At 40.2% G+C, this 144,179-nt stretch overlaps 1 protein-coding gene across 1 annotated transcript; it reads right to left on the bottom strand.

The window, feature by feature from the left end:
• Positions 1-31,951: 31,951 nt before the first annotated feature.
• Positions 31,952-110,614, bottom strand: MTPN (myotrophin). Its single transcript, XM_005903642.3, has 4 exons — positions 110,281-110,614; positions 60,641-60,754; positions 59,730-59,813; positions 31,952-35,164 (listed from the first exon to the last, which is right to left on the bottom strand). Exons 1-4 carry the CDS (start codon positions 110,350-110,352, stop codon positions 35,078-35,080), a joined length of 357 nt encoding a protein of 118 aa, XP_005903704.1. The 5' UTR covers positions 110,353-110,614; the 3' UTR covers positions 31,952-35,077.
• Between the last annotated feature and the right edge of the window lie 33,565 nt (positions 110,615-144,179).

Genomic DNA, 144,179 nt, shown 5'->3' with positions numbered 1-144,179 from the left:
TCTTATAAGCAGATCATTGGGGCCCCACAGAATTTTAAATACTTGCCCAGAGTTCCTCATTCAAATTGGACCAGAACTGAGAAATGTGAAAAATGGCAGCATAGGAATTGAAAGCATGGGCGGAGGAGCCAAGATGGCGGAGGAGTAGGACGGGGAGAACACTTTCTCCCTGACAAATTCATCAAAAGAGCATTTAAAAGCCGAGTAAATTCCACAAAACAATTTCTGAATGCCGGCAGAGGACATCAGGCACCCAGAAAAGCAACCCAAGTCTTCAAAAGGAGGTAGGAAAAAACATAAAAGACAAAAAAAAGAGACAAAAGAGGGAGGGACGGAGTTCTGTCCCGGGAAGGGAGTCTTAAAAAGAGAGAAGTTTCCAAACATCAGGAAACTTTCTCGCTGCCGAATCTGTGCCGAGCTTTGGAAGCACAGAGGGCAACATAACAGGGAGAAAAAATAAATAAACAATTAAAACTCGCAGATTGCGAGCCCAAGGTAACTCCCCCAGCGGAGAAGCAGCACAGAAGCCTGCACACGCCATTAGCAAGCGGGGGCTGGGCAGGGAGGCGCGGCGCGGGCTGCATCACTTAGAGTAAGGACCTGGCCTGAATACCCTGAGTGCTATCTGAGCGAAATAATCTGGGCTAGCAAACCAGACTGTGGGATATCTATCATGCGAAAAGCCAGCCCTAACCTAAGACACCGGCAGGCCTGAGCACAGAACAAAGGACTGAACAGAGATAGCCGGCTGCAGACCTTCCCCCTCCGGTGACATGCAGCCAGAGCCGGAAGGGGGCAATCGCAGCCCCAGAGAGACATTATCTATAAAACTGTAAGCGGGCTTCTTTGCTAACTAAAACTTCTTGGGGGTCTGGACGGTCAACATCTGCCTGAGAAGGTGCGCCGGTTGTACACCTAGATAACCGAGTGGCGGGGAGGCGATAAGTCGCAGTAATCGCACTCGTTAAACACCTCATCACTTGAGCTGCTTGGACCTGGGAAGGGCACAAAACGCAGGTCCAACCGAGTCTGCGCCTCTGAGGACTACCCAAGTGCCTGAACCTGAGTGGCTTGGACCTGGGAGGTGCAGGCAGCCCAGGGCTGGCCACAGATGGTTCCTGGCGGAACAACCTAGAGCCTGAGCAGTGTGGGCAGGGAGGCTACACGCGCCGTGAGCAGGGGCAGACCCAGTGTGGCTGAGGCACTGCGAGCACACGCCAGTGTTACTTGTTTGCAGCATCCCTCCCTCCCTCCCCACAGCGCGATTGAACAAGTGAGCCTAAAAAAAAAAAAAAAAAAAAAAGTGTCCTCCACCGTCCCTTTTGTGTCAGGGCGGAAACCAGACACTGAAGAGTCCAGCAAACAGAAGAAGCTATAACAGAGGGAACCGCCTTGGAAGCTACAGGCAATAGATTAAAACCCTGTGGTTACTACCTACTACATAGGAAGGGGCCTATAGATCTTGAGAAATAAAAGTCGGACCAAGGATCTAGCCAAAAATGAGCTGAACCCACAATACTCACAACAAAACCAGAGAAAGTCCTCAATATATTTTTACTGTTTTTACGATCATTCTTTCTTTCTTTGTTTTTTAATTTTTTAAAAAAATTTTAAGTCCTCTATTATTCCTTTAATTTTCACTTTTATAACCTATTACTTTGCAAAAAAAAAAAAATCCTATTTTTTTTTCTTCAGCAAACTTCACATATATATTTTTTATTATTTTTTGACCTTGTTATTTTTTTTTTCTTCTTTTCTTTAACATTGTATTTTGAAATTCCAAACTCTACTCTAGATTTTTAATTTTAGCTTTTTGGTATTTGTTATCAATTTTGTACATATAGTTTTTTAATAATTTCTGTGACTTTTTTTTCTCTCTGTTTCTTTCTCTTCTTCTTTTATATAACATTGTATATCTGAAATTCCTAACTCTACTCTAGATTTTTAATTTATGCTTTTTGGTATTTGGTATCAATTTTGTACCTGTATTTTCTTTATAATTTTTGCGACATTGTTTGTTTTTGTTTGTTTGTTTTCTCTCTTTCTTTTTCTTCTTTTTTTTAACATTGTATTTTTGAAATTCCAAACTCTACTCTAGATTTTTAACTTTTGCTTTTTGGTATTAGTTATCAATTTTGTACCTATATTTTCTTTATAATTTTCACGACCTTGTTTTTGTTTGTTCGTTTTTTCTCTCTTTCTTTTCCTTCTTTTTTTTTTAACACTGTATTTTTGAAATTCCAAACTCTACTCTAGATTTTTAATTTTTGCTTTTATGTATTTGTTACCAATTTTGTACCTTTAAGAACCCAATCTTCAGTACCCATTTTTCACTAGGGAATGAGATTACTGGCTTAATTGCTCTCTCTCCCTTTGGACTCTCCTTTTTCTCCACCAGGTCGCCTGTGTCTCCTCCCTAACCCCTCTCTACTCTACCCAACTCTGTGAATTTCTGTGTGTTCCAGACAGTGGAAAACAATTAGGGAACTGATTACTGGCTGGATATGTCTCCCTCCTTTTCATTCCCCCCTTTTATCCTTCTGGCCACCTCTGTCTCCTTCCTCCCTCTTCTCTTCTCTGTATAACTCCGTGAACATCTCTGAGCAGTCCAGTTGTGGAGTGCACATAAGGAAGTGATTATTGGCTAGCCCACTCTCTCCACTATTGATTCCACCTCATCTCATTCGGGTCACCTCTAACTCCCTCCTCCCTCTTCTCTTCTCCATGTAACACTGTGAACCTCTCTGGGTGACCCTCACGGTAGAGAAACTTTTCATCTTTAATGTAGATGTTTTATCAATAGTGCTGTATAGAAGGAGAAGTTTTGAAACTACTGTAAAAATAAGACCAATAACTGGAAGCAGGAGGCTTAAATCCAAACCCTGACTCCAGGGAACTCCTGACTCCAAGGAACATTAGTTGACAGGAGCTCATCAAACGCCTCCATACCTACACTGAAACCAAGCACCACACAAGGGCCAACAAGTTCCAGGGCAAGACATACCAAGCAAATTCTCCAGCAACAAAGGAACACAGCCCTGAGCTTCAAGATACAGGCTGCCCAAAGTCACCCCAAAACCATAGACATCTCATAACTCATTACTGGACACTTCATTGCACTCCAGAGAGAAGAAATCCAGCTCCACCCACCAGAACACCAACACAAGCTTCCCTAACCAGGAAACCTTGACAAGCCACCTGTACAAACCCACACACAGCGAGGAAATGCCACAATAAAGAGAACTCCACAAACTGCCAGAATACAGAAAGGACCCCCCCAAAATCAGCAATTTAAACAAGATGAAGAGACAGAGGAATACCCAGCAGATAAAGGAACAGGATAAATGCCCACCAAACCAAACAAAAGAGGAAGAGTTAGGGAATCTACCTGATAAAGAATTCCAAATAATGATAGTGAAATTGATCCAAAATCTTGAAATCAAAATGGAATCACAGATAAATAACCTGGAGACAAGGATTGAGAAGATGCAAGAAAGGTTTAACAAGGACCTAGAAGAAATAAAAAAGAGTCAATATATAATGAATAATGCAATAAATGAAATTAAAAACACTCTGGAGGCAACAAATAGTAGAATAACAGAGGCAGAAGATAGGATTAGTGAATTAGAAGACAGAATGGCAGAAATAAATGAATCAGAGAGGATAAAAGAAAAACGAATTAAATGAGGACAATCTCAGAGACCTCCAGGACAATATTAAACGCTACAACATTCGAATCATAGGGGTCCCAGAAGAAGAAGACAAAAAGAAAGACCATGAGAAAATACTTGCGATAATAGTTGAAAACTTCCCCCCCATTTTAGGGGAAGGAAATAATCACCCAAGTCCAAGAAACCCAGAGAATCCCAAACAGGATAAACCTAAGGCGAAACACCCCAAGACACATATTAATCAAACTAACAAAGATCAAACACAAAGAACAAATATTAAAAGCAGCAAGGGAAAAACAACAAATAACACACAAGGGAATTCCCATAAGGATAACAGCTGATCTTTCAATAGAAACTCTTCAAGTCAGGAGGGAATGGCAAGACATACTTAAAATGATGAAAGAAAATAACCTACAGCCCAGATTATTGTACCCAGCAAGGATCTCATTCAAGTATGAAGGAGAAATTAAAAGCTCTTCAGACAAGCAAAAGCTGAGAGAATTCTGCACCACCAAACCAGCTCTCCAACAAATACTAAAGGATATTCTCTAGACAGGAAACACAAAAACGGTGTATAAATTCGAACCCAAAACAATAAAGTAAATGGCAACGGGATCATACTTATCAGTAATTACCTTAAACGTAAATGGGTTGAATGCCCCAACCAAAAGACAAAGACTGGCTAAATGGATACAAAAACAAGACCCCTACATATGTTGTCTACAAGAGACCCACCTCAAAACAGGGGACACATACAGACTGAAAGTGAAGGGCTGGAAAAAGATTTTCCATGCAAATAGGGACCAAAAGAAAGCAGGAGTAGCAATACTTATATCAGATAAAGTAGACTTTAAAACAAAGGCTGTGAAAAGAGACAAAGATGGTCACTACATAATGATGAAAGGATCAATCCAAGAAGAAGATATAACAATTATAAATATATATGCACCCAACACAGGAGCACCACAGTATGTAAGACAAATGCTAACAAGTATGAAAGGAGAAATTAACAATCACACAATAATAGTGGGAGACTTTAATACCCCACTCACACCTATGGATAGATCAACTAAACAGAAAATTAACAAGGAAACACAAACGTTAAACGATACAATAGACCAGTTGGACCTAATTGATATCTATAGGACATTTCATCCCCAAACAATGAATTTCACCTTTTTCTCAGGCGCACACGGAACCTCCTCCAGGATAGATCACATCCTGGGCCATAAATCTAGCCTTGGTAAATTCAAAAAAATAGAAATCATTCCAAGCATCTTTTCTGACCACAATGCAGTAAGATTAGATCTCAATTAAAGGAGAAAAACTATTAAAAATTCCAACATATGGAGCCTGAACAACACGCTGCTGAATAACCAACAAATCACAGAAGAAATCAAAAAAGAAATCAAAATTTGCATAGAAACAAATGAAAATGAAAACACAACAACCCAAAACCTGTGGGACACTGTAAAAGCAGTCCTAAGGGGAAAGTTCATAGCAATACAGGCACACCTCAAGAAACAAGAAAAAAGTCAAATAAATAACCTAACTCTACACCTAAAGCAACTAGAAAAGGAAGAAATGAAGAACCCCAGGGTTAGTAGAAGGAAAGAAATCTTAAAAATTAGGGCAGAAATAAATGCAAAAGAAACAAAAGAGACCATAGCAAAAATCAACAAAGCCAAAAGCTGGTTCTTTGAAAGGATAAATAAAATTGACAAACCACTAGCCAGACTCATCAAGAAACAAAGGGAGAAAAATCAAATCCATAAAATTAGAAATGAAAATGGAGAGATCACAACAGACAACACAGAAATACAAAGGATCATAAGAGACTACTATCAGCAATTATATGCCAATAAAATGGACAACGTCGAAGAAATGGACAAATTCTTAGAAAAGTACAACTTCCAAAACTGGACCAGAAAGAAATAGAAAATCTTAACAGACCCATCACAGCACGGAAATTGAAACTGTAATCAAAAATCTTCCAGCAAACAAAAGCCCAGGTCCAGACGGCTTCACAGCTGAATTCTACCAAAAATTTAGAGAAGAGCTAACACCTATCCTACTCAAACTCTTCCAGAAAATTGCAGAGGAAGGTAAACTTCCAAACTCATTCTATGAGGCCACCATCACCCTAATACCAAAACCTGACAAAGATCCCACAAAAAAAGAAAACTACAGGCCAATATCACTGATGAACATAGATGCAAAAATCCTTAGCAAAATTCTAGCAATTAGAATCCAACAACACATTAAAAAGATCATACACCATGACCAAGTGGGCTTTATCCCAGGGATGCAAGGATTCTTCAATATCCGCAAATCAATCAATGTAATACACCACATTAACAAATTGAAAAATAAAAACCATATGATTATCTCAATAGATGCAGAGAAAGCCTTTGACAAAATTCAACATCCATTTATGATAAAAACTCTCCAGAAAGCAGGAATAGAAGGAACATACCTCAACATAATAAAAGCTATATATGACAAACCCACAGCAAACATTATCCTCAATGGTGAAAAATTGAAAGCATTCCCTCTAAAGTCAGGAACAAGACACGGGTGCCCACTTTCACCATTACTATTCAACATAGTTTTGGAAGTTTTGGCCACAGCAATCAGAGCAGAAAAAGAAATAAAAGGAATCCAAATTGGAAATGAAGAAGTAAAACTCTCACTATTTGCAGATGACATGATCCTCTACATAGAAAACCCTAAAGACTCCACCAGAAAATTACTAGAACTAATCAATGATTATAGTAAAGTTGCAGGATATAAAATCAACACACAGAAATCCCTTGCATTCGTATACACTAATAATGAGAAAACAGAAAGAGAAATTAAGGAAACAATTCCATTCACCATTGCAACGGAAAGAATAAAATATTTAGGAATATATCTACCTAGAGAAACTAAAGACCTATACATAGAAAACTATAAAACACTGGTGAAAGAAATCAAAGAGGACACTAATAGATGGAGAAATATACCATGTTCATGGATTGGAAGAATCAATATAGTGAAAATGAGTATACTACCCAAAGCAATTTATAGATTCAATGCAATCCCTATCAAGCTACCAACGGTATTCTTCACAGAGCTAGAACAAATAATTTCACAATTTGTATGGAAATACAAAAAACCTCCAATAGCCAAAGCTATCTTGAGAAAGAAGAAGGGAACTGGAGGAACCAACCTACCTGACTTCAGGGTCTACTACAAAGCCACAGTTATCAAGACAGTACGGTACTGGCACAAAGACAGAAATATAGATCAATGGAACAAAATAGAAAACCCAGAGATAAATCCACACACATATGGACACCTTATCTTTGACAAAGGAGGCAAGAATATACAATGGATTAAAGACAATCTCTTTAACAAGTGGTGCTGGGAAATCTGGTCAACCACTTGTAAAAGAATGAAACTAGAACACTTTCTAACACCATACACAAAAATAAACTCAAAATGGATTAAAGATCTAAACGTAAGACCAGAAACTATAAAACTCCTAGAGGAGAACATAGGCAAAACACTCTCTGACATACATCACAGCAGGATCCTCTATGACCCACCTCCCAGAATATTGGAAATAAAAGCAAAAATAAACAAATGGGACCTAATTAAACTTAAAAGCTTCTGCACATCAAAGGAAACTATTAGCAAGGTGAAAAGGCAGCCTTCAGAATGGGAGAAAATAATAGCAAATGAAGCAACGGACAAACAACTAATCTCCAAAATATACAAGCAACTCCTATAGCTCAACTCCAGAAAAATAAATGACCCAATCAAAAAATGGGCCAAAGAACTAAATAGACATTTCTCCAAAGAAGACATACAGATGGCTAACAAACACATGAAAAGATGCTCAACATCACTCATTATCAGAGAAATGCAAATCAAAACCACTATGAGGTACCATTTCACACCAGTCAGAATGGCTGCGATCCAAAAGTCTACAAGCAATAAATGCTGGAGAGGGTGTGGAGAAAAGGGAACCCTCTTACACTGTTGGTGGGAATGCAAACTAGTACAGCCACAATGGAGAACAGTGTGGAGATTCCTTAAAAAACTGGAAATAGAACTGCCTTATGATCCAGCAATCCCACTGCTGGGCATACACACTGAGGAAACCAGAAGGGAAAGAGACACGTGTACCCCAGTGTTCATCGCAGCACTGTTTATAATAGCCAGGACATGGGAGCAACCTAGATGCCCATCAGCAGATGAATGGATAAGAAAGCGGTGGTACATATACACAATGGAGTATTACTCAGCCATTAAGAAGAATACATTTGAATCAGTTCTAATGAGGTGGATGAAACTGGAGCCTATTATACAGAGTGAAGTAAGCCAGAAAGAAAAACACCAATACAGTATACTAACGCATATATATGGAATTTAGAAAGATGCTAACAATAACCCTGTGTACGAGACAGCGAAAGAGACACTGATGTATAGAACAGTCTTATGGACTCTGTTGCAGAGGGAGAGGGTGGGAAGATTTGGGAGAATGGCTTTGAAACATGTATAATATCATGTATGAAACAAGTTGCCTGTCCAGGTTCGATGCACGATACTGGATGCTTGGGGCTAGTGCACTGGGACGACCCAGCCGGATGGTATGGGGAGGGAGGAGGGAAGAGGGTTCAGGATGGGGAACACATGTATACCTGTGGCGGATTCATTTTGATATTTGGCAAAACTAATACAATTTGTAAAGTTTAAAAATAAAATAAAATTATAAAAAAAAAAAAATTGAAAGCATGGGCTCCATTCCAAGTACCTGGGTTGCCTCTAGGCTGTACCAGTTACTAGCCATCTGCCAACCAGGAGCTATAATAGTTCTTGCTTCATAGGGTTCTTGGGAGGTTTATGTACATGGCACCCAGTAAACATTCAATATAAGCTGTTATTATTATTACTGTTTTTACTTTGAATCTAGAGTTCATGGTGCATCTTGTACAAAGGAGTCACTCCATTAAGGATTGCATCTTTAGAAATGTTTGCAGCTACTCCTCGGCTCCGCAATTTACATTATAGTCTGGCTCATAACTGTGTATCAGAGATTAAGGGCCAGAAACACCGCAGTTTCAATAGATCATCTTTCTGGGTGTTGCCCACTGAGGGCTCTCTAGTCCATCCAGCAAATTTTGTATTGAGAGCCTACTATGTCTTAGTGCTTCGTTCTTGTTCAAGAGGTATTTTCTGTCTTCGGGACTTATTTATGCCTTCATCAGGGGAGGTACTCGAAAGGGAGCTTTTGTAAAATGAAGAACAGCATCAACAGAAACACTTAAAACCACAGAGTTGGAAGATGGCTGGGTGGTGGGGGAGGGTGTTGGCCTTCCACTTTATGGGGGATTGCCCTAAATAAGCAGAATTATCTAGGCCTCCCAGACTGTCAGGTGCTAATCCCCACAATAATCAGGCTCGAAGCCCTCGGAGCCACAGAATTGACTAGCTGGAGGGGAGGGTGGCCCTGGGCTGCTCACGTGGAAGCCGAGTCCTCTCTCTTTTGTGGACACAAACAGCTGACAGTCTTCAAATGAAGGCGCCTGGTCTGTCTCTGTGCCAGGCACCTGGAAGTAGGCCAACGCTCATCTCCCTTATTGCAGATTCTGTGTTCCACATGAGTCTCCATGAAATTAGCTTTTAAAATCTGTCTTCCGTTTTTGAAACTGTCCAGCTCCTGGCTCCCTCTCTTCCTGTGGGGTGGAGGAACTGTGCAGGGAGTCCTTCTGCAGCATGGTCCCCTCTGCCACCCCCAGAGAAAACATGGTCGATGATTTAGTTCTCTATTCTCACCCCTATTGCAAAGAATGGGATATAAAGGACATTTAGAGAAAAAGAAAAATTTTCAAGATTAAATTTTTTTTTTTTTTTTTGCTGCACCAAACTGCAGGGGAGATATTAGTTCCCTGACCAGGGATTGAACCCACACCCCATGCATTGGAAGCACAGAGTCTTAACCATGGAATTCCTGGGAAAGTCCCAGAGAAGATTTTTATTTTGAAATAATATTAGACTTAGAGAACAGTTGCAAAGATAGCCCAAAACATTTCAGACACACTTTCTTATCCAGCCATAGGACCATGATTAAAAGCACGACATGAACATTAATTACATAATTACAAAACAAACAACATAACTATCAACTTTATTCAGGTTGAACCTGTTCCCCCATTATTGTCTTTGTTCTGTTATAGGATTCAATCCCAGATGCCATGCTGCACTGAAAGGGCCTCGAATCCTTCAACCTGTGGCAGGTCTTCAGTTTTTCTTTGTCTTTCCTGACCTTGAAGTGTTTGAAGAGTACTAATCAGTTGTCCCATAGACAACTTGGGATGCTTTTTCATGGATAGATTGCTATATATTTTTGGGAAATGCTTTGGTCGGAATTGTTTCCCCTTCAAATTCATGTTGAAGCCACACTCACTGTAACTGTTTGGAGACAAGGCCTTTAGGAGATAACTAAGTTTATAAAAGAGGTCAGAGGGGTGAGTCCTTAACTTGATGCCAGGGTGACATGATCGTAATACATTTTATTAGTAGTGTTTTTTCCTCGATCACTGGATTAAGGTGTGTCTGAAGAATGTTTCCACTCTAAAGTTACTGTGTTTCCTTTTGAAATTAATAAATGCAATTTTTTTTCTTAAGTTTCTGCCACTAATTTTAAGCATGCAGTGGTGATTTTTTTGCCTGCAATAATTATTACAAATGGTGGTTTTATATTTCCTTCTTTCCTTCCACTTTTCTTAATTGGAATTTTTTGTAAGAAAGATCTATACCTCATTGCCAATTTACTTATTCAATTATTTTAAAATTTGAGGATAAACTCATGTATGTTTACTTTAGTCTGTGGATTACAATTAAATATCATTATTTTATTGTTCAGAATGTTCTAGCCTTGGCCATTGGGAACACGTTCATGGTGGTTTCTATGCTCTTTCATCCTTTCTGAGCACATTCTTTCTTTCTGGTACCACAAGACGCTCCAAGATCATCTCATGTTGTTCTTGCCCAGACCTAGAATCAGCTACTTCTTCAAGGAGCCCTGGTTCCTTTCATTGGAGAACTGTATTTTGGAACCAAGATCTGGTGCTGGGTGTATGTCTGCTACTGGGGTGCCAATGATAAAGAGAGATTTTTTTCCTTATAAAAATGTTTGTCTTTGTTTCCATCTGCCATAGTGCCTAGAATTCTTAGTCTTCTGGAAACCTGTGTGACTGAAAATAAGCCATCCTGCCATATTACAGCTACCTTAGGAATGAACTGTTGCATCTGGAAAGTTCTTCAGTCCTCGGTTAAAATGCAAACATTCCTGGGTTACAGGATGATGTGATAATCTACGCTAGGTAAAAGCAGGTTCCTTGTGAAGGAGGCCCAGGAGTGCCCACTCCCGAGGACACCAGGGGCATAAGATGGATATTGAAGAGGAAGTGGGTGTTCTCCTTCAGTCATTGCAGCTTACTCACGCATTTCTGGAAAGCCACATCCATGCTTTATCCCACCTTTTCACATTCCTAAACTCTATTTTGGGAATGTGCTAAGTATTTTGAGTATTTGGGGTCAGAAAGTTGCTGAGAACTGGCAAAAATATCTCGGGAACCCTTTGATAACCCTTAAAACTTATCTCTTTCCTCTATGTTGTTGTTTTAGTTGCTAAGTCGTGTCCGACTCTTTTGCGACCCCCTGGAATGTATAGCCCACCAGGCTCCTCTGTCCATAGGATTCTCCAGGCAAGAATACTGGAGTATTCTCCAGGGTATCTTGTTCCTCTATAGAGAAGCTATTCTACACCCTGCTCCCCACCCTCTAGCTTCTTTTGGGTTTCACAGGTGGCTCAGTGGGTAAAGAATCCTCCTGTAATGCAGGAGACATGGTTTCGATCCTAGGGAAGATCCCCTGGAGGAGGGCATGGCAACCCACTCCAGTATTCTTGCTTAGAAAATTCCATGGACAGAGAAACCTGGTGGGCTACAGTCTATAGGGTCACAAAAAGTGGACACGACTGAAGCCATTGAGCAAAGCAAAGAAAAAAAAAGGCTCCTTTCAGAATTTTTTCTTTATCTTTGATTTTCTTCAATTTGATGGGCATGGAAACCCACTCTAGTATTCTTGCCTGGAGAATCCCATGGACAGAGAAGCCTGGCAAGCTTATAATCCGTGGGGTCACAAAGAGTCAGACACCACTGAGCAACTAAGCACACACACAGTGTGTGCACACACACACACAGGTGTAGCCTTTGTTGTTGTTGCTATTATTTGCATTTATCCTGCTTGGTGTCTGTTCTCTGAGCTTCCTGGATCAGTGGTTTGATGTCTGATATTAATTTTGATACTACTATTGGTGTTTAATAATTTGGGGAAATTCTCAGTCATTATTGTTTCAAATATGTCTTCTGTTCCTTTCTCCTTCCGATATTCCCATTATGTGTATATCATACCCTTATAAATGTCCCATACCCTTGGATATTCTGTTTTTTTTTTTTTCCAGTCTTTATTCTCTTGCTTTCTGGTTTGAGAATTCTGTTGATAGCAGGCTCGAGCTCAGATTCTCTTCTCAGCTGTGTCCAATGTACTAATGAGCCCATCAAAGGCATTCTGCATTTCTGTTACAGAGGTTTTTTTCTCTCTCCTATCTCTTTTTGGTTCTTCCTTAGGATTTCCATCTCTCTGCTTACATTGCCCATCTGTTCTTGAATGCTGTCTGCTTGATCTATGAAGGTCCTTTAGTGTAATAATTAGAGTTGTTTTAAATTCCTGGCCTGATAATTCCAACACCCCTGCATATCTGATTCTGTGGTTTATCCTGTCTCTTCAAATTGTGTTTTTACCTTTTGGTATGCCTTGTAATGTTTTCTTGCTAGCTGAGCATGATACACCAGGTGAAAGGAAGTCCTGGTAATAGGCTTATCTTTCCTGGTGGCTCAGCGGTAAAGAATCCACCTGCCAACGCAGATGTGGGTTCAATCCCTGGGTCGGGAAGATCCCCTGGAGAAGGAAATAGCAACCCACTCCAGTATTCTTGCTTGGGAAATCCCACGGCCAGAGGAGCCTGGCAGGCTACAGTCCATGGGGTCTCGAAAGACTTGGACGCAACTTAACGACTAAACAATGACAGCAATGTGGTGGTGATGGGTACGGGGAGAGGAGGCGTTCTCTGTCCCATAAGTAGGTCTCCATGTTTTGGGGAGCATGTGCCTCTGGATTGTGAACTTCATGAGTTTTTCTCAGTTTTCTGCTCCCTTCTGAGGTGGGATGAAGGCTAGAGTCAGCTGGGGCTGGGTATATCTTTTCTCCCATGGAGAGCCAGTTGGAGCTGGGTATCCCCCTTCCCCAGGTCAGTTAGATTCTGATAATAATATACCAGTGGGTCAGGCTCTGGTTAACTGGTTTCACCTGAGAGCAGGCCTCACTGAGATGATCAGCAGCTGTGGTCAACTTAAAAATGTTTCCTTTGCTGCCCCTCTCCAAGAGGGAAATCTCAGTGTGTTGCTGGCTGGCCATGACTTGGTCACTCTGTAGTTTTTTAACCATTAGAGTTGTCCACACTGAGCCTCCAACAATACACGTTTCCTAGCTGAGCCCTGGTTGCTGCTGTTTCTTCTCCCAAGTCTCTGCTCAGGTAAGTTGTGACTCCTATATTCTCCTGTCTCTCTAACCTAAGGGCAGTGGTTTGCCCTGTGTTCTCCGCTTTCCAGCAAGATTCAAGAAGTATTGTTGATTTTTCAGTCTGTTCAGCTTTCTACTTGTTGCTCAGTTCAATTCAGCTCAGTCGTGTCTGACTCTTTGCGACCCCATGAACCGCAGCACACCAGGCCTCCCTGTCCATCACCAACTCCCAGAGTCCACCCAAACCCATGTCCATTGAGTCACTGATACCATCCAACCATCTCATCCTCTGTTGTCCCCTTCTCCTCCTGCCTTCAATCTTTCCCAGCATCAGGGTCTTTTCAAATGAGTCACCTCTTCACATCAGGTGGCCAGGATTGTCTTTTCAAAAAATATTCACAACCTTATAAATTGGGAGTTATGTTTTATTTGACCAGGAATTTTTAGGACTTCAAGCCTGGGAGACAGCATCTCAAGTAACCCTGAGAGAACTGCTCGGAGGGGGCAAGGGGATGAGCCAGGTTAGATAAAAGTTTCGCAACAAAGGGCAGGTAGTTTGAACATCGAAAGATTGTTGTTAATTAAAGAAAACCAGATCTCCCAAGTTAAGGAATTTAGTGCTTTTCTATATATGGGAAGAGGCAAGAGTCTGGGCTCACTGAAACCATTCCTTTGATAGGCACCTCAGTAAATGGAGCCAGTATCCTGTTTTCACATCCTGAGTTTCCTCAGAGCTCACTGGCTCATTTTGGAGGGCAGCAATTGCTGATGATGGTGACATCCTCTGTTTACTGATACGGCAGGCATACTCCATTTGTCTAGAGGAGCGCGTGGCTACCCACTCCAGTATTCTTGCCTGGAGAATCCCCTTTGACAGAGGAGCCTGGTGGGCTACAGCCCATAGGATTGCAAGGACTTAGTGAGCAAGCACACACATTCCATTTCTCAAGGGGGAGTGGTGACTTTAAACTCCTTACATATAGACCTGGAAACTGGAAATTCCCCTCTTTCTTCTTTGGCTTCTTCAACCTTCCACACTACACCTCTCCTCCCCTGATCTAACCTTGTAAATATCCAGTGGATGGTCAGAGGTTTTGTATTCTGAGAGTCATGACCAAGAAAATATTTAGCTGTCTGTTCAGTTCAGTTCAGTCACTCAGTCGTGTCTGACTCTTTGCAACCCCATGGACTGCAGCACACCAGGCCTCCCTGTCCATCACCAACTCCCGGAGTTTACCCAAACTTATGTCCATTGAGTCGGTGATGCCATCCAACCATCTCATCCTCTATTGTCCCCTTCTCCTGCCCTCAATCTTTCCCTGCATCAGGGTCTTTTCCAATGAGTCAGCTCTTTGCATCAGGTGGCCAAAGTATTGGAGTTTCAGCTTCATCATCAGTCCTTCCAATGAATATTCAGGACTGATCTCCTTTAGGATGGACTGATTGGATCTCCTTGCAGTCCAAGGGACTCTCAAGAGTCTTCTCCAACACCACAGTTCAAAAGCATCAATTCTTCAGCCCTCAGCTTTTCTTATAGTCCAACTCTCACATCCATACATGAAAAACCATAGCCTTGACTAGACAGACTTTGTTGGCAAAGTAATGTCTCTGCCTTTTAATATACTGTCTGTTAGGGAGGCTAATTCATATGCTTTAGAGAAAGTGGGTAGAAAGGTGGCAGGGGAGGGGCATTGGTAGGCTGACAGCGTTGGAACAGCTGTATTCTTCCTCTGGGCCCTTCCCTGACTCTGACCCTCAGAGTCACAGGGTGGCCCCTGCAGGCTTTCTGGATGCAGCATCTTGGAAGTCTGGATGACTTCCTCGCCCAGCAGAGGTCTCCCTGACCTTGCAGAGGCTTACGCTGTTTGGAAAGCCCCCTGCACAGCTCTATCACTGGAGAATTTGTGACAGCACATTAGTCTGCCCGACTCTGTGGGAAGAAACAGGGACTTTGAATTATCAAGCACCCCTATGAGTAGAGAGGACAACAACTCCCCCACTTGGCATTTTCAGTGACAAATCACGCCTTGGAAAGCTTTCAGGATTCTCAGCATTGGCAAAATCCCGGGGAAAGGAGATCAGTCAACAATCATTTATTTATGCTTTCAAAGGGCTTTTGGAAACACAGGTAACAATGGGGTAGAAGAACAAACCCTGTCATGTATTGTTAAACAGGAAGCCTGATAACGGGGAGGAAGACTCCCCTTTTGGATGGGTCGCAGGGGACTAATAAGGCTCCCTGAAGCTCCAGGCAGGGGCCCAACTAATGACTCCATATGAGGCCATGGGAGAAGTGGAATCTCATTAGTCATTTCTTTAAAAGCAGGCAGATATGACTCCCAAAACAGATATACCTGGAGACAGGGTTTTTTAAATGAATTAAGTAAAAATATTTATTGAAAGTTTATGAAATGCCAGATATGGTGTGAGACTTTGGGGACACAAAGATTAAAACAATGGTCCCTGGCATGTAGCTCACAGCCTACTTGGGTATTTCAGGTCAAGGGCAAAGCATGTGTAAAGGCTACTAGATTAATTAATCTATGAGTACTTATAGAGTATCTGATCCTCTGGGGGGCTTCCCTGGTGGTGCAGTGGTAAAGAATCTGTCTGCCAATGCAGGAGATGCAGGTTCAATCCCTGGGTTGGGAAGATCCCTTGGAGAAGGAAATGGCCATGCACTCCAGTGTTCTTGCCTGGGAAATCCTGTGGACAGAAGAGCCTGACGAGCTACAGTCCGTTGGGTCATAAAAGAGTCAGACACAACTTAGCGACTCAACAGCAACAGTACTTGGGGAGATTAAAAAAAAATCATAGTCCATTTCTCAAGGTGCTTATGAATTGATAGGAAAGGCAAAAATAAATATACCTGGTAGAGTGAAAGGATATTTTAGTGGGACGATAGGCAGCAAGACTTTGAAGAAGGGAGAGGTCAGTGTAGATTGAAGTTTAGAAAAAGTGCTGAAGACATGGTGGGAGATATATTTGTTCAGGGAGAGCGACGTGGGAAAGGGCCTCAGGAGCCAGGCCAATGAATAGAACTTGATATAATGAAGGAATAGGAATCAATGAAGGTTTTAGAAGGGAACAGGGCTTGTATTTGTTTCCTAGGGTTGCCATCACAGAGTAGCCCAAACTGGATTACTTAACACAACAGAAATTTTTTGTCTCATGGTTCTGGTTAGGAATCAAGGCTGTCAGCAGGGCTCTACTCCCTCTGAGACTCTGGGTCTGGGTAGCATCCTTCTTGGTCCCTTCCTAACTTCTGTGGCTTGCGGCTGTCTCAGTCCAGTCTCTGCCTGTGTCTTCATGTGGCATCTTCCTCTCATAGCTAAACCTCTTGTAGGAACACCAGTTACGCTGGACGAAGGGACCACCTACTCCAGTATGACCTCATCTTAATTACACCTGTAACCCTATTGCCAGAGAAATTCACCTTAGGAGGTACGGAGGTCAGGACTTCAACTTCTACCTTTTGGGGAGACACAATTCAACTCACAACGGGGGTGAATCGGTGAAGAGTAAGATAATGATAAGGTTAGCCTAAATGGAGTGTGTTGATTGATTGGAGTGAGAGGGCCTTTCTGCTGGGGGTTGTGACAGTATCCAACCTGCACGAGTGTGAATGGAGTGTTAAGCTTGGCCAAGTTTTTTTTTTTTAGTATTTATTTTTACTTATTTATTTCCTTGGCTGTGCCAGGTGTTAGCTGTGGCACCCAGGATCTTTAGTTATGGCAAGTAGGATCTAGTTCCCTGACCAGGAATCAATCCTAGGTCCCCTGCATTGGGAGTTCAGATCTTAGTCACTGGACCCACTAGGGAAGACTCTGACCATGGAGGGTTTTTAAGGAAGAAATGACTACGAGAGAAGCTGAAACTGAGGGTGTATAATCAAGCAATTTTGATGAAGTTTTGGATCATTATGATTTTAAAAATGATATTGTGGTATATATTCAATTAATGGATTTTCATAAATATTCCTAGCAGGATTAAAATATTTTCTTTTTGTGAGTGGGTGGCAGTGAGGATCATAGGTTTAGTTGTGGATGTTGAAGGTAGTTGGAGGTCCAGGCCCAAAGCTTGGGTGAGATTTCAAGAAAGATATAAATCTGGGAGTCTTTTTGGTGGAGGGGGGTGGCTCCTGGAGCTCTTAAGTTATTGTCTGTATCCCTGAACTGGCTTTGGGGTTGCTGTCTCTTGGGTTGATATTAAACATCTGTGCAAGGAACTTTTAGTCCTGTACAACTTTTCTCTCCAGCAGGGTGGGGACTCCTGTCATAACAAATGAGCCCTGGTTTCCTGGGTTGATGGTGTGATAGGCTTTTTGTGGGGTGTCTCCTTGAGGATGAGACGAGATTAAAAGTGCTTTAGGAGTTAGGATGCAGAAGGACTCTATCAAGTTGGCTTGAAACTTATCTCCAGGATGTGCTTGTTCATGCCCCCACAGTCCTGGAACCCTCCCTGTTGTGACTGGAAACAGGATGTCTTCAGATTTCCTGAAACCTGGCACAACTGTTTTCTCAAAATACACCGTCTTTAAACACCTTGAATCATTTCGTGACCATCTTGTGCTGCAGAATCAGCAGGGTGCTCAGCGCTTTCTTCTTGCCTGATTACCCACGTGTTTGCCTCCATTAGTCATCCAGTTTAAACCTGGCTGACCAGTACTGCTCGTCAGCTGTTTACTTTATTCCCTGGAGGCCTGGGTGGTCCTAATGAAACTTAATTAGACCCATTAAGCATCCTTAAGGGAGGAAGCAGGATTGGGCAATGAGGACCTCTTAATTCAAATTTGGTTGGATGGATTTACTTTTGGACATGAGGAACCTGGTTTGTCCTTGGTGTCAGGACTGTGTCTGAGCTCCTGGGAATCAGCCAGGTGTGACCACCTGGACAGGTTCGTCTAGGATGCAAGTTCATCTGCATGTTAAGTGTCACTGTGTGCACGAAAGGACAGAACACAGCATGAACAAAGGTAGTGCTCGTCTGCAGACTTCTGCTTGAGGTCAGCCTCGGGCAGCCCCATGTTCCTCCACCTGGAATCGGCTTCCATGTCCTCCCCTTTCACATGTTAGCCCATAAGCTTATGGAAGCATATACTTTTTCCTTCTTCTTTTTGAAAAGTTTAATTGATTTATTTTTGCTTGTGTTGAGTCTTCCATGCTGCGTGGGCTTTTCTCTAGGTGCAGTCAGCAGGGGCTACTCTCTGGTTGCAGTATGCTGGTGAGAGAGTTAATTCCTAGGCAGTCCCCGAGAAGGAGAAAGGGGTCCAGGGCTCTTGAGGAGAAAAGGACAAACATTTTTTTCTACATTGCTTTGTCTTAGCCAATTTAACAATGTATCTTGCTTGAGGATATGTTTCTCCTTAACAAAAACCATCTTACTAATCCTGTTATCTTAAGATGTCTGTTGTGGGAGTGAGTCTGATAAAAGTATAGAAGGCTTTGCTAAGACTAGCTGTGGGGGGGTAGGGGGGTGGGGATGGGGCGGGGGCTGGGGACTCTCCCCCTGCGATTGTCTATGTCAGAAGCTTTCTCTATGTCTTTTCATGCTAATTTAGCCTGGTCCCTGGTCCCGAAGCTAAATCTTCGGAGATCACGAATCCGACATTTTTCACTGTAAACGATCACCAGCTTCTCACTGTGCTGGCTTCTCTGCGGAGCACGGGCTCTAGGGTGCACAGGCTTCAGTGTCTGCAGCTCCCGGGCTTTAAAGCTCATGCCCAGTAGTTGCTCTGAGGCATGTGGGATCTTCGTGGACCAGGGAACAAACCCCTGTCTCCTACACTGACAGGCGGATTCTTTACCACTGAGCCACCAGGGAAGCCCCTATTTTTTTCCTTCTTAACAAGGAGACAACAACCTCAAAGAGAAAGAGTAGGGCTAAAAGTGTGGATGTGATTTTTGGCAAAAAAGATTGTCAAGTTAACTCATGACATGGTGGTAAAGAACCCACCTGCCAATGCAGGAGACACAAGAGATGAGGGTCCGATCCCTGGGTTGGGAAAATCCCCTGGAGGAACTTATGGCAACCCTCTCCAGTATTCTTGCCTGAAGAATCCCATGAACATGGGAGCCTGGCGGGCTACAGTCCATGGGGTGGCAAAGAGTCAGACACGACTGAAGCAGCTTAGCACACACACAGGCATGGCAAGGCATTGAACATAATTCTTTCCTAAAATATTTCGGGAAGTACAAGGCAGAATAACTCAAATAACTGTGGCAGGAGAAACATTGTCATAAAGATATTTTCTTTTTGTTCAACGCTCCACAGTTTGGAAGGCACATTAAGTGGTGTGCTTGACTCTATATTATAATAAGATAGTTAAAAAAAAAAAAAGATAATGACTATCTCAGAAAAAAAGGAAATTGAACTAAATGAAAACATTCTGAGCCAGAGGTGGTAGATTTTTTTAAACTCCTAATATTTATTTATTTATTTGGCATAGTTGATTTACAATGTCAATTTCTGTACAGCAAAGTGATTCAGTTATATCTATATGTACATTCCTTTAAAAAAATATTCTTTTCCATTGTGGTTTATCATAGGATACTGAATATCATTTTCTGTGCTATACAGGGGTCCCCAGCCATCAGGATCTAATGCCTGAGATCTGAGGTGGAGCTGATGTAATAATAATAAAGCACGTGATGCTCTAATGTGCTTGAATCATCCCCAAACCATCCCTGTCCCCACCCCACCCCCCCAGCCCCCCAGGTCCGGGGAAAAATTGTCTTCCATGGAACTGGTCCCTTGTGCCGAAAAGGCTGGGGGCTACTTCAGTAGGCCTTGTGATTTATCCATTCCATATATAATAGCCTACGTCTGCTAACCCCAGCCTCCCATTCCATCCCTCCCCTTCACCCCTCCTGCCTCGCCCCCACAAGTCTGTTCTTTATAAGACCTCCTTTTAAAACACACATCTCTCTTTTAAATGAGGGAGTTTAAACTTTTAAAACAGAATCCACTGGGTCACACAATCAAAATAAATGTTTCCGGCTCGGCTATCCTCAGGGAGAATTCCCTTCTGTCTTCCACATCGTCAAACCTCGGCCATACCTCCTGAGTAAAGGGCTCCGTTGCCTGTGGCAACTGGGTGGCAGATGTCCAGGTTTTAATTGGGGTTTGTATTGATTCTCATCATCATGAAAAGAATTGCTAATAAAGACGTGAAACCAAGATTTAAACTCACAGCTACTGAAATGAGACGAACTCAGGACTGATGTAATGGTGCATTCAAAAAGAAAAGGGAGAGTAAGAAAAAGATGGCAAGCCACTCTCTAGTGTTTTGTGCTGAGTGTGAGGAGTAGGTATCTAGAAGGCACATCCTCCTCGGGGCGACAAAGCCTGGGACCTCACTCCTGTTTGGTAAAGCAAGCCAAGCACTGGTTGACCTCTCCCTGGACGAGGAAGCATTAGCGGCTCCCTGCAGAGAGCTCTTCCCTGATGGACAGGGAGGCCTGGCGTGCTGCTGTCCGTGGGGTCGAGAAGTCAGACACGACTGAGCGACAGAACTGAATTGACAGCTCTGAGCTGCTGGCTCCCGCATGGTCCCATTAGGACAGTCTGGTTAGGCTGGGTGGGGCCCTGCTGCTGCTGCTCTTGACCAGTGAGCATGCACAGTGCAGAGAAATGGCCTTGGGACGTCACTGCCCGGCCTGCCCTGGAGGCAGGGTCGTTTGCCGGGTGCCAGGCGATCCTCCGCAGGGTCTGCTCAATGTCTTGTCTGGTCTCAACGCTGCTGCCACCCACCACCTTCCTCCCACGTCTTAGCCTGCGTCAGTGCCACCCGACACAGAGGGATGGTCAGCGTAGGCTCACTTGGCAGTTAGTGTGGGAATGGCAGGAGGGAAGCTTAACCCTGGTGGCTCTTCTTTATTCGGTGCTGTCCCCTTTTTCCATCCCCCCTCCCCATACTACTTAAGCTATTATAGTATTTTACCATAACGCCACTAGTTTGGCATGGATATTTTGACTCGTACCAGCGAATCCTCACTAGCTTTTAACTCCTCCAAGAGGCAAAAAAGAAAAACCTACAAGAATGTGAGAGACACTTTCTGTCTGGGCAGATAGAAAGGGATAAAGAGGATTCTTCAGAAACCTTCAGAAATAAAGAGTTTATTATTTATAGCACCTAACCTTTCTTAGAGAAGGCAATGGCACCCCACTCCAGTACTCTTTTGCCTGGAAAATCCCATGGACGGAGGAGTCTGGTAAGCTGCAATCCATGGGGTAGCTAAGAGTCCAGCACGACTGAGCGACTTCACTTTCACTTTTCACTTTCGTGCATTGGAGAAAGAAATGGCAACCCACTCCAATGTTCTTGCCTTGAGAATTCCAGGGATGGGGAGCCTGGTGGGCTGCCGTCTGTGGGTTTGCACAGAGTCGGACACGACTGAAGCAACTTAGCAGCAGCAGCATCAACCTTTTTTAGACAGAAAACCAAAGTATTTTGCTTTTAGTCTATTTTTTCTTTTCTTCAAGAGTTGAAAGAAAAGGAAATGCTGGACCCTTAATGGTTGTTGTTCACTCAGTCTTGTCTGACTCTGTGACCCCATGGACTGTAGCACACCAGGCTTCTCTGTCCTTCAGTATCCCCTGGAGTTTGCTCAAACTCATGTACATTGAGTCTGTGATGCCATCCAACCATCTCATCCTCTGTTGCCCCCTTCTCCTCCTGCCCTCAGTCATTCCCAGCATCAGGGTTTTTTTCCAGTGAGTCAGCTCTTCACATCAGGTGGTCAAAGTACTGGAGCTTCAGCTTCAGCATCAGTCCTTCCAATAAATATTCATGGTTAATTTCCTTTAGGATTGACTGGTTTGATCTCTGCTTTCCAAGGGACTGTCAAGTGTCTCCTCGAGCACCACAGTTCGAAAACATCAGTTCTTTGGTGCTCAGTCTTCCTTATAGTCCAACTCTCACATCTGTACATGACTACTGGAAAAACCATAGTTTTGACTAGATGTACGTTTGTCAGCAAGGTGATGTCTCTGCTTTTTAATATGCTGTCTAGGTTTGTCATAGTTTTTCTTCCAAGGAGCAAGTGTCTTTTAATTTCATGGCTGCAGTCACCATCTGCAGTGATTTAGAGCCCAAGAAAATAAAGTCTGTCACTGTTTTCATTGTTTTTCCATCTATTTGCCACAAAGTGATGGGATTGGATGGCATGACCTTTGTTTTTTGAATGTTGAGTTTTAAGCCAGCTTTTTCACTCTCCTCTTTCACCTTCATCAAGAGTATCTTTAGTTCCTCTTTGCTTTTTGCCATTAGGGTGGTGTCATCTGCGTATCTGAGGTTATTGATATTTCTCCTAGCAGTCTTGATTCCAGCTTGGGCTTCATCCAGCCCAGCGTTTTGCATGATGTACTCTGCATGTAAGTTAAATAAGCAGGGTGACAGTATTCAGCCTTGATGTACTCCTTTCCCAATTTTGAACCAGTCCATTGTTCCATGTCTGGTTCTAACTGTTGCATTTTGACCTACCTACAGATTTCTCAGGAGGCAGGTAAGTTGGTTTAGTATTCCCATCTCTTCAAGAATTTTCCACAGTTTGTTGTGATCCACATAGTCAAAGGTGTAGTCAGTGAAGCAGAAGTAGGTTTTTCTGGAGCTTTCTTGCTCTTTCTATGATCCAGTGTGTGTACTGTGTGTACTAAGTCACTTCAGTTGTGTTGACTCTGTGACCCATGGACTGTAGCCCCCCAGGCTCCTCTGTCCTTGGGATTCTCCAGGCAGGACTACTGGAGTGGGTTGCCATGCCCCCCTCCAGAGGATCTTCCCGATTGAACACTTGTCTCTTATGTCTCCTATGTTGGCAGGCAGGCTCTTTATCACTAGTGCCACCTCTGAAACCCTATGATCCAACAGATATTGGCAGTTTGATCTCTGATTCCTCTGCCTCTTCTAAATCCAGCCCGTGTATCTCTTAAGTTTTTGGTTCACATACTGTTGAAGCCTACCTTGAACGAATTTGAGAATTACCTTGCCAGCATGTGAAATGAGTGCAATTGTGTAATAGTTGGAACATTTTTTGGTATTTCCCTTCTTTGGGATTGGAATGAAAATCAACCTTTTCTAGTCCTGTGGCCACTGCTGAGTTTTCCAAATTTGCTGGCATATTTGAGTACAGCAATTTCACAGCATCATCTTTTAGGATTTGAAATAGCTCAACTGGAATTCCATTACCTCCACTATCTTTGTTTATAGTAATGCTTCCTAAGGCCCACTTGACTTCACACTCCAGGATATCTGGCTCTAGGTGAGTGACCACACCATCATGGTTATCCAGATCATTAAGAACTTTTTTGCATAGTTCTTCTGAGTATTCTTGCCATCTCTTCTTAACCTTTTCTGATTCTGTTAGGTCCATACAATTTCTGTCCTTTATTGTGTCTATCCTTTAATGAAATATTCCCTTGGTATCTCTAATTTTCTTAAAGTGATCTCTAGTCTTTCCCATTCTATTGTTTTCCTCTATTTCTTTGCATTGTTCACTGAAGAATACCTTCTCTCTCCTTGCTGTTCTTTGGAACTCTGCATTCAGATGGGTGCATCTTTTCCTTTCTCCTTTGCCTTTGCTTCTCTCCTTTTCTCAGCTATTTGTAAGGCCTCCTCAGACAAGCTTTTTGCCTTCTCGTATTTCTTTTTCTTGTGGATGGTTTTGGTCATTGCCTCTGGTACAATATTAAAACCTCCATCCATAGTTCTTCAGGCACTCAGTCTATCTGATCTAGTCCCTTGAATCTATTTATCCCCTCCACTGTATAATCATAAGGGATTTGATTTAGGTCATACCTGAATGACCTAGTGGTTTTCCCTATTTCCTTCAATTTAAATCTGAATTTTGCAATAAGGAGGTCGTGATCTGGTCATGATTAAAAGGATGATGCTTTCCTTTTAATGAGACATATCTTCTTGCCTCCAGGTGATGCTCCTGATGTTTCATCAGCAGATTCCTCCATCTAGGGTGGGGTGTCATTGTCTCTTGCTGCATAAGAAAACAAAAAAACCCAAAACCCTAGTGGCTTAAAACAACCATATATATTTGTTTTTAATTCTGCAGTTTGAGCTAGGTCCAGTTGGTGTTTCTTCTGATCTCACCTGAGGTCACTCATGGCTACAGTCCTCTGGGGGCCCAAATGGGGTGGGATAGTCCAAGATGGTCTCACTCATCTGTCTCACTCATCTGTCTCACTCATCTGTGGACTAGGATACCTCAGCTCCTCATGTGGTCTCTCCTGAGGTATAACTCTGGGTTACTTTCCATGCTGAGATTGCTAAGCTCTAAGGAGGCAAGCCCCAGCAAGGCAACACCTGTGTTCTTCTCCTGGTTTCATGTTCGATGTCCCATCTGGCCCCAATATGTCACATGGCCAAGCCCGAGTGTCAGTGTGGGAAAGGGTTGCCCCAAATCCTACATACCCAGACATGACTCACTGGAGACCATTACTGTAATAATCTACTCTAGGTATGAAGAGAGGTGCATTATTTATAGGCTTGAAGTAAAGTGAAAGTTGCTCAGTCATGTCCGACTCTTTGTGACTCCATGGACTATACATGGAATTCTCCAGGCAAGAATACTGGAGTGGGTAGCCTTTCCCTTCTCCAGGGGATCTTCCCAACCCAAGGATTGAACCCAGGTCTCCCACATTGCAGGAGGATTCTTTACCAGCTGAGTCACAAGGGAAGCCCAAGAATACTGGAGTGGGTAGCCTATCCCTTCTCCAGTGGATCTTCCTGACCCAGGAATTGAACCAGGGTCTCCTGCATTGCACACGGGTTCTTTACCAACTGAGCTATCAGCGAAGCCCATTTATAGGCTTGGCTTTTATTAATAATTTGTTTCATTTAACACATTACATTCTCCAATGACTTGCTGATCACTCTCTAACTAGGTCCTGGTCAATCCTACAGAGTTTTCTTTAACTTATCTGAACTAAACAAGTATATCAGGAGTTGGCAAGCTTTTTTTGTGAAGGGCCAGAGAGTAAATATTTTAGGCTTTCCTTCCTTGTGAGCTATCAAGTCTCTGTTACAACTACTCACCTCTCCTTTTGAAGTGTGCAAGAGGCCATAAATCAAAAAAAAAAAAAAAAAAGTAAGTGAATGGATGTAAAACTGTGTTCCAATAAAAAACTGTATTTATAAAAAAACAGGTGGTGGGGCAGGTTAGGTCTGTGGGACACAGTGTGCTGAGTCTTGATCTATATATTAATTCTAGATGCCAGAAAAACAGTACATTCAAGTAGTGCTATTTTTCAAATGAAAAATTAAATGTCATCTCTGCAGAATTTGATTTTGTCATGAGAAGTGATTGATCAAGGCATGTTACCTGATACTTTTCATCTAATTGCTTAACATCATAAACAAACTCATAAAATGTTTTCTTATAGAATCATAAAATGTTTAAGAACTTGGAAAATGTGTATTTACTGAATAAAATGTCATAAGTTGGTTCAGTGAGAGTTGGAGAGGCAATTTATGTAGAAAGCACAGCCTACCACTAGTATATGGCAGTTGAGTATATACAAGTTACCTGACTTCTCTGAGCTTTAGTTTTCTCATTTGAAAATAGTTCTACCTTATAGTTTTATTAAGTGTAAATGAGTTAGTTCATAGGAAATAGTTAGCATAATGCCCAGACCATAATAGATGCTCAGTTAAAATGTGAAACAAACATCAAAATGTCGTAAAATTCTAATTCCCTTAAATAGTAATTTTTGATAAGCATGGGTACATGATAGGATTTCCAGGTTCATAGTGTTTAGTTTCAAAAACTTAATTTTAACTTTATTAGAAATAATAGGCAAGTTCAGTAAAGTCAGAGGATACAAAAATCAATCTACAAAAATGAGTCACATTTCTATATACAAACAACTATCCAAAAAAGAAAATGGAATTCTAATGTGGTCCAGTGGTTAGGAATCTGTGCTCTTACTGCTGAAGGCCCAGGTTCAATCCTGGGTCAGAGAAATAGGATCCTACAAGCTGTGAAGTGTAGCCAAAAACAAAGAGGAAATTAAGAAAACAATTCCATTTGCAATAGTGTAAAAAAGAATAGGATATTTAGGAATAAATTTAACAACCAAAGTGGTGAAAGGTTGTACACTAAAAACTACAAATCACTGATAAAAGAAATACAGATGGAAAGATGTCCCACATTCACAGACTGGAAAAATTAATATTGTTGAAATGTCCATATTTACCAAAGTGATCTATGGATTTAATGTAATTCTTATTAAAATCCAAAATACATTTTTACAGGAAGAGCAAAACAATCTTAAAATTCATTTGGAACCATAAAAGACCCTTAATAGCCAAAGCAGTTTTGAGCAAGAAGAACAAAGCTCCCTGATTTTTAAAACATGTTGCGAAGTTACCATAATCAAAACAGTATAGTACTGGCATAAAAACAGACATTTAGACAGACTGTGGAACAGAATAAAAGAAATTAGAAATAAACTCTGGCATATTCATATGCTCAACTAATATTTGACAGAGGAGCCAAGAAGACTCAATGTGGAAAAGACAGTCTTCAATAAATAGTGTTGGGAAAACTAGATATCCATGTGTAAAAGAATAAAATTGAATTCCCATCTCACACTATATACAAAACTCAACTCAAAATGGATTAAAGACTTAAAGCCCCAATGCAATAAGACTCCTAGAAAATATAGGGAAAGAGCTTCTAACATTGGTTTCTGAAATGGTTTCTTTGATATAGTATCAAAAGCACAGGCAACAAAAGCAAAACAAGATTAAGTGGGACTACATCAAACTAAAAAGCTTCTGCACAGCAAAAGAAACCATCAACAAAATGAAAGGTCAACCTATGTAATAGGAGAAAATATTTGCAGACCATATAGCTGATAAGGGGTTAATATTCAAATATATAAGGAACTATATAATTCAATGGGATCTTCCCTGGTGGCTCAGACAGTAAAGCGTCTGCCTTTAATGTGGGTAGACCCGGGTTCAATCCCTGGGTCAGGAAGGTTCCCTGGAGAAGGAAATGGCAACCTACTCCAGTACTCTTGCCTGGAAAACGCCATGGATGGAGGAGCCTGGCAGGCTACAGTCCATGGGGTCGCAAAGAGTAGGATATGACTGAGTGACTTCACTTTCTTTCTATAACTCAATAGCAAAAAAAAAAAAAAAAGAAAAACCCAAATAATTTGATTTTAAAAATAGGCAAATTCCCAAATAATTTGATTTAAAAATTTGATTTAAATTTTAAATTTTAACTTCAGAATGTCTGAATAGACATTTTTTCCAAAGAAGACATACAAATGGTCACCATATATATGAAAAAGAGCTCAAGGTCACTAATCATCATTTTTGTTGTTTAGTCGCTAAGTTGTATCCAACTCCTTTGTGACCCCATAGATTGTAGCCTGCAAAGCTTCTCTGTTCATGAGATTTCCTATGGAAGAATACTGGAGTGAATTGCCATTGCCTACTCCAGGGGATCCTCCTGACCCAGGGATTGAACCTGTGTCTCTTGAGTCTCTTGCATTGGCAGGCACATTCTTTACAACTAAGCCACCTGGGAAGCATCCCTAATCAGGACACCAGGCTCCTCTGTCCATGGGATTTTCTAGACTGGAGTGGGTTGCCATTTCCTTCTCCAGGGAACTTCCCAACCCAGGGATCAAACCCAAGTCTCCCACATTGTAGATAGACGCTTTACCGTCTGAGCCACCAGGGAAGTCACCCCTAATCAAGGAACTGCAAATCAAAACCACAATGAGATATCACCTTAATATCAGTTGGGATGGCTGTTATCAAAACAAAACCTCACAAAGGACAAATGTTGGCAAGGATATGGAGAAAAGGGAACCCTTATTGTTTGTGAGAGCGTAAATTCATGCAACTATTATGGAAAACAATATTGAGGTTCCTTAAAATATTAAAAATAGAATTACCATTTGATTCAGTGATTCCATTCCTGGGTATATAGCCAATGAAAGTAAAACCAAGATCTTGAAGAGATAGTTGATAGTTGAATGCACTCCCACATTCCTTGCAGCATTATTCATGATAGCCAAGACATGGAAACAACTTAAATATCTGTTGCTATACAAATGGACAAAGGAAATGTGATATAGGTGTAATATTATTTAGCCCTGGAAAAAGGAAATTCTGCCATTTGCAGCAACGTAGATGGACTTTGAGGGTGTTACACTAAGTGAAATAAGTCAGGAACTAGTTGTGTGTGGTATCAAAAGTATTCAAATTCACGGAAGAAGAGACAGAATGGAGACTGCCAACCGCTAGGGGAGGGGAAAGTGGGGAGGTGTTGGCTAAAGGTTACAAAGTTTATGTTGTGCAAAATAAGTAAGTTATGCAGATCTGCTTTTTACAATTTTATCTTTTTACTGAAGTATAGTTGATTTAGTGTTGTGCCAGCCTTTACTGTACAGCAAAGTGACTGAGTTATACAGTCATCTCAGACTCTGTGACCCTATGGACTGAACAGCACGCCAGGCTTCCCTGTCTTTCAGTATCTCCCGGAACTTGCTCAGACTCATGTCCATTGAGTCAATGATGCCATCCAACCATCTCATCCTCTTTTGCCCCCTTTTCCTCCTGCCCTCGATCTTTCCCAGCATCAGGGTCTTTTCCAATGAGTTGGCTCTTCACATTGGGTGGTCAAAGCATTGGAACTTCAGCGTCAGTCCTTGCAATGAATACTCAAAGTTGATTTCCTTTAGGATTGCCTGGTTTGATGTAGACATTCTTTTTTTCACACTCTTTTCGATTATGGTTTATCACAGGACATGGAACATATTTCCCAATGCTACACAGCAAGACCTGTTGTTTACCCATCATATATATGAGAGCTTGCCCCTGCTAATCCGGAACTCCCAGCCCTTCCCTCTCCCATGAAGTTTCTGTTATGCAAAATAAGTTCTGGAGATCTATTATTAAGAAAAAGAGGTACCAGGGCTGCTGGGCTTCCTTGAACTTTCTGCAAGGGAGCAGGTATAAGCTCTGGTTTTGGAAGAGAATAGTTTTTCCTCTTCATTTAATTTGAAGGAGTGTGGGCTCTAAAATCAAACAGAACTATTGGCTGTGAGCAAGTTATATTTAATCTTATATTCTCTTTTGCTTATGATATTTTAAACATATGATTATTATGAAAATTGAATAAGATAATATAAAAAGGTGGTTTCCTTGCTGGCTCAGTCAGTAAAGAGTCCGCCCACAATGCAGGAGACCCAGGTTCAATCCCTGGGCTGGGAAGATCCCCTGGAGAAGAAAAGGGCAACTCACTCTAGTATTCTTGCCTGGGAAATCCCATGGACAGAGGAGCCTGCAGGGGTAACAGTCCATGGGGTCGCAAACAGTGGCCACGACTGAGCAACTAAACCACCACCAAGGTAAAAAGTTCTCAGCACAACTCTTAGCTGAAATACAATAAATATTATTAAAATTTTACTAGTAAAATTAATATAAATTAGATCGAGTACTTTCAAGCCTACTGAAATTGGACTCACAATTCACCAACAGTGGTACATGGCTAGACTTGGTGGGTGTGCATAAACATATAGGACATTATTAGATATCAGGAAGATACACAGATATCGGATACAGCCTTAGATTTGTTAAAGAAAAACTTAGACAAACACAGCTTCTTTTTAAGAGAGTTATCTAGTAGTGTCTTCAAAATCAGCATCCAGTGGCTAAGAATTGTCTATGCATTATTTTTCTTTGTGTGATAAGATGCTGTGGCCTGTCAACACTGCCAGACCTGTGACCCATCGTTCTATCCAAATGATGTGAATAAGGCTGCTCTGCTGCAGCTGCTGAATGCATAGAAGTTGCTAGGGTGGCCAGACCATCCTTTGTGTTGCTACTCTATTTACAGCTGTGTTTTAGTATGGGCTATAAATAGCTCAGTGAACTGCATTTGACCCCATGGCCAGCATTTCTTCAGCGTATAATTGATTTGGGTCTGTAAGTTCAGTGGTACTTTTGAGGCTGCTTGGCCAATATTTGAGTACAATGACACCTAGGTGTAGCCCCACGATCCCAGTAGCCAGTAATCCTTTAGCTAGGATTTACTAAAACAAAGTTTATCTTGCATTTGACTGTATAATTTGACGTTAGTGGTTCAGATCAAATACAGTGAATGTCTGCTATGTATCTGGTGTTCCTAAAACTGCTGATAAATTCTACTGGGTGTGCTAAGTTGCTTCAGTCGTGTCTGACTCTAGAAAAATATCCTATGGCTGATGTGTGATGATCTCCTTAAGTGTCTGGGGAAAGACGGTGGATCTAAAACAGGAGATGGTTTGTTGGCACAAGGGTGGCTGTTTCTGAGTTGGTGGTACACCCACTGCAGTAGAGAATCCATTTCCAAAGCACTGATGCCTCCATAGGACAGCAGAGTTGAAAAGCCATCTTGTCTCCCAGAGGGCTCTCCTGCTGTATGTAGGAGACTGCCAGGCAGAAGCCAGCAGGGACACGGCTGGACTAGAGGAATCCCCGTGACCTGTGACATAAGCATGATATTTATGACATATCTCCCCAAATTACTTGCATGTTCCCCTCACTCAGGAATTCAAAGAAAGAGCTTGGACAAGGTTCAAGCCTCAGCAATTCAGCTATGAGGACTGTAACCATGAGTTGCTGCTGGAGACCATGGAAATACTGTCCACAGCAATTGATGGGACATCCTTCAGGGAAAAATCCTAATAATGAAGGGTCATAGTTCAGCTGGTAAAGAATCAGCCTGCAGTGCAGGAGATCCTAGTTCAATTCCTAGGTCGGGAAGATCCCCTGGAGAAGGGATAGGCTTCCCTGGTGGCTCAGATGGTAAAATCTGTGTGTAATGCAGGAGACCTGGGTGCAGTCCCTGGGTTGGGAAGATCCCCCAGAGGTGGGCATGGCAACCTACTCCAGTATTGTCTGGAGAATCCCCATGGCTATCATGCATAAAGCCGCAGAGCTGGCCACAACTACGTGAATACACACCATTCTTACCAGCATTACATCTCTGGAACCGCTGTTCTATCTTACTCTTTTTACCCGGAACATAACTGAAGTTTAGCCACCCTTGATGACACCTTGTTTACAGGCTTATTGTTTTTCTCTTTATTGTCTTGTACAAACTCATGTGTATTAGATTCACCTGGAGGGCTCACTGTAACAGACTGCTGGGCCCAGGTGGGGGGGTGGGGGGGGGCATTTCTATCACGTTCCCAGGTTACAGTTGCTAGTCTAGGAGAGGACAAAATCTAACAGTCTGATATATTGTGAAAGTTCTGTGATAGCTTAAATAAGTGTATGAAAGGATTAAAGAGGTTTAGCTTGATGCTATTCTAACACCTATTAAGATCCTGACGCTTCAAAGTTTCCCAGTTACAGCCTGCTCATAGAAACTCCTCCTCATTTATTAGAAACAGTGTGTACTCGGAAACTGACACAGATGAGCAGAACCTCTCAATAAGATGAGTAGTACAGTTTATTTCAATTAAATCTTTCCTAGTCTTATTTTCTTTCTAGAAGTGGAATAAATGGGGGAAAATTCAGATTAAAGTTTAAGGCAAAGTACCAATACAGTTATAAAGAAGACCAGAGGAGGAAGGTGATAATAACCCAAAGTAACCAAGGGAAGAGAAAAATGAAAAACCCTGACACGTTGGCTGTAGCACAATTCAAGTTTATTCCATTTGTTCTTGCAACACAAAACTTAAACACAGTATTATTTAGCATTCTGATGTACATGAACTAGGATAATGAGAACCCCAACTGTGTCAAATGTATTACACTGTGGAAAAAATGAACTCAAATATATCAAAATGCACAAAGCACTAGTCTTCCTCCATTACTGCTTAGAAAGATATGATTGTTTCTCCATTTACAAAATAGAATCAGGACAATTTAAATTTTTTAGAATTTTGCATGCAAACACTGCAATTGCTTATGTAGGAGGGCACTTCACCAGCTTCTTCTATACACAATCGAGTATACAATATTGCATGGAAGAAAACAGCAGCTCAGTTGAAGTTTTAGGGGAAAAAAATCAAATAGGTACATATAGACTTGAAATCCATTATCTGGGGGAAGGAAATCAATGAATGAAGGGCCTGCTTGCTGGCAGCTTCCACCCATGGCATCCACCTACTTCTCCTTCAGGCCCCACTGGGTTTAGAAGGTTAGCTATGCAGAGAACTACTGGGTCGATTCCGGTGCCGTTAGCTGAACTGTAAGTCTACAGACGCCAGTCTGAAGCTGCCAGGGGGAACCTGTTAGGATACTAATGTAGACAGGCAAACCACCTGTTTTCACTTGAAATAGTGCATATGAAAAGACTGACTTAATACAAAACTACAGAACATGCAAGATTTTTTTCTGAGATGTTAAATATTACTGCAGTGGAGAACAAAACTTAACCTTTTACTAATGCATGTAGTACCAAAAAAGCAGACAAGGTTTTAGCTTTCTTTACTCAAAATATGAACATTAAGTGTTGTAAATTTCTCTGCCAAGTGGTTCAGAAATACATTATAAATAACCTAGTTAAAAAAAAAAACAAACTCTAAACCATCTTGGTCAGTCTATTCTATGTTTATCTGTTATTTTCTCAAGCAACCGCTTCATAATTACGGGGTTTACAAAATGGCTGAGAAAGAAGAGGGAAGGCAAAGTAGCCTCTACTGCATTACAGGGAACACCAGGATAAACTGTACAAAGAATCACATGGTCTCTGGACCAGTGACTGGAGGAAGCAGACCAGATTTAGGAATGATAGAACAGCACACTCTCTACAGTAGCCCACTACAGAAAACACTCGGAAAGTAAAGGTGAAAACTGTGTAGAGAGTAAAAGTCGAGCCTTTTAAACAGCAGTATGCCAAGAAGCGAAAACAAAGATACCAGAACACCTTGTACGCTGACAGTACACGCTGACAGAGTGCCCTCCATCTTCAGCGAGGATCACTGTGTTTCAGTTCAGTGATGGCATAAAGCACTAATTACTGACTTCTAATCCAACTCTAATAGCCTGCATCAAGACAGCAGAATTAGCCACAGGTATCAAAGTATTTAAACCAGTATTCTGTGATTGTTTTCTTGGGACTTGAGGAAAATTCCAGGGTTAGGCTAGTTTTAAGTGAAAAAGCCACAGGATAAAAAAAGGGTTCACCAGGGAAAAATACACACAAACAAACCCACACATCAACCAACCAATCAGCAACTGGTAAGATTTGTTATTGGCCAGGCTGACTATTCTTGGTACTAGTTTAACCCTGTTGTAGGATGCTACATGGCCTTAAAAAATTGTCATTAATTCTTTATTAACCACAATCTGAATACAAGTCCCTAACCCACCCTCCCCCCACTTTTAAAAATTTGAGGTACATTCAATTATTGCATGACATGGCTAAGGAAAAATGCTAGTATTTTTAGTAAGCATATATGGATGGCAAGTCAAATGAATCTTATTTTATATGCAGGACAGCAAATTTAAGGGTATATGTATGTTTTAATCAGCTGTACTGCTCAAAAATAAACATTAGAAAATGTGTCTATTTTCTGCAGGTCAGAACACCATTTTAGGGCACTGTATTTTTAAAAATACAGAATATAATTTGAAGGTGTCCCATTTTATGCAGTGCATAAAAGAGAAAAGAAACAAAAATATATTAGGCAGGTGGGCTGGCATACATTCAGCAGAAGCCTATCAACAGCTCTGGGCAACCTGGTGACATGCGTATTTTTAAGAGATGGGGTTAAACTGGTCCGAACAGTAAATCTCACCCCAGTGAGAGCTTTGGTGCAGTAAGTAATCAGCATCCAAGGTGGGTCTGAGAGAGGCATTCCAAAAGAACGTTCCTTGATTCTTCGAACAGAAGTGAGGCCAATCTATTCAAACAGCAAATGAAGAAAACCCATAGGTACTAAGACAACTGTTCTCTCTGTATCTAACAGGCTTATGGCTATGATTCTATGTTTAAATCCCCTTTTACTACCAGCGAGAGTTGGAAAGTGTTTCAATGTTCTATGTCTGAATCTAGAGGAAGGGAAAAAAAAAAGCAGACTGGAATGATTTCTCCTTTAGACTTCCAAAATTTGAGATTTTATAAATAAAACTAGTCAGTTTTACCTAAAGAGACATGAAATCCATGTGAAGGGGGAGAGGAAACCCAAAGTCCAGCCGTCCAGCAGCGGAGGAGTGTGCGCCCCCTCGCCTTAACCGAGCTCTCATGTAAAGCTGGAAGTCACCAGGGGAGATTTGGTCACCAACCTCAGGCAGCGCTCGTAACTACGCTGGGAAATCCCCACTAGAGTGCATCTTAAGGCAGAAGGCTAGAGCTAATTGCTTGTCTCAGCACCCTAAGTTTCGTCACAGCAGCCACTACTGCTCACACAGATAGGGCTACCAAATATATAGTTGGCCTTGGTATAATCAGACCCTCAACACAATCTAATAAATTAGCCAGGGAGCTGAAAAGGTCAAATATTAACGGTATGTTTTGTCTTTGCTCTCCCATGGGTATCAGTTTTTTTTTTTTAAACTGGAAATGGAAAAGAGGCTGACCTGATCAGGAATCCTAGTAAAAGCCTGATCTTGTTTTTTCCCTCTCCTCCCAAACATTGTTTATTTTGTTCCTGGTAGTCTGATTTGTTATGAATTTCTCTCTCCCCTCACCCCTCTAAAAGTATTTTAGCTGAAGAAGCTGGCAGATAGAGAGTAACAGACAGACAGGCAGCAGTGTGAGGCCACAGGAGAGTCATTCTTCCAGAGCTGTTAGCCCATCCGTCCATCACTGAAGAAGGGCTTTGATTGCCTGGTTGTCAGTGGCTTCAAAGGCAGTCAGTCCATCAGGACCTTTCACAGTCTTATCGGCACCCTGGAAAACAAAGGAAAGAGCCTTTATCATTAAACAAGCCTACAACCAAGAGAAGAGAATGAAAGGCTAGATTAGTTGGCACATGCAAAACTTCTTTGCTCCTGGAATCTGTTCCACTGAAGGAAAACCCCCAAACAGTTGTCAAGGATACAGATTAAGCTGTAAAAATATCAGATTATTTTTCACTATATTGCACTAGAAATATACAAACTACAAACACAACTTGCCAATAACATAGGCAATGACTGGTTTTTATTTATAATTACTACTACTACTACTAAGTCGCTTCAGTCGTGTCCGACTCTGTGCGACCCCATGGACTGCAGCCTACCGGGCTTCTCCGTCCATGGGATTCTCTAGGCAAGAATACTGGAGTGGGTTGCCATTTCCTTCTCCAATGCATGAAAGTGAAAAGTGAAGTCACTCAGTCATGTCCAACTCTTAGCGACCCCATGGACTGCAGCCTACCAGGCTCCTCCATCCATGGCATTTTCTAGGCAATAGTACCGGAGTGGGGTGCCATGGCCTTCTGGTTAGGTATTACTTATAATACCTAACTAATTAAGTTTTAAACAGGAAGATCCCTGTGTGTAGTATATAATGAGGGTGGGGAGAGAACACTTTTGCTAAAAAAAGCATTACTGTGACAACACTTTCTTCTTTGCAACATTTTTTGGAGAGTGTATAAATATTACACACATATTTTTAAAATCTAGAACTTACAAATCTTTTAGATAAATTCCTAAAGAACATGTATGACACTGGTCATTATACTTCCAAAAACTGAGCAGTAAAGGACTGGAATGTAAGCCAGGAAGGGAGGGTCCCTGCTACACTCCAGAGAGAGTCTCTCCAGTTTGCTCCCTTGTGCTTCAGGAGGAGAGTGCTGTTCTGGACATTTTACTTCCAACATGGCACTGCAGTTTTGAGAATGTGTACATATGCTTTGGTTAGTGTCTGTTGTTCTTATCCATCTTCCCTTATTAGAATAAAAACTCAATGGGAAGTAGAAATCTTATTCATATTATCCACTACTGTGTCCCCAGTATTTAAACAAGTGCCTGGTGCACGGGAGGTGAATTTGCTCCCAAACTGTGTCTGAACTCTCTAACTCCCCGTGCCAGCAACACTCCACCATCTGAGGGTGCTCTGAGAGCTCCAGCCCAACCAGGATGTATTCATCAAATAACCTCTAGTGTCCTGTCCTCCTCCATCGCCAAGTCTCTCCTCTTCCTGAGGCCTACAGAACTGTCTAAACTTGGAGTACACCGTCATGTAGAAATCAAAGTCAGTCAAATTCACCAGTCTCTCCTCCCATTCATCGTTCAATGTGCTAATCCTCTAGAATGTCTCACCATTCCTAAACCATTCCATACCTTTACATTGCTGGGTTCCATAGGGAATGCCCTGCCCCCTTTCTCTGGGAAACCCATTCAATCATTCAACAAATATTTACTGACTGACTGATGTATAGACACTGTGTAAGGGGCTTGTGGTGATTCAGTCACTAAGTCGTGTCCGACTCTTGTGACCTCAGGGATGGTAGCCAATCAGACTCCTCTCTCGATGGGACTTCCTAGGCGTAGGGGCTGGAGAATCAAAGGAAAAACAAGATACACTCTGCCAGTCTGGCTCGTGTGAGAGACAAACAAATGAACAATTATGATACAATGGGATGAGAACAAAAAGAGCACTATGCACAGTGGTGAGTGGCCCATAAACTAGAATGGGATGAGGTAGGAGTGTGCAAGAGTCTTTCTGGATGAGGTAATGCTTGAGCTGGGTCTTGATGAGTAAGTACAAGCTGATTAGGTGAGCCAGGAAGGAGATGACAGAAATTCTAGCAAGTGTTAAATTATCACAAAGTCCTCCCCATTACGAATATAAAGGTTTGCTTTCTCCTTTTCTAAGTGATTTTAACTGCACTATGAGATACACGGAACTTACAGTCAAGTGACAGAGAAATCTGCAAGTGAGAACTTCAGTGGCGAGCATGCCAACACAGGTTAAGTGACAATAATTGGGTCAGTTGTATTCAAAACAAATTCTTAAAAATTTTTTTTACCGAAGTCTAGCTGAAAGACACTGTTGTGTTAATTACTATTGCACAGTAAAGTGACTCAGTTATACGTATATACATTTTTTTTCATATTCTTTTCCATTATGGTTTACGTAGGACCGTATTGTTCACCATTCTATATATGCCAGTTTGCATCTGCTAATCCCAAACTCCCAATCCATCCCTCTTCCACATCACTATCCCTTTGCAACCACCAGTCTGTTCTGTGTCCCTGTTTCTGTTTCACAGACAGGTTCATCTGTGTCATACTTTAGACCCTACATATAAGTGATATCATATGGTATTTGTCTTTCTCTTTTTGATTTACTTCACTTAGTATGACAATCTTTAGGCCCATCCATGTTGCTGCAAATGGCGTACTTTCATTCCTTTTTATGACTGAGGAGTATTCCACCGTAATATATGCACCACATCTTTATTCATCTGTTGGTGGACATTTCGGCTGTTTCCATGTCTTGGCTACTGTAAACAGTGAACAGAGGGGTGCATGTCTCTTTTTTAGAATTATAGTTTCGTCTGGCTTATAAGGCCAGAAGTGGATCATATGGTGGTTCTATTTTTAACAAAACAATTATTCTTATTGGTAACTGTTTTTATGACTAGCACTGTAAACTGTAATTCTGCATTAACAAAAAGTCAAATATCACAGTGAACATCTGTTGCTTTTTAGCTGCCAGAGTTCACTTCCCTTCTTTTGATAACAGCATCCTAATTTCATTCTAGGGAATCATTTGTCCCTATTGTGTGGACTCCTCAAACTATAACTTAAGGTGCCAGGTACTTTTCTTGCCAACCATCAGAGCAGGACACTCACTTCCGGATTTTGAATCTTGACTGAAGAGAGCAAAAGAAAGGCAACAAGAAGTCAGAGCTCACTTATTTCTGTGGCGTCACCCAGAAAAGGCAGCAGAGAAGTCTCTCCTATCTAAAGTCACACAGCTGGCATAGTTCTGGCCTCTTCTCAGCCCAGTACTCCAACTTGCCAACTGATTCTATGATTAGTCCAATTATCTTCTACTTGTGAGAGTCAAATTCTGCTATTTGCAACCCCAAAAATCTAGCTGATAAAAGTATCTAAAATTTTATATATGCCATCTCTTTTTTCCTAATTATAACACAAACTAATCACAGAACTCAGAAGACACACCAAAAAAGCCCCCATAATACTCATTATTCTATAAGCCAGATACAACATTAACATTCTAGTGTTTCTATCTACTATGTCCTAAATATGTATGTGCATGTATCGCTTTTAAAAATAAATGAGTAAGCATAAGAGAAACAGAGTGACTCTTACACCACACAAAAAAACTTTAAGATAAAGAAGTATTACCAGAGACAAAGAGGGACATTTTGTATTATTAAAAGGCTTAATATCCAAAATTTCCAAATAAAACCAAGAAAACAATTCCATTTATGATAGCATCAAAAATAAATGTTAGGGATAAATTTAATGAACTCAAACCAGTTCTTCTAAAAATGATAGAGCAGTTCTGTCAATGTGGAAAAAGATATTAAAAGAAAATGATTTTTTGGTAGCTGACTGGAGAACTTAAGAAATATCTGGCCTCAACCCTTCCTCGAGGAAACCATTTTCAATCAACTGTTATTAGTTCCAGGGATCGTTCCATGGCTCTAATACACTCATGCCACTGGAGTTATTAACTTTAGATATTACCTTCTGATTCCCCACCACGCAGATGCGGCTCTAGCACACTACCACCTTCTACCCCAGACCCTCCCGATTTCTTACACTTAAAAACAGCAGTTTTGTTTCTCTGTAAATGTGTGATGTGTTTATTTAAACCTGTGCTTCTTGTTTCATCAATTCTGACAGTATCTCTGCTCTGTAAGATACTTTCTCTACCTTCACCCAATCCTTGCCCCCAAATGAGTTTTGAGATTCATATGAATGAGATAATACAGTATTTGTTTTTGTCCAATATATCTCACTTAGCACAATGCCCTCAAGGCCTCTCTGTTGTTACAAATGGCAGGATTTTCTTTTTTTAAATAGCTGAATAATATTCCATTGCAGTGTGTATGTGTATATATACACACGCGCATATATCACATTTTCTTTATTCACACAGGTTATTTTCAAGTCTTGGTCACAGTAAATAATGCTGCAGTGAACACAAGGTACAGATATCTTTTTGAGTTAGGATTTCTGTTTCCTTCAGATAAACACCCAGAAGTAGAACTGCTGGATCATATAGTAGTCCTATTTTTAATTCCTGAGGCCCCTCCATACTGTTTTCCACAGAGGCTGCACCAACTTACACCCTGCAAATAGTGCACTGCTGCTACTGCTAAGTCGCTTCAGTCGTGTCCGACTCAGTGCGACTCCATAGACAGCAGCCCACCATGCTCCCCCGTCCCTGGGATTCTCCAGGCAAGAACACTGGAGTAGGTTGCCATTTCCTTCTCCAATGCATGAAAGTGAAAAGTGAAAGTGAAGTTGCTCAGTCGTGTCTGATTCCTAGCGACCCCATGGACTGCAGCCCACCAGGCTCCTCCATCCATGGGATTTTCCAGGCAAGAGTACTGGAGTGGGGTGCCATTGCCTTCTCCAGCCAATAGTGCACAAGGGTTCCCTTTTTTTCACATCCCTGCCAACACTTACTGTTTCTTATATCCGTGATAACAGCCATTCTAATAGGCGTGAGGTGACAATTCATTGTGGTTTTGATTTATATTTCCCTGATGATTACTAATGTTGAGGAACCTTTTAATGTACCTGCTGGCCATCTGAATATCTTTTGTAAAAAATGTCTATTCAGATCCTCTATCCATTTTAAAATAAGATTTTTTTAACTGAGTTTTTTTCCTGTTATGTGAATATTCTGTTTTGGTTATTAACCCCTTATCATATATATGATTTGCAAATAATTCTCTCCCATTCGATAGGTTGCCCTTTCATCTTGTTGATGGTTTTGTTTTTGGTGCCAAATTCAAAAACTTATCACCAAAATGAATGGCAAGGAGCTTATCATCCATGTTTTTTTTCCTTGAAGTTCCATGGTTTCAGGTCTTATTTTAAAGTCTTTAATCCATTTTGAGTTAATTTTTGTGTGTAGTTGTAAGATAGTGGTCCAGTTTCATTCTTTTGCATATACCTGTCCACTTTTCAATATCATTAATGGACCACACTGTCCTTTCCCTATTGTATACTCTTAGCTGCTTAACGGTAAATTCGTTGACTGTGTGTGTATCAGTTCAGTCGTTCAGTCATGTCCGACTCTTTGTGACCCCATGGACTGCAGCACACCAGGCTTCTCTGTCCATCACCAACTCCCAGAGTTTACTCAAACTCATGTCCACTGAGTGGGTGATGCCATCCAACCATCTCATCCTCTGTCATCCCCTTCTCCTCCTGCCTTCAATCTTTTCCAGCAGGGTCTTTTCCAATGAGTCGGTTCTTTGCATCAGGTGGCCAAAGTATTGGAGCTTCAGCTTGAGCATCGGTCCTTCCAATGAATATTCAGGACTGATTTCCTTTAGGATGGACTGGTTGGACCTCTGTGCAGTCCAAGGGACTCTCAAAAGTCTTCTCCAACACCACATTCAAAAGTATCAATTCTTCAGTGCTCAGCTTTCTTTATAGTCCAACTCTCAAATCCACACATGACTACTGGAAAAACCACAGCTTTGACTAGATGGACCTTTGCTGGCAAAGTAATGTCTCTGCTTTTTAATATGCTGTCTAGGTTGGTCACAACTTTTCTTCCAAGGAGCAAGCGTCTTTTAATTTCATGTGTGTATACACACACACACACACACGGGTTTATTTTGGGGTTCTCTATTTTCTGTTCCACTGATCTATGTACCTGGTTTTATGTCAGTACTGTACTGTTTTGCTTCTTGTGCATGTATGCTCAGTCATGTCCGACTCTTTGTGACCCCATGGACATAGCCCACCAGGCTCCTCTGTCCGTGAAATTTCCCAGGCAAGAACACTGGAGTGGGTTGCCATTTCCTACTCTTCGCAACTCAGGGATTGAACTCACATCTGTGTCTTCTGCATCAGCAGGGAGATTTATTACCACTGGGCCACCTGGGGAGCAATTTTGCTTCCTACATATTTGTAATACAGTTTGAAATCAGGAAGTGTGACACCGCTAGCTTTGTTATTTTTTCTCAAGATTGCTTTGAGTATTCAGGATCTGCTGTGGTTCCATACAAATTTTAGCACTGTTTAATCTATTAAAATTGCCATTGGAATTCTGATAGGAACAGCATTAAAGCTTCTTTGGGCAATATGGACATTTTAACAATATTAATTCTGCCAATGCATGAGCACAAAGTATCTTTCCATTTATTTGTGTCTTCTTCAATATATTTCATCAATGTAGTTTTCAGCATACGAATGAGTCTTCTGCCTTCTCGGTTAAATTTACTCCTAGGTATTTCATTCTTTTTGATGCAATTATTTTAAGTGGAACTTAAATTCTCTTATAATTTGTAATTAGTATATAGAAACACAACAGATTTTTGGATATTGGTTTTGTATCCTGATACTTAACTGAATTAGGTGAATAGTTCTAAGTTATTTTAGTGGAGTCTTTAGGGTTTTCTATAATATATGTTGTGTCATTGGCAAAAAGAGAACATTTTACTTCTTCCCTTTCAAACTGGATACCTTTTATTTCTTTTCTTCTCTAACCGCTCTGGCTAGGGATTTCCAGTACTATGTTAAATAAGTGGTGTGAGTGGGCATCCTCATCTAGTTCATTATCTTAGAGGAAAAGCTGTGTTTTTCGCAGTTGAGTATGATATACAGGTTGTGGTCATAATACAGCCTTTGTTATGCTGTGGTATATTCCCTCTCTATCTGATTTATTGAGTGTTTTCATTATGAATGAATGTTAAATTATGTCCATGCTTTTTCTGCATCTACTGAAATAATCATATGATTTTTATCCTTGTTATTGCATTATATCACAATGATTGATTTGCAGATTCTGAATTGTCCTTGTGTCCCTGGAATAATCTGATCATGGAGTATGAAACTTTTAATGTATTGCTGAGTTTGGTTTGCTGACATTTTGTTGAGGATTTCTGTATCTATGTTCATCAGGGATACTGGCCTGCAATTTTCTTGTGGCATCCTTGTCTGGTTTTGGATGAGGAAATGCTGGCCTTGTAAAATGAGACTGGAAGCGGTCCCATCTGTACTGATGTTTTTGGGAAGAGTTTGAGAAGGACTGATATTAACTCTTCTTTAAATGTTTGGTAGAACTCACTAGTAAAGCTATCTGGTCCTGAATACTGAGAGAAATTTACAGTTAATATATAAAAACAATGCTTAAATTACTGCTGGGTAGACAAAGATGCCACACGAAAAAAGAAAACTACAGGCCAATATCACTGATGAACATAGATGTAAAAATCCTCAACAACATTCTAGTAAACAGAATCCAACAACATACTAAAAAGATCATACATAATGACCAAGTGGGCTTTATTCCAGGGATGCAAGGATTCAATATTTGCAAATCAATCAATGTGATACACCACATTAACAAACTGAAAGATAAAAACCCATATGATTATCTCAACAGATGCAGAGAAAGCCTTTGACAAAATTCAACACCCATTTATGATAAAAATTCTCCAGAAAGCAGGCACAGAAGGAAAATACCTCAACATAATAAAAGCCATATATGATAAACCCACAGCAAACATTATCTTCAATGGCGAAAAACTGAAAGCAAAGAATTATCTCAAAAATACACAAGCAGCTCATGCAGCTCAATACCAGAAAAATAAATGATCCAATCAAAAAATGAGCCAAAGAACTAAACAGACATTTCTCCAAAGAAGACATACAGATGGCTAACAAACACATGAAAAGATGCTCAACATCACTCATTATCAGAGAAATGCAAATCAAAACCACTATGAGGTACCATCTCACGCCGGTCAGAATGGCTGCCATCAAAAAGTCTACAAACAATAAATGCTGGAGAGGGTGTGGAGAAAAGGGAACTCTCTTACATTGTTGGTGGGAATGCAAACTAGTACAGCCATTATGGAGAAGAGTGTGGAGATTCCTTTAAAAACTGGAAATAGAACTGCCATATGACCCAGCAATCCCACTCCTGGGCATACACACTGAGGAAACCAGAACTTAAAGAGACACATGTACCCTAATGTTCATCGCAGCACTGTTTACAATAGCTAGGACACGGAAGCAACCTAGATGTCCACTGGCAGACAAATGAATAAGAAAGTTGCAGTACATATACACAACGGAATATTACTCAGCTATTAAAAAGAACACATCTGAATCAGTTCTAATGAGGTGGATGAAACTGGGGCCTATTATACAGAGTAAAGTCAGAAAGAAAAACACCAATACAGTATATTAACACACACATGGAATTTAGAAAGATGGTAACGGCAACCCTACATGTGAGACAGCAAAAGAGACACAGATATAAAGAACAGACTTTTGGACTCTGTGGGAGAAGGCGAGGGTGGGATGATTTGAAAGAACAGCATTGAAACATGTATATTACCATATGTGAAACAGATGACCAGTCCAAGGTTAATGCATGAAACAGGGCACTCAAAGCCAGGGCGCTGGGACAACCCAGAGGGATGGGATGCGGACGGGGGTGGGTTTGACATGGGGGATACATGTACACCTGTGGCTGATTCATGTCAATGTATGGCAAAAGCCACCACAGTATTGTACAGTAATTAGCCTCCAATTAAATTTAATTAAAAATTACTTCTGGGTAAACACTGCTCACTGTGGCACCTGGCAGACTACTATGATTAGTTTTGTTTCTACTGTTCCAGTATCAAAACCCTGTGCACTCCTCTCAAATGACAGAGTCAGGAGATCCACAGCTGAGTTCTTCCTCAGTCCTATTCATTCATTTACAAATAACAACTTTTTATCCTATCTGTTTGGCTAAACTGCTATAACAGAGGCTAAAGCACAATGAATTAAACTAAGTTAACTTATTTCTCTCTCATAGAACAGTAATGCTTAGTGTGCTCACCTCCACATCTGCTTCCAGCCTGCTAGATGTGGGCGTGAAGTCCGTAGCAAGTGGCCTCATATGTTAGGTGATCTAGAAATGGCACACATCTGTGCACACCCCATCAGGCCAAACTTAGACACAAAGCCCCAGCCACTGCAAGACAAACTGAGATGCAAGTACTAGCTAGGCCGCCACTATGCACCAAGTTAAAACATGAAGGTTCTCTTTTTAAAAGAAGAGTAAACACTGGACATGAAAGGCAATTTGCACCCTAACCTATGCTGTCCTGAAAATACTCTGGAATATTATCTCTAAATTCTGTCTAGCCTGCCTCTCCTTCTTACTCCTTCCACTCCACCCTCCTCCCCTTTACTTTCTCTCAACTTTATTTAAATGCTGGATTCTCCATGGTTCTGATTTTTGGCAGGCATCTTCACCACTTGCTCAGTATGCTTTTGCCAGATCTCATCCACGTTATGATTTAACTTCTGACTTATGTATTCATTTTGAACGTCTACCCTGATCTTTAAAGCTTTCCCCACCACTCACACACACTGAGACTTACCTACTTTAGTCCCAGAAATACTATAAATGGAGCCTTTCCTAAAGTGAATCCATAATGTTTTTTTACCAACTTATTTCTTTATCTGGAACATTCTCTATCATGTTAAATGTGGAGATACTATGCATTTTTTTTTTTTTTTTGCTTACTTCACATGTAATCAGTCACTAAGTCTTTAGACAATAATGTTCTTAAAATTTCCCACCTGTCCTTGCTACTATCTCAGTTCAGTATTTTCATATGTAAATTCTAATGCAATAGTTTCTTTTTTCAATTCTCCTGCTACTCCAACTCAGACTCCATACATCTGTTTGGGTGATCTTTGTAAAATTCAAGTCTGATCGTAATACTCACCTACATAAACGCCTTTAATGGCATCCTCACAGAAGAAAACAAGATAAATCATGTGATACATAAGGTATAATCTGCTCACTACCCACCTCTTGCTAAATTTCTTGTTAAATCCCATGCTGCAGCTGTGCTGAACAATCTCCCTTACTCTAATGCATTAACACGTCAGGTCTCTCTTGCCTCTGTGACTTTTCTCACACTGATGCTTCTGCTTTGAAAGGTAATGCAGTTCTCTATTCGATTCCTGGACACTAAGTTTCGAGGACTCAAGTGTCAACTGCTTTTTGAAGCTACATTTGTGGTCCCTGAAGTTGTAATGACATTCTTATTTATATCACACTAGGCCTCTGACTCCCAGGACATGTGACCTCTCCTTCCTTTAGATCCCTGCTGGGTTACATATAAACTCCTGCCACAGCGATCAAAACACTTTAATGCCCTTGTTTTACATTTTACCAAATATGTTGACACCAGTACTAAGCTTAACAGTTGCTAAGTTCACAAAGCCTTGCACAGTGTCTAACAGGCAATAAAATACTATAAAAAGTAAATGCTTTTAAAATTAATTGATATAGACTATTACTATATGTAATAACAGACTAGATCAGGACTAGGTTCATCTTACATTTACAGCATGATTCAAGTCATGATCAAGTTTCCTGGAGGACGAAAAGGATGCTACGGCCAAGTTAAGTGGCCTCAGCAGAAAGAGAGGTCATTTGTCATTCTAGGGAGTAAAAAAGCCTTAAGGTCTCACAAGAAATTTCTTAATTTTTTTCAAAAGTTATAGCTTTAGATAATCATGCATTATTTTTTAAACTCTGTATTTTGTATTGGTGTGTAGTTATAGCTTTAGATAATCATGCATTATTTTTTAAACTCTGTATTTTGTATTGGTGTGTAGCCGATTAACAATGCTGTGATAGTTCAGGTGAACAGGGAAGGGACTCAGCCATACATATACATGTATCCATTCTCTCTCAAGCTCGCCTCCCATTCAGGCTGCCGGGTAACACTGAGCAGAGTTCCCTGTGCTATTCAGTAGGTCCTTGTTGGTTATCCATTTTAATTATAGCAGTGTATACATGTCCATCCCAAACCTACCCTCTCCCCATCCTCCCCTCCACTGCCCCAGCCCTGGCAACCATAAGATCGTCCTCAAAGTCTGTGAGTCTGTTTTGTACGTTAAGTTCATTTGTATCATTTCGTTTTAGATTCCACATACAACTGACATCATATGCTATTTCACCTCCTCTGCCTGACTTAAAATTTCACTCAGTATGACATTGTCTAGGTATGTCCATGTTGCTGCAAATGGTGTTATTTGACAGTAAGTCACAGACTATAGGAAATGTTTTTTAAAAAATTAAAGTCATACTATCTCTGCCCTTCAATAGAATAGTTTACAATGTAGCCAAAAGATAAGGTATGCTGGCATGAATCAACAAGAGCATATCTTTATCTACTTCTTACAATTCTGCTTTATACTACCAGTTCTTAATCTGGACAAATAGGCCAAAAAACTGGATTAGTAACATTTTAAGACTGAAATTCTTAAACTTGTACTGAGGTTATCTGATATTATATTGACAAAAGACTTTTGTGGCAAAGATAATTATAATTATGCTGATTAACTGTTAGAATACTAAGCAGCTGTGTTTCAATGAAAAATTTATCAAATTAATTAAAAAATGAGCATTTAGATACAAATACACACACAACACTGGTGGATGTTTCTCTGTATGTTGCGTTGCACAGAGTTGGACACGACTGAAGTGACTTAGCAGCAGCAGACACTGTTTTACAACCTTAGACTATAACCACAGATCATAGAATACAATCAAAATTCTCCAAGCCAGGTTTCAGCAATACGTGAACCGTGAACTTCCAGATGTTCAAGCTGGTTTTAGAAGAGGCAGAGGAATCAGAGATCAAATTGCCAACATCCGCTGGATCATCAAAAAAGTAAGAGAGTTCCAGAAAAACATCTATTTCTGCTTTATTGACTATGCCAAAGCCTTTGACTGTGTGGATCACAATAAACTGTGGAAAATTCTTCAAGAGATGGGGAATACCAGACCACCTGACCTGCCTCTTGAGAAACCTATATGCAGGTCAGGAAGCAACAGTTAGAACTGGACACGGAACAACAGACTGGTTCCAAATAGGAAAAGGAGTACGTCAAGGCTGTATATTGTCACCCTGCTTATTTAACTTATATGAAGAGTACATCATGAGAAACACTGGGCTGGAAGAAGCAAGCACAAGCTGGAATCAAGATTGCCGGGAGAAATATCAATAACCTCAGATATGCAGATGACACCACCCTTATGGCAGAAAGTGAAGAAGAATTAAAAAGCCTCTTGATGAAAGCGAAAGAGGAGAGTGGAAAAGTTGGCTTACAGCTCAACATTCAGAAAACGAAGATCATAGCATCTGGTCCCATCACTTCATGGGAAATAGATGGGGAAACAGTGGAAACAGTGTCAGACTTTTTTTTTTTTTGGACTCCAAGTCACTGCAGATGGTGACTGCAGCCATGAAATTAAAAGATGCTTACTCCTTGGAAGGAAAGTTATGACCAACCTAGAGAGCATATTAAAAAGCAGAGACATTACTTTGTTAACAAACGTCCATGTAGTCAAGGCTATGGTTTTTCCAGTAGTCATGTATGGATGTGAGAGTTGGACTGTGAAGAAAGCTGAGCACCGAAGAATTGATGCTTTTGAACTGTGGTGTTGGAGAAGACTCTTGAGAGTCCCTTGGACTGCAAGGAGATCCAACCAGTCCATTCTGAAGGAGATCAGCCCTGGGTGTTCTTTGGAAGGAATGATGCTAAAGCTGAAACTCCAGTACTTTGGCCACCTCATGCGAAAAGTTGACTCACTGGAAAAGACTCTGATGCTGGGAGGGACTGGGGGCAGGAGAAGGGGACGACAGAGGATAAGATGGCTGGATGGCATCACTGACTCAATGGACGTGAGTTTGAGTAAACTCCGGGAGTTGGTGATAGACAGGGAGGCCTGCCGTGCTGTGATTAATGGGGTTGCAAAGAGTCGGACACGACTGAGCGACTGAACTGAACTGATAGAATATAACCACTATATAACAACTTAGCAACCATGGTTTGATATATTCAACTCACTTTTGGAAAGAAAGCGGGTCAGAATCAAATACAAAATGAATGCCTGAATGAATATATCTGGTATTAAATGTCCCACAAGACTCTTAAAATGTAAAGGAACAAAGCAATTCTTTGTCCTCTCCCTTTAACCACTCAACTAACTCTTATTCAACTGCTATTCTCTGTGAAGCCCTTCTGGAATTTTCCAGACAGTGACTTGGCTTGGCTTCTCTCCTCCTGTATGCAAGGGCATGTTGCTGACCACACTTCAAGGCTGACACTGTAGCCTGGCTTATCTAAAGTCTAGTACAGTCCCCTTTTTTTCTGTACTTTCCTCCCCTACAGAGAAGAAACTGAATCCCCAGACTCGCTTAAAGCTGTAAGCTGCCCTCTGGCACAGAGCTAGCCTCTCCTGTGGACAGCTTTCTTTCTCCATAAAGCCCCAGGGACAAGAGAATCCTTAGTTGTTTTTAGATAGTAAGGACTAGGGGAGACAGGGGAGAAGAGAGTGTGAGATGCTAAGGACAAGGGGAGCCAGTCATTCAGCCTTGGACTGTCATACCTTCAGGCCACTTTTTCTTTGAGATGTAACTGACATAGAACATGACACTAGATGATCTGATATATGGATATACTGCAAAATGATACCACAATAAGACTAGTCAACATCTATCACTACACAGAGGTACAAAGTTTTTTCCTTAGGATGAGAAGTATACAATTTACTCTCTTAATAACTTTCAGATGTATAATACAGTATTGTTAACTATGGTTACCATGTTTTATGTTACATCCCCAGGACTTATTTATCTGATAATTGTAAGCCTGTACCTTTCTGGCAACCATCAACATCATGTGTTCTCTGTATTTGTGAGTTTTGTTTTAGATTCCACGTTAAGTAAGATCATATGGTGTTTTTCTCTGACTTACTTCATTCAGCATAATGCTTTCAAGGTCCCTCTATGTTGTCACAAATGGAAAGGATATAAAATATAGCCAATATTTTATAATAACTATAAATGGAATATAACCTTAAAAAAATTGTGAATCACTGGATGGACCTAGAGATTATCCTAAATATAGCAAGTCAAAGACAAACATTATATGGCATCACTTACATGTGGAATCTGAAAAACAGTACAAATGAACTTATATATAAAACAAAAACAGATTCACAGACATAGAAAGTGGAAGGGTAGGGGAGGGATAAACTGTAATAGATGCACACTACCATATATAAACAAGGGTTTATATTCAGTATCTTATAATAACCTATAATGGAAAAGAATTTAAAAAGAACAGATATACACATATATATGTATAATCACATCATTTTTCTGTACACCTGAAACACAATATTGTAAATCAACTATACTTCAATTTAAAAAAATATACTGTACACTTGTAACTTATACAACATTGTACAGCTACACTTCAAAAAAAAAAAAAAAAAAATCAAGCAGGTGGTCTGGATCAAGGACATACTGAACCTGTGAATCCCAATTCTACCCCAAAGTAGCTGTGTGACTTTAGGCAAGTTCCTTAACCTCTTTGCCGATGTTTTATTTGCTTTACATAAAATGGTAAGGCTTACATGATCTCTGCACAAAGTCCTTCATCAAAAATTCTGTTAATCTCTCTTAAAAATGAGTTAAACAGTGAAATATTATTCAGCCACAAAAAGGGGAAGCCACTTTCTTGTTTAAATCTCTGTAGCAGGAGTTTTGTTACAGTTGAACTCCACTTCTCTTAAGAGTATTTGTCACAGTCTTTAATTATCTGCTAACTGTGCTTTACTGGCTGTGAAGTCACAGGTGGTGGTTTAGTCGCTAAGTCATGTTCGACTCAGACAATCCTGTGGACTGTAGCCTGTCAGGCTCCCCTGTCCATGGGATTCTCCAGGCAAGAATACTGGAGTGGGTTGCCATTTCCTTATCCAGGGGATCTTCCCAACCCAGGAATCAAACCCGGGGAAGTCATAGGACCAGGTATTAAATCTGTCTTTGCTAACTTCAGGGCCATGCACCCCGTCTGCCTCTCTAAACAATGTGCTAAACAAGCAACAGGAAATGGCATGACAATGAACGACAATATGAACGACTATACTTGCGAGGACTTCTAATTTATGTGGTAGGCTGTGTTGCTATTTTAACCTTTTAGTTTGAAAAAAATAAAAAACTGATTCTTATAACCTCGATTAACTCTTCAAGAGAAAAGTAGCCACCCCAACCTATTTACATAACAAAAGCTAACAAATGAAGCCCCTTCTCCACCCCCGGAGCAATGAGACACATTCTATGTTTCGCTGTACTTCTCATTTGGAGACCGTGACCACAGCTCATTTTCAGCTGCATATATAATGGTCTTGGATTTGTTCTTATGTTACAGCTCTGGTGTCAAAGTAGTGGAGCTTGAATCCTCATTCTCCTCCTAATGAGCTGTGCAATCCTGGGAAAGCTTCCCAATGCTTGGTGCCTCGGTTTCCCCATCTGTAAAATGGGGGATTAAAAATCGTACCCACTTCATGGGATTACTGTGATGATTAAATGAATCAATATATGTAAAGCACTTAAATGACATTTCTTAGGTATAAGTACTATTTTAACTAGGAGCTAATTCATTTACCTTCTCATCAACTCTATGTGGTAAGTACTAGCCCCATGTCTCAGAAGAGAACATTCAGGCTGAGACGATAAGGAATTTATTTAAAGCCACAAAGTTATTAAGAACTGAAAGCCAAACTTGGAGGCGTGTGACATCACAGGACACACTTTATGTCACTAACAGAAACTATCTAAAATAACAACGCACTCCAGTCTGAAAGAGCTAAATAGGTAAAAAAAAAAAAAAAAAAAAGCTTACAAAGGACATACTTGTGGATGAGATTTGTAAGGTGTATCAAAACAGTATAACAACTGGTTTCTCCAGCATCTGGGGGCACTTTTCTAGCTATATCAAGCCTGCTAGTTCTTTCCTCATGCAGTTTCTTAAAATAAGGCAATTCAGAAAAGGTATTGCTCAGTTCTTTGTAGGTCACTAGAACTAAAAATTTTTTAAAACTAAACTTGCCCATGTTACATGGAAAAGAACTTTGGGGGTTAAAGCAATAATCAATAGTATGTGTGCTTTGAGAATATGCAAAACTGTTTAGATTTTACCAGGAGTGGAACAGTGAGTAATTTGAGTAAAAAAATGTTTCTACCTACCATACATCTACTTGTTTAAGCTGAAAAGGGGTGGACTTCTAAGCCCTTGTATCTTGATTCTCAATTCAAGCAACAGAAAATGTACCACAGACACCTCTTTTGACAATGCTGGTATTTGAGAGGGATATGCAAATTTTATTATCAACTGGCTGCTTGAGTTTTTTCAAGTACAGCATAGAATAGAAAACATATTGAGCAAAATCTTCAGTATTATCAGGTAAGATGCTTTTCTAATATTAGCAGTTTTAGTACTTTTTATTCTCTACAGCAGTTGTACATAAGATGTTAATCATTTTAACTTCCTTTTTATAAAAGGAAGGCCATTGAGTAAATCTGTTTTTCACTCATTTATCCACACAATGAACATAGAGTGGTCTGAATCAGCTGTGCATCAAAGTTGCACAAACATCAGTGGTTACATATTTCTCCTGAAAGGTTACAGGAGACATCCTAAGGAGGTACATTCTGTGACACAGTGTAAAGCAGAGAAATAACAGAAAACAAAAAAGCCAAGTTTATTTTGGACTTTTCTCTCTCAGATATAGCTTAGTATGCTAAATGTCTCTACCAACAAATGAACTTATAATAATAAGTATATTGCCAGTTTGATTCTGTAAGAATAAAACAGTAATTATATTTTAAAAACTCATTAAATATTATAAGATTTGTGATTCTCTCATGCTAGGGTGCCTTTTATTTGTTTAAAAGAATTCTTATTTACTAGGAGGTTGAGTGGTCATTTTTAATAGTAGTATATCGCATATAAGGGACAGAGTATAAACATACACAAGAGTAATGAATACTTGTCTGTCTGAATTCTAAATGACAGTAAACATAAATGTTTACTTTGATGTTAAGTATTTCCCTTTTCCCCACAATACCCTAGAGTGGATTATTTAGAGACAGTTTTCCTTAGAATTAAGGAAACAAGGAGATGTCTTAAAATCTTTTATTATCAAAAGAATTACATAAATTATAAAGAATTTTAGTAAGTATAAATGTAGAAATCTGATATATATTAAATACTATACTAGATTAGAGAAAATGTTAATATTAAGAGGAAATGTCTAGCCTGATCAAGTGTATTAATGTTACAGGCAAACAATTACTTCTCAGAGAACTGTTTTTTAAACCACATAGAAATTAAGATGCTGCCAAATTATACATAACTGTGAAAAATAAATGAATTTCAGACTTACGAATATCCATCAGCCATAACATAGTTCGAGAGTATCATTCTGTGATTAACTCTCTTCTACATAATGTGTGCCTGCAACATTACTATTATTCAGGCATTTGAGATTTTAGTCAGGAAGTCAGTAGTATTTTTATACATCTTTTAAATATCTTTTATTCCAAAAGTTTCCTGTTTTTTTTTCAGGCAAAAAAAAAAAAAAAAAACTTATTCAACTGTGAGATAATTACAATTTAAAATGACAGGTGCTTACATGGTCTGTTTTTGCTTTCATAACATTAGGTCGAAGTTATCGTTTTAGTGACTGCGGGTCAGCTGCCACTTCTGTTTCATACCCTCACTCGGGCTTCTTACTCCCTAAGACTACTCTATTCCCCAGGATGCTTCTGGAGCCTGAATTTTTAATCTGTTTCATCTGTCTCCTTTCACCAAACCACTGTTTCTCATGTACTCTGGATCTGGTGAGTACCAGGAGTTTTGTTCATTTTCCTTGAATCTTATTTAGTATTATTTAGTAGTTCTACAGTTTTAGCTTATACTTTTAAACATTCATGATCATTTTATATTTCAATATTTGTTTTTATTCACATAGTAACTTCTTGCTTATTCCTTGGGTGCTGACCACTTGTGGGCTTCAAGCTGCCTTGGATCGACTCCTAACTTGCAACAGTCCTCTCTTGCTTATATTTGGGAATGCCTTCTTCAGCTTTATATCACCTGCTTTCTGTCTCTCAAGGATAATTTATTGTCTCATGAATCCCATCTTATGGTTTAAAGCAGATGTCAATTCATTTATTTTAAAAAACCTCTTTTCTATTATCAGAGGACTAAAGGGGGATACCCTGGCATATGTTCAGACCTCAGTCTTGAAGTGAAAGGCTCACAAGTGTTGATTTCTACATTTTTTTTCAATCATGAGTGTAACAATAAAAAATAAGGCCAACAGCTTTTACCTGCAAAAATATAATCATTTCTCATAATTGTCCATAATGATAAGTCTGAAAATGAACTCTCAAGGAGAAAGAACATGTGTGGAGTCATATCTTGGAAAAAATCTTGATTCCATTACTTTCTGTTAGACTTTAGGAAGTTGTTTAACTTCCTTTATTGTCACCTTATGTATTTGGAGATTACATGAACAAAAGTTATATTTTCCATAGATGTTAGCTTCCTTTTTTGCTATATGGATAATAAAGAATTAAATATCTTAAATTCCCACTTGTGTCATAACTTCATCTTCCACTGCATTAAAATTAAAATTGTCCAGTAAATGGCATAGCTTGATTTAAATATAAAATCAAATCATGTGGTTTGATTTTATACATTCTAGCAACTCTTTTGTTTTTGTAATTTTTGTTTTTATCATTACTTGTGATCATATTGAGTTTTAAAATATTATTTTGGCTTTTCCCTTATGCTAATGATGTACCAGTGGAATAATACAGTTGTGTAGCTGAGAATCCATTTGTAACTTATAGTTGGCTCTTTGTATCTGTGGTTCCTCCGCATTTGTGGATTCACCCAACCATGCATCGTGCAGTATGTTCAGCATTTACTACTGAAAAAAATCCGCATGTAAGTGTGCTGGTTCAATACAAACCTTTGTTGTTCAAGTTGTATATTAGAGCTGTCAACAAATCTGGAAAACTTCTAAACTATGTACTTTCAAATGAATTCATAGTAATTGATAAGGATTCTAACTTTGATAAAAAGCAGGACAAACCAGATTACATAATATAAACTCTGAGTGGACTTTAAATAAATGCACTAGACCATGGAATAGCCTTATTTTAGTTAATTAAGGATTTTTGAAAGAGCACAATTTCCTCCTTTAAAAATTTTGTTAACTACTGGGTATCCATTAAGAAGCTTATGCAAAAATAAAATCAATGTAATTAATTTTGAAAAAAAAAAAAAAACAATACTACATTGTATTACATTGCTTTAAAAAGGTAATGTGTTGCTTTCAAAAAGATAAAAAGAAAATCTTTCTTTCATCTAAAATAACAGCTCTACATGGTTACAATTGGTTTGCCATCAATATAGCCACCTCTGAATGTCACTTATTTAGCTACAAAAATAAGGCTCAGATATAATCAAAGGACAAAATTACAGGCACAAATAAAATTAAAAACTACTTTAAAGTCAGGAAACTCAACTTATAACTGATAATTCAGCAATATAGTATATATCTATGAAGACCCTTCTGGGATAACATATAATGGCTTATCATATATTCAAATCAAGCCAGCTTTTCAGGAACTTATTTAAGTAGAAGATTTAAGGTCTTAATGACCTACAGCATAGTGTTTTGGGAATAAGAAATATGGAACAATGGTCTGTGCTCTCGCTATCTGAAGAGTAATCACTTCTTGTTTTGTTTGTCCTAGGTGGAAAGAAGCTGAGATTGAATGGTTTTATGAAGACCTACATGACCTTTTAGAACTAACACCCAAAAAAGATGTCCTTTTCATTATAGGAGACTGGAATGCAAAAGTAGGAAGTCAAGAAACACCTGGAGTAACAGGCAAATTTGGCCTTGGAGTACAGAATGAAGCAGGGCAAAGGCTAATAAGAGTTTTGCCAAGAGAACACACTGGTCATGACACTGTCTTCCAACAACACAAAAGAAGACTCTACACATGGACCTCACCAGATGGTCAACACTGAAATCAGACTGATTATATTCTTTGCAGCCAAAGATGGAGAAGCTCTATATAGTGAGCAAAAACAAGACCAGGAGCTGACTGTGGCTCAGATCATGAACTCTTTATTGCCAAATTCAGACTTAAAATGAAGAAAGTGAGGAAAACCATTAGACCATTCAGGTTTGACCTAAATCAAAACCCTGATGATTATACAGTGCAAGTGAAAAATAGATTTATGGACTAGATCTGATAGACAGTGTCTGATGAACTATGGACGGAGGTTCGTGACATTGTACAGGAGACAGGGATCAAGACCATCCCTGTGGAAAAGAAATGCAAAAAAGCAAAATGGCTGTCTGGGGAGGCCTTACAAATAGCTGTGAAGAGAAGAGAAGCGAAAAGCAAGGGAGCAAAGGAAAGATAAAAGCATCTGAATGCAGAATTCCAAAGAATAGCAAGGAGAGATCAGAAAGCCTTCCTCAGCGATCAATGCAAAGAAATAGAGGAAAACAACAGAATGGGAAAGACTAGAGATCTCTTCAAGAAAAATTAGAGATACCAAGGAAACATTTCACGCAAAAATGAGCTCGATAAAGGACAGAAATGGTATGGACCTAACAGAAGCAGAACATATTAAGAAGAGATGGCAAGAATACACAGAAGAACTGTACAGAAAAGATCTTCATGACCCAGATAATCACAATGGTGTGATCACTCACCTAGAGCCAGACATCCTGGAATGTGAAGTCAAGTGGGCCTTAGAAGGCATCACTACGAACAAAGCTAGTGGAGGTGATGGAATTCCAGTTGAGCTATTTCAAATCCTGAAAGATGATGCTGTGAAAGTGCTGCACTCAATATGCCAGCAAATTTGGAAAACTCAGCAGTGGCCACAGGACTGGAAAAGGTCAGTTTTCATTCCAATCCCAAAGAAAGGCAATGCCAAAGAATGGTCAAACTACTGCACAATTGTACTCATCTCACATGCTAGTAAAGTAATGCTCAAAATTCTCCAAGCCAGGCTTCAGCAATACCTGAACCATGAACTTCCAGATAGCTGGTTTTAGAAAAGGCAGAGGAACCAGAGATCAAATTGCCAACATCTGCTGGATCATGGAAAAAGCAAGAGAGTTCCAGAAAAACATCTATTTCTGCTTTATTGACTATGCCAAAGCCTTTGACTGTGTGGATCACAATAAACTGTGGAAAATTCTTCAAGAGATGGGAATATCAGACCACCTGACCTGCCTCTTGAGAAATCTGTATGCAGGTCAGGAAGCAACAGTTAGAACTGGACATGGACAACAGACTGGTTCCAAATAGGAAAAGGAGTACGTCAAGGCTGTGTATTGTCACCCTGCTTATTCAACTTCTATGCAGGGTACATCATGAGAAACGCTGGGCTGGAAGAAGCACAAGCTGGAATCAAGATTGCTGGGAGAAATATTAATAACCCCAGATATGCAGATGACACTACCCTTATGGCAGAAAGTGAAGAGGAACTAAAAAGCTTCTTGATGAAAGTGAAAGAGGAGAGTGGAAAAGTTGGCTTAAAGCTCAACATTCAGAAAACGAAGATCATGGCATCTGGTCCCATCACTTCATGGCAAGTAGATGGGCAAACAGTGGAAACAGTGTCAGACTTTATTTTTTGGGGCTCCAAAATCACCGCAGATGGTGACTGCAGCCATGAAATTAAAAGATGCTTACTCCTTGGAAGGAAAGTTATGACCAACCTAGACAGTATATTGAAAAGCAGAGATATTACTTTGCCAACAAAGGTCCGTCTAGTCAAGGCTATGGTTTTTCCAGTGGTCGTGTATGGATGTGAGAGTTGGACTGTGAAGAAAGCTGAGCACCGAAGAATTGATGCTTTTGAATTGTGGTGTTGGAGAAGACTCTTGAGAGTCCCTCGGACTGCAAGGAGATCCAACCAGTCCATTCTGAAGGAGATCAGCCCTGGGTGTTCATTGGAAGGAATGATGCTAAAACTGAAACTCCAGTACTTTGGCACCTCATGCTGAGAGTTGACTCTGATGCTGGGAGGGATTGGGGGCAGGAGGAGAAGGGGATGACACAGGATGAGATGGCTGGATGGCATACTGACTCAATGGACGTGAGTCTGAGTGAACCTCGGGAATTACAGGGAGGCCTGGTGTGCTGCAATTCATGGGGTCGCAGAGTCGGACACGACTGAACTGAACTGAGGTCGAAAGAAAGGCTTATCAGAAACAAATACATTTCTGATCTACAGTTTGAGATCTGGCTACAAAGAAGGAGCTGGCTTAGGGGTACCTCATTTGGTAAATGACCAGAGCCCTAAGCTAAAAAAGGATCCCTGGAGGTTTTTATTTTCAGAGAACAAAAAGCCTTGGCTAGGTACAAAAGGTCACAGAAAGAGGGAGAAAGGAGGAGGAGGAGTCATTCATTTCTTGTTTTTATTCTGACTTATTAATTTGTAATTAAGATATAACTGATACTATAATTACAATTTAAGGTATACAACAAAATGATATGTGTATGTACTGTGAAATGGTTACCCCAATAAGTTTAAATAAAAATCACCTCACATAGCTTAAAATTTTTCCTCTGAGAACTTTTAAGCTCTATTGCTAAGTCACTTCAGTCGTGTCCAACTCTGTGCGACCCCATAGACGGCAGCCCACCAGGCTTCCCCGTCCCTGGGATTCTCCAGGCAAGAACATTGGAGTGGGTTGCCATTTCCTTCTCCAGTGCATGAAAGTGAAAAGTGAAAGTGAAGTCACTCAGTCGTGTCCGACCCTCAACGACCCCATGGACTGCAGGCTTCCAGGCTCCTCTGTCCGTGGGATTTTCCAGGCAAGAGTACTGGAGTGAGCATCTCTCAAATATAATATAGTATTGCTGCTTCTTTTGCTCTACACTCAGAAGATATATTGAGGTGGGCCAATTAAGCCAACCCTGAGGAAGAAAGCTGAGATAGAGACAAAGAAATCAGATGCTGGTCATGTGGCTTAAACCCACAGACAAGCTGTGCCTCAACCTAGAACTGTGTGAGTCAACATGATCTCTCTTACTGCTTGAGCCTGTCTAAGCTGGGTTTAGTTACTTTCAATAGAGTCCTAACCAATAAAATATTACAATTAAATCTTTCATGAATTGTAAATTAATATTTGTAGCCTCCGACAACCAGTTTTTAACATAATACAAAAACATTCCCCCAAGGCTGAAATTATCCATAGTTCTCAAAGGTTCTTTTTAATCTTTACATGAGTGTGGGGGACGGGAAGACAGGAGAAAGATACAGTGGCTGGAAATCTTCATGACCACATCCCACCAAAGATGCTGGATCCATTACAGTGGTAAAGAAGAATGTGTTCCACCACCACACGTTTCAAGAAATCCGGTATTTGTGCTGAAGGTATGGGTAAAACCCCCTAATTTTAAAGGACCTGGGTTAACTGCTTTCAGATAGTACCTTTGAAAAGTTGTCAATAAAGTGTTGGGACAAAAGTACTACTTTCTTTCCCAATGTTCTCCAAATCCTACTGAAACTGAATCTATGAAGCATATAATCCTCTTTAGTCTTAAACATAATAAAAGCTACCATTTATTGACTATTATGATGTGTCAGGTACTGTGCAAAATGCTTCATATATATTTACTCATTTTATTTCTAATTCTTTCTTGCTTCTTTTAGCAGGACTTATTTGAAAATTCCAAATTAAACATTATTAACATTTTCCAGAATATGGCCATGAAAAGATAATTTTGGGATTAACGTTGAGTGCCTTATTTTACGATGATTTCTTGTCTTCCAACATTTGCAGTTTCCATCTAATACAGTTAGAATGGTTGCAACTGACTGGTTAATTTTTAAGGCTGGACTCTGACCTTCATTTGAGAGCTTGTAATCAAAGACAAAACACTGGAAAACTCCAAATGTACCATGATCTCAATCATATCAAGAAACCAAATGACTTGGAGAGCCCCTTACAGCAATCCTCAATAATCTTGCTCAGAAAGATCACTACAGACAAAGAAGTTTACAAATTTCAAAGGCAAGGTTATAAAAGTGTGGTATGTGAATCTGGCAGCAGTCTGCAAACTGTTACTAGCACAGGACAACATTTTCTGTATTAAGTACAATGTCTAGTTCAGCTAACTTTTAAAAAGAAAATTGCAGGATATTCTTGATGAAGGAGACTGTGTTGACTTATTTTCTAGCTCAGGCTCTTTACCCAGTAAGAACTGGTAACAGCGTGTGGATCAGCTCTTTCAAGCAACATTGCTCTAGTCTTCAATTTTGGCTGTTACCTCTAATTTTTCTGTTCCTGATGCCACATAAAATTTAAGTAAATTAATAACCAATTACTTAGCTTGAACAGTTATAAAACAATAAAAACCAGCAATTGACCTCACCTTTGACAGAAGCAATTTCACGCAGGAAACATGACCTTCATAGACGGCAGACAGAAGAGGTGTGATATGATGTTTATCTGGAGCCTATGAAAGAATGAGATATAGATCACTTTATCCATTTTTCATTTCTTCCTTCTCTCTAGATCATTAGGGAATGCTTATAAATAACTGAAAATCAATGTTCTCCCATTTTTAGCCTCTTACAGAGCTGACAGAGGCCTAGGCCCACAAGCAGTTTCTCCTTAGAAGCTGGTGAAACAGAGGGAGGAGGACTTTGACCCCAGCTCAAATCTGGACTCTGGCACTTAACTGTGTGACTAGTTACTTAACCTCTCTGAGCCTCAACCCCCCACTACTGTAGGCTCGCCAGTATGAAGAGGTAACAGATGCCCAAAATTGGGCCAGGTGACATGGCAGCCCCTGAGATGTGAAAAGTTCATCTCACTTGCTCTTTATGGTTACTTAAACATTTTTCTGAAACTCTGAAATGCAGAGGCTACAAAAGGCAAGAATCAAGAGATAACTGCTGCCTGACTTGTCCAAAAATCCACTTTTAGATTTTCCGTATGACTACAGGGCCTATCCTCCACTGGGTGATAGCCATTTGCTACCTACAGATAGTGCTAACTCTCAGACTGCTTTAGAACATGAAAAGGAAGCATGAATCTATCTATCCTGTGTCCCCCACCCCCAAGTTTTATCAGTTTAAAAAAATAAACTTGTTCTGCTTATTAAAAAAAAAATCACAACCATGTATTTCTAAGCTACAGAAATTCAGCAAAATTTCAGACTATATTCTTACTTTCACATGAGATTTCCACCAGTAACTATTTTACAAATCTACTGAAAACAACTACCCAATAGCATGCAACAGGAATTTTTTTTCTAGAATGACAATGTTCTTTACATACATTAATATCTGCTCCTTTCAGCAGCAGAAATTCCAGGATTTCAAGCTGTCCACAATCTGCTGCATAATGAAGAGGCTTTCTTCCACCTTCTAGTGTCCGGTTGACATCTTCTCCCTTAGAAGCCAAATGAAAACAGTATTCGTAAGGATGGTAGACTGAAGAAGGGAAATGAAGCACCTGGTAGCTTTACTTTCTTAAAGCTACAAGGGTTTCGTCAAAGAATTACATTACCTGCAAAGTGAAACAAGCAACCAAGAACTTGAAATTAAATTCTGCACAATGGTTAGCACACAGTATGACTGCAATTCAAACCATTAGTCAAGCTGAAAACAATTAAAAAAAAAAAAAAGCTAAATGTAATGAAATATATGATTGTGCTCTATTTCTAAGGAATTTTAATCACCATGATGTCAAGATGTGACCAGCAAAGAAAAAATGTTGAGTTTAAATAAAGATTTTACACAGATCATATAACATGTATTTTAATACTTCAGAGAAAGCATCACTACTTTGATGGAGGCAGACATCACTATCAAAAGGTAATCAGTATTAGCTATTAAGAATTCATTTCATTCATTCATTCAAATTTAAGCTCTGTTGTATGGTCAGCTCTGTGAACAGAGTGAACAATGGTAAACAAAATCCGAGATGGTTTCTGATTCCACAGAGCTTACCACCCAGTGTGGGAGGCAGATAGTAATCTAATAATCACATGATTAAACATACATTTAATGGAGTTGTGAGAATTAAAGTAACTGATCCATGCAAAGCACTGAAAATAAGGTGGTATAGCTAAAATTAACAGATATAGGATTAGCTATTATTATAAGCTACCTATGTAAATAAATATTTATTTAAATACTGAGTCAAATCCATTACTCAGTATTTTCATTTTAAGGTTAAGGGTCATTATATAGATAAAGCATCTATTTTACAAACAATAAAATCATTAAATTCAAACAATTTGAAATCACTAAATATACAGAGGTATTTTTTTCCCTTAAGGAAAAAGTTTACCCCTGGGTTTTACATCCTCCAGAAAATTAGCGTTATCATCTTATTTCTCAAGGGCTGGTACTTTAAAAAAAAAAAGAAAGCATTCCAAGAGGTAAAACCACCTGCCTATCACAACAATCAGTGGAGGCCTCATAGCATTAAGTCAGGAAACTAAATTACACACAGTGTTTCTGAGTTCCAGGCCAGATGTATGTTTTAAATATATTGTCTCTATGTCAAGAATTTAATAAAAAATAATTTTCCTCCTTTTTAATTCCTCGATGATAAAACAACCTTTTTCAGTTAAGAGGATATGAGTAATTCACAGCAGTAACTTCTAATGGATTGTTTATTCAAGTCATCTGAATGCAGAGTGCCAAAGAATAGTAAGGAGAGAGAAAGACTTCTTAAGTGAACAATGCAAAGCAACAGAAGAAAACAATAGAATGGGAAAGCCTAGAGATCTCTTCAATAAAATCAGACATACCAAGGGAATATTTCACGCAAAGGTGGGCACAATAAAGGACAGAAATGAATGGGCCTCACAGAAGCAGAAGATATTAAGAAGAGGTGGCAAGAACACACAGAAGAACTGTACAAAAAAGATCTTCACGACCCAGATAATCACGAGGGTATGATCACTTACAGCCAGACATCCTAAAAGACAAAGTCAAGTGGGCCTTAGAAAGCATTTTTCTATGAACAAAGCTAGTGGAGGTGATGGAATTCCAGTTGAGCTATTTCAAATCCTAAATGATGATGCTGTGAAAGTGCCACACTCAATATGCCAACAAATTTGGAAAACTCAGCAGTGGCCACAGGACTGGAAAAGGTCAGTTTTCATTCCAATCCCAAAGAAAGGCAATGCCAAAGAATGCTCAAACTACCACACAGTTGCACTCATCTCACATGCTAGTAAAGTAATGCTCAAAATTCTCCAAGGCGGGCTTCAACAGTACGTGAACCATGAACTTCCAGATGTTCAAGCTGGATTTAGAAAAGCCAGAGGAACCAGAGTTCAAATTGCCAACATCCACTAGATCATCGAAAAAGCAAGAGAGTTCCAGAAAAACATCTATTTCTGCTTTATTGACTATGCCAAAGCCTTTGACTGTGTGGATCACAATAAACTGTGGAAAATTCTGAAAGAGATGGGAATACCAGACCACCTGACCTGCCTCCTGTGAAACCTGTATGCAGGTCAAGAAGCAACAGTTAGAACCAGACATGGAACAACGAACAAACTGTTTCCAAATTGGGAAAGGAGTATGTCAAGACTGAATACTGTCACCCTGTTTATTTAACTTACAGGCAGAGTACATCATGGAAAACGCTGAGCTGGGTGAGGCACAAGCTAAAATCAAGATTGCTGGGAGAAATATCAATAACCTTAGATATGCAGATGATACCACCCTTATGGCAGAATGCGAAGAGGAACTAAAGATTAAGGTGGGGAAACAATGGCAGTGACAGATTTTATTTTCTTGGGCTCCAAAATCACTGCGGTTGGTGACTGCAACCACAAAATTAAAAGACACTTGCTCCTTGGAAGACAATGACAAACCTAGACAGTGTATTAAAAAGCAGAAACATTACTTTGCCTACAAAGTTCTGTATAGTTTTTCCAGTAGTCACGTAGGGATGTGAGAGCTGGATAATAAAAAAGGCTGAGTGTCGAAGAACTGATGCCTTCAAACTGTGGTGCTATAGAAGACTCTTTAGAGTCCCTTGGACTGCAAGGAGATCCAACCAGTCAACCTTAAAAGAAGTCAACCCTGAATATTCACTGGAAGGACTGTGATGCTGAAGGTGAAGCTACAATACTTTGGCCACCTGATGCGAAGAGCCGACTCATTGGAAAAGACCCTGATGCTCGAAAAGATTGAAGGCAGGAGAAGGGGATGACAGAGGATGAGATGGTTGGATGGCATCGCTGACTCAAGGGACATGAGTCTGAACAAACTCTGGGAGATGGTGAAGGACAGGGAAGCCTGGCATGATGCAGTCCATGGGGTCACAAAATCTGACACAAGTGAGCGACTGAACAACAACAAGGCTCCTTATACAGTAAATTAACACATTAGTAGAAAGAAGGTGTGGGAGAAGGCAATGGCACCCCACTCCAGTACTCTTGCCTGGAAAATCCCATGGGCGGAGGAACCTGGTAGGCTGCAGTCCATGGGGTCACCAAGAGTCGGACACGACTGAGCGACTTCACTTTCATGCACTGGAGAAGGAAATGGCAACCCACTCCAGTGTTCTTGCCTGGAGAATCCCAGGGATGGGGGAGCCTGGTGGGCTGCCGTCTATGGGGTCACACAGAGTCCGGACACGACTGAAGTGACTTAGCAGCAGCAGAAAGAAGGTGTATAACATACTTAATATCACTGGAGACTGGGGAAGAGCTCCAATTCTACCAGAGTTGTAGGACCTTAAGACTACTTTCGAAATCTTTGTTTTCTTCCCATTTTTACTCCCATCTATAAAATGGGACTATAAACACACCTCACTGGATTTTAGTGTATCATCAAATGAAATAATCCATGCAAAGTATCTAACACAGTACTAGACAAGGTAGTATGTTTAATAAAGGTTAAGTATTATTGCTGTGGATTGATTCACACTAGTTCTAAAAGACTATCCAAAATTAGGTTAATGAAGGTTCAGAATAATGGCTGAAATATAAAGATATGACTTATTATACTTTATATTCAGAAACAAATTTAAAAGTAAGGCCAACCTGGAGTACCAGCTTAATCTATATTCACAACTGCAGAAATGTGAGGCTTTGTTTGAGGCAAAGAAGTATTGCTTAAAATGATTTAGATAAAACTAGTTTTCCTTTCACTTCCTTTCCATTATTCATGCTAATTATTAACTGGAGAGGATTAACTAGATAGGCCTTTTCAGTGGAACAAAGTAAAGAAATAACTGCAGTAGTCAGTAAGACAGCTTTGTCAAAAGTAGTGTTCCTGAATTAAAATATGTGATACCGTCCTTCTCAACTTGGTATAAATGTGCAAAAGGCATATGAAAAGGAACAGTTGTGAGTTTAAACTCCCTTTATCCCTGCAGATGCTGCCTTTACAATTCTTATTTTAGCAGACAAAAATGACAATACTGGAAAGGCTTAGTGTGACTGACAGGAAAGAAAGCATCTTCTTCTGTAGGCCTTTGAGGAATTTATAGTACTAAATACCTATATTGGGAAAGTAGAAAGGTCTCGAATTAACCATCTTTGTCCTTCTACCGTAAGAAAATGCATGGGAAAAAGACATATGGAAATCTCTGTACCCTGCTGCAAACCTGAAAATGCTCTAAAAAATAAAGTCTATTAAAAAAAAATAAATTCAAAGTGAGCAGAAACCAATGAAATGGAAAACAGAAAAATAATAGAAATCAAAAGCTATTTCTTTGAGATCAATACCATTGATAGATCTCTAGCTAGAATGATTAGGGGGGAAAAAAGCACAGAAAATGCTAATATCAGATTTTACAGACCATCTTCCCCCAAAGAAACTCCCAGGTCACAGATGGCTACACTGGTAAGTTTTACCAAACACTTAAGAAAAAATGAATAATAATAATTCTGCACACTCTTCCAAAATAATAGGAAGGCCAAAATGTGTTCTTTGAGGCCAACATACTCTGATTCTGAGACAAAGACATTACAAGTCAGGAACAGCACAGGATAATGTCCCTCATGAACACAAACTCTAAACAATGTTAGCAAATTCAATCAAATAATGTATAAAAGTACAAGAGGCCATGATTAAGTAGTATTTATCCCAGGAATACAAGGTTGGTTGAGTATTTAAAGACAGTCCACATAATTCACCATTTTAACAAACTGAAAAAAGAAAAACCGTACAATCATCTCAAAAAGCATCTGACAAAATCCAACATCCTTTACTGATAAAAGCTCAGCAAACTAGGAAAAGAAGGACATTTCTCTGGACTAATGAAGGGCCTCTACAGAGAGAGTACAATTAACATCATACTTAACTGGTGACAGATTGAATGAATGCTTTTCTCCTAAAACCGGGACAAGACATCTTTTTTCTATCACCTATATTCTACACTGTCCTAGAGGTTCTGAGCACTGCAACCAGGGAACAAACCAACCTCACCCATTCTGAAAAGGAAGAAGTGGAACTGTCTTTGTTTACAGATGATGATAGCTATGTAGAGCAAAGTCCAATGGAATCTACCAAAAAGCTACTAGAATAAGTAATTTTAGCAATGTTAAAGAACAAAAGATCAATATACTGACTCAACTGCATTTTAATATAGCACCAGCAGTTAATAATTACAAATAAAAACTAAAACCAGTATTATCTACAATAGCATACAAATTTATAAAATATCTGGTAATAAGTCTTAACAAAAAATACAATACCTATATACTTAAAATCACCAAACACTGTTGAGAGGAATTAAGAGAGGATCTAAATAAATAAATGGAGAGATAAGCACATTCATGGGTGGGGAGACTGAATATTGCAAAGATGTTAATTTTCCACAGATTGATATACAGATTCAACGCAATACCAATTAAAATCCTAGCAGGCTTTAAAAAAAAAAAACTTTGACAAACTGACCCTAAATTTCATGTGGAAAAACAATCTAGAACAGCCAAAACAACTTTGAAAAGAAAAAACAAACTGGAGAGCTAACAATATCTGACTTCAAAAATTATTGAAAACTGCAGTAATCAATAAAGTATGGTACTGGCATAAAGATATAAAATACGGAAACTAATATATACTAATAAAAAAGCAGAATAGTAGTTGCTTACTGGGGTACTATGGAAGGGAGGGACTACGAAAGGGCACCTGAGGGTGATGGAATCCACCAAATTCATTATTATGACTGTGGTGATGGTTTCATGATTGTATACATGTCAAAACTTATCCAGTTGCACTCTTTAAATATCTGCAATTTCTTGCATTTAAATTATACCTCAATAACATAGATTTTCCTAAATCAAGTCTCTGTGGCTCTATTCTTGATGCTAACTAAAATTTGATGTAGAAGAGGGGCAGTAATGACTAACAGTACCTTCATGGGAGACTTAAAAGGAAAAGCTACTTGGGGTCAAGTTATTTCATTGTTAATGCTAAATGAAAAGCTCCTGACCTCTGTATTCTATAACTCAAGAAACTAGATCGAAGAAAAGTTTTAAGGTGGAATAAGTGTAGATCAGTATGGCCCCTACTAGCTGGGTGGGCTTCAGGTATCAAAACAATTGTCTGCACTGCTGGAAAAAAAAAATCTTACTCAGCACCTCAACTTTCAGCCCCATTATGCCAACCCCATTCCTTTCCACTGTCTTTTACCCAGTTAATTCCTACTAATCCTTTAGAATCAAGCTTTAATCAAACTTCCTCTAAAGTCATCTTTGAGTAATATGACCTTCACAGGGGTGCGCAAAGCAGCTTGTATGTATTTCCCTGCTTCACATTCAACTCAACCTGCCTCTATCTGTATCCTCTATGAAAGCAGGCCACACATCATGTCACTATTAGTTAGTTTTGTAGCTCTAATGCCTAGATAGTTTCTGATACATAGTAAATTTTACATAATAGAAGCTTTTATACTGAATGAATGTGAAATTGCTCAAGTGACAGACTTGGAAGTAAGTCATACACACGATCTTCTACTTCAAGCAACTACTGATAATGCATTACTTACCCAGTAATAGCAGCAGTAACGTGAGACCAGTGCTATGTTTACTGACAGAGGGATTGGAATGACAATTTAACCAGCTCCCCAGCAGCTGGAGAGTGTTAACCTCAGTAGTGGTGGTGAAATAGGGAAGGTAGGCAGTGCTCTATCTAGTTCCTTTCTCCTCACTCTTGGCAGGCATCAGCGATCAGAAGAGAGGATGTCAGAAATATTCTTCACCTTCATTCTAACTTCATGAAACGTTACCAGCTACGGAGAAAAATCTAACCCTAATTTTGTCTCCCAGATTCTGGGGATAGAAGTGAGAGATGCACAATTTCAACAGGTCCCTTAGCATTACATGGCAATCTTACCACGTTCCTGTTTTTCTTGCTTTTACACCTTGCACAGAGACTATTTTAAACCTCTTCCACTTTTTGTAAGCCTCCTCCTTCCTTTTTATTCTCAGATAACCTTGTATTCTTCTCCAAACAGAAAATGGTCTTCAGACATGAATTCCCTCCTGAACTTCTATTTTCCTGCAACTGACAAATCCTTTCCTATCTAAAGGTAATCCCTCACGTAAGTTTTGGTATCACCCTTTTTTGTTGTCTTACAAAAAAACTCATTCCTTTGTTATCCCTTTTCTTGCCTGTGTTTTCAACCTCTCCTGCTCTACTTGCTCCCTTTCATCAGAATATGCCACTCACAACTCCATTAAAAAAGCAACAGCAACATAAAGTCTATCCTTAGGCTTGACATCCACCTTTTAGTTACTATTCTTTCTCCTCCTTTTCATAGCTAAACTTGCCAAAACAATTGTGAATATCTGCTATCTCTGGTTTCTTACTTCCTGTTCTAATCTGGCTTCCACCCTCATTATTATACTATAGCCATTTTTGCTGACGTCAAAGACCTCCATGTTGTGAAATGCAAAGGTTATCTCTTAGCCCTCACCTTAACTGAGGTCCCAACATGACAAAGTGGATCACTTCTCCCCGCTTAAAGCACCCTCTCTTCCCCTGGCTTTAGGGACACCACGTTATAGTAGTTTTCCTTCTGCTCTCTATTTCTTTGTTGTTTCCTCTTCTGATTTGTCCACTTCTAGGAGACGTTTGGAGAAGGCAATGGCACCCCACTCCAGTACTCTTGCCTGGAAAATCCCATGGAGGAGCCTGGTAGGCTGCAGTCCATGGGGTCGCTAAGAGTCAGACACAGCTGAGCGACTTCACTTTCACTTTTCACTTTCACGCATTGGAGAAGGAAATGGCAACCCACTCCAGTGTTCTTGCCTGGAGAATCCCAGGGATGTGGGAGCCTGGTGGGCTGCCGTCTGTGGGGTCGCACTGAGTCGGACACGACTGAAGCGACTTAGCAGCAGCAGATGTTTAAAACTAATTTTTGAGATCTTGGTTATGAATTCTGATTATCATATATAATTCAGTTGATAAAAACTGGTTAGCTTTATAGTCCAGTAATAGTATACACCTTGATTACTTCTTCAGTGATAGTTTTTATGTTTTTAAAGACATCATGCAATAACATCATGTAATAGAATCATATCATGTGTCATAGAGTTGGACAGCAATAAATTCTCACCATGATGGGTGTGTAAATAACCAGGCAGGTGACAAATAACTGCACACAGCTTCTGTTTACCACATACAGTTCAGGTAAAGCAGGCTGACAAATATAATTTGTCAACACATCCAGGCTGGTTTAGCTTCACTTTTCCCTTTTTAGCAAGAATACTTTATCCAGTATCATTTTACTCTCCTTTCCGTCATTGCAATGTGAAGCCTGTTGGTTGTTAAATATACAACAGATTTTTGTTACATTAAAATTATACTTTTTACTATATTTTTCCTGTACCAAGAAATCTGTTTTGAAGCTATTTTGTTTCTATATATGATATATTCTACTTGACAATCAGTGAAGAGACTTTCAAAAAGCTTACAAATTCTTTTGTGTGTATACATTTTCTAGGTAAAGAGCCCAGGTCACTTTTCATCAGATTCTCAAAGGGTACCATGATCCCTGAGAAGTTAGGAACCCTTTCCTTTAACTTTTCTACTTTATGATGGGAAGTAGTATTTAAACAGTGGGAAGACCACCAGACAGAAACCCTTAGTGCTAAGTTACCTCTGCTACTGCTCACAATGAGGAAGCAAGAAGCTTGGAAGACCGTGGAAAACTCTGCAGCTGGAGCAGATGGCCTCTTAAGTCTACAACTGTTCCCCCCTTATATTTGAGACCAGGGAAAACAGGTGTTTCTATACTTCTGGCCACAAAACAAAGTAGTAGCTTAAGAGACTGGAAGCAGAAAATGGCTGCTACATAGGTACATTTAACTTTCCACACAAACTGGATCAAACAGGAAGGTTTAATACAACAACACGAATCATGTTAAAAATACATCTACATTTCAAAGTAAAAAACTTCTTTTCAAACCTATTCTTAGAGTTGTTTTGCTAACAAAAGTAGGCAATGGTTTTTAAAAAGATGCAATATGGTCTTTGAAAAAGACATACTACTTGCAATCCATCTAATTCAACATTTACTACGCCTACTATAAGTTAGGCACTGTGCTACTTGCTTGGGATAAAATAGGAAGGCTGAACTCTGATTAAAAGAATTTGCTACCTTCTTGGGAAGCTAGCATGCAAATAAATGAATGCCATTTAGTTAATTACCACAAAATACAGAGGAACCTTAATGAACTTAATGTTCGACAACTTTGTTGGCAATTCATCTTTTACTGCAATTTAACTTTTCATCTATTTATATCTTGTATTGTTAATTCAATGGCCTTAGGGGTCAGACACCACATCTTATACTTTTTCATTTGTAGCATAATTCTCAACATGGTTCTTTTAAATCTTTAATAAAAATTTGTTTTGACTGCTAATTATAACAGCGTATTCTAAAATGCTAAATTAAGGAATAACAGTATTCAACAAGGTGTCTACTGATTTGGAGAGTGCAGATGTATACGTATGTAAGAGAGTGGTATCTGGAGAAATTAAATAATATATTATGCTATATGGAATTTTCATAGGCCAACAGGAAATCCAGGTGCTCATTTGGAAAGCACCTATAATATACTGTTGCTGTGAACTGAACTGAAAGTCACTCAGTCGTGTCCAACTCTTTGCGACCCCATGGACTATATAGTCCATGGATAAGAATACTGGAGTGGGTAGCCTTTTCCTTCTCCAGGGGATCTTCCCAACCAAAGGATCAAACCCAGGTCTCCTGCATTGCAGGCAGATTCTTTACCATCTGAGCCACCAGGGAAGCCCAAGAATACTGGAGTGGGTAGCCTATCCCTTCTCCAGTGGATCTTCCTGACCCAGGAATTGAACTGGGGTCTCCTGCACTGCAGGCAGATTCTTTACCAGCTGAGCTACCAGAGAAGCCCCTGTTGCCGCAAGGCTTCACTGAAATAAGGTAATATATCTGGTATAGGAAGCACTCAATAAATGTTAACTGATAATATTATCAGAGGTCTCAATAGTTCTCATTTGAATAGTTTTCCAATCAATTTTCCCACTTTCAACAATTTAAAAAACGTAAATCAATGTTCCTGAAGAGTAACACAAGAACACTGGTCACACCTCTTCCTCATGCAAAAACATTTCACCTGCTCCCTTTTGTTAAACAGAAAATCTTTGCCACGATACTCAAGTCATCTTAAACACCAACTTACCATTCTGGACTTTTTTATTCTCAGACACACTGCTCCCAACGTATCTGGGAAACTTCACTTTGTTGCTCTTCTTGGTCTACTGAAATTCCACTGCCCCTGAAGATCTATTTTCTCTATGAAACTTTTACCTGATACTTTCCCCGCCTTCCACCCTTGATACTCTTGATAAACAATTTCCTCCGTTTAATTCTTCTAGTTCTTATTTATATGTCTTTTACTACATTTACCTTTATTTCATTAGGTGTATGCCATTTCGATGATAACACCATTAAAGGACAATGCCTTATACTGCCTACCTACCATGTCTATGGGTGACTTGTATGTAAGAGTCCAATTTAAAGAATTAGCATATTCATTTATACCATGTTTGTTACACTATGTAACCTTTTGCTTACCAAAACATATACAAAACAAATATAAAGAGGTATTTAAAAACCACTGGTAAGAGTGTCTGAAAGCCACATCTCACTGTTGGAAAGGACTCTGTCATCTAATTCAACCGCTCATATTGCATCTGAATCCTTGCTTGTGTATGCCCAGCATACACATGAATCTCTCTAATGAAAGACAAGACCTTACAAGTCAGTCTACCCCTGCTTTAAATGCTGTAAATTTCACTGCTTACTGGTTTTGATCCTGTTCTTTGGGGACACATGGAACAAGGAGTTCCCCCTTTCATTAGATTACTGCTTAGTAGCCATGGTACTAAAATGAAATTTTTTTTCTATATGATTTGCTGTCATCTTGAATTTCAGTTACTTTCTGAGTATACATGGAGGGCCATTACATAAACTGCTATTAAACTGCATCTTAAAAAAGTCACCTTCTTTTTCCAGGCTCCCAAGTTCTTTCTAGATTTTATTAAAAGAGTTTTGTTAGTCCTCATCTTCCCCTCCCTCCAGTTGTATCTCCCCTATCCTCATTATGGTCACCTAAAGACATTTATTTAAAAATTAAATAAGAAAAAGACTAGGGAATGAGCCCCACCAGTGTCAGGAAAGCTTCCTTCAATTTGCTGCATAAAGAGATAGGTATTGTATTTGCGTACTACCATTCAAACTATCTTAGATCTAGTTTGTCACACTCTTTTCTAATCATCCTTTCCCATATGGCCCCAAGCATAACATTTTATTATCCACAGTTTCAATGAAATGCTTGAGATTTCCTTTATCTAACAGTCAAGAACTGCAAAAAAGAGAAGAGAATATTTCATACCTTGAAAGTAATTTTATGATTTTGACATAATGAAGAGATTAAAGTTAAACCCCAAAAGGACACATTAAACCCCAGTGCTAATATAAATGTTTACAAGTTCTGACATTATCTGAATTATGTCCACAGACTTGAAAGTAAACTGAACTCCAGTATAAGTAACATATTCTGAGGGAAACATTTTCTGATATGCCTGTCCTAACTTCTGGGAAAACAAGCAGGAAAGGATAATCCAAAAAAAAGTTCAGAAAACTACTTGCATATTCATTCTTAGCTGCAGAGCCCGCTCCCATGAGAGAGAGAAAAAGTGATCTACTATTTCTCTACTCACAAAGGATCATCTTATGCAGAGACAGAGTCACAGACCTAAGGCACATTCATGTCTGAAGAATTTTTTCTGAAGTTTATTAGAAGCAGGCAATATCAATATAAAGCATAAAAGATCTCATATCAGGCCAACAAAGTCACCTCCAACTAGAATTCTAGCACACGAGGCAGAAGCAATCACCACATCCTATTTGTTCACGTACCCTGAAACTGGACAGCTTTCCCACTTTAAAAGATAAGTAACAGAAGAAAAACAATATGGGAATGCATAAAAATTAATCATTTAGCAAAAGAAAAGGAATATCACGTTGAATCTCAAGAAATTTAATTTTAGCAAGCACTTATAGTGTGACCAAAATGGAATCCAAAAGACATGGTTTCTTTGAAACAGGTATTTTAAGAAGAAAACCGGCAAACATACACAGTGAACAAACTGAGATGCCAGCTGATTGGAAAAGCAAGTTGGCTAAGAAAGTAAAATGTAGCAAGAAAATGAAAACTGTAATAGCAAAATTAAAATCTGCACCAAAGTCAGTAGAACTGGGCAGCACTACTCAAGAAAAATTAAATAAAGTATTGGGAACAAGCTTATCTTCCAGAATATAAAGGTGATAAAGAAATAAAATTAACTAAAAAAAAAAGGATAATTGGTATGTCAAAAGTTCAAACCTATAAACACAGAAACAGAACAAAGGGAACAGAAACAGTCATAAAAGTAAGTTTTTTTGAGCTCAAGAAAGACCTGAGTCTGCTGACCATAAAAGCTAATTATATTACAAACAAAACTGAACATATCCTCTCCATCAATACAGCTTTTCAATTTTTTATAAGAATAAAGCAAAAACAAAACGTGTAAAAAAGAAAAATACATTAATACAAAAGAAAATTAAATTAGCCCGATTTTATTTTGACCTCTCCACAACACAGAGTTTTAAAGAGGGAGGAACAATCTACAATAAAGGTACCCAAGGGAGGCTTGGATACGAGATACAATCCCCTGAGGAGTTACTGACACTAATACTAATGGGAGATGTGTGAGGTGCTGGAGGGTAGGCAGAAGGTTGAGAATCTCTGATCTCCAGTTTGGAAAGAATACGTTATGCAAATCAATATTCATGTGTAAAGGCAGTCTTGGGAATCAGCAAATCAGAAAATATATCACCTGTGCTCCCCTGAGTGGGAGAAAAAGGTGAGGAAAATCTTAAGACTTCTAGTGCAGTATTTGCCAACATTTTAGTTCCAAGATCCCAAACAACTTTTTTTTTTTAAGGGGGATTATATCTGTAGGTATTTACTGAATGTGAAATTAGAAAGCTTTTTAAATGTTGATGAATTCATATAGAAATAATGACATTACATGCTAATGTAAATGCAATTTTAATAAAAATAACCATATTTCCCCCACCCCAAAATTGAGAAGGGTGATACTGTATCTTATTTTTGTAAATTTTTTAAATGCTTGCTTCAATAGAGGACAGCTGATTCTCATATCTGCTTCCACATTCAATTTATTTTGACATACTCTTTTGGCTGAAATATATGAAGAAAAATTTGGCCTCCTGAAGATATGCAGTTTCAACAAGTAAAAAAAATTTTAAGTCTTTTTAGTTGATTATGGATATTCTTCTTGACATTATAACAAATATCCATGCAGCATGATTCTGTAATCTCCTGAACTGGCCATTTAGAATATACTGGATTACCCATATATTAGAATATATTGGTTTATATTTAGTTATGCAAATCTTCCTGATGTTGACAACTTTCTTTATACAACAGCAAAACATCACATTCATTGATATCATCTCAGATCTCACTGAAAAAGTCTTTAAGTACTGGGAAGTTGTCAAGCTCAGAACGGCAGAGGTAAATGTTCCAAAATTTTAGTTTTCTCTGAAAATCTGAATTTTGTCATTGGCAATAAAAATTATCACCTGTTTTCCTTGAATTGAGTCTCATTAAATTCATCCTCAAGACAGTATCTGCCAAATATCCAAATCTGAATAACTGAACTCATAATGTAATCAGTTGGTTAAAAACGAAACAAAACAACCAACCAAACAAAAAAAAAACTGATGTGGGCTTCCAGTTCAAGATGGTGGACTAGAAGGACGTGTGCTTATCTCCTCCTGTGAGAGGGCCAAAATCACAACTAGCTGTTGAACAACCAACAGGAAGACACTAAATCCCACCAAAAAAAATACCCTATGTCTGAAGACAAAGAAGCCGCCGCAGTGAGATGGTAGGAGGGTGCAAACACAATAAAATCAAATCCCATACCCGCTGGGTGGGTGACCCACAAACTAGAAAACATAATACCAAAGAAGCTCTTCCACTGTTGTGAAGGTTGAGTCAGGCTTCCCAGCCTGGGGAAGCAACAAAGGGATTGGGAATCCCCAGGGAATCTGACAGTGAAGGCCAGTGGGATTTGATTACAGGACTTCCACAGGACTGGGGGGAAAAAAGAGACTCGAGTCTTGGAGGGTACACACAAAACCTTGCACTCACCAAGACCCAGAGGAAAGGAGCAGTGACCGCACGTGAGACTGAACCAAAACTACCTGCTAGTGTCGGAGGGTCTCCCGCGGAGGCAGGGCTCAGCGGGAGCTCACCACAGAGACAAGAGCACTGGCAGCAGCAGTCCTGGAAGGTCCCCCTTGGCATAAGCCCTCTTGGAGGCTGCCATTAATCCTATCATAGAGCTATCAGGGCTGGGTCACCTCAGGCCAAACAACAAACTGGGGTGGGGTGGGGAACCCCACCCATGAGCAGAAAACTGGATTAAAGCATAACTGAGCAAGGCCCTGCCCACCAGAACAAGACCTGGTTTTTCCCATGACCAGTCCCTCCCATCAGGAAGCTTACACAAGCATCTTAGCCTCCTCCGTTAGAGAGCAGACAGAAGCAAGAAGAATCACAGTTTCACAGTGGCTAAAATGAAAACCACAGTACAAAAAGTTAATCAGGATGAAAAAGCAGAAAGTTACACCCCAGATGAAGGGACAAGATAAAACCCCAGAAAAAACAACAAAATTAAGTGGAGACAGGCAACCCTGCAGAAAGAATTCAGAATAATGATAGTGAAGATGATACAGGATATCGGGAAAACAATCGAGAAGATGCAAGAAGTGTTTACCAAAGACCTACAAGAACTAAAGAACAGACAGAGATGAATAATACACCAGAATGAATCAACAGCAGAATACCTGAGGTGAAGAATGGATAAATGATCGAGAGAACAGAATGGTGGAAAGCACCGATTCAGAACAGAATACAGAAAAAAGAATGAAAAAAAAAAAAAAAGACTGCCTAAGAGACCTCTTTAGTGAAAGTCATTCAGTCATGTCTGACTCTTTGTGACCCCATGGACTACACAGTCCACGGAATTCTCTAGGCCAGAATACTGGAGAGGGTAACCTTTCCCTTCTCCCAACCCAGGAATTGAACCCAGGTCTCCCGCATTGCAGGTGGATTCTTTACCAGCTGAGCCACAAGGGAAGCCCAAGAGACCTCTGGGACAACATTAAATTCACCAACATTTGCATTATAGGGGTCCCAGAAAGAGAAGAGAGAGAAAAAGGACCTGAGAAAATATTTGAAGAGGTTAATAGCTGAAAACTTCCCTAACATGGGAAAGGCAATAGTCAACCAAGCCCAGGAAGCACAGAGTCCCAGGCAGGATAAACCCAAGAAGGAACACACCAAGACACACAGTAATCAAACTGACAAAAATTAAAGACAGAGATAAAATATTAAAACCAATAAGGGAAAAACATCAAACAAGGAAACTCCCATCAGGTTAGCAGCTGATTTCTCAACAGAAAAGCTACAAGCCAGAAGGGAATGGCACGATATATTTAAAGTGATAAAAAGGAACAACCTACAAATAAGAATACTCTACCCAGCAAGACTCTCATTCAGATTTGATGGAGAAATCAAAAGCTTTCCAAGGAAGCAAACGAGAATTCAGCCCCACCAAACTCGCTTTACAACAAGTGCTAAAGGAACTTCTCTAGGCAGGAAACAAAAGAAGAAAAAGATGGACAGACAATAAACCCTAAACAATTAAGAAAATGGTAACAGGATAATATGCTGTGCTTAGTTACTCAGTCATGTCTGATTCTTTGCAACCCCATGGACTGTAGCCTACCAGGATCTTCTGTCCACGGGCATTCTCCAGGCAAGAATACTGGAGTGGGCTGCCATGCCCTCCTCCAGGGGATCTTCCCAACCAAAAGATCAAACCCAGGTCTACTGCATTGCAGGTGGATTCTTTACCATCTGAGCCATCAGGGAAGCCATATATATGTTGTAAATTACCTTAAATGTAAATGGCTTAAATGCATCAACCAAAAGACAAAGACAGGCTGTATGAAAACATGCATTTATGCTCTTTCACTTACCACATCACTCTCCTTGACTCCTCACCTCCACAAATGTATGCATTTATTTTATACTGTTAGGTTAATCATGTTCTCATTATGGCTTGCAACTGTAATTATCTTTTATTTTTTGTCTGGCTACTGATTGTGAAAACAGATGAACATCTTTTACTACTGTGATTATATAACTATTACTCACTTACCACCACTGTAATCATGATTGATCAACAGAAAAATAACAGAATTCTGTATCACCAAAACTACTATTGAATAGGAAAACCTTTAATCACTTTTTAAAATCTTGTAAGTTTCTGAAAAATACAAATGCCCAAGTATTGCTTTTTTTCCCTCCAAAGTTCCAGATATGTTTCTAGTGAGCCAGCCATGTTTAAAAACAACTGGACTATCTGATGATCTTTTACTTTTATCTAGTTTGTTTCACTTTTTCTATTTCATATTCAGTGCTCCCATTTCATTTCACTTATTTTTCCATCTTTTTTTTTTTATGTTCTTTCTCAAGCCTTTATCAAGCATAGGGGAAAAAGCTTTTATATACTTATATATATAAACAGCATATATATTTTAGAAAACATGAGTTTTTCCCTAACTAAAAAATTTATGACATTTTGATTCCACTTGTTTGACTAAGCATGAACAGAATGCTAGATTTCTAATTAAAACAAAAAACAGATATGCAACAAGCAGGAAAAACTTACTGCATAGCACAGGGAACTACAGTCAATACCTTGCAATAACCTAAAATGAAAAATAATTTCAAAAATAATGTGTATATGTACGACGGAATCATCTTGCTGTGTACTTGAAACACTGTAAGTCAACTCTGTGTGTGTGTGTATATTAGTCGCTCAGTCGTGTCCAACTCTCTGTAACCCCATAGACTGTAGCTCACCATGCTCCTCTGTCCATGGGACTTTCCAGGCAAGAATACTGGAGTGGGTTGCCATTCCCTTCTCCAGGGCATCTTCCCGACCCCAGGATTGAACCCTGGGTTCAATCTCCTGTGTCGTAGGCAGATTCTTTCCTGTCTGAGCCACTATTTCAATAAAATATATATATATATTTAAAAGTTTCATATAAAAGCAGCTAGTTTAAGTTGCAAGTCCAACAAATGTAGGACATCTTCACACAGAATAGTAAAGATGTGCGCTCCACAATCAAGATTTAATAAAAGCCTGGCTTCCCTGGTAGTCCAGGGGTTGGGAATTTGCCCACCAATGCAGGAGACATGGGTTTGATCCCTGGTCTAGGCAGATTCCACATGCTGAAGGGCAACTAAGCCAACGTGCCACAACTACTGAGCCCACACGCTGCAACTACTGGGCAAACACAACCTAGAGCCCACGCTCCACAAGGGAGAAGCCACTGCAGTGTGAAGCCTCAACACGGCAACTAGAGTAGCCTCCACTCGCTGCAACTACAGAAAGCCCACACACACAACAAAGACCCAGCTCAGCCAAAAAATAAATATATAAAATTTTAACAAACATTTAATAGAAATAAATTTTTAGTAGTACTTCAACAAGGGCCTGTTTTTCAACTACACATGTGTGTGGGCAAAGTTCACAACAACTGGCAGTTACACATTTTGATGCCACTGCCTTGATTCACACAGCAGGTATACTTACTTTTGTTTTTGCACCATCAGTAAAAGTATCACAATCAAAAGAGAAAATAAAAGTCTTAATACTATTATGAAAAGAGTTTTGACCTCATGAATCTCTTGGAAAGGTCTCTGGGGCCCCAGGAGATCTATAATACTTTGAGAACTGCTGATCCAGTGAAACAAAAGAGAGGAATTCAAAATTAGAACACAAAAATGGGGAGTTTGGCATAAAAGAATAATGAAAAGTAAAGTTAAGTGAGCCTTTATTTAGGCAAATATGATTAAAAAATAAATCTTGAGAGAGAAGATATACCATGTAACAAGTATAAATAATCACACATTTATATAAAGTAGTAATGGGTAGAAAATAAAAAGCCTATTAGATTTTGTCAGATACAAGGTCTTATTAAGTGACACACTGAGCTAAATGCTGTACATGGGAGATTTTTAGATAAATACAGCATATTCTCCCTGAAATACTATGCAGAATCATTCAAAATGAAAATGAGAATAGCACATACTCCTTGAAAGCTTACAACATGCCAGGCACTATTGTAAGTACTTTCTGGGTATTAATCCCTAATTCACTTCATCAGCACAAAAGCTTTAGGAAGTTAGTACTCCTCTTCTTGTACAAGAAAACTGAGGCACAGACAAGGTAACTCATCTAAGTTCCACATTGCTGAAATGTGAGATGACCATGCTATTTAATCAGTAAAGGATGTATGATCCCCTTTATTTCAAAACTTAGAAGATGATGATTATATATAATCATAAAATTTCAGAGAATACATACAACAAATTTATTAGTAGTTATCTTTAAGAAGAAGATTATGAGAAAATTCATACCTCTGTATTTCAGTAATATTATATTTTAAAAAATGAGCACATATTACTTTTAGTCAAAGCAAGATAGACATTTTTCTTTTGAAAAACTAAAGGCTGCTGCTTAGCAAAATCTAGACCTAAGCATTTTTTTTCTGATGAAATTAAAGTTTTAGTAGACTTAAGTAGACTTTCAAGTCATGGAAGAAAAAGAAGTAAATTCCTACACCTAAAAAATGAAAGCAAATATAAACAAAGTGAAAACAAAGTCTAAAAAGCAGAAATTTTAAATGTGAATAGGTTACTCTACTGAAGATAAAAAGAATCAATCTTGGATTTTGTTAAATTACAAAAGAAAGAAAAGCAAACAAAAAACCCAATAGAAGCTGATTTTAGAAACACAACTAAAAACAAAGTAATATGAGAAAGAATATAAAAGAATGGGCAAAAACATATCAGCACATATATCTAAAAAACTAAGACTAATATTAATATACAACAAAGTAGAATTAAAGACAAAGGAAAGTAAATGGGAAAAAGATGTTTATTTTACATTTTTTAAAATGTAGAAGGTAGTCATGAATTTTTATCTGAAAAGTATCAATAAAACAACTAACAAAAATAGCAGTGCACACAACTCAACATTAAAAAAAAAATTAAAAAATGGGCAGAACTGAACAGACATTTTTCCAAAGAGGAAATAAGGATGCCAACAGGAATATGAAAAGATGCTCAGCATCACTAATCACCAGGGAAATGCAAATCAAAAACCACAATGAGATAGCACCTCACACTTGTCAGAAAGGCTATCATCAAAAAGAACACAACCAACCAATGCGGACGAGGATGTGGAGTAAGGGGAACCCTCGGACATCGTTGGTGGGAATGTAAATTGGTGCAATCACTATGGAGAACAGTATGGAGGTTTCTCACTAAAAATAAAACTACCATATGACCCAGAAATTCCACTTCTGGGTATGTATCCAAAAAACCAGATACACTGACTTGTAAAGACACATGTATATAGCAGCACTATTCACAATTGCCAAGACATAGAAACAACCTAAATGTCCACTGACAGATGAATGGATAAAAAAGATTAAAAAGCGATTTATGTATGTATCTTCCCTGGTGGCTCAGACTGCTAGCAACGCGGGAGACCTGGGTTTGATCCCTGGGTTGGGAGGATTCCCTGGAGATCTTCTAGGATAAGGAAGTAAGATCCAGGAAGGTGCCTGGAGAAGGGAACAGCTATCCATTCCAGTATCCTTGCCTGGAGAATTCCATGGACAGAGGAGACTGGCAGGCTTACAGTCCATGGGGTTGCAGAGTCAGGCACAACTGAACAACTTTCATATATATGTATGTATGTACGTGTGTGTGTGTGTGTGTGTATGTATGTAATAGAATATTAACTCAGCCATTAAAGATACTGAAATTTTGCCATTTGCAATAACATGGACAGACTTAGAGGGCATTATAATAAAGTGAAATAAGTCAGACAGAAAGACAAATACTACATGATACCACTTACATGGAGAATCTAAAAATACAACAAATTAGCAAATATAACAAAAAAGAAGCAGACTCACAGACATAGAGAACATGCTAATGGTTACTAGTGGGGAGAGGAAACAGGAGAGGCGTGGTATAGGAAGCGTAAGGAAGTAAGAGATACAAACCATTAGGCATAAAGCAAGCGTCCAGAAGACACTGCACAACTAGGGAACAGAGCCAATATTTTACAGTAGCTATAGCGCATAACCTTTAACCCGTGATTCACTACATTGTATATCTGTAACTTACATAACACTGTACAGCAACTATACTTCAAAAAAATCTATCAATCTCCTGTTAAAGAAAGATGAAAGAATCAACAAAAAGAAGTATACATTTAAAAAAACAGCACTGTAGTGAGGGTCTATCATAATAATCTGAGTCTCTGGTAGGTAAGAATATAGCAGGGCCTGATTAATAATTAATGAGACTGCATGAGTATATATTAAACTATGGACTCTAGGGAAACACCACCTTCTATTTCCATGGAGTATTAAAATTCACAGACCAAAGAAAACTTCAATACATTCCCAAGTTCAGAAGCTTACAGAACCTATTCCCTAATCACAATGCAATAAAACTAAAAATTAATACCAAAAGCTTTAGCACAAATACAAAGCAGAACAAAAACTGAGGGAACAAAGAATAAAAATAACACAAAAAACAAAGAACAAACACAACATTCTAAATTACTGACGGAGTAAAAAGGAACACAATACTAGAATTACAGACTCTTTTGAAAATAAAGGTAAAAATATTAATTGTATTACAGAATATCACTTATAGTCAGAACCAAAATTGACTGTGAAAAAACCAAGGGAGTTTTTGTGAGATGGTTGGTTAAATCAAAAGTATGAATTTGAAGTCACAGTTCTTTTATTTCACATTTGATTTCGGAAACATTTCTAATTCTGCTTAAGTCTTGAAACAACTAAAAGCATTTTTTAAATCTTGGTGGGGGGAGGGGTCTGCACTGGGCAGTATGTGGAGCCTCCCTGACGAGAGCTCTAACACGTGAACTCTGCAGTGGACGCATGGAGTCTTAACCGCTGGATCACTAGGGAAATCTGACAAAATTTTAAGTATACTGTGATAACTTTTCATATTAACTGAAAGGTAATAACAATCTTTACAAATTTAAAAATCCGTTAACAAAGTCTGATTAGAAACATCATTCAATCCATATTCCTTCCTAAGAAAATTGAAAATTAACCTCAAAAACATCTGACTTCAAAGATCTATCCTTCCAGTTTTGGGAAAATTAGTGTTAATAACAGTTCATTAAATAGAGTTCTTAATACTTGAGAAAAAACCCCAGTATTTATATATATTTATAAATATGTCTATACATACATAAAAAATAATACATTCCATCAATATTTCCTTTAAAATAATTATTCCCAAACCTGACACTGTTCAAAATATATCCTCATAAAAATAAGTATTCTAAACAGAAACACAGAGAAGCCAATGGCACCCCACTCCAGTACTCTTGTCTGGAAAATCCCATGGGCAGAGGAGCCTGGTAGGCTGCAGTCCGTGGGGTCGCCAAGAGTCGGACATGACTGAGTGACTTCACTTTCACTTTTCACTTTCATGCACTGGAGAAGGAAATGGCAACCCACTCCAGTGTTCTTGCCTGGAGAATCCCAGGGACAGGGGAGCCTGGTGGGCTGCTGTCTATGGGGTCGCACGACTGAAGCGACTTAGCAGCAACAGCAGCAAACAGAAACAAGAAATCAATTAAGAACAACATATAGCAATTACAGCACTAACTGATGAATAATAATTTAAAAATACAAGTATTGATATTTGGGGCCAAAGTAGCTGCTGAATTAATATTTCACTTTAAATAAAACTTGCAAACTAATATCTGGCTTTGGTGGTACTGTGTAGCAATTTGACTGTTTTCTCTTGAAATACAAATTAGGGGGAAAAAAAAAAGAGCAACATTCTATGCCAAAACAATGACTTAAGTTAAATTATTATCTAATTACGAAGCCTGAAATGCTGAACCACTTTTTTTATGTGATTAAGTCAAAGCAGTCTGGCATCTTTATTTGATCTCCTGTCCTTTGTTTACTTTCACCTTAGAAGAGTAAAAATAGTTAAAGTATCAAAGAACTCAGAACCACCCTGCCCCAACCCACCCACCTTGTAATCAACTGGTTGACAAGAATCAAATCCTGTAAGGATGCCACCCCCACCCCATCCCAACCCATCCAGACACCCTATCTGCCAGTTTGCCAATTCTGAACTCTGCTAATGCTCTTTCTCCTATTCATACTGTGGATGCTCCTCTTTCCCTGTTATTTAGGCTCCACATTTTGCCAATGACTTTCACCTCGATCTGATATTCCTTAATCTGATCTCCATTCTGCCTTCTGGATAAAGAAGAGCTGCAAGCTCTTTCTACACACACTCCTCTTACCCTGGTATACACAGCTCTAGATCTTCCCTAAGACCTTGAAACTTTAAAGAGCTTATTATTAGCTACCCGTCATTTATTTAGTCAGTCATTCAACAAATATTTATGAGCTCTCATTATGAGCTTATACATTATCTTCAGTGATAGAAATACAGACATGAACAAAAAAGGCAAAGTTCATCAGGTCAAGTCATGGCTGTAACCTACTCAGCATGAGCTGGACTATGGTCACTGAAGTTCTCAGTTTCTCTTTTGACAATCAGATCAGATCAGATCAGTCACTCAGTCGTGTCCGACTCTTTGCGACCCCATGAATCGCAGCACACCAGGCCTCCCTGTCCATCACCAACTCCCGGAGTTCACTGAGACTCATGTCTATCGAGTCAGTGATGCCATCCAGCCATCTCATCCTCTGTTGTCCCCTTCTCCTCTTGCCCCCAATCCCTCCCAGCATCAGGCTTTTCCAATGAGTCAACAGGTTTGTGCTAAGTCAAACAAAAGTTCAAACTCCATTCCTCCTCTCCCCTCTTAATCTTAAATAAAAATAATAATACTCATGTTCCTGTAATGGAATTAGAGTGGTTTCCAGAATCGAATGGGTCCAAAAACAAGTTCTGGCTCTGCCGTTTATTAGCTTGGTTATCCTAGGCAAGTTACTTGAATTTCTCCAAGTCTCATTCATCTCATCTGCAAAAACAATCTTTAATGGTTTTTTTGAAACAAAATTTTCTGACACAAAAACGTAAGCACTAAACAACCTCACATTAAACAGGGACCACAACCTCCAGTCCAGGTACCTGTTAATCCCATACTCTTAGTTTATCCCTTACCCCCTTCTCTCCCCTTTTTGGTTTGTTTTCTATGACTAGAGACCTAAGTTTTGCCCTGTGCTATGAAATAACAATAATCACAATACAGAATACAGGTACGTACTACCATACATGGGCTTCCCTGGTGGTTTAGACAGTAAAGAATCTGCCTGCAATGAGAGAGACCTGGGTTCAATCCCTGGGCTGGGAAGATACCTGGAGAAGGGAATGGCTACCCACTCCAGTATTCCTACCTAGAGAATTCCATGATGGAGAAGCCTGGCAGGCCACAGGCCACGAGATCACAGAGTCAGACACGACTGAGCAACTAACACTGACTTTCTCTACCATACATAAAACAACAGGATTTACTGTATAGCATAGGGAACTATATTCAATATCTCATAATAACCTATAATGGAAAAGAAAAAGGACGAGATGGTTGAATGGCATCATTGACTCAATGGACGTGAGTTTGAGCAAGCTCCAGGAGATGGTGAAGGACAGGGAAGCCTGGCGTGCTGTAGTCCATGGGGTTGCAAAGAGTCAGACACAACTGAGTGACTGAGCAATAATAAATATATATAAGACTGAATCACTCAGCTGTATACCTGAAACTAACACATTTTAAATCAACTATATTTCAATTAAAAAATTAGGCCTCTGGTTTGGTTTACTATTCTAATCACATATGGTCCAGAGAGAAAAATTTCTCCTGTTGGACTGCTGTTACTATTTCATTGTAAATGCAGCTATGAGTTAGGCAAACAAAGGGCAACAGTTTAGGTACACTGGTGAAGAAAAGGCAAGTTCAAGGAGCTTTATGATCAGAATTGTTCTAACACCCACAATCCAAATACAGAGTAAATCAACAAGAGTCTAGTTTACCTAGTATTTCTGTTTTTTTTAGAGCTCACTCTTCCTTTCACTGGAGAAACAAATGGCAGCCCACTCCAGTATTCTTGCCTGGAAAATCCCACGGACGGCGGAGCCTGGTAGGCTACCGTCCATGGGGTCGCAGAGAGTTGGAGACAACTGAGCAACTTCACTCACTTCACTTCCTTTCACTAAATTTCCTCCAGTCTGTCTCCATCTTTGCTTTCCTCACTCTTCTAAATGACTTAATATGGAATAATAATGTATTTTTAATAGTTTTAGATTTCCTATCCTTAAAGGTAAAATTTTTAAAATGCATCTCAAAAGTGTAGTTTGGTTGGAGATATTTACCATAGATCTAGTACTTCTTACAGGCCTCTACTACACAGCATGCGGTTCACCTGAATGATTTCTTTTTTAGGTCTTTCTTCAGGTAAAAAGAAACTATCTTCTTTTGATCTATAAGATACGTACACATTACTGAGTTCTAAAGCATAAGTACATACTGTACTGTCATAAAAAATCAGTATCCTGAGGCACAGGTGTGACCATTTTGCAGTACAGCATGTAAATACTAGACACCTGACTGATTGTAGAATGCAGTAAAACTATTAAATTTAAATCCTATATAGTTGAGTCAATGTCCCCAATAATTCAGTTACAGTTAACCCTACATTTCCCCACTTAGAATTCAGAAGTCTGTAGGCTGAGTGTTTAGTATTGTCATGATGACAGATCCTTTTGAGAACTAGATGGATGCAATCAATTCTCCTTTCCTATGAATCTCCTGTCCTCCTCCCTCCCCTGCCACTCAAGGTTAAAAGTCCCCACTTAAGGGTATTACTTTGCAAGAAAAATCATGTATTACTGCACTGGTGACATTAGTGGGTAAAACAGTACCAGAGTTATAAATTACAACATAGCCATGAATTCAAATGTATAATATCAGTACTTTAAATACTTTATATGGAACTTTATGATACAAGAAAAACAGATGGCACAACAAAAAGGTAGAAAGTCTGAGAAGTATAAAATAAAATAAACTTGCCCTTACTCTACATAGTTTTTTACAAAGTTAACAATAGAGTTCTTGCACACCAAATGCATTGAACTCTCAATATTATAAATATGAATTCATTTCAAAATAATGAACAATGACACCCGTAACAAATAATCATTTATTTGAACACCTGTTTAATAAATGTAATATATGAAGACAGTTTCATAAAACATTTTGAATGTGTTTTAAACAATAGTTTTTTGTTACTAGCTACAAATCCATACTAGGCTGATCCTGATGAAAGTGATCACCTTCTAAAATCCAATGGATCAGTCACCTCAGACATGTTCCCAATTGAGGGTTATTTTCACTGACAAAATTACTAATACTCGTAGAGGTACTACCACTTGTAGTTCACTTGTAGTGGACACAGTGCAATGGCAGCAATGGCTGAGAATCTGGCCAAAAAGAAAAAACAAAACTGTTCACAGTAAAAAACAAAACACATATTCCTTGTTTAAGAATCAGAGAACTACAAAATAAGTCCTGTGTTTTTAACACAGTTTTGCAAATAATTATGTATCTCCATCTCTGGGATTCTTAACCTAGGACTATTCAAGGTTCTGAAAGTATATATTCAAATTACAGGCTTTATGTTCATTAATTTACTTATTAGCATTACATGGAACTAAGAGAAGGCAAAGAGATATCAATAAAATGTGTGCCAGAAAACATGTTAAGTGCAAATGTGTGAGTCTTTTCAAGTATTTTTAATCAGTTAAAGTGTTAAGCATCTATCTTTCCAACCAAAAAAAAAAAACAACAAACACTTTAAAGTGGAATCCTGCAATAATTTAAGGCCTCAAATCTTTACCATATGTTCCCATACCATCTATATACCGATACAGAATCTTCAAATTTTCTTTTCTTTTCAAAATGCTACTTCAGGCATTTAAATTAGTTTTATATAACTGATTTACTTATTAAAAGCACACTTTTCTTCTTTGAAAGAAGAAAAGGTTTAAAAGCAATAGGTTACAGTTGGGTAGTTTCTATTAAGCTGGTGAAAAGAGTAGTTCAGTTTTGGACTTCCCTTGTGGCTCAACTGGTAAAGAATCCGCCTGCAATGCAGGCGACCTGGGTTCGATCCCTGGGTTGGGAAGATCCCCTGGAGAAAGGAACGGCTACCCACTTCAGTATTCTGGCCTGGAGAATTCCAGGGACTATACAGTCCATGGGGTCGAAAAGAGTCGGACACAACTGAGTGACTTCACTTTCACTTTTCACTTTCATGCACTGGAGAAGGAAATGGCAACCCACTCCAGTGTTCTTGCCTGGAGAATCCCAGGGACAGGGGAGCCTGGTGGGCTGCCGTCTATGGGGTCGCACAGAGTTGGACACAACTGAAGTGACTTAGCAGCAGCAGGCTCAAACGCATCTTTGTTAGTCAAAATAGGAACCATTACAATCAACACATTTTTGCCAATGAGAAGTAAGTCTGTTTATTTCTGGAGCATAAAAATCCGTGCTTTGGACTTCAACGAACTCTTGTAAAGCATTTTCTGCCTCCTGCTGGTTGTCGAAAAATTTTCCCTGCAAAAAAGTTGTCGAGATACTTGAAGAAGTAATAGTTAGTGGCGAGAGGTCAGGTGAATATAATGGATGAGGCAAAACCTTGTAGTCCAATTCATTCAACTTTTGAAACGTTGGTTGTGCAACATGCAGTCATCGGGTGCTGTCGTGGAGAACTGGGCCCTTTCTGTTGACCAATGCCGGCTGCAGGTGTTTCAGTTTTCAATACATCTCATCAATTTGCTGAGCAGACTTCTCAAATGTAATGGTTTCACTGGGATTCAGAAAGCTGTAGTGGATCAGATGGGCAGCAGACCACCAGTGATGAAGACCTACTTTGGTGCAAATTTGGTTTTGTGAAGTGCTTTGGAGCTTCTCACTCCAACCAGTGAGTTGCCAGTTGTATAAAATCCACTTTTGGTTGCAGGTCACAATCTGATCAATATGTTTCGTTCTTCTTGCACGGAATAAGAGAAGATGACACTTCAAAACGACGACTTTTTTTTTTTGCGGTCAGCTCATGAAGCACCAACTTATTGAGCTTTTTTACCTTTCCAATTTGCTTCAAATGCTGAATGATTGCACAGGGGTCAATGCTGAATTCTTCTGCAACTTCTCCTGTAGCCGTAAGAGGATCAGCTTCAATGATCCTCTCAACTGGTTGTTGTCAACTTCTGATGGCCCATCACTGCGTTTCCTCATCTTCAAGGCTCGTCTCCTTGAACCACCACTGCACTGTACATTCATTAGCAGTTCCTAAGCCAAATGAGTTGTTGATGTTGGGTGTTATCTCTGCAGCTTTACAACTCATTTTGAACTCGAGTAAGAAAAATCACTCGAATTTGCTTTAAAATCATTTCCCTAGTCTAAAATAAATATAAAATACGCTTTCAAATTGCGGTGCTGGAGAACACTCTTGTGAGTCCCTTGGACTGCAAGGAGATCAAACCAGTCAAGCCTAAAGGAAATCAACCCCGAATAGTCACTGGAAGGACTGATGCTCAAGCCCCAATACTTTGGCCACCTGATGCAAAGAGCCGACTCACTGGAAAAGACCCTGATGCTGGGAAAGACTGAGGGCAGGAGGAGAAGGGGGTGACAGAGGATGAGATGGTTGGATAGCATAACTGAAAATGTGAAGTATTAGAATCTTTTTTACTGGTGACTATGGTTTTTCCAGTAGTCATGTATGGATGTGAGAGTTGGACTATAAAGAACGCTGAGCATCAAAGAATTGATGCTTTTGAACTGTGGTGTTGGAGAAGACTCTTGAGAGCCCCTTGGACTGCAAGGAGATCCAACCAGTCCATCCTAAAGATCGGTCCTGGGTGTTCATTGGAAGGACTGATGTTGAACCTAAAACTCCAATACTTTGGCCACCTGATGAGAAGAGCTAACTCATTTGAAAAGACCCTGATGCTGGGAAAGACTGAGGGCAGGAGGATAAGGGGACAAGAGAGGATGAAATAGTTGGATGGCATCACCAACTCAATGGACATGGGTTTGGGTGAACTCCGGCAGTTGGTGATGGACAGGGAGGCCTGGTGTGCTGTGGTTCATGGGGTCGCAAAGAGTCGGACACAACTAAGCAACTGAACCGAATTGGTGGTATAAAATTCTTAACAAAATACGTATTTCTATAAAAATAAAAACTACCACAATTAATAAAGTCCATCCAAAATATTATAGCAGTAACTGAATCTGGAAAAAAGATTAGTATGATTAAAAAGTAGCTTCATTTTCAATAAACTAATTCATGGCTCTCTAATTGGAATATATTCCCAAACTCTTATGGAGCCAGGGAAAGACCCTGTGTTCTGCTCTAAAGGTCTACCTTCTTAAAAGACAATATCTGTAAATAATCCTATGATAAGAAGAGAGATGGAGAAAAGACAGAAAGGAGGGGGGCAAGAGAGGAAAAAGAAAAATTCTCTCTCTAAAATTTCAGGCATGGTCTCTGTAGAAATTTGTTGAGTGAGAAGAGGGGGTATATACTTTCTTAAGATTGTTTTCTTTTTGTCACCATCATATGTGAATGACAGCTTAAATATATTTCTTTGCATCTTTTAATCCTGACAGAATTGCTTATTTCACTTAACCCCTTAGGAATTAATGTTATTTTGCCCAGAAGCTTACAGACTAAAAAAAGAAAAAAACAAAGTTCAGTTAATCATTTTAGCCAGCATCATCTATCTTGTTCCTCATTTGGGCTTATTAATTTTAAACAGAAATACAAGGACCCTCTTATTTCCAATCTGGGGTCTTTTTTCTGAAAACTTGTATCTCTATCAATCAGTTCAAACTTATGCGTTCTTCCCTAACCAGCAAAAGCTGGTTACAATGCTTTATTTACTGTAACACTCAATGTTCAATTTTTTCCACCTATGTATTTCAAATGTGGTTCTGAAATATTTCAATGCAAATGATGCAGAAAGAATACTCTGCTGGAATGAGTCAGACCAAATCCAATCCTTCCACTTATCAGTTGTAGAACTGCAGGCAATTTACTTACTTTCCATTTTCCTAACCATAAAATGGAGACAAGACCTACATGGTAGATGGAAGGATTAAATTTCATACACATCTGTATGTTCATTAATTATCTGGGACTGGCCTAAGTACTCAAAGAGAAGGCATATATTCTCACTATCTTCCATTCTGAATCTGATGTTCTATAGCATTCATTCTCCTCTATATTGCAACCAAACATAACTTCTTGGCTTTTAAGGCTGTTTATTCTTTTTATACAGTTGTATGTTTTCTTAAAGCGTTTTTACAGTTGCTAAGTTTTATTCATAGATCATGTATTAAACAGGGAAATAACTCAACCTACATAACTATCTACCTTATTTGTTGTTGGTCCTAAACACCCTTTTTGTTCTTTCCTGGTAGCTCAGCGGGTAAAGAATCCACCTGCAATATAGGAGACCCCGGTTCGACTCCTGGGTCAGGAACATCCCCTGGAGAAGGGAACAGCTACCCACTCCAGTATTCTGACCTGGATAATTCCATGGACTAAACAGTCCACCGGGTCGTAAAGAGTCGGACACAACTGAGTGACTTTCCCTTTCATACACCCTCTTATCAGAACCTACCCAAGAAAACGCATCCTCAAAAGAGTTACTGAATACACTGGCCAACATTGCAGGTCTCAAATGATACTGGCTGAATGAACCAGTGAGAACTGTGCTAACTAGCCTTCTTTTTCACTTCTAGAGTTGGAAATCAAGCCAGGTCATGTGACTGGCACTAATGCTGGAAAGAAGAATTCTGGCACATTTTTGAGGATGGATGACCTTTGATAGCCAAAAAGACTTTGTAAAATTACCTTTCAGTTTTATGATTTAAATCAGCATGTTTGCATGTTTATAAGTAACGATTCCTAATTTTCAGAGTAATTTTAGGTCTCTTGCCTAAAGTTCAAATTTATGATAAAAGCTCAATACTTTTAGAGAATTTAATTCAGCCTCTCTTCCCTTATCCCAATCTACACATGGCTTTCCATGACTTGCTTTTCCTTATAGTTCAGTATCTAAACCATAAAGATAATTTTTTTGGAAAGGCTGATCCCCAAAATAAGTTTTATATTTGATCATATATTTTAATTATTTTAGTTCTCAAAAACTCAAGGGGAAAAAATGAAATTTAGTTTATTGGACAACCTAGTTTTTGGAACTTGAGTGTTACACAGGAGTGAAGAAACTATGTCCCATGTGCCAAATCTAGTCTGCTGCCTATTTTTGTAAATAAGATTTTATTGGACACGCTCATTTGTTTACATATCATCAATAGCTGCTTTTGAACAATAGCAGAGATGAAAAGCTGTGATAAGAGACTGTAAGGCTTACAAAACCTAAGCCAAAAGAGACACTAAGAAAAGGGTCTAAAAACAACAAAAACAGCATACATTTACTATACAGTTACAGTATGTTAGGCATTGCTTTGTTAAATTTTACCTTAACTATCTCCTTTAAAAATTGGGTAAAATTTTTGCATAAAATTTACGGTTAAAACATATGAATTGGGTACTATTATAATTCCTGTTTTCAGATGGGAAAGCTGAGGTCTGATGAAACTAAATAGTCTGGTCAAAGTAAACAGGCGGACCAGGAGTCAAACCTAGGTCTACTGGAAACAAGAGCAGAAGAATAATTACTCTTCTTCAGGGGGTTTTAAAAATAACACTAAAGGTGTTTTCTAAGGACTTAGTCTGTGGCTAGAAAGCGTTCAACTTTATTGGTTTGATGGTCCACATGCTTTTATATTGTAAGTAGTATGTAAGTACTACTACTTATAAGTAGTAGTATGTATAAGAGTAGTAGTAGTATGTACTACTTAGTATGTATGTATGGAATTAAGTATAGATTTTAATTCTTGTCCACTAATACCAATGAAAGAGAAATGGTTTTTATTTTTCACAAGGAAATGAGCATAAAAACTATCTTTACTTTTACTGAGACTGTATGGTTTTTAAATTTTTTTTTAATTTTTTTTACTAATTTCTTTAAAACAAGTTATACTGGGATTAAATGACAATTTAAATCAATTATTAATAAATACATAGTAAATAAAATGGAGATACCCCACATCCAAGGTCAGGAGCAGTGGCTGTGAGGAGATACACCCCATGTCCAAGGTCAGAGAAACCCCAGTAAGACGGCAGGCGCTGGAGCGGCTGTGAGATATCCCACGCTCAAGGGCAAAGGAGAAGCCCCAGCAAGATGGTAGGAGGGACGGATTCACATTTAGAATCAAACCCCATTCCCGCCAGAGACGCTCAGAGGGCTCAAACAAACCTTGTGCGCACCAGGACCCAGGGAACCCCAAGAGACTGAGACAGAACTGTGTTTGAGTGTCTCCTGTAGAGGTACAGGTCAGCAGTGGACTGCCACAGGGCCAGGGGCTCTGGGTGCAGCAGACCTGGTAATGGCATAAGCCCTCTTGGAGAAGGTCATCATTAACCCCACCACAGAGCTTCCAGAACTTACACAGGTCTGAGAAATAGGCTCTTGGAGGGCACAAACAGAACCCTGTGTGCACCAGGACGCAGGAGAAAAGAGCAGGGACCCCACAAAAGACTGACCCAGACTTGTCGGGGAGTGTCTAGGAGTCTCTGCAGAGGTGTGGGTTGTGGTGGCCTGCTGCAGGCTTGGGGGCACTGAGTGCAGGAGTACATGCATGGGACCTTCTGAAGGAGGTCTCCGTTATCTTCATTCCTTCACCATAGTTTCAGTTCAGTTCAGTTGCTCAGTCGTGTCCGACTCTTTGCAACCCCATGAATCGCAGCACACCAGGCCTCCCTGTCCATCACCAACTCCCAGAGTTCACTCAGACTCACGTCCATAGAGTCAGTGATGCCATCCAGCCATCTCATCCTCTGTCGTCCCCTTCTACTCCTGCCCCCAATCCCTCCCAGCATCAGAGTCTTTTCCGATGAGTCAACTCTTCTCATCAGGTGGCCAAAGTACTGGAGTTTCAGCTTTAGCATCATTCCTTTCAAAGAAATCCCAGGGCTGATCTCCTTCAGAATGGACTGGTTGGATCTCCTTGCAGTCCAAGGGACTCGCAAGAGTCTTCTCCAACACCACAGTTCAAAAGCATCAATTCTTCGGTGCTCAGCTTTCTTCACAGTCCAACTCTCACATCCATACATGACCACTGGAAAAACTATAGCCTTGACTAGACGGACCTTTGTTGGCAAAGTAATGTCCCTGCTTTTCAATATGCTATCTAGGTTGGTCATAACTTTTCTTCCAAGGAGTAAGCATCTTTTAATTTCATGGCTGCAGTCACCATCTGCAGTGATTTTGGAGCTCCCCAAAATAAAGTCTGACACTGTTTCTACTGTTTCCCCATCTATTTCCCATGAAGTGATGGGACCAGATGCCATGATCTTCGTTTTCTGAATGTTGAGCTTTAAGCCAACTTTTCCACTCTCCTCTTTCACTTTCATCAGGCGGCTCTTTAGTTCTTCTTCACTTTCTGCCATAAGGGTGGTGTCATCTGCATATCTGAGGTTATTGATATTTCTCCCAGCAATCTTGATTCCAGCTTGTGCTTCTTCCAGCCAAGCGTTTCTCATGATGGACTCTGAATATAAGTTAAATAAGCAGGGTGACAATATACAGCCTTGACGTACTCCTTTTCCTATTTGGAACCAATCTGTTGTTTCATGTCCAGTTCTAACTGTTGCTTCCTGACCTGCATACAAATTTCTCAAGAGCCAGGTCAGGTGGTCTGGTATTCCCATCTCTTGAAGAATTTTCCACAGTTTATTGTGATCCACACAGTCAAAGGCTTTGGCATAGTCAATAAAGCAGAAATACATGTTTTTATGGAAGTCTCTTGCTTTTTCGATGATCCAGCAGATGTCGGCAATTTGGTCTCTGGTTCCTCTGCCTTTTCTAAAACCAGCTTGAACTTTTGGAAGTTCACAGTTCATGTATTGCTGAAGCCTGGCTTGGAGAATTTTGAGCATTACTTTACTAGCGTGTGAAAACTGACCTTTTCCAGTCCTGTGGCCACTGCTGAGTTTTCCAAATTTGCTGGCATATTGATGGCAGCACTTTCACAGAATCATCTTTCAGGATTTGAAATAGCTCAACTGGAATGCCATCACCTCCACTAGCTTTGTTCATAGTGATGCTTTCCAAGGCCCACTTGACTTCACATTCCAGGATGCCTGGCTCTAGGTGAGTGACCACACCATCGTGATTATCTGGGTCGTGAAGATATTTTTTGTACAGTTCTTCTGTGTATCCTTGCCACCTCTTAATATCTTCTGCTTCTGTTATGTCCATACCATTTCTGTCCTTTATCGAGCCCATCTTTACATGAAATGTTTCCTTGGTATCTCTGATTTTCTTGAAGAGATCTCTAGTCTTTCCCATTCTGTTGTTCTCCTCTATTTCTTTGCATTGATTGCTGAAGAAGGCTTTCTTATCTCTCCTTGCTATTGTCTGGAACTCTGCATTCAGATGCTTATATCTTTCCTTTTCTTTGCTTTTTGCTTCTCTTCCTTTCACAGCTATTTGTAAGGCCTCCCCAGACAGCCATTTTGCTTTTTTGCATTTCTTTTCCATGGGGATGGTCTTGATCCCTGTTTCCTGTACAATGTCACGAACCTCAGTCCATAGTTCATCAGGCACTCTGTCTATCAGATCTAGTCCCTTAAATCTATTTCTCACTTCCACTGTATAATCATAAGGGATTTGATTTAGGTCATACCTGAATGGTCCAGTGATTTTCCCTACTTTCTTCAATTTCAGTCTGAATTTGGCACTAAGGAGTTCATGATCTGAGCCACAGTCAGCTCCTGGTCTTGTTTTGTTGACTGTATAGAGCTTCTCCACCTTTGGCTGCAAAGAATATAATCAATCTGATTTCAGTGTTGACCATCTGGTGATGTCCATGCATAGAGTCTTCTCTTGTGTTGTTGGAACAACCATAGTTTGGCCCCAGGTAAATAGCAGGGAGGGATCAGAGCCCCTCCCATCAACAGAAAACTGGATTAAAGATTTACTGAGCATGGCCACGCCCATCAGAACAAGAATAGTTTCCCCCTCAATCAGTCTCTCCCATCAGGAAGCTTCCATAAGCCTCTTAATCCTTCTCCACCAGAGGGCAGACAGACTTAAAACCGCAATCACAGAAAATGGCCCAATCTAATCACATGGACCACAGCCCTGTCTAACTCAGGGAAACTATGAGCCATGCCCTGTAGGGCCACCTAAGATGGACAGGTCATGGTGGAGAGTTCTGACAAAATGTCCACTGGAGAAGGGAATGGCAAACCACTTCAGTATTCTTGCCTTGAGAACCCCATGAACAGTATGAAAAGGCAAAAAGATAGGACACTGAAAGATGAACTCCCCAGGTTGGTAGGTGCCCAATATGCTGTTGGAGATCAGTGGAGAACTAACTACAGAAAGAATGAAGAGATGGAGCCAAAGCAAAAACAACACCCAGTTGTGGATGTGACTGGTGATAGAAGCAAGGTCCGATGCTGTAAAGAGCAATATTGCATAGGAACCTGGAATGTTAGGTCCACGAACCAAGGCAAATTGGAAGTGGTCAAACAGGAGATGGCAAGAGTGAACGTCAACATTTTAGGACTCAGTGAACTAAAATGGACTGGAATGGGTGAATTTAACTCAGATGACCATTATATCTACTACTGTGCACAAGAATCTCTTTGAAGAAATGGAGTAGCCATCACAGTACAGAGTCCAAAATGCAGCACTTGGATGAAATCTCAAAAACAACAGAATGATCTCTGTTTGTTTCCAAGGCAAACCATTCAATATCACGGTAATACAAAGTCTATGCCCCGACCAGTAATGCTAAACAAGCTGTTCTAAGAACACCACAAGACCTTCTAGAACTAACACCCAAAAAAGATGTCCTTTTCATTATAAGGGACTGGAATGCAAAAGTTGGAAGTCAAGAAACACCTTGGGTAACAGGCGAATTTGCCCTTGGAGTACAGAATATTGCAGGGCAAAGGCTAATAGAGTTTTGCCAAGAGAACACACTGGTCGTAGCAACACCCTCTTCCAACAACACAAGAGAAGACTCTACACATGGACATCACCAGATGGCCAAAACCGATTTCAGATTGATTATATTCTTTGCAGCCAAAAATGGAGAAGCTCTATACAGTCAGCAAAAACAAGACTGGGAGCTGACTGTGGCTCAGATCATGAACTCCTTATTGCCAAATTCAGACTTAAATTTAAGAGTGGGGAAAACCACTAGACCATTCAGGTATGACCTAAATCAAATCCCTTACTATTATACAGTGGAAGTGAGAAAAAGATTGAAGGGACTAGATCTGATAGAGTGCCTGATGAACTATGGACTGAGGTTTGTGACACTGTACAGGAGACAGGGATCAAGACCATCCCCATGGAAAAGAAATGCAAAAAACCAAAATGGCTGTCTGAGGAGGCCTTACATATAGTTGTGAAAAGAAGAGAAGTGAAAATCAAAGGAGAAAACGAAAGATATACCCATTTAAATGCAGAGTTCTAAAGAATATCAAGCAGAGATAAGAAAGCCTTCCTCAGTAATCAGTGCAGGGAAATAGAGGAAAACAATAGACTGGGAAAGACTAGAGATCTCTTCAAGAAAATCAGAGATACCAAGGAAACATTTCATGTAAAGATGGGCTCGATAAAGGACAGAAATGGTATGGACCTAATAGAAGCAGAAGACATTAAGAAGAGGTGGCAAGAATACACAGGAGAACTGTACAAAAACGATCTTCATGACCCAGATAATCATGATGGTGTGCTCACTCACCTAGAGACAGACATCCTAGAACGTTAAGTCAAGTGGGCCTTAGAAAGCATCACTATGAACAAAGCTAGTGGATGTGATGGAATTCCACTGGAGCTATTTTAAATTCTAAAAGATGATGCTGTGAAAGTGCTGCACTCAATATGCCAGCAAATTTGGAAAACTCAGCAGTGACCACAGGACTGGAAAAGGTCAGTTTTCATTCCAATCCCAAAGAAAGGCAATGCCAAAGAATGCTCAAACTACTGCACAATTACACTCATCTCACAACGCTAGTAAAGCAATGCTCCAAGTTCTCCAAGCCAGGCTTCAGCAATACGTGAACTTGCAGATGTTCAAGCTGGATTTAGAAAAGGCAGAGGAACCAGAGATCAAATTGCCAACATCCACTAGATCATCGAAAAAGCAAGAGAGTTCCAGAAAAACATCTATTTCTGCTTTACTGACTATGCCAAAGCCTTTGACTGTGTGGATCACAATAAACTGTGGAAAATTCTTCAAGAGATGGGAATACCAGACCACCTGACTTGCCTCTTGAGAAACCTGTATGCAGGTCAGGATGCAACAGTTAGAACTGGACATGGAACAACAGATTGGTTCCAAATAGGGAAAGGAATATGTCAAGGCTGTATAATGTCACCCTGCTTATTTAACTTATATGAAGAGTACATCATGAGAAACGCTGGGCTAGATGAAGCACAAGCTGGAATCAAGATTGCCGGGAGAAATATCAATAACCTCAGATATGTAGATGACACCACCCTTATGGCAGAAAGTGAAGAGGAACTAAAGAGCCTCTTGATAAAAATAAAAGAGGAGAGTGAAAAAGTTGGCTTAAAACTCAACATTCAGAAAACTAAGATCATGGCATCTGGTCCGATCACTTCATGGGAAATAGATGGGGAACGGTGGAAACAGTGTCAGACTTTATTTTGGGGGGCTCCAAAACCACTGCAGATGGTGACTGCAGTCATGAAATTAAAAGACACTTGTTCCTTGGAAGAAGTTATGACCAACCTAGACAGCATATTAAAAACCAGAGATATTACTTTGCCAACAAAGGTTGGTGTAGTCAAGGGTATGGTTTTTCCAGTAGTCATGTATGGATGTGAGAGTTGGATCATAAAGAAAGCTGAGCACCGAAGAATTGATGCTTTTGAACTGTGGTGCTGGAGAAGACTCCTGAGAGTCCCTTGGACTGCAAGGAGATCCAATCAGTGCATCATAAAGGAAATCAGTCCTGAAGAGTCACGGGAAGGACTGATGCTGAAGCTGAAACTCCAACGCTTTAGCCACCTGATGCAAAGAACTGACTCATTTGAAAAGACTCTGATGCTGGGAAAGACTGAAGGTGGGAGCAGAAGGAGACGAAAGAGAATGAGATGGTTGGATGGCGTCACCGAGTCAATGGACATGAGTTTGAGTAAACTCCAGGAGTTGGTGATGGACAGGGAGGCCTGGTGTGCTGAAGTCCATGGGGTCGAAAAGAGTCAGATACGACTGAGCGACTGAACTGAACACGGAAACACATTTAAGACTTATTTACATATTTGAGTGTTTTTCTTGGTAATATTTTCAAATGCTGTTACTAAAAGCTTTTATCACATATGTAATCTTATTTTTTAACTGAAATATAAATGACCTACATACAACACTACATTAGTTCCAGGTGCACAACATAGTGATATCACACTTCTAAACATTTCAAAATAATCTCCATGATAAGTATAGTTACCATCTGTCACCATAGAAAGTTATTACCATATTAACTATATTCACTACACTGTACATTTCATTCCTGTGACACATTTATTTTGTAACTGGAAGATTATAACTCTTCATCTCCTATTTCACTCAACTCTCCCACTCTCCTCCCATCTGGCCACCACCTATTTGTTCTCTTATCTATGCATCTGTTTTGTTATGTTCTGTTCACTTATTTTGCTTTTTAGATTCCACATATAAGTGAAACTATACAGTATTTGTCTTTCTCTGACTTACTTCACTTAATATGATAATCTCTAGGTCAATCTATGTTGCTGCAAATGATATTATTTCATTCTCTTTTTATGGCTGAGTAATATTCCATCATATATACACATGGCACATGCTTCATTCATCTACTGATGGATGCTTAGGCTGCTTCCGTATCTTGTCTATTGTAAATAATGCTGTAACAAAATTAAGAATTTGAAAATACTTAACTGAAATTCTAAAATGATTGTCATTAAGAGGTTATAAGTGGAAGTTAGTTTTATACCTGCTATCATTACTATTGTTTTTCACAACTATTACAGTAATAAGGAAAAGGTGAACAGAGTAGTTTGAAACTGAGCTTTAAGTGAGGAAATGAAGAAATATTATTTATACTACGAACATATGTTTTAAAGAGGAATATGGTAAAAAAAAAAAAAAGCTTTGGAAAAAATGAAGGAAGGGTCAACTGTTGGAGATACTTCAACTCAAATTTAACTAAACTACAGGTGGGTAAGAGATAATGTGATAAATACTGGAAATACAAAGATAAGGTCTAACTTCAAAAACTATATAGCACAACAGGGCAGACAGGCAGGTAAAAATTAATATGGGGTTCTTAACTGCAAGCAACAGAAACCAATTTACAGTGATGAACAGAAACGTACAGATATTAAAAGCAGCTCTCAGAATTGCTGAGACATTTGAAGAACCACACTCAGTAAATGGGCAGGAATCAAGTGAGGAAGCTTAAAGGCAAGAAATCAAAATCAAAATTTGTGACATGAACCACCTGGGTAGAGAAAAGATGCCACAACAGACATTACTTCTCCTTTTGGAAACTGGATGCTTTATTGCAGACACTTCATCTTTTCCTGTGCCTGAGTATCGGCTCCAGATAAAAGCACCCAATTAGCCATGTTTGGGTTATGGCCCATTTCCTAAACTTTGGGCAAAAGAAAGCAATTTATTTGTCCTTTTCTGCTTGTGCAGTGGGAGCTGGGCCTTGCATTTGACCAAGATTCATACTATATATAAATAGCAGAAAAGAAAGTGAAGTCGCTCAGTTGTGTCTGACTCTGTGACCCCGTGGACTGTGGTCTACACCAGGCTCCTCTGTCCATGGGATTCCAGGCAAGAATACTGGAGTGGGTTGCCGTTTCTTTCTCCAGGAGATCTTCCCGACTCAGGGACTGAACCCAGGTCTCCCACATTGCAGGCAGACTGCTTTACCCTCTGAGCCACTAGGGAAGCCATATATATAGCAGGGAACTCTTCAAAAAAAGGAAGGGGCTCAAAGGCTGCGAGGTCCACCCCCAAGAAAACAAATGCCTGTCTACAAACACTGTAAATTAAATCGAGACTTGCAGAAATATTTTGAGGAGTCTCTGTGTTCTCAGTTTGAAAAGCTTTAGTCAAATACTTAAATAATAACAAGTGATACACTCCTATACCTGGCACCTGTGCTTTTTTAACCATTCATTAAGACAAAACTCTTGGAACATTCAAAACTTAAGAGATATATTCCACAGAAAGAGTTTCTTAAGCCACACACAGTTTTTCAAACTCAAATCCAATGACTTGTTAGTCAAGCCAAAAGCCTGTAAGTCTTAAGTTTAAGCAACTCTACACTAAAACATAATACAACAAGAAAGCTCTATATTATCAGCATACTACACTGGCTTAAAAGAGAGATTAATAACACAGGAAATGTTATGCAAAACAGAAACTTCAAAAATAAGCAGAAATTTACCAAGCAAATAGAGTGGAACAAAAAAAGAGTACGACAGTGGTAATAGCTATATAAAGCACTTCATTAGAAAACAGTGCAATGCAGTGAAAAGGCACCTGTTCAAGTCAGAAAAAGTGAACTGAAGTCCTAATCCTAATTAGCAGTATAATCTGAGTCAAATCCTTTCATATCTAATTTTTCCTCATTTACAAAATGAGGAAGGTAGACTAGATGATCTTTAAGTAGTTTTACTTCTAAACAAATGTTGGGTTGTTATTAATAACAATGGTTAACATTTATCGGCACTCACTATATTCCAGGGAAAATAGTATACAGTTTACATTATATTAAGTAGGTATCATTATCCCCATTTTCTCCAATTCAGGAAATTCAAACTCTAAGCAGTTAACTAACTCATTGAAAGTGATCAGGTTAATAAGCTAGCCAGAACTGGAGGATTTAATTCCAAAGTCAATACACTCAATCATGTTAAACCAATAACAATATTCCAAATTCCCTCAGGACAAGGACTTTGCTATTACAGCATTTATTATACAATGGGAAAAACATTATCTATCTTTTTCTGATATCTAAATTTTTCAGATGGCTAATAATTTAGACCCAAGTATCAAAATACTCATTATTTTATATGGTCAAACAGAAATCTTTCCAAAATATACCACACTTGTCTCTGACTTTTAAATAAGAGATAAAAGTAGATCAAATCTTTTAAACTTCTCCTGAAGCTCAAGGTTATATTTACATACAGTAGTTATTGTACAGGTCTGGGGAACTTGAAGGTAATGTGACTCTGTCTCTTCATTCTCTCAGGTCAGCTTACATTTTTGTTTCTTCTCTCGTTGATTTCATTGACCACAGGTCCTCTACACCCGTATTAGTGTTTTGCAGACTAAAAAAATAAGTCAGTTGCATAAAAACTACTTTCACTCACATTTCTCATTACAAGGTGGCCTGGATATAGTACCATAAAGTAATTCTTAATTATCAATTCAGCTGTGATTTGATTACCTAAACAGAACTCTGCTGTTCCAAATACTTTGATACAGAATACTGCCATACTGTATCATACCTTCCCACTCTGAGATATTTCATAAAGAATTAAAATCTAAAGCAGCATGTCTTCAGATCACATGCTGCAAGCATTCCAGGAAAAAGAAAATGCAATGTTTATGAAGACATATGGGTTAAAGGTAAGGTTGGTTCCCAAAATGCTCAGTTTCCTTAAAATGACAGAAAAAAAGGAAGAATTCTTAAAGAAACTCTATTGCAGAAATTCTAAAGGGAATATAAGAGAGAAAGTGGCTCTATCCCATACTAAAACATATTATGAAGCTACCATTAAAATTGCTTAGTATGGATTGAAAAAGAGCAAGAAACATATTGGAATTTTCTTTAGGACAAAGAAAATAGTTCAGATCAGCAGGCAAAGAGGAATTACAATAAATGTGGAAACTGTCTAAAAAAATAAACTATATTACTATTTCATACCTTCCCACAAAATAATTAACAAAATGATCAAATGCCTAAAACAGAAAAAAAAAAAAAAAAAAAGAAAACCAGAAGTTCTGGAAAAAAAAAAAAAGACCAACTTTACTCATAATCTGATAGAGAAGAAACAGTCTCTTCAAATAGTACACAAAATCCAAGTCACAAAAGGGGAAAAAGTGACAAATTCAATCACATAAAAAGTAAAGACTGCTGTAAAACAACAGCATCAGTCCTGGGTGTTCACTGGAAGGACTGATGCTGAAGCTGAAACTCCAGTACTTTGGCCACTTCATGCAAAGAGTTGACTCATTGGAAAAGACCCTGATGCTAGAAGGGATTGAGGGGAGGAGGAGAAGGGGATGAGATGGCTGGATGGCATCACTGACTCGATGGACATGAGTCTGAGTGAACTCTGGGAGTTGGTGATGGATAGGGAGGCCTGGTGTGCTGTGATTGATGGGGTCGCAAAGAGTCGGACATGACTGAGCGACTGAACTGAACTGAAAACAACAAAAAAAGATAAAGCCAAGAGACAAACCGGGAAAAAGACTTGCAAAATGTATGATAAAAAATTAATTTATAAAGGGCTCATACAAATCAATTTAAAAAACCAGACCAATTACCTACTAGAAAAATGAAAGGTATAAACAAGAAATCTGAGGAAATGAATACAAATGCTAAAAGTTCTGATGTTTCATTTCCTCATTAAAGAAATGCAAATCACCTATTCAGAGAGCAAAAAACGCAACGTCATTAGGGATGGTCTTGTGCTGCTGACTTGTGTCTAAGTTGATAAAACTCATCAGGAGGGTCATAGAGCTATGGCCTCAGAAACTGTCAAGGTGTGTATACACATAAACATATCTATATATATATAAAGGTAATCACAATAATGTGAGCCAGAAAAAAGATGTTTATTATGGAGCAATTAGTTAAATTATGGTATATACATAAAATGGAATAATATGCACCATTTAAAAAGGAGGGATGAATAAATGTAATGTGGAACCTAAGATAAACTATTAAGGAATTAAAAAAAAGGAAAGTGCAGAAGTGTACATAATTTTTTTAAAGTGGGGAAATGGATGAGTAAGTGGGTTTTCCAATGTTTTTCTGGAATTACTTACGTGACCGTGTTAAGAATGGCTAACTCTGTTCAGAGGTACTGGCACAGAGAGCCACAGGTGCTGTATTTTCTAGTCTGTGCTGCTGCCAAGTCACTTCAGTCGTGTCCGACTCTGTGTGACCCCATAGACGGCAGCCCACCAGGCTCCCCCGTCCCTGGGATTCTCCAGGCAAGAACACTGGAGTGGGTTGCCATTTCCTTCTCCAATGCATGAAAGTGAAAAGTGAAAGGGAAGTCGCTCAGTCGTGTCCGACTCCTAGCGACCCCATGGACTGCAGCCTACCAGGCTCTTCCGTCCATGGGATTTTCTAGGCAAAAGTACTGGAATGGGGTGCCATTGCCTTCTCCTTTCTAGTCTGTACCTGAGTTAATTTCACTTGTTAAAGGTAACAGTAATTATCTAGAGAGCAGAATTACAGACCAAATTTTGTCTTTTTTTATACTTTTCTGTCTTAAAAAAACCTAATAAAATCTGTATTTTAAATAAAAAAACACTAGTAGGGATAATGGGCAAGGGGTACTTTGTCGAATTTTATTAACAGGAAGGCCTGGTGTGCTGCAGTCCATGGGGTCGCAAAGAGTCAGACATGACTGAGCAACTGAACTGATGATTCTATCAATACAGCTTTATCCCTTAAATAATAAGTATGTTACTTTAAAATTTAAATCATCTTTATTACACTTTTACTTGTTTGCCCTAGTTTTTTATGTTTAGAATCTCAAAGCAAAACATGACAAATAGCTGATGTACATATGAGTAAACACTCCTCCTGCAATGTAAAAAAGATCTTCTCATTTTAAGTTCAAAGTAAGAAACAGAGAAAAGTATCTAAACTATTCTGTATCTACTGAGGGCACCTTTTTACACAAGCTGACCTACTGGCTTTCTGACTGGGTCACAAGCCCTGCTGCAGAAAGGGCCTAAACACAGTGACAAATTTTTATAAGAAAGAAACTGGTAATGTAAAAAAGAAACAAAAAAGAGGAAATTATGTAAAACTGATATATGCAAGATAGTTTGAATCAGGACCTCTTTTCAATTGCCTATTTTATTAGGAAAGTGAAAAGTGATCCCAATAAGTCATGCAATTTCTTAAGATTAGAGCTGATACTTTTCCTCAGGTTCAAGAGATCCTTTTCTTTCACAAGATGAACAATTGTTGCTTTTCAACCTATCAGAATGTCAAAGGCAGGTGTAACTAGAAAGGGGCTGGAGTGGGAAAGAAAACCACAGAGAAAGAGAAGTTAGAGAGAGACCTGATGTCTAGTGTTTCACAGCAAGTGAAACAGAAGCACACGTAAACAAGAGTACATATATCAGACCTGCTGGAGATTCTAAGGTAACTACTTATCCATACAACTCACAAGCGTTCACCTGAGAGCTGGAGTCTCAAAACTAAACACAAAGCTCACCTCTAAGTAGTCTCAATGGATAATTACCATCTTGCTGTGATTATTTTTAATACTTATACTCAATAATATAGCATCCCTGAGGTATCTACCAGTATTGAAAAATTAAAGTCAATGTTATGCTTAAGTAATAAGAGCTCTGACGTCAGAGAGACTGACTTAAAATCTCAGCTTTGTTACTCAAGAACTCTAGGACTTTGGGCAAGTTGTTTAACCTTTGGCTTTGTTTCTTCATCTCTAAAATCTCTAATATTAGGTTAACAAATTAACTATGTTCATGGGTTGATGTGATAAATAAAAGCAGTTACACTTCTACGTGGCTTCACAGTATTCAAATAAAGTTTTAAGAACATACTTTTTGAAAAAAGTGCCATTTGTTTAAACCATTCTGAATAGAAATCGCAATGCCTCAGTTAACTTTTGCTTCTTCTTAAAGCAAACAGACACAACTTAACTTTTCTATAGGATAATTATTAATACAAATGATAAGATTACGTATGACTATGAGGGCTTCACAGGTGACACAGCAGTAAAGAATCCGCCTGCCAATGCGGGAAATCCAAGAGACGCAGGTTAGATCCCTGGTCAGGAAAATCCCCTGGAGCAGGAAATGGCAACCTACTCCAGTATTCTTGTCTGGAAAATTCCATGGATAGAGGAGCCTGGCGGGCTACAGTCCATGGGGTCGCAAAGTCGGACACAACTGAACGTGCGCACGTGCATGCACACACGTTTCCACAAGCCATCGATCAGTTTCTTTAGGAACACTTTGAGAAAGATAGCACCTGACAAGACTTAAAGTTTACAGAGAAGTCTCCATGCTAATTATTTCCAAATGTAACAATTTTAAAAGTAAACAGTTAAAATTTAAAAAAACTATAGCCATTTTACTATATCCTTGCTGCTGCTGCTAAGTCGTTTCAGTCATGTCCGACTCTGTGCGACCCCATAGACAGCAGCCCACCAGGCTCCGCCATCCCTGGGATTCTCCAGGCAAGAACACTGGAGTGGGTTGCCATTTCCTCCTCCAATGCATGAAAGTGAAAAGTGAAAGTGAAGTCGCTCAGTCGTGTCCGACTCTAGCGACCCCATGGACTGCAGCCTACCAGGCTCCTCCGTCCATGGGATTTTCCAGGCAAGAGTACTGGAGTGGGGTGCCATCGCCTTATTCACAATCAAGTAACTTGTGCTTGCCTCTTCCCACTCCAGTGTTCTTGCCTGGAGAATCCCAGGGACGGCGGAGCCTGGTGGGCTGCCGTCTATGGGGTCGCACAGAGTCGGACACTACTGAAGCGACTTAGCAGCAGCAGCAGTGCTTGCCTCTTGCAAGCCCGTTTCTCATCTTCTTAAGGTGCTCACGCTAAGTAAGTTACTGTGAGCTAAGAAGCCAGATAACCATTTCATGGCAGACCGATCCGGTGAAAAATATATGGGCTGTAGAGACAGCTCTGTGTTTAAATCCCAGGTATGCTACTTATTTTGTGATCTTGTTAAATTACTTAACTTCTCTTTAGCTTCAATTTCCTCATCTTTAAAATGGGAATGCAATTACCTATACTGAAATGCTTTGGTAAAAGGCAAATAAAAATTGAGGTAAAACTCTTACAGAGTACTTTCCAGTACCTGCCAAAATAAGTCATCCTGTCAATGATAATTATTATTACATAACTAATGCAGGATGTTAAAACTACAGTGAACTTAAGAATATAAAGGATTTATTTGGAACATATGCTTTTAATGTGTGAGATTCCTTGGCACCATACTGGAGATACAAAGATGAAAAAGGATATATGTATCTATCCTCGAGAGGCTCACAGCCTTTAATTAAAGACAGACACACAAACAAAATCATAGCAATTTGGTAAGTGAAACAGTAGAAGCAGCAGCACCCCATGTGAAGTCAAAATGCCTTTCTGGAGGAGGTGATAGTTAAGCTAAGAGGATAAACAGCTCACCAGGTAGGACTTAGGGACTGCGGTGAGCTGACTTGGTCAAGAAGGATGAAAGATCACAGGTGAAGAAAATACACAAGTAAGAAAGAGCTTGGTGAGGTCTGGAACAGAGCACATGTAGAGAAGAGAGTTTAAAAAGGCCAGCATAGGCCAGATCTTCATGATCTGGGATGCCAAACCAAGGAGGAGTTGGCCCTTTTAAAAATAAGTAATGGGGAATCACAAAAGTATAAGGGTAATGAAGGAGGTTGGCTGAAAAAGACGCTCAGATTCCTATTACACAGAGATTCCTCCAGCTGAGATGTTCCAGCTGACCAGGGACGAGAGAGAAACTACAGTCAAGGAAAATATAGTCCAGGTGGTTAAGCAGCAATTAATTTAAAGTAGTGATGTTAAGAGAAAGGAACTAAGAAATAAGGTAGTCTTGATACCACTCAAAAAGTTGGGGAAATTCCCCAATTTCTAGTTTGGGCAAATGGGTGGGTCATGAAGTCATTAGAAGGTGGACAAGAAAAATAGAAACATTCAGGATTTATCTGAATGCAGTTATTTACTATGTCTGGAGCTCAAATGAAAGCCGAATTAACTCCAATGGGAGAAATTAACATAAAGGCAGAAATGGAAGGCAAAAATAAGGCATTCAGATGAATCACACAGACTGAAGACGGTGACTACTACCACCATTGCTGATGAATATCCTACTTTGTGTCTTTCGCTTGTTTTCCAATTGAACAAATTGTCATATGTGAGATGTTACTTTTAATCTACATGCTACCTTATCAGTATGAATGCTTTTTCCAGAGGTCAGCTGAACATTAATGTTTAAGTTTTCTGAGCATCACTATCATGCCAAGATTAGCAAAGTGTTGGGGGCCTGAATGGTGCCCAATAAAAATGGAAGAATTAATATAGTCTTTATATTTAGTTTCTTATAGTCAAGAAACCAAACTGCTTCAGATACTGTTTTAATGATGAATCAGATAAGCATGTAACATGGAATAATCTGTTTTTCTTTATATGTTGCTTTTTTCATTTAGGAACATATAATTTTCAATGGTTTTGGAACTTTGAATTTATTTTTCAGAATTCAAGAATTCCCCCCAAGCCAACAATTTATGCCTATCCATACTCCAGACTTCTGTACAGAAGTCAGTAGAAAAGTACAATTATTGCTTTTTAAAACATTAATTTTAAGGAAAAATACTAAACTGCTTCACCTACAGGTCCATTCTTATATGTTAACAATGTGAGAGATCTTCACAGGTGTACTCAGGAGACTATTTTAAAGATTCTCACCCCTTAGAAGGAAAACTACATAACAAGACATGTTTCTTTATGTACTTTCTTTGTACACAACAAAAACTTAGAAAATAATAATGACTGCCCACCAGATGAAAAAGGTGAATCTATGAATAAGCAGGGAAGATGGAGGCTGGGCAGAAGAAACCATGTTAGGAGGACTTGAAATATAAAAAGGCACAATAGGAGAGCTCAGTCAGTGAAAAATGGAGGGCTAGTTTTTGGCTGTTTTGTTTTTTATCATTTTTCATTAACAAAGCAAAAGGTATTTTAAGAGACTCAACAGTCTCTTAGTTTTTACTCGATAAAAACTAAGAAAAGAAAAAGCTCCATGATCTGTTCAAAGAATTACTTTTTTTGCATAAATCAGTTCTTAATACTTTCTTTTGATGTCTATTTCCCTCTTATGCACATCTTTTTTGTTAATGAGTGTAGGCAGTATGGTAGTATTAGGGAAAAATCAAAATTAAACAGAATAGAATGACCTAATTTAAAAACCGAAAACAAATCAATCCATTGTTACTAGCACTTATTTTTACACAAATGTTTTTGTGAGACTGAAAACTGTGCATAATCTGCCTGGACGTGGACCCTGGAAATGTCCTGCTAGAGATCTTGGTATCATAAACTTTCACAATTACAGTTTAGATTGTGAGACTGTGGAGCAGTGAAGGAGTCTAAGTCTGGGAGTCAGCAGTTTAGTTCTGCCTTCCTTTTGTTATCTCTGTAACTAGATTTCCCCCCCCCCCTCCATATGCACCCTGTATCTCAGTAATCTTATCTGTAAAATGGGACCAATAGAAAGATTTACTTCACAAGATGCACAAGGATAATGTAACAGGAAGACACTATGTAAAGCATGTTATTTTTGTAGCTGCAAGCTCAGTCCTTAACTTTTCAAATCTCAAGAACATAAAATAAACTAGGTGCCACCATTAGCAGAAAAACAAAAGCCCACTCACTTCCAGAGTACTGCATGCAGTGTCTCACCACTGGAATCATACCATGAAAAGTTCCCAGTAACTTCTTTCCTTTAACCTTACATTGAAAGATCCAAAAAAGACTGGTTTCAGACTCCCACTAGCTGAAGGCAGTTAACAGTATCCTAAAAATCCATCTCAAAGGACTAAGAAGATAATCTGCATGCGGAATGTCTAGATTGCAATGGTATTAAATAGAGTAAAAACTAACAGTAGCTTGCCCCGCACAATCCTGTAAGCTTTAAGAAACTCTGCTTTTGCTTACTTGCTTCTAACACTCCACTGTGAAGCAGAAACACAGCATCATATACCAGTGGTCACAGCCTTTGAAGAACTAGAAGCTGGATCAGATTCTCAAGCTTTTAGACGTTGAGCAAGATGCCCTCCATGATCATGTCACAAAGTTATACATTTTAGAAACAACATGTGCTCCATATTTATGTAATAAAGTCCTATTTTGTTTTGGAAGATTTTTTAGATCATCACCATATTAGAATCACATATAAGTTCTCTCATAATTACAAAGGCGTCATTTCAGGGTCCAAAGGCAGGCCACTGGAATTTTAAGTTTACCACTCCATCACAACGTGGATTCACACTTGGGTTTAGGTTTGAGATTAGCTTTCTTCATCATGATTTTCCCCCTAAATGTACTGTGACTAAACTACATTACTTTTTATTACACATGTAAGCACTTCTGATGGAATCTAGGAGAAAGATGGAATAACTGAAGTTAACCCGCTGGTTTGAAAACTCAAGTATCTTAAACACTCCCAGATGCTAACTGACAACTTGACCACTGGAAGCAAATTAAGTTATTCTTTGCAGCGGGGGAGAGGAAAGAGGCCACACCCAAAGTTAAGAGTTCACAGTGAAGTGACACCAAGTTTCAGAATTTTAACTACTGCTATTTTCGGTACTCTTTTTTTTTCCACGGTCAAGGAATACTTTAAAAATTCATAACATGCCCAAAGTTAAATAGAAAACGTTACCCTGATTCTAATCACTTGTTACTTCGTTCAGTAGTGGGCAGGTCCAAGATGGAGAATTACCTCATCCAAAGAAAGATTGGAAGTAATGCTGGCGTCGAACAGGGCCAAACTCAAGTCCTCAGTGCTCATAAGCGACTCTAGAAGAGCTGGTCACCCACTCTCCCCTCCCCCGAGAAGCCAGGAAGGCAAGACCCTGTGTCACCACGGCAGTTATCTGACCCAGAACGCGACCGTTTTCTGTGGACCCAGTTTTCGGCTTTAGACGCTCCCAGCCTCCCACTCTCTCCGCGCCACCTCCACCCAGGAGGTCGCCCCCGCTTCCTCAGCCTCCTCTCCATCCCACCTCCGTGCTCTCGCCGACTCCACTCATTCCCCCACGTACCTTGGCCACATAGTCTTTCACCTCATCTAGGTCTCCGTTTTTCAGGGCCCACATGAATTCCTTGTCGCACATCACTGCAGCGGGGCGGGCCAGCTGGCCGGACAGCAAGACGAGGAGGCGGTGGCAGCGGCAAGCGGATACCGCCGGGCGAGAGGGACACAGGGCCGCGCGGTAGCCGCACAGAAGAGAAGGCGGGGTAGGCGGCCAGGCGGGCGAGGCAGTTGGCCGCGGCGACCGTTAGGGCGGGAGAAAGAAAAGTGTTGTTTTTTTTTTTTTTGCGGCCACCGGGCCCAGCAGAGCAGGTTCCGCCTGGCCGAGGAGAAGCAGCAGCGCTTGCACTTCCGGTTCACTCCCGGCTAGGACCGTCCCCCAACTTCCTCTTCCTCTTCCCCGCGGCGGAACGCCCTGCTCGGGACCCCGCCCCGAAGGCGCGCGGCGGAGCGCTCCGCGTGCGCAGACGCAGTGACTGAGCCGCCGGGCGAACGCGAGTCGGGGAGTAGTGGGCGTGTCTAGGAGACCAGACGACTGGGTCTGGAGGTCGAGAAGGGCCATAGCGCTAGTGGAGGAACTGCGCAGCATGAATGGGAAAAACTTAAAGAAACAACTCATAATGTCGGAGCGCACCCTGCTCACTTTCTAAGTGTTCAATAGAAATTGAATTCCTTCCCTTTTCTTTTCCCTTCTTCCCTCCTTCCTTCCCTTCCTTGATCTTTCCTTTCCTTCCTCCACTATCGAGCATCCTTGGGCTCCTACTACATGTCAGGCTCTGCTGGGCACAGAGAATATACTTTAAAAAAAAAGCTTCAGTTCAGTTGCTCAGTCGCGTCGGACTCTTTGCGACTCCATGGACTGCAGCACGCCAGGCCTCCCTGTCCATCACCAACTCCGGGAGCTTATTCAAACTCAAAATGTCCATTGAGTCGGTGATGCCATCCAGCCATCTCATCCTCTGTCGTCCCCTTCTCCTCCTGCCTTCAATCTTTTCCAGCATAAGTGTTTTTTTAAAATGAGTCAGTTCTTCGCATCAGGTGGCCGAAGTATTGGAGTTTAAGCTTCAGCATTAGTCCTTCCAATGAATATTGAGGACTGATTTCCTTTAGGATGGACTGGTTGGATCTCCTTGCAGTCCAAGGGACTCTCAAGAGTCTTCTCCAACACCGCAGTTCAAAAACATCGATTCTTATGCACTCAGCTTTCTTTATGGTCCAACTCTCACATCCATACATGACCACTGGAAAAACCATAGCATTGACTAGATGGACTTTGGTGGCAAATTAATGTCTCTGCTTTTTAATAATATGCTGTCTAGGTTGCTCATAACTTTTCTTTCAAGGAGATTAAAAAAAAAAAAAGAGTGGCATAAAACAATTCCTGCCCTCAAGGAACTCTTCCATACTTAAGACAACGATGTGAACGCTGTGTGTCTGTCAATACTACACATAATGTTCTGTGGAGGGAAAACTGACTCATCTCTCTGACTGGCAAATGCTGTCCAGAGACTTAAGACTTTAGTTTGATGCCACAGAGCAGAGCAAACTTAACTGACCGGTACAATGTGTATTTTTAAAAAATTTTGTTTTAAGAATTTTTGTTGTTTTGCTTTGAGGCTTCAGGACCATTCTAGCAAAACCAGTTCCACTTTTCCTAGAGACTGACTGTAATAACCTGGGGCACAGCCACTAGGTGAATTGTGCTTAAACCCTAATGATCCAGGTGTGCACATATCAACACAGAGAGAGGCAATAAAAACTCTTATTGGAACAATTATATGCATATATATATAGTCTATTATTTATGACCCATTGTCACCCTGCTTATTTAACTTATATGCAGAGTACATCATGAGAAACGCTGGGCTGGATGAAGCACAAGCTGGAATCAAGGTTGCCGGGAGAAATATCAATAACCTCAGATATGCAGATGACACCACCCTTATGGCAGAAAGTGAAGAAGAACTAAAGAGCCTCTTGAGAGTGAAAAAGTTGGCTTAAAACTCAATATTCAGAAAACTAAGATCATGGCATCCGGTCCCATCACTTCATGGGAAATAGATGGGGAAACAGTGGAAACAGTGGCTGACTTTATTTTTCTGGGCTCCAAAATCACTGCAGATGGTGATTGCAGCCATGAAATTAAAAGACGCTTACTCCTTGGAAGGAAAGTTATGACCAACCTAGACAGCATATTGAAAAGCAGAGACATTACTTTGTCAACAAAGGTCCGTCTAATCAAGGCTATGGTTTTTCCAGTGGTCATGTATGGATGTGAGAGTTGTGTTATATAGAAAGCTGAGCACCAAAGAATTGATGGTTTTGAACTGTGGTGTTGGAGAAGACTCTTGAGAGTCCCTTGGACTGCAAGGAGATCCAACCAGTCCATCCTAAAGGAGATCAGTCCTGGGTGCTCATTGGAAGGACTGATGTTGAAGCTGAAACTCCAATACTTTGGCCACCTGACGCGAAGAGCTGACTCATTGGAAAAGACCCTGATGCTGGGAAACATTGAAGGCAGGAGGAGAAGGGGATGACAGAGGATGAGATGGTTGGATGGCATCACTGACTCAATGGATATGAGTTTGGGTGAACTCCAGGAGTTGGAGATGCACAGGGAGGCCTGGCGTACTGCGGTTCATGGGGTTGCAAAGAGTCGGACATGACTGAGCGACTGAACTGAACTGAAACTGATAAATGATAAACGAAGCTACTTTTCTAGGCTTGCTGTAGAGAATAGGGGATCAGAAAACAGACTGGAACCAGAATGCTTAGTTTTAATAAAGGACCCAAACTATATTAATTTTGTGTCACCTCAGGCAAGTTTTTTAACCCATCTCGGTACAGTTTTCCATGTATGTTAAGTGTGTATGAGAACAGTGTTCAATACATGCATATATATTACCTATGATTTGTGCATGTGTGGCTAAATCGCTTCAGTTCAGTTCAGTTCAGTCACTCAGTCGTGTCTCACTCTTTGCGACCCCATGAATCGCAGTACACCAGGCCTCCCTGTCCATCACCAACTCCCAGAGTTCACCCAGACTCACGTCCATCGAGTCAGTGATGCCATCCAGCCATCTCATCCTCTGTTGTCCCCTTCTCCTCCTGCCTGCAATCCCTCCCAGCATCAGAGTCTTTTCCAATGAGTCAACTCTTCGCATGAGGTGGCCAAAGTACTGGAGTTTCAGCTTTAGCATCATTCCTTCCAAAGAAATCCCAGGGCTGATCTCCTTCAGAATAGACTGGTTGGATCTCCTTGCAGTCCAAGGGACTCTCAAGAGTCTTCTCCAACACCACAGTTCAAAAGCATCAATTCTTGGGCGCTCAGCCTTCTTCACAGTCCAACTCTCACATCCATACATGACCACAGGAAAAACCATAGCCTTGACTAGACGAACCTTTGTTGGCAAATTAATGTCTCTGCTTTTGAATATGCTATCTATGAAATCACTTCAGTTGTGTCCAGCTCTTTGCAACCCCATGGCCTGTGGCCTGCCAGGCTCCTCTGTCCTGGGATTCTCCAGGCATGAATACTGGAGTGGGTTGCCATACCCTCCTCCAAGGGATCTTCCCAAACAAGGGATAGAACCCACCTCTCCTGAGTTGGCAGGTGGGTTCTTTACCACTCACACCCCCCAGGAAGCCCTATAATTTAGCAGTAGCAAATAGAGATAGGATTCAAACCAAAAGAAAAATAGAAAAAAATCTCCAAATATTTAATAGCTACCTTGATTGTTATTCTGTTAATTTTCCTTTCTGACAATTAGAAATACAATTTCACATACCTAACGATGATACATTTCTGGAAAGAAATCTCAAGGATGAGTTTGTTGGGTAACTCCTGAGGTTCCTATGTCTCTTCTAACTCCCACCTCTGTGATCTCTGAGTTACATCCTGCTGAAAGCTCTTGATTTATATCTCTAGTCCAGACTTCTCTTATGTGATCCATTCTGATATTTAACTTCTTACTCATTTGAATGTTTGAGACTTAATGTGTCCAAAATAAGATTTGGTCTCTTCTGTGTTCTAAATTTAGTTGTCCCCTAGACCATCCCTTCTCTGTGAATGACATCACCAAGCACCCTGCCACTAAAACCAAAAACATAGCAACAAATTTTCTCTCCTTGACTAAACTATAGTCAGAAGCCCCTTGACTAGCCTTCAACCTCTGTCTATAAAGACTCGAACAGGAACATAGGTCCTCTCGAGGCCACATCCTAAAATAATCCCAATCCTCTTAAAGTGCCTGGATGAGAAAATTCAAGGGTGCCAAAGCCCCTGTTTATTCCAGTCAACACCCAAGACTGGGACCTCTCTCCCCCAGCTTCTGCAGGAGGGTAGAATCCTAACTCCAGTCGTCACCACTAGCAGACACAGCTGGCCTAATTGCATCGACACTGACTGCGTCCGTGTGTGCTAAGTCATTTCAGTTGAGTCTGACTCTTTGTAACCCTAAGAACTGTAGCCCGCCAGGCTCCTCTGTCCATGGGATTCTCCAGGCATGAATACTGGAGTGGGTTGTCATAACCTCCTAATGGCTACCCACTCCAGTATTCTTCCCTGGGAAATTCCACAGACAGAGGAGCCTGGCGGGCTACAGTGCATGGGATTGAAACACTCAGACACATTGACACTAACTAATCTTTTGTAATTTTTTACTCCCCTGACTTGACTCTCCCGCCTTTCCCTCATTCTCCTTTTAAAACATCTATTCATCTCTGTACAGATTGAAGTTTTGTTCAGTTCATGTGGGACTCTTTTTTCCTTACAGCAGTAGTTATTACCAATAAAAATCTGTTCTTACCACATTAACTAATGTCCTGCTTTGTTCATCCTTGACAATGCAAGTCGTAGACAACTCCTGCCGTTCCCAACCTTTCTTTTATTTCATCCATCAGTAAGCTCTGCAAAATATATCTTAAGTGGTTCACTTCTTGGCATCTTCCCTGCTGACTACCCCGCTACGGCCCTTACTAACCCTGTCATCTCTTGCACTGCTACAATCGCATCCCAGCTGGCATCCCCATTTTCACTCTCACTCTTTTCCAAGTAATTTACCACAGAGCCAGTTAGTTTTTTAAATATAAATCAAACATGCATTTCTTAAGACCTTTCAATGACTTCCTATTGCATTTTAGAATAAATTCTATTAGTTTGCTCTGGCATTCAGGGTCCTCTGTGACTTGACCCTGATGGTTTCTCCCATCCATAACACTCCCCTCACATCCCTTTACTTTTTTGTTTCTCATAGATCTCATCTTCTGGCAGTTTCAGTAAAAATCAAGCCTATTCCAGCCTAGGGCTGTTAAGCTTGTTGCTTCCTGTCTGGAATGTTCTCTTAATTCATGCTCACTTGGAGGTCTCAATGCAAATGTTACTTCTTCAGAGATGCCTCCCAGACTATTCACTTTAAATAGGTCTCTCAATCGTGTCTAGCCTATAACCTACTTTTTTTTTTTTTAAATTTAGCTCACTTATCACAAATATATTCATTGCTTTTTGGTTACCTGTTTTGGCAGGCATTCAGCAATTTTTCCTTTGTCTGGCATCCCAGGCACAAGAGAGAATTCCTCTTCCTGGCTTCCTTGTGGTTGGATAATGTCATGTAACTAATTTTGGCCTATTAGTTATGAGCAGAAGTAACATGAGTCACTTCCAGGCTTGCCAATGCAAGACCCTTCAGAGGGCCCTATTCTCTCTCCCACAGCAACCAGCAACATTCAAAACAGTGGCGGCCGTCAGCTGTGTTCCTAAGCGACTGCGATGAGCAGAATTCCCCTGCCACTCCATAATAAATAAAATAGTAATAAAACTTTCATTGTTTCAAGCCACTGAGATTGTGGTGTTTATGACTGCAGCAACACTGAGCCAATTTTGACTGACAGTGGTGGGCTATCACTAGAACACAAGTCTTCAATAGATGGCATTGATTTAGGGGCTAGGTGGTACACAACAAAGGAAGTGGTATTGGAAGCCATATGGATGGTGATTCATATTCGCAGGAAAGAAACATTTGGCAAAACAACCTCCTGTGATAGCATGGTGAGGCATGGAAGGCAGATAATGAATGTATGCTGTAAACGTGTGGCTCTGGTGGAAGAGAATGGGAAATGGAAAGCTGGTGGCATGTGTTGGTAACTATTTTTATGTGTTGCCTGGTGAGGGTGGGGTGGGGTTTTGGGGAGGTGAAGGACATGTTTTTATTTATTTTCTTTCCAGCTTTACTTTGATATAATTGACATAACACTGAATACGTGTATGATATACAGCATGATGATTTCATATGTATACATTGCAAAATTATTGCCTCAACAAGGATAGTTAACACAACCGTCACTTCATAGTTACTTTTTTTCTTGTGGTGAGAATTTGGAAGATTTACTCTCTCAGCATTTGTCAGGTATACAATACAGTATTGTTAAGTGTAGTCACCATGCTGCACACTAGATTTTCCAGAACTTATTCATCCTATAACTGGCATTTGGTACTCTTTGACCACTTTCACCCATTTCCCCCACCTCACAGCCTCTGGTAACCATCTATCTACTGTTTCTGTGAGTTTGGATTTTTCAGATTCCACATTTAAATGAGACCATACAGTATTTGTCTTTCTCCGTCTGACTTATTTCACCTTGCATAATGTCCTCCATATAACTGCTTTGCTATATCCCATAAGTTGTGGTATGTTGTGTTTCCATTTTCATTGGGTTTAAGATATTTTAAATTTCCTTTTTGATTTCTTCTTTGATCCACTGGTTGTTCAGAATTGTGTTGTTTAATTTCCACATATTTTGGGGGGAACACATGTATACTGATAGCCAATTCATGTTGATGTATGGCAAAAATGACCATAGTATTGTGAAGTAATTATCCTCCAGTTAAAATAAACAAGTTAATAAAAAAAAATTTCCACATATTTGTGAATTTTCCAGCTTTCCTCCTGTTACCAGTTTCATGCCACTGTGGCTAGAAAAGATACTGGATATAATTTCTATCTTGAATTTTTTGAGACTTGTTTTGTTGCCTTACATAAGGGCTTCTTCCCCTTTACATATGGTAAAGAATCTGCCTGCAATGTGGGAGACCCAGGTTGGGAAGAGCCCCTGGAGAAGGAAATGGTGAGGCACTCCAGTATTCTTGCCTGGGAAATCCCATGGACAGAGGAGCCTGGCGGGTGACAGTCCATGGGGTCGCAAAGAGTTGGATATGACTGAGTGACGAACACTTTCATATAATCTATCCTAAAAAATTTTCCATGTACACTTGAGGAGAATGTGTATTCTGATACTGTCAGATAAAATATTCTGTATATGTTTGTTAGGTACATTCGAATGTTGGTAATTATTGATTACATAAGACATTATAGGAAAAGATGAATCAGAGAGTAATTGTTAAGTTTACAGTTATAAATGGAAGAGATTATAAAGAATCCAGAAATTTGGAAACTTGCACTGTTGGAAGATACAAATGATTCTTATCTTTAAATGAGATGAGCAACAAAGGCTAATTAGAATTCAGCCTTATGTCAAGGATCAAATCAAGGATATTACTGTCACAGATCAGATCAGATCAGATCAGTTGCTCAGTCATGTCCGACTCTTTGCGACCCCATGAATTGCAGCACACCAGGCCTCCCTGTCCATCACCAACTCCAGGAGTTCACTCAAACATCGAGTCAGTGATGCCATCCAGCCATCTCATCCTCTGTCGTCCCCTTCTCCTCCTGCCCCCAATCCCTCCCAGCATCAGAGTCTTTTCCAATGAGTCAACTCTTCATATCAGGTGGCCAAAGTACTGGAGTTTCAGCTTCAGCATCATTCCTTCCAAAGAAATCCCAAGGCTGATCTTCAGAATGGACTGGTTGGATCTCCTTGCAGTCCAAGGGACTCTCAAGAGTATTCTCCAACACCACAGTTCAAAACCATCAATTCTTCAGCGCTCAGCCTTCTTCACAGTCCAATTCTCATGACTAAAACCTCTGAGTGGATTAAAGTGGTGCCCAGTAAGTTGGATACACTGGCCCAGGTCTTCCTGTTAACAAAGCTTCATGGGCTCAAGTTACCCACAAGAGAGATATAAAAATTTGTGTCTCAGATGACTTGAGTCAAATAAAGAAGATGACTAAAATTTTTAGGGTAGTGCCAAAATATCTACCAGTGAGTACTAAAGGAAACTGTAAGTGAAACTTAAAATGACCCTTGGTCCTCACCTTTCTGTGGTCAGGAAGTAGTTTGACGAAACTGCTCAAAACCTGAGGACTTATTCTTTATGTTCAGGATCAGAAAAGGTCAGTTTTTATTGAAATGCCAAAGAATGTTCACACTACCACACAGTTGCTCTCATTTCATATGATAGCAAAGTAATACTCAAAATTCTCCATGCCAGGCTTCAATAGTACGTGAATGAGGACTTCCAGATATACAAACTGGATTTAGAAAAGGCAGAGGAACCAGAGATCAAATTGCCAACATCACAGAAAAAGCAACATCAAAAAACATCACAGAAAAACCTAGAGAATTCCAGAAAAACATCTACTTCTGCTTCATTGACTATGCTAAAGCCTTCGAGTGTCTGGATCACAACAAAATATGGAAAATTCTTCAAGAGATAGGAATACCAGATCACCTTACCTGCCTCCCGAGAAACCTGTATGCAGGTCAAGAAGCAACAGTTAGACCTGGACAGGGAACAAAGGACTGGTTCCAGATTGGGAAAGGAGTACATCAAGGCTGTATATTGTCACCCTGCTTATTTAACTTAAATGCAGAGTACATCATGAGAAATGCTGGGCTGGATGAAGCACAAGCTGGAATCAAGTTTGCTGGGAGAAATATCAATAACATCAGATATGCAGATGACACCACCCTTATGGCAGAAAGTGAAGAGAAACTAAAAAGCCTCTTGATGAAAGTGAAAAAGGAGTGTGAAAAAGTCGGCTTAAAGCTCAACATTCAGAAAACTAAGATCATGGCATCTGGTCCCATCACTTCATGGCAAGTAGATGGGGAAATGAAACAAGTGACAGACTTTACTTTCTTGGGCTCCAAAATCACTGCAGATGGTGATAGCAGTGAGATGAAAAGACACTTGCTCCTTGGAGAAAAAGCTATGACAAACCTGGACAGCATATTAAAAAGCAGAAACAATACTTTGCCAATAAAGGTCTGTATAGTCAAATCTATGGTTTTTCTGGTAGTCATGTATAGATATGAGAGTTGGACCACAAAGAAGGCTGAGCGCTAAAGAATTGATGCTTTTGAATTGTGGTGTTGGAGAAGACTCTTGAGAGTCCCTTGGACTGCAAGGAGATCAAACCAGTCAATCCTAAAGGAAATCAGTCCTGATTATTTGTTGAAAGGACCCATGCTAAAGCTGAAGCTCCATTACTTTGGTCACCTGATGCAAGCAGCTGACTCCTTAGAAAAGACCATGATGCTGGGAAAGATTGAAGGCAGGAGGAGGAGGGGATGACAGAGAATGAGATGGCTGAATGGCATCTTGGACTCAGTGGACATGAGTTTGAGCAAGCTCCAGGAATTGGACAGGGAAGCCTGGCATCCTGCAGTCCATGGGGTTGCAAAGAGTTGACTGAACAACTGAACGACTGAGCGACTGAACGACTGAACAACGTCTATAGGGCACAGGGGAATGAAGGAAAAGACCTTCCCTCGAAGGTAGAAGATGGAGCTAAGGATCTGGGAAAAAACAATACAGTGGGGGAGGGGAGTGTACCATGGATCAGAACTGGGGCCTAAAAGGTAACATCCCCCACCCTAGTGGAAAGACTGGGAGGCAACACCCTTGCAGTGTCTGCCTGGTAGGATTCCACAGTTGCCGGACACTGATTGCTATCGCTCCTGTTTTTCTCCATTTCAAATGGGAGTGTTTATGGCAGTTACCCAGTTTCTCCTCTGTCATTATCTATTAGGTAAGGGGTGTGGTGCAAAATTTTCTTCATATGTCTCTAGATCCAGAGAAGATACAAATCTAGGCTTGACTACTGTCAGATCCTGGACTTTGAGCTTGATGTTGTGATAGGATGAAATTTTTTGTTTATTCTCTGGAAGAGAATATGCGTATATTTTGCATATGGGAAGAAAAGTAAACCTAATATCTGATGAGCAGGGATGACTGTGGTAGTCATTGGTCTTGCTTGCTCAGTCTTCCCCTTTGGGAGCACTTTCTGGCCCCCTAGTGATTGGGTAGGGGTATGTGACTAGTTCTGGCAAATGAGCCAGGAACATAAGTGATATATCACTTTTGGGCCTTAAGAGTTCTTTTTTTTTTTTTTTTTGGTCAGACAGCATGGCGTACGAGATCTCTTAATTCTAGGCCCTCAGCAGTGAAAGTGCAGAGTCCTAACCATTGGACAGTCAGAGAATTCCCACAAACATTTAATTGCCATTGGGGCTCCTCCGATGTTCTTTTCCAGTAAAGAAACCCTCAGTCTGAGTTCTTGAGTAACCATGAGAAGCAGATTCCCCTGCCAATGTGTGGTAGACAAGTGGTATCAATGAGTTGTATATTACTGCAGAATAATCTAGCCTATCCTGAATGGTACCTATTTATTGTCTGCATTTTGCATTAGAAAGTAGGCTTAATGAGGATAAGAATCTTGTCTATCTTGCTGTAAGGTATATACCAAATATTTATCACTACACTGGCTTGTTGACTAAAACATGTAGTCACAACCTAAAAGAAGAGAGCTATTCTATTTGGTGGGAATGTTTAGGACTCTGAGCCCAGGAGACAGCATCTCAGTAGCTCTGAGAAAACTGCTCCAAGGAGGCAGGAGGGGAAGTCAGGCTATATATGAGTTTGCAACAAAGGGAGCAGGCAGTCTGAACAATCAAGTCTCTGGGCTCACTGTATTCATTCCTTTCATGTATACCTCAGCTATCTGAGGCCAATCCTGTTTCTTTGTTTACCTTGCTTCTTGCATTGCCCCAGCTCCTCAGCAATCAACACAGAGGGTTGCAGCATCTGCTGGATCACAGTTTGGGGAGCCCTCATTAGCATTTTGCCTGGCTTCCCAGGTGGCGCTAGTGGTAAAGAGCCCGCCTGCCAATGCAGGAAGTGTGAAGAGCTGGACAGGACTGAAGTGATTTAGCACAGAGCACACACTTTCACATTTGGAGGCCAGAAAGCACTGATGGCTATGACATTTCTTGTCTACTGATATGGCAGGAAATATTTTCATTTCACAGGCTCATAGTAGGTGCTCAATAAATATTTCTTGAATTAATATATGGGTGAATCCTCTTAGCATAATTAAAGAAAGACCTTAATTAACCAAAATTTGTGTCTGAATAGTCACCTCAATTTTGCATGGTGATGAGTCAAGATAATGCCAGGAAACAGGCCTAAAGAGTTTTCAGAACAAATTTTGAGGTTGCTTCAAAATAACACATAAAAAGAATAATCTTAAGTAAAGTGAAAGTCATTCAGTCATATTTAACTCTTTGCGACCCCACAGACTGTAGCCCTACAGGCTCCTCTGTCCATGGGATTTCCCAGGCAAGAATACTGAAGTGGGTTGGCATTCCCTTCTCCAGGAGATCTTACTGACCCAGGGATCAAGCCTGGGGCCTCCTGAATTGCAGGCAGACTCTTTACCACCTGAGCTACCAGAGCATGATCTTAGGAGGGCCATGTTCTTCAATTTCCATTTGCAAAAGTACTATGTGAATGTATGCCTGTTTTTAAAATTTTAAGGAAACATCACTGCACATAGAGTAAAAAAGTGAAAACAGTCTTTCTTGCAGTCTCTGATCTCTCTCTTAAACCACACCACTTACTTTCCCACAGATAAGCACTGACAATGTTCAGCAGTACTGGGGAACTATGGTATGCATGTTAAACTTGAGATAATAAAAACATACAAAAATGGATTTATAAGAGTATTTTAAGGGCTTCCTTCATAGCTCAGTGGTAAAGAATCCACCTGCCAATGCAGAAGATAAAGGTTCAATCCATGCCACACAGCAACTAAGCCTGTGTGCCACAACTATTGAACCTGTGCTGTAGAGCCCAGGAACTACAACTGCATGCCCTAGAGCCTGTGCTCTGCAACAAGAGATACCACCGCAGTGAGAAGGCCAAGCACTACAACCAGAAACAAGCCCCAGCTCGCCGCAACTAATGAAAAGCCCATGAAGCAGTGAAGACCCAGCACAGTCAAAAATAAATAAAGAAATAAATTTTTAAAAGGAGTATCATGGTGCCATTGTGACTTATCATTAGAAATATATATTAGGTCTTTGTCTCTGACACAAAGCTCCTAAAACCTTTAGAATCTCCTAAGTGCTGAGAACTATAAAGGTGAATTTTATAGTGTTAATAACATAACTTTGGGATCCCATCTATGGATGGGGGCTGGTTGCCAGTAGAACCAACCACGTGATTAGAGGGATGGAACTCTCAGAGGCACAGATAACAACCTGGGCTTGTGATTAGCATCTGAAACTGAGGTGGGGAGGGGCAGGATTGTAGGACTGACCCCTTCGCCTCTGGAATCTGGTGCTATGCCCCAGTGGTGGTGGTGATGGTTTAGTGGTTTAGTTGCTAAGTCATGTCCGACTCTCGTGATCCCATGGATGTAGCCTGCCAGGCTCCTCTGTCCATGGGATTCTCCAGGCGAGAATACTGGAGTTGGCTGCCATTTTAGATAGTGTCATAATTGGGTAGAACTGTAGGACATCCAGCTGATATCTGAATGTTTCTTGTTGGTGTGGAGAAACCCCTCTCACACTCCCCCAGTCTCTTCTCCACATACAATAGAATTGGGTGCAGAACCGTTAACTGTGTGTGTGTATGCATATAAAAACTAGAAGGAATCAAATATTAATCGTGTCATTCTCTGAGTTATGGGAGTATGGTTGATATCTTGCTTTCTTCTGTATATTTTCCCATATTTTCTAAGTTTTCTATCAACAAATATTAATTTAAGAATCAGAAAAATAAAATTAGCTTTATTAAGTCATATATCTAAGTAGTTGTTGCTGTTGTCGTTCAGTTGTGTCCAAGTCTTTGTGACTTTGTGACTTGTTGTCGTTCAGTTGTGTCCAAGTCTTTGTGACATGCTGTGATCGCAGCATGTCAGGCCTCTCTGTCCTTCACCGTCTCCTGGAGTTTGCTCAGACTCATGTCCATTGAGTTGGTGATGCCATCCAACCATCTCATCCTCTGCCATCCCCTGCCTTGAATCTTTCTCAGCATCAGGGTCTTTTCCAAAGAATGGGCTCTTCACGTCAAATGGCCAAAGTATTGGAGTTTCAGCTTCAGCATCAGTCCTTCCAATGAATATTCAGGACTGATTTGGTTTAGGATTGACTGGTTTGATCTCTTTGCAGTCCAAGGGACTCTTAAAAGCCTTCTCCAGCATCACAGTTTGAAGGCATCAATTCTTCAGCGCTCAGCCTTTTTTATTGTCCAGCTCTCACATCCATACATGACTACTGGAAAAACCGTAGCTTTGACTAGACAGACCTTTGTCAGCAAAGTAATGTCTCTGCTTTTTAATATGCTGTCTAGGTTTGTCATTACTTTTCTTCCAAGGAGCAAGCGTCTTTTAATTTCAGGGCAGCAGTCACCACCCACAGTGATTTTGGAGCCCAAGAAAATAAAATCTCTAACTGTTTCCATTGTTTCCCCATCTATTTGCCATGAACTGATGGGACCAGATGCCATGATCTTTGTTTTTTGAATGTTGAGTCTTATGCTAGCTTTTTCACTCTCCTCTTTCACCTTCATCAAGGGGCTCTTTAATACCTCTTTGCTTTCTGCTGTAAGGATGGTGTCATCTGCATATCTGAGGTTATTGGTATTTCTTCCAGCAATCTTGATTACATCTTGAGCTTCATTCAGCCTGACATTTCACATGATGTACTCTGCATATAAATTAAATAAGCAGGGTGACAATATCTAATATCTAGAGCAGATATCTAATATCTAGAGTATATCTGCTGCTGCTGCTAAGTCGCTTCAGTTGTGTCCGACTCTGTGTGACCCCAGAGACGGCAGCCCACCAGGCTCCACCGTCCCTGGGATTCTCCAGGCAAGAACACTGGAGTGGGTTGCCATTTCCTTCTCCAATGCATGAAAGTGAAAAGTGAAAGTCAAGTCACTCAGTCGTGTCCGACTCTTAGCGACCCCATGGACTGCAGCCCACCAGGCTCCTCAGTCCATGGGATTTTCCAGGCAAGAGTACTGGAGTGGGTTGCCATTGCCTTCTCCGAGAGCATATCCAGATATGTTCAACATCTAGAGTAGAGCTTATGTCCAATTCAGTTAAATGAATTGCAGTCATTGCAATAAAAAATATTATAAAGGCAGGTGACAAGAAAGAGCAATGAGGTAGACATAGTTCTATCAGATATTCAAACATAATATGAATTTACAACAAGTAGTTAATTCAATAAATATTTATTCAGTGCCTGACACTGTTTGGGAAATTGAGAAGGAAGTGATAACTAAACAGATAAGATTCCTGTTCTCAAGTAGATCAATAGTCTAGTGGGGGATAATAAACAAGTAGATTAGTAAGCTAATTTAGGTAGTATTTAGTGCTATGAAGAAACGAAAGAAGGGTGTTATAATAGTGAATGTTGTTGAAGGGATGCAAAGTTGCTAAGTAGGGTAATGAAAGGTAGCCTCTTTGAAGCAGAATATTTGAGTTGAGACTTGGATGAGAAGGAGTGAGCCACTGAAGCTTCTGCAGGGAGAACGTTCCAGGAAGAAGGAACAGCAATTGCAAAGGCTAAGGCGGGTATAGGCTTGGCAGAATTAGGAGTTGGGTGGGCTCAGCTAGTAGGGAGGTGTATATGAATAGCCAGGGCAAGTCCCAACAATGTTGTGGATTGCTGAATATGCTGTGGGGGTTTTCTTGGGGGAGATGAAAGAATGACCTATAGAATATTACTGACAATGTGGTAAAACAATGCAGTGCTAAGATGGCACTAACATCACACAGACAGTCTAATGAGTATAAAATTCATCTTCCTATTTCTCTTGCTATGGTCAAGTTTTTATTTAGAGTATACTAGTGGCTCAGTGGTAAAGAATTCGCCTGCCAATGCAGGAGCTGCAGATTAGATCCCTGGGTTGGGAAGATCCCCTGGAGGAAGGCATGGCAACCCACTCCAGTATTCTTGCCTGGAGAATCCCGAGGACAGAGGAGCCTGGTGGGCTAGTCCATGGGGTCACAAAATAGCTGGACACAACTGAGTGACTGAGCATGCGTGCATGCCTCAGATTCCACGTCATGAAGAATTAAGACCCTTATATGTAAACCATTTCAAGATGAGGTTTCACGGTGGACTTCCTGATGGTTCTGTGGTTGGGACTTTGCCTTCCAATGCATGGTGTGCACACGTTCGATCCCTGGTCAGGGAACTAAGATTCCACACACCTCATGACCAAAAAACCAGAACATAAACAACGAAAGCAATATTGTAACAAACTCATAAAAACTTTATAAAAAATATGAATGGATATATTCGCATATGGTTCAAATACCTTTAAAAAAACGAGAGAGAGAGAGATGAGGCTTCAAAGAACTCTGTCCTTCATGTCCCGATTGCTGCTGCTAAGTCGCTTCAGTCGTGTCTGACTCCGTGCGACCCCATAGACGGAAGCCCACTGGGCTCCCCCATCCCTGGGATTCTCCAGGCAAGAACACTGGAGTGGGTTGCCATTTCCTTCTCCAATGCATGAAAGTGAAAAGTGAAAGTGATGTTGCTCAATTGTGTCTGACTCTTTGCGATCCCATGGACTGCAGCCTACCAGGCTCCTCCCGATTAAGCACTCACAAATTAGTGCTTGGGTATGAGCACTGAGTTCCAGGTAGCAAGTGTTGATGATGTCCAAGGTCAAAGCTGGGCCTAGGGGCAGCATACAGACCGTGCTGTGTATGCTTGTGGATGGGTGAATGGGGATGGCTGTGAATCTGGATGGTCACAATGTCTGGGCTGGGCACACAACTTGAGTTGTCAAATACAGTGCTAGAGCCTAGGTACCACCACTTCACAGGATCTAGATTCATTTTTAGAATGGGAGTCATTAGAGATTAAACAGCCTTGACCATTTTAGGAAGACAGTGAGATAACTTGACCAAAAAGAGAAATTTAGAGACATGGGAAGATCTTGACTTACTGCAGACATTTTACTGAGATGTGTGAATTTCTTCCTTGTTCTGAATTATGTTTCACTTTATATTTAATTATTAGAGAATAATTTATTGTTACTACCTTGGTTTATAGAAACAAATATATTGTTATAAACAAAATACAACCAATTGGAAAATATGCTGTTTTTCCTTTTATTAATTCATACCTATGAGGTTTGTGACATTGTACAGGAGATAGGGATCAAGACCATCCCCCTGGGAAAGAAATGCAGAAAAGCAAAATGGCTGTCTGGGGAGGCCTTACAAATAGCTGTGAAAAGAAGAGAAGTGAAAAGGAAAGGAGAAAAGGAAAGATATAAGCATCTGAATGCAGAGTTCCAAAGAATAGAAAGGAGAGATTAGAAAGCCTTCCTCAGCAATCAATGCAAAGAAATAGAGGAAAACAACAGAATGGGAAAGACTAGAGATCTCTTCAAGAAAATTAGAGATACCAAGGGAACATTTCACGCAAAGATGGGCTCAATAAAGGACAGAAATGGTATGGACCTAACAGAAGCAGAAGATATTAAGAGGTGGCAAGAATACACAGAAGAACTCTACAAAAAAGATCTTCACGACCCATATAATCACGATGGTGTGATCACTCACCTAGAGCTAGACATCCTGGAATGTGAAGTCAAGTGGGCCTTAGAAAGCATGACTACGAACAAGGCTAGTGGAGGAGATGGCATTCCAGTTGAGCTATTTCAAATCCTGAAAGATGATGCTGTGAAAGTGCTGCACTTAATATGCCAACAAATTTGGAAAACTCAGCAGTGGCCACAGAACTGGAAAAAGTCAGTTTTCATTCCAATCTCAAAGAAAGGCAATGCCAAAGAATGCTCAAACTACCACACAATTGCACTCATCTCACACACTAGTAAAGTAATGCTCAAAATTCTCCAAGCCAGGCTTCAGCAATATGTGAACTGTGAAATTCCTGATGTCCAGGCTGGTTTTAGAAAAGGCAGAGGAACCAGAGATCAAATTGTCAACATCCTCTGGATCATTGAAAAAGCAAGAGAGTTCCAGAAAAACATCTATTTCTGCTTTATTAACTATGCCAAAGCCTTTGACTGTGTGGATCACAATAAACTGTGGAAAATTCTGAAAGAGATGGGAATACCAGACCACCTGACCTGCCTCTTGAGAAACCAATACGCAGGTCAGGAAAAAACAGTCAGAACTGGACATGAAACAACAGACTGGTTCCAAATAGGAAAAGGAGTATGTCAAGGCTGTATATTGTCACCCTGCTTATATAACTTATATGAAGAGTACATCATGAGAAACACTGGGCTGGATGAAGCACAAGCTGGAATCAAGATTGCTGGGAGAAATATCAATAACCTCAGATATGCAGATGACACCACCCTTATGGCAGAAAGTGAAGGAGAACTAAAGAGCCTCTTGATGAAAGTGAAAGAAGAGAGTCCGTCTAGTCAAGGCTATGGTTTTCCAGTGGTCATGTATGGATGTGAGAGTTGGACTGTGAAGAGAGCTAAGCGCCGAAGAATTGATGCTTTTGAACTGTGGTGTTGGAGAAGACTCTTAAGAGTCCCTTGGACTGCAAGGAGATCCAACCAGTCCATTCTAAAGGAGATCAGTCCTGGGTGTTCTTTGGAAGGACTGATGCTAAAGCTGAAACTCCAGTACTTTGGCCACCTCATGCGAAGAGTTGACTCACTGGAAAAGACCCTAATGCTGGGAAAGATTGAGGGCAGAAGGAGAAGGGGACGACAGAGGATGAGATGGCTGGATGGCATCACCGACTTTATGGACGTGAGTCTGAGTGAACTCCGGGAGTTGGTGATGGACAGGGAGGCCTGGCGTGCTGCGATTCATGGGGTCGCAAAGAGTCGGACACGACTGAGCGACTGACCTGAATTGAACTGATGTGGCTCCTAGTGCCAGGGACCACTACTCAGCTTTGGCAGCACTTGAATTTTCAGGCATATTCCTGGGTTTGAGATGAATAGTCTCTGAGGTGTCACTTTTGCAATCCTGAACCTAGATAGAAAAGGCAAAGATCATGCTGCCACAAGTGATAGCAAATGCTGAAATGGACCCTTAGGGAACTAGACCAGACAGGATGGATTAAGAATCAGAGATTTAGCTTGCAAAGTCTGCCACATTCGGTTGAGTCCATGATACAACTAATGACCTCTTGAAGAGCTGAAATCTCACTGGACTATTAAACAACAATATGTGTTCAAGAGCAGGCACCATTAATTGTCAGTGCTGATTCCAGTAATAATATAGAGACACAGTATTTGACTTCCCTGGGGGATCAGACAGTAAAGAAAATCTGCCTGCAATGTGGGAGACTCAGGTTTGATCCCTGGGTTGGAGTAGATCCCCTGGAGAAGGAAATGGCAACCCACTCCAGTATTCTTGCCTGGAGAATCCCATGGACAGAGGAGCCTGGCAGGTTACAGTCCATGGGGTCACAAAGAACTGAACACGACTGAGTATCTAACACTTCACTTCATATACATCAAGAATAATTTCCAAAAATGTGCTTGTAGCTGCAGGGGAGTGGATTTTCCATTTGGGATACACACATCAAAGTATCTGCATATATAACATTACTAAATAATCCTGAAATGTCTTCTTTATACGTACTTACCAAAGAATACATATGGCGTGAAAGAATCACATTTTATAAAATTGAAAGGTGGTTTACTAGGAATTACAAGTAGATATCAAATGTGGGTAGTTGGATAGTTGACACCCAGGATTCACCTTGCTGTGAATAGAATCAGTCACTCTTCAGTCTCTGGGGTAAGTGTTTCATGCTGCTGTAAAGTCTGCGAGGTAACTCAGGGGAGCAACATGATAAGCGGAGAGGATGGGTCTTTAAGACCTGCTGTTCAAAAGGCTCTGTCATCAACAGTTCAGTCGGTCAGTCATGTCCAGCTCTTTGTGACCCCATGGACTACAGCACACCAGGCCTCCCTGTCCATCACCAACTCCTGGAGATTACTCAAACTCATGATCATTGAGTCAGTGATGCCATCCAACCATCTCATCCTTTGTTGTCCCCTTCTCCCACCTTCAATCTTTCCCAGCATCAGGGTCTTTTCCAATGAGTCAGTTCTTTGCATCAGGTGGCCAAAGTATTGGAATTTCAGTTTCAGCACCAGTTATTCCAATGAACATCCAGGACTGATCTCCTTTAGGATGGACTGGTTGGATCTCCTTGCTGTCCAAGGGACTCTCAAGAGTCTTCTCCAACACCACAGTTCAAAAGCATCAATTCTTCTGCACTCAGCTTTATTTATAGTCCAACTCTCATATCCATACGTGACTACTGGAAAAACTATTGCTTAGACTAGATGGACCTTTGCTGGCAAAATAATGTCTTTGCTTTTCAATATGCTATATAGGTTGGTCATAACTTTCCTTCCAAGGAGTAAGCATCTTTTAATTTCATGGCTGCAGTCACCATCTGCAGTGATTTTGGAGCCCAAAAAAATTAAGTCTGCCACTGTTTCCACTGTTTCCCCATCTATTTCCCATGAAGGGATGGGACCAGATGCCATGATCTTCGTTTTCTGAATGTTGAGTTTTAAGCCAGCTTTTTCACTCTCCTCTTTCACTTTCATCAAAAGGCTCTTTGGTTCTTCACTTTCTGGCATGAGAGTGGTATCATCTGCATATCTGAGGTTATTGATATTTCTCCTGGCAGTCTTGATTCCAGCTTGGGCTACATCCAGCACCGTGTTTCTCCTGATGTACTCTGCATATAAGTTAAATAAGTAGGGTGACAATATACAGCCTTGATGTACTCCTTTCCTGATTTGGAACCAATCTGTTGTTCCATGTCCAGTTCTAACTGTTGCTTCTTGACCTGCATACAGATTTCTCAGGACGCAGGTCAGGTAGTCTGGTGTTCCCATCCCTTTCAGAATTTCCCACATTTGTTGTGATCCACAGTCAAAGGCTTTGGCATAGTCAGTAAAACGGAAGTAGATGTTTTTCTGGAACTCTTGCCTTTTTGACGATCCAACGGATGTTGGCAATTTGATTTCTGGATCCTCTGTCTTTTCTAAATCCAGCTTGAACATCTGGAAGTTCATGGTCCACATACTGTTGAAGCCTGGGTTGGAGAATGTTGAGCACTACTTTGCTAGCATGTGAGAGGAGTGCAATTATGTGGTAGTTTGAGCATTCTTTAGCATTGCCTTTCTTTGGGATTGGAATGAAAACTGACCTTTTCATCAACAGCCAACTCATTAATACCTTCCAATGTTCACAGCCAGCGGACTGGGATTGTCCTTTGCGTCACTCATTTTCTTATAGTTTTCCTGTGTGGCTTGTTTTCCCATTCAATACTGGAGGACAGAGGCAACGGGGAACTCAAGTTCTTTGGGAAAGCTTCAAATGCTTAGCTATAGCAATGACTCTATGAACAGTGGTCTCAACATTGTAAGGCTTTCCAAGGTAAATGGATTATTTATACTAAGTTTTGAGAAACATCCTAAGGGACAAGGAAGACGCTAATTCAAACTTCCATGAACTGTGTTTTTATAACATAAACCAAGTTATCAATAAAAAAGTTTTATAAATGTTAAGCCCAACACAAATATTAGGTATTGATCTGACACATTTATGTTTATTTTCTATGGGTTGGAGTAAATTTCTATTTCAGAGATTATAGAATTTTGTATATTCTTTGTCCTTTCTTAGATTTATTTGATGGTGGCTTTTCTTTTTTTCCCTAACTAGAAATCATAAGATTGTGCCTAAGAGAAAATACGGTATTTTGTGATAATTCATTTTATTTTCTATCCCCAGGTGTCTTTTAGTAAAAATCCTGAATCATGTCTATAATGTTGTTTTCTGCTAGATTTGGGGAGGGGCCAATTTCAATATTGTCCTTTTGCAATATTACTTCTGTTTTATGTTTTGTCTTTTTGGCCAGGAGGCATGTGGAATCTTAGCTCCCAACCGGGGATTGAACCTATACTGTCTGCCTTGGAAGGCGAGTCTTAACCACTGGACCGCCAGGGAAGTAAGTCCCTTGTCATCCCTTTTCTATGCTTTAAAACATGTAATTGTGCATCAATAGATTCACTGCCTCTATGGGTAGGAGCAAGAGTAACAAAAACTCATGTTATAGATATGCTGATTTTGTTGCTAAAAGCAAATGTTTGACTGGCATTCTGTGTGACATCCTTATCAGGAAGGCCACACAGATTAACCACAGGGGAGTAAGGTGTGAAAAAGAACTGGCAAGAAAAAGAACTATAATGGCAAAAGCATTCTACTGTGTCACTGATTATGAAATGCTTTTGTATTATTTCATCTGACCATAAAACTACCTTGTCGTTAATAGTTATTAATAGTTTCATTATATTATCTTGCAGATGTGGAAATGAAGCAGGGAGAGCTTGTCTGACTTTCCAAGGCCACATGAGCTCTAGGTGGAGAAGCTGGAAGCCCATCAGGGCTTTAGGATGATACTGTTCAGAGAAACGGTGGAGGTGGGTGTACAAATGTGCATCTTTGCTGAGAACAGCAGTTAAGTGTGTTAAATCTCAGGTTCAAATACACATAACAGTGTTTCAGAAAAGGCTCAAAACCAAGTGGTAGAGTCAAAGCTGTTGGGGGGCGCCCAGCCCGGAGTTCCAGTGTGGCCTGGAGGAACGGAGCCTGTGCAAGGACGGCCCGGTCGGGAGCACCTGGACCGAGCTTGTGTGGTGGGGAGACTCCCACTTCTTCCCAGGGGTGCCGATTCCAGGATGGTTGAGGCGTCGGGGCGGCCACCAAGTCCCCAGCAGGGAGACCCCGTCGGGGAGTAAAAATTTATATCTAAAAAAAAAAAAACAAAAAAAAAACCAAGCGGTATTACCTACCCCTAAATCCTAAAGGAGTCCATCTTAAAGGAAATCAGTCCTGAATATTCATTGGAAGGACTGATGCTGAAGCTCCAATAATTTGGCCACCTAATGCAAAGAACTGACTCATTGGAAAAGACCCTGATACTGGGAAAGATTGAAGGCAGGAGGAGAAGGGACAACAGAGGATGAGATGGTTGACCGGCATTAAAAGGGTAACAGGCAGGAAGGCCAGGGATTTCCAAAGGGAGGACATAGCCTGCAAGTGTCAGACATTTTTATCTCTCTTAATTGGCAGGAGGAAACAAACTAGGGATAATTTTTTCCTTCTCTATACAAATTTAAAAGGAGGTTTCTCTTAAAATACTCTGTTGCCATAATGACACTTGGTTTCACCTGAAGTGAACTATTCTCAAACCTTGAGGTAACCAATGCATTTTTCTTATGGAAATGTTTGTCTTAAGCTATACTAATGTAGTATACATGTACCCCAAACTCTGTCTTCAAGTCGGTTCTGCCTAATGGTTCAAAACCTACTTGACAAACTGGTATGTTGTACTCAGATATTGTTCCCCTAATCTATGTAAACGAAACTATTTGTATGGTAATCTGTCCTTCTACAAGATTCAAGTTAATCTTTTTATGGCCCAGGATGAACCATTTGCTGCCAAGATTATCCCAAAATGCATCTTATGGGTGAGGGCCTGGTGCCATTCTGAGTTTTAAGACATTGCTTTCTTTCATTAACAGACTGCTAGTGACTATATAACATCCAGCTGAAGACTAGCAGGGGGGTACTCTTTCTGCCCCCTTCTGATGCCTATGTCAGAAGCTTTCTCTATCTCCTTTATACTTTAGTAAAACTTTATTACACAAAGCTCTGAGCGATCAAGCCTCATCTCTGGCCCCAGATTGAATTCTTCTCCTCCAGGGGCCAAGAATCCCGGCATCTTTGCATGATTCAGCAACAACCTTTCAGCATCACCAACTTGATAGACATGAGTTTGAGCAAGCTCCCAGAATTGGTGATGGATAGGGAAGCCTGGCGTGCTGCAGTCCATGGGGTCACAAAGAGTTGGACACAACTAAGCAACTGAACTGAACTGAACTGAAGGGGTATTTACCGAGGCAAATTTGCCCAAAGAATTTTCAGAACCAAAGAGCAGGCTTCATCTACTACAGTTCAAGTTTGATGCTGGGCTCTGGGGCGACCATTTGGAGAGAATCTTGCTTCTTTAAAGACCTGATAGCCACAAGATATCTCTAGACCAGGAAGGGAAAGGACTATGACGTGAGGAAGGAAAACTGGAAACGCCTGGGAAAGTCACTGTGTTCACATTAGGGTTTCTTGACCTGGGCGTTTGGGTGGGATGATTTTTTTTGTCTGTTGTAGGGAGCTGTCTTGAGCATTGTAGGGTGTTTAGCAACACCCCTGGCCTCTACCAGTGTCTGTAGCATTGCCCTTCCCCATCCCTAGTTGTGACAAAGTATCTCCATACATTACCAAATGTCCCCCAAAGGACAAAGTTGCCTTGGTTGAGCCACTATTTAAGATGGGTCAAGCTGAATTAAATAATGAAGATTTAAACTTCGTGTTTACCAGCCTGCACATGATTGCATTTTAGTTTTTTTTTTTTTTTTTTATTGCTTCAAACTATTGTAAAGTATTTTTTAAAGGAATGCAATCAACTTGTCAAGTGCTTTTTGGGTGACCCTCTATAGTCAGGAAGATTCCCTGAAAAAGGAAATGGCAACCCACTCCAGTATTCTTGCCTGGGAAATCCCATGGACCAAGGAGCCTGGTGGGCTACTAATCCATGGGGTGGCAAAGAAATGGACATGAGTTAGAGACTAAGTCATGTTTAGAGACTAAGTCGCTAAACAACAACAAAAAATCAGGTATAAATAAAAGAGGGAATTATGGTTTCAAGGTAAAAGACTAGAGAAAAATTTCAGATTCTTGAGATAATGGCAGTAGAATATTACCTGGAGCAGAAATACCTTGTCTTCCTCTTTTACATTAAATGTAAGCTGTTGGTAAGCATGTAAAATGATCTTGATGTTGGTGTCAGCGATTCCATCTTTAACATGTGGAGAGCCTCTACTTCATATCAAGCTCACTAGTGCTCAATCACGGCTTCCCTGGTGGCTCAGTCGGTAAAGAGTTTCCCTGCAATGTGGGAGACCTGGGTTTGATCCCTGGGTTGGGAAGATCCCCTGGAGAAGGGCATGGCAACCCACTCCAGTATTCTTGCCTGGAGAATCCCAAGGACAGAGGAGCCTGGTGGGCTACAATCCATGGGGTCACAAAGAGTCAGACACGACTACGTGACTAACTTTAACTTTAGTGCTGAATCACAAGGGCCCAGAGCCATTTCTTTCAAATTTCTGATGAGAGACGCTCTCATGACTATCTCCTAGAAAAATAAAATTAAAATACCATAAGCAATAAGATTTTGAACTTCTTTCAAGGAAGTCATGAATAAAGACCACTTAATTTTTACAGGGCAAGAGGCTTGTAATATCACAGCTTCTGAATGCTGAAAGAACACAAGGATTGCTGGAGAAGTATAATATGCAATTAATGATTTCCTGGTGAAGGAAAATCCATTGGTGAAAAAATAGTAATGCAAATAAATTAAACAATTAGTATTTTGATCCAACCTTTCATTTCAGGTCCAAGAATACCATTATAACTTTGAAAAGAATATAAAGAAGGATGTAAATCCTTAAGAGAACTTCCTTGCAGAAACTTCCTGAAATTTTAATATGTGTCTAACTACTCAGTCATGTCTGATTCTTTGTGACTCTTAGGACTGTAGCCCACCAGACTCCTTTGTACATGGGATTCTCCAGGCAAGAATATTGAAGTGGGTTGCCATTTCCTCCTCCAGTGGACTATCCCGACCCAGGGATCAGACCTGCATTTCCTGTGTCTCCTGCATTGCAAGCAGATTATTTGCCCATGTATTAAAAAAAATCATTCACTTTGGCCACCTGACTCAAAGAACCAACTCATTGGAAAAGACACTGATGCTGGGAAAGATTGAGGGCAAGAGAAGAATGGAGTGACAGAGGATGAGATGGTTGGATGGCATCACTGATTCAATGGACATGAGTCTGAGCAAACTCCAGGAGATAATGGAGGACAGAGAAGCCTGGCGTGCTGCAGCCCATGAGGTTGCAAAGAGTCGGACATGATTTGGTGACTGAACAACATTATGGAGAAATCATTAATGACCACTTTAGTGGACATTCATCTTTAAAAATAGTTTTGGCCATCTACAATTTAGATGCTCATCTTAGATTTTAGAAATCCCCCTTCTAATGAATCTTGGAAGGACGTGGGCTTAGCCACAACCATAGAAGAAGATGCTATATCCTTGCTCTTCTGGGATCTCTCTGAGACCTAGCCTCCATCAGTTAGATGATGCCATTTGGAGCCCACAGCCAGTGACATGGTGGCTATAAGAGTTCAGTTCTATGGTGGTGACAGCTGAAGGAAGACTGAGTTCCTCAGGACAGCATTTGGAACTGGGGCTGCCAGAGGTGCAAGCCATAAATCTGAGATTCAGAGATGACAATGGCATAGCAGGGAAAGAGGGAAGAGGGGGGTCACACCAGACAGGTTCTGCCTTATGATTTGGGGTGTTGTTATTGATTGCATAGACCTATGCCAGCTCTTTAATTCTTCCAGTGATTCTGGGAGTCATTCCTTACATCTTTAATGAACCCCATTTCATGTTTAAGTCAGCTGGAGTTGGGTTTTGTTGCCTGCAACTAAAAACCCTGAATGATACAATTATTAACTTATAAGAATCTCATTAACAACTGTAAAAGCAGAAAATTTGTTTTCAACACAAAACTTAGTAGTAGCAGTAGCAGTAATAATAACAATAGTAACTGGAGTGCTTATCCTCTGCCAAGTACTGTTCTAAATTCACCACATCTATTAACTCACTGATCCCTGACAACTGTGTGCTATGAGCAAGCTGAGGCATGGAGAACTTGAGGGCATGACTGGTAAAATGCAGTACTGGGCTTTGAATCTGAGCCTGTCCTCTTAATAGTTATGAAGTAGACACCCACCTAATTTGTGAAAAGTATCCTTTTCCATTGCTGTTTTAATTTTCATATTTCTTCAGGGAAGGATTCCTTATCTTTTCTTTGATCATTTCAAGAGACTTTACACTCCACAGTGAGGAATAAAAGTACTACACCCGCAACAGCCACTCAGTCAAGATAGAATCTTCATTCATTCACTCATTCATCCAGAGGACGTTTAAGAACCTCCTGCAGCAGGCAGACCCCCCTAAAATGGCCCCTAATGATCTCTGCCTCCTGGTATTCATGCACTTGTATATTCCCCTCCCTTTGAATATAGGCTGGCCTAGTGACTGGCTTCTAACCAACAGAATGCAGCAAAGGTCATGCCATGTCACTTCCATGGTCAGTTTACATAAGATAGCAACTTTTCTCTTGCTAGCACAATCTCTCTGTTTCCTTCTTGGCTTGCATGTTTGATAAAGTAAACTGGAATGGAAGAGCTGCCTACACAGACAGGGACTGAGGGCAGCTTCCAGGCAAAAAGCCAGCTAGGAACAGACTTGTCTTCCAAGAGCCCTTAAAGAACTGAACTCAGCCAACAACCATATGAGCTTAGAAGCAGATCCTTCCCCAGTCTAGCTTTCAGGTGAGACCCCAGCCCTGGCCAATGCTTTGACTGCAGACCTGTGAGAGACACTGGAGCAGAGCACACTGGTTAAGTCATGTCAGAATTCCTGAATTGCAGAAACCGTGATATAAATAAGTGCTGTTTTAAGCTACTGAGTTTGTGCTTATTTGTTATGCAGAAATAGACAACTGATACTGTAAAAGAAAGTGTGTCCAGCACTTTTTCTAGGTACACCAGGTTCCTGCCCTTATGGAACTTACTGAGACAGGAAGGAGGTAAGGCACAATGTTTAAAAGAATGACAGCCTTTGAGGACACGACATAAACTGGTTAGAACCAACTAAGTCCAAGATGGTGGATGAGTCAATTTCCACTAGAACTTGAGCCTCAGAATATGCTCAGTATAACACATCATCAGGCTAAATGGCATATCTATAGGCAGCATGACTATTCAAAGGCCCACCATGAAAGGCCAAAAAGTGGGTTATGGCCTAATTCATGGAAATCCCTGCTCTTTTCCCAAAATAGTTTGAATAATCCTCCCACATAGCCTACTAAATTACCTACCCCTATAAAAACTGATGGCCTTCCCAGGTGGTGCTAGTGGTAAAGAATTCTCCTGCCAATGAAGGAGATGTGGGGTTGATCTCTGGGTCAGGAAGATCCCCTGGAGGATGGCATAGCAACTTACTCCAGTGTTCTTGCCTGGAGAATCCCATGGACAGAGGAGCATGGTGGGCTACAGTTCATGATGTGCAGGAGTCAGAGACGATTGAGCATCTGAGCACATAAAAACTGACAACCAGGTACCCTGGGGCCTCTCATCTTCTCAGATGGTCTACACTCTGTGGAGTGTGTTTCTCCCAAGGGTCCTCTCACTTTCTGAGATAAACTGTATTCTGCTTTTGGAAAATGTAGCTGTCTAAATAAACATGCTTTCACTTTATTATGGCTCACTGTTGAATTCTTTCCTGCATGAAACCAAGGACCCACACTTGGCAGCCAGTCCCAGGGACTCCTCAGGTCCTGGGACATGACTCTCCCCTCATGCCCCTCTTCTTCCTGCAACAATATGAAAAAAATGAGCATAAATTTAAGTAGTTACTGTGCACTGAGAAAAAGAAAATACAGTGCTGCTATAGATCTGTACATGGGACTATTCATATTAATATAAATTAAAATGAAATAAAATTAAAAACTTAATTCCTTAGCTGCAGGAACCACATTTCAACTGACCTATAGCCACATGTGGCTTGACTCTTGGCTCCTGTATTGATTAGCACTGATTATAGAACATTTCCAACATTCCCATCACAGGAAGTCCTGTTGGGTAGTGCTTTGCAGAGAATGACTGGGGAAGTTTGAAGGACTTGTTTTTCTAAATGGGAAGCTAGAAAAGGCTTCTCAGAGACAGAAGTGTTTCGGTATGACTAGAAGGAAGAAGAGAAAGCCAGTCTTGCCAAGACCAGGTTCAGGATGTGAGGCAGAGAAAGTAAGATGCATGCAGCTCTTTGGGTGGGAGCCATTGTGGTGTGTTTGAAGACAGTGTGGGGGGAGCTTAGTGTTATAGGAGGAGAGGACGAGTAGGAGTGGAAGGTAAGGCAGGAGAGGGGAGCTAAGGCGCCAAGTGGTATAGGCTCATGTCCAGGGTCAGGAGCTTGGATTATGTTTTAAGTCCATCAGGAAGCACCAGAAGTCTTAAGTAGGGGGGTGACATGATAGGATTTGTGTTCGTACTCTCAACAGGCCACTTTGTTATGTGAAGAATTGATTGTTGGAAATAATAACCAACAAATGATTATTCAAAAAACAATTGCTTAATGGGGGAAATAGGTAGGTCGTGTAAGAGGTGATTGTCATAGCCCAGATGCGTGCCTGTGTGCTAAGTCACTTCAGTCATGTCTGACTCTGTGTGATGCCATGGACTGTAGCCCGCCAATCTCCTCTGTCCATGGGATTCTCCAGGCAAGAATACTGGAGTAGGTTGCTATGCCATCCTCCAGGGGATCTTTCTGACCCAGGGATCAAACCCGCGTCTCTTACGTCTCTTGCATTGGCAGGCAGGTTCTCTACCACTAGCACACATGGGAAGCCCTTGAAGCCAGGTACGAGTGTCCTAAAGTGCGTGCAGTAGAAGGGTGTGGGAAGACGGGCAACATTCCAAACAATGAAAGTCCACTGCTATCTGAGCGGCAGAGCCCAGGAGGGCTGCTGGTTTAAATAGAACCAGGGCCTGGGCTGAGCTTCAGAAGGGCAGCTCTGTGTTGCAGGAATCATGAGATATGGGTTCTACTATCAAATAGAGGTATTTTAAAACAAGATGGAGAGGAATGGGAGCCAGGCTTTTTCTTGGAAGTAGGGCACAAGGATAAGTCATTACTAGTTCACTAGTCTGTAACTGAGCACACTTCTTCCTGTCACCTGGGAAAGAATGGAAGAACTACAGGTATTAAGAAATTCAGCAGGGACCTCCCTAGTGCTCCTGTGGTTAAAAATCTACTTGCGATGCAGGGGACGTGAGTCTGATCCCTAGTCCAGGAACTAAGATTCCATGTGCTGCAGGACAACTAAGCCTGTGTGCCACATCTGCTGAGCCCTCATACTGCAACAAAAGATCCCACATGATGCAAAGAAGTTTCCACAGACCGTAACTTAAACCCGATGCAGCCAAATAAACTTAAAAAAAAGAAAGCTGGTAAATACGACTCATGATTTTCAGGGGGGCAATCTTCCCTTATGTATTTATATCATGTTTGTTATTGTATATTTGTGAGATTATTTGAGTTGCGTTTGTCTAGGTTCAACAAGGGTTGTTTGTTTCCTTTCCTCAGGGTTGTACAATAATGCCTCAAGTAACAGCACTAGAAGGGACCAGTAAATATTTAATTAGTGAGTGAATAATAATAGTAATAAAAAGAGTCATACTAATAGAACCACACAGGACACATGTTAAGTATCAAGAACTAAGTATTTCACACATATTAACTCAATTACTTCCTGCAAGAACTCTATGAGTAAGTCCAATTATTTCCCACATTTTGTTGAGGAAATTAAGGCACAGAGAGTTTAAGTAAGTCACCCAGTTCAGTCAGTTTAGTCGCTCAGTCGTGTCCGACTCTCTGCGGCCCCACAAACTGCAGCATGCCAGGCCTCCCTGTCCATCACCAACTCCCGGAGTTGGATGTGGACCCAAACTCACGTCCACTGAGCCAGTGATGCCACCCAACCATCTCATCCTCTGTCATCCCCCTCTCCTCCTGCCCTCAATCCTTCCCAGCATCAGGGTCCCTTCAAATGAGTCAGCTCTTTGCATCAGGTGGCCAAAATATTGGAGTTTCAGCTTTAGCATCATTCCTTCCAATGAACACCCAGGACTGATCTCCTTTAGGATGGACTGGTTGGATCTCCTTGCAGTCCAAGGGACTCTCAAGAGTCTTCTCCAACACCACAGTTCAAAACCATCAATTCTTTTGTGCTCAGCTTTCTTTATAGTCTAACTCTCACATCCATACATGACCACTGGAAAAACCATAGCCTTGATTAGACGGACCTTTGTTGGCAAAGTAATATCTCTGCTTTTTACTATGATTTCTAGGTTAGTCATAACTTTCCTTCCAAGGAGTAAGCGTTTTTTAATTTCATGGCTGCAATCACCATCTGCAGTGATTTTGGAGCCCAGAAAAATAAAGTCAGCCACTGTTTCCACTGTTTCCCCATCTATTTGCCATGAAGTGATGGGACCGGATGCCATGATCTTAGTTTTCTGAATGTTGAGCTTTAAGCCAACTTTTTCACTTTCCTCTTTCACTTTCATCAAGAGGCGCTTTAGTTCTTCTTCACTTTCTGCCATGAGGGTGGTGTCATCTGCATATCTGAGGTTATTGATATTTCTCCTGGCAAGCTTGATTCTAGCTTGTGCTTCCTCCAGCCCAGGGTTTCTCATGATGTACTCTGCATAGAAGTTAAATAAGTAGGGTGACAATATACAGCCTTGACATACTCCTTTTTCTGTTTGGAACCAGTGTATTGTTCCATGTCCAGTTCTAACTGTTGCTTCCTCACCTGCATACAGGTTTCTCAAGAGGCAGGTCAGGTGGTCTGGTATTCCCATCTCTTGAAGAATTTTCCACAGTTTATTGTGATCCACACAGTCAAAGGCTTTGGCATAGTCAATAAAGCAGAAATAGATGTTTTTCTGGAACTCTCTTGCTTTTTCGATGATCCAGCAGATGTTGGTAATTTGATCTCTGGTTCCTCTGCCTTTTCCAAAACCACATATAATCAACTATATTGCAGTAAAAATTTTAAAAAGAGAAAAGCCCTGTGTGTCACTTTAAAGTCATGGGGCGGTGACCGGGAGGAGCTACCCCACGCCCCCACACCCGAGGCCAGGGGCTGCGGCCGGGAGGACCAACCCCAAGTCCAAGGAGCCCTGGCTGCGCAGACGCAGAAGGGCCTAGAAGAGCAATCCCACATTGAAGGTCAGGAAGGGCAGTGGTGAGGAGATACCCCTCGTCCAAGGTAAGGAGCAGCGGCTGCGCTTTGCTGAAGTAGCCGTGAAGAGATACCCACGCTCAAGGTAAGAGAAACCCAAGTAAGATGATAGGTGTTGCAAGAGGGCATCAGAGGGCAAACACACTGAAACCATACTCACAGAAAACTAGTCAATCTAATCACACTAGGACCACAGCCTTGTCTAACTCAATGAAACTAAGCCATGCCCGTGGGGCAACCCAAGACAGGCGGGTCATGGTGGAGAGATCTGACAGAATGTGATCCACTGGAGAAGGGAATGGCAAACCCCTTCAGTATTCTTGCCTTGAGAACCCCATGAACAGTATGAAAAGGCAAAATGATAGGATACTGAAAGAGGAACTCCCCAGGTCAGTAGGTGCCCAATATGCTACTAGAGATCAGTGGAGAAATAACTACAGAAAGAATGAAGGGATGGAGCCAAAGCAAAAACAGTACCCAGCTGTGGATGTGACTGGTGATAGAAGCAAGGTCCGATGCTGTAAAGAGCAATATTGCATAGGAACCTGGAATGTCAGGTCCATGAATCAAGGCAAATTGGAAGTGGTCAAACAAGAGATGGCAAGAGTGAATATCGACATTTTAGGAATCAGCAAACTAAAATGGACTGGAATGGGTGAATTTAACTCAGATGACCATTGTATCTACTACTGTGGGCAGAAATCCCTCAGAAGAAATGGAGTAGCCATCATGGTGAACAAAAGAGTCCAAAATGCAGTACTTGGATGCAATCTCAAAAATGACAGAATGATCTCTGTTCGTTTCCAAGGCAAACCATTCAATATCACAGTAATCCAAGTCTATGTCCCAACCAGTAATGCTGAAGAAGCTGAAGTTGAACGGTTCTATGAAGACCTACAAGACCTTTTAGAACTAACACCCAAAAAAGATGTCCTTTTCATTATAGGGAACTGGAATGCAAAAGTAGGAAGTCAAGAAACCCCTGGAGTAACAGGTAAATTTGGCCTTGGAATATGGAATGAAGCAGGGCAAAGGCTAATAGAGTTTTGCCAAGAGAATCATTGGTCATAACAAACACCGTCTTCCAACAACACAAGAGAAGACTCTACACATGGACATCACTAGATGGTCAACACCGAAATCAGATTGATTATATTCTTTGCAGCCAAAGATGGAGAAGCTCTATATAGTCAGCAAAAACAAGACCAGGAGCTGACTGTGGCTCAAATCATGAAGTCTTTATTGCCAAATTCAGATAGAAATTGAAGAAAGTAGGGAAAACCACTAGACCATACAGGTATGACCTAAATCAAATCCCTTATGATTATACAGTGGAAGTGAGAAATAGATTTAAGGGCCTAGATCTGATAGATAGAGTGCCTGATGAACTATGGAATGAGGTTCGTGACATTGTATAAGAGACAGGGATCAAGACCATCCCCATGGAAAAGAAATGCCAAAAACAAAATGGCTGTCTGGGGAGGCCTTACAAATAGCTGTGAAAAGAAGAGAAGCGAAAAGCAAAGGAGCAAAGGAAAGATATAAGCATCTGAATGCAGAGTTCCAAAGAATAGCAGAAGAGATCAGAAAGCCTTCCTCAGCGATCAATGCAAAGAAACAGAGGAGAACAACAGAATGGGAAAGACTAGAGATCTCTTCAAGAAAATTAGAGATACCAAGGGAACATTTCATGCAAAGATGGACTTGATTAAGGACAGAAATGGTATGGACCTAACAGAAGCAGAAGATATTAAGAAGAGGTGGCAAGAATACACAGAAGAACTGTACAAAAAAGATCTTCATGACCCAGATAATCATGATGGTGTGATCACTCACCTAGAGCCAGACATCCTAGAATGTGAAGTCAAGTGGGCCTTAGAAAGCATCACTATGAACAAAGCTAGTGGAGGTGATGGCATTCCAGTTGAGCTATTTCAAATCCTGAAAGATGAAGCTGTGAAATTGCTGCACTCAATATCCCAGCAAATTTGGAAAAGTCAGCAGTGGCCACAGAACTGGAAAAGGTCAGTTTTCACTCCAATCTCAAAGAAAGGCAATGGCAAAGAATGCTCAAACTACCGCACAATTGCACTCATCTCACACACTAGTAAAGTAATGCTCAAAATTCTCCAAGCCAGGCTTTAGCAATATGCGAACCATGAACTTCCTGATGTTTAAGCTGGTTTTAGAAAAGGCAGAGCAACCAGAGATCAAATTGCCAACATCTGCTAGATCATGGAAAAAGCAAAAGAGTTCCAGAAAAACATCTATTTCCGCTTTATTGACTATGCCAAAGCCTTTGACTGTGTGGATCACAATAAACTGTGGAAAATTCTGAAAGAGATGGGAATACCAGACCACCTGATCTGCCTCTTGAGAAATTTGTATGCAGGTCAGGAAGCAACAGTTAGAACCAGACATGGAACAACAGACTGGTTCCAAATAGGAAAAGGAGTACATCAAGGCTGTATTTTGTCACCCTGCTTATTTAACTTCTATGCAGAGTACATCATGAGAAATGCTGGACTGGAAGAAACACAAGCTGGAATCAAGATTGCTGGGAGAAATATCAATAACCTCAGATATGCAGCTGACACTACCCTTATGGCAGAAAGTGAAGAGGAACTAAAAAGTCTCTTGATGAAAGTGAAAGAGGAAAGTGAAAAAGTTGGCTTAAAACTCAACTTTCAGAAAACGAAGATCATGGCATCTGGTCCCATCACTTCATG

Source organism: Bos mutus, chromosome 4 (assembly GCF_027580195.1).
Source record: "Bos mutus isolate GX-2022 chromosome 4, NWIPB_WYAK_1.1, whole genome shotgun sequence".
Taxonomy (NCBI): domain Eukaryota; kingdom Metazoa; phylum Chordata; class Mammalia; order Artiodactyla; family Bovidae; genus Bos; species Bos mutus.
The sequence above is the reverse complement of the archived record's forward strand: the minus strand, read 5'-3'. Positions and strand labels throughout refer to the sequence as shown.

What these genes read in the sequence shown, in the direction of transcription:
- MTPN (XM_005903642.3), bottom strand. Translation starts at nt 110,352, where the DNA reads ATGTGCGACAAGGAATTCATGTGGGCCCTGAAAAACGGAGACCTAGAT. An exon ending in TGAAAGGAGCAGATATTAAT is followed by an intron (nt 59,814 to 60,640) that starts GTATGTAAAGAA and finishes ATTCTTTCATAG; the next exon opens with GCTCCAGATAAACATCATAT. An exon ending in TGAAATTGCTTCTGTCAAAG is followed by an intron (nt 35,165 to 59,729) that starts GTGAGGTCAATT and finishes TTTGTTTTCCAG; the next exon opens with GGTGCCGATAAGACTGTGAA.